This window comes from Dromiciops gliroides, chromosome 4, assembly GCF_019393635.1.
Source record: "Dromiciops gliroides isolate mDroGli1 chromosome 4, mDroGli1.pri, whole genome shotgun sequence".
NCBI classification, from domain to species: domain Eukaryota; kingdom Metazoa; phylum Chordata; class Mammalia; order Microbiotheria; family Microbiotheriidae; genus Dromiciops; species Dromiciops gliroides.
In genome coordinates this window covers 429,128,535-429,272,713 of record NC_057864.1, presented here as the reverse complement: position 1 = coordinate 429,272,713, position 144,179 = coordinate 429,128,535, and the positions used below count along the sequence as shown (strand labels likewise).

At 36.4% G+C, this 144,179-nt stretch overlaps 3 protein-coding genes across 6 annotated transcripts in view; 1 reads left to right on the top strand and 2 right to left on the bottom strand.

Moving 5' to 3' along the window:
• The window catches only part of LOC122755455 (alpha-amylase 1B), an 11,882-nt gene extending 4,697 nt beyond the window's left edge, over positions 1 to 7,185 (top strand). The window contains exons 4-10 of the mRNA XM_044003927.1: positions 788 to 1,018; positions 1,409 to 1,542; positions 2,275 to 2,397; positions 2,493 to 2,592; positions 4,313 to 4,431; positions 4,683 to 4,808; positions 6,804 to 7,185. Of these exons, the coding sequence (XP_043859862.1) occupies positions 788 to 1,018; positions 1,409 to 1,542; positions 2,275 to 2,397; positions 2,493 to 2,592; positions 4,313 to 4,431; positions 4,683 to 4,808; positions 6,804 to 6,993 (1,023 nt within the window). The 3' untranslated portion in view covers positions 6,994 to 7,185. The remainder of the gene's footprint in view (positions 1 to 787; positions 1,019 to 1,408; positions 1,543 to 2,274; positions 2,398 to 2,492; positions 2,593 to 4,312; positions 4,432 to 4,682; positions 4,809 to 6,803) is intronic.
• A 30,559-nt stretch (positions 7,186 to 37,744) lies between these two features.
• On the bottom strand, positions 37,745 to 66,932 carry LOC122753671 (pancreatic alpha-amylase-like). Of its 3 annotated transcripts, none has more exons than XM_044001244.1 (11): positions 66,804 to 66,932; positions 51,888 to 52,101; positions 50,488 to 50,634; positions 47,758 to 47,955; positions 45,735 to 45,965; positions 45,004 to 45,137; positions 44,133 to 44,255; positions 43,938 to 44,037; positions 42,653 to 42,771; positions 41,529 to 41,654; positions 37,745 to 38,173 (listed from the first exon to the last, which is right to left on the bottom strand). In XM_044001244.1, exons 2-11 carry the CDS (start codon positions 52,053 to 52,055, stop codon positions 37,972 to 37,974), a joined length of 1,548 nt encoding a protein of 515 aa, XP_043857179.1. In that variant the 5' UTR covers positions 52,056 to 52,101; positions 66,804 to 66,932; the 3' UTR covers positions 37,745 to 37,971. The 3 variants fall into 3 exon arrangements, with proteins under 3 accessions (XP_043857179.1, XP_043857177.1, XP_043857178.1); XM_044001242.1 differs by lacking the exon at positions 66,804 to 66,932 and adding an exon at positions 61,044 to 61,181; XM_044001243.1 differs by lacking the exon at positions 66,804 to 66,932 and adding an exon at positions 55,624 to 55,759.
• A 25,280-nt stretch (positions 66,933 to 92,212) lies between these two features.
• RNPC3 (RNA binding region (RNP1, RRM) containing 3) lies at positions 92,213 to 120,410 on the bottom strand. Of its 2 annotated transcripts, none has more exons than XM_044001246.1 (15): positions 120,101 to 120,410; positions 116,979 to 117,026; positions 116,071 to 116,189; positions 112,322 to 112,405; positions 110,740 to 110,851; positions 108,685 to 108,753; positions 105,393 to 105,535; positions 100,356 to 100,481; positions 99,397 to 99,533; positions 98,628 to 98,786; positions 97,361 to 97,455; positions 97,206 to 97,264; positions 96,037 to 96,169; positions 94,671 to 94,739; positions 92,213 to 92,295 (listed from the first exon to the last, which is right to left on the bottom strand). In XM_044001246.1, exons 1-14 carry the CDS (start codon positions 120,287 to 120,289, stop codon positions 94,680 to 94,682), a joined length of 1,533 nt encoding a protein of 510 aa, XP_043857181.1. In that variant the 5' UTR covers positions 120,290 to 120,410; the 3' UTR covers positions 92,213 to 92,295; positions 94,671 to 94,679. The 2 variants fall into 2 exon arrangements, with proteins under 2 accessions (XP_043857181.1, XP_043857180.1); XM_044001245.1 differs by lacking the exon at positions 92,213 to 92,295 and adding an exon at positions 93,574 to 93,710.
• Positions 120,411 to 144,179: the final 23,769 nt, after the last annotated feature.

Genomic DNA, 144,179 nt, shown 5'->3' with positions numbered 1-144,179 from the left:
ATGCTTATTGGCTGCAACTGGGTGGCATGCTGGAAAGAGCATGGACTCTGGAATCAGGAGAATCCAAGTTCAAATCCAGCCTCAGATGCTTATTTGCTGTTTAACCCTGGAAAAGTCACTGAACCCCAACTACTCTGAAAAGAAAAGCTGATTGAATTGAACTTCAACAGCATAGGGAGCCCCCTAGAAAAACTGCATCCCTCTATGCTTTAGAGGAGTTCCATAAAGGACATAGAAGTTATATGACTTGCTCAGGATCAGGATTTGAATGTATCTCTTCCTGACTCCAAACCCCAAATTCTATCCACAGTAGCAAGCTACCTCTAGACACACATGAAACTACAGGATCATAAAATCTAGAGCTGGAAGGAACCAATAGAATCATGTGATCCAACCTTCTCTCATTTTACAAATCAGGAAACAAACTTGACCCTAGAGTCAGGGCTCTTTTCCTTATATCACACTAAAGAGAATTTTTAAGATTACTCTAGACCCTGGTTCTTAAAATGTGGGTTGGGACCCCATATGGATCATTTGAATGTTGAGTTCACAAAAAATTAGCAGTAACTGTTTGATTTGCATACTAATTTAATATGCCTATATACCTGGAGTCCCATAAAAATTTTTAGGTAAAAAAAGGGTTGCTAGTAGAAAAACTTAAGAAGGCCTACCTTAGCCAAAATGTTAAAGTGCATTGTATCTTAGGTGTTTACAATGAGCACTTCAAAGTGAGGAGGCAAAAGGTGATGCTGCCTATGTATCACACATGTCAATATTGTTTTTACAGGTTAGAGACTGTCGTTTGGTTGGTCTTCTTGATCTTGCCCTGGAGAAAGATTATGTGCGAACCAAGATTGCTGAGTATTTGAACCACTTGATTGACATTGGGGTGGCTGGATTCAGAATTGATGCTTCCAAACATATGTGGCCTGGAGACATGAAGGCATTTCTGGATAAACTGAACAACTTAAATACAAACTGGTTCCCTGAAGGAGCCAGACCATTCATTTACCAGGAGGTACTAAGATAAAATGTGTGTAAAGGCTGGGGACAGGGGTTGAGTGACAGATTATGCATGCAATGGTTTTATTTATTATGGAAAAATGAAAATTTTGATTAAATATGTGTTTTCTCTAGGCATGCCCAATTTTGAAGTAATCCTGGTTATGCAAACTAGCATTGGGTCAGCATCTTCAAAGGATAAAGATAAAAATTGCCTAGATAAAATTTGATGTTTTTTAATAGTACCCCTCCAGACTGGAAAAAGTCATCTCTTAGAAAAAGAAAATTATTTTGAATATTTTAATAGCATATAGAATTAATATTGTTGGCACAAAATACTAATATGATGATTAAAGTATTTTTAGAATTTCCATGCAAAATCATCTTCTTTTCTGATTTCTACTAGGTAATCGATCTAGGTGGTGAGTCAATTCAAAGCAGTGACTACTTTGGAAATGGTCGGGTTACAGAATTCAAATATGGTGCAAAACTGGGCACAGTTATACGCAAGTGGAATGGAGAAAAGATGGCTTATTTGAAGTAAATAAAAAAGTGGTGTTCACCTTTGGACCAGTACTCAATGAAACTTTTCCCTGACTGTGAAACAATTTTTAGGCTTTGGTCCCAATGTTAACTAGGATAGTTCTTCATTGATGTCAAATAATCATTTATATTACACATAAATGTCTATTTGAAAACATTTTCAGAAAGCTAAGGCAGAATCACTAGGTTTAATTCAAACACAATAGAATGGAAATATATTTGGCAAATGCTTATTTCTATGATGTACTAAAACCACATAAATACGAGAATTTAAAAATCACTACAACATAAAAATAACATGTTGGAGCCTTACTATGACAGCCTTTGCTTTAATGCAGATTCTATAATACTCCTTTTTTATCTCTACAGATTCTCATATAGAGTATAAGTTTGATAAAAGTACCTACCATATATGGGGCCTTCTAGGGTTTTATCTTTATCCTGGAATGTTAGAGCTGAAAAAATCCTTAGGGAGCCAAAATCCTTTTAACTGATATGGATATTAAGATCTAAAATAATTAGGTGATTCATTCTAGATTAAATTATTAGTAAGTATTTAATTCAGAATTTGATCTTAGTTCTGACTCTCAATCCAGTTCTCTTTCCAGTATACTACTGCCATTCTGGAGAAAGGTTCCTATTTATTTATAATAAGGAATACCCAGAGCATGAGAAAACCAAGAAAAGTCTATAAGCCATAAGCAAAACACTCTCTATTTCTTGGTACAGGAACTGGGGAGAAGGTTGGGCCTTCATGCCTTCTAACAGAGCACTTGTCTTTGTGGATAATCATGACAACCAAAGGGGCCATGGAGCTGGAGGAGCTTCCATTCTTACCTTCTGGGATGCCAGGTATGTGGTAGAGTCCTCTACCTTTGTTTGTAATCCTCCTAATACTCTCCAAAATGTTCTTCTTTTCTGTGATGGCCATGCTTTCTACCTTCCAGACTCTATAAAATGGCAGTTGGATTTATGCTTGCTCATCCTTATGGAGTAACAAGAGTGATGTCAAGCTTCAGGTGGCCAAGATACTTTGAGAATGGAAAGGTATATTTAATTGCAACATTGAAAAAGTGTATAATATATAAAGAGTCCTGTGGGGAGGCACCAGGGAAAGATATGATTAATCAAAAACCAACTGATCTACAAGCATTTGTTTACTACATGCCTATTATGTTAGGATCCAGGGACATGAAGCAATATAAAAAAAATTAATAAGGCATACTCCTTTCTCCTTACTGAGCACTCAGTCATTTGGAAGAAATGGTATATCCATGGTAACTACGAAATTAAATTATACTCAACTAGTGGGGGTGGGGTGGAAAGGGGAGGAAGGGAGGGAGGTATAGCGAGCACTAAATTGAGTTCTTTGTGAGGTGTGAGGCAGATTAAAGATTGTAGACAACTGGAAGAACCTGGGAAGGTTCATGATGGAAGTGACAATTGAGCTGCGCTTCAAATTTGGATGGAGATAGGATTGGATTCTAGGTGTAGTAATTACCATTGAATTCTCTGCCTAAGACACAATATTGAAAGTATTCAGGGGATAGCGATTACTGCAGCTTATGGCTAAACATAAAATATGTGGTAGGGAATACTAGGAGATAAGACTGGAAAGTTATAATGGACTCAGATTGTAAAGTTTTTGAAAGTCAGACAGAAGTTTACATTTGGTTCTCTGAGAAAATTATTCATAATAGGGGTTTGGGGGTTTCCAGAGGCCCCTGCTGATTCTTTTATTTGTAATATCCACCTTGTAAAGAGGACTGACCCCTTTAGTTTTGTCAATTTATCGCTAAATTTTTTTCTCTCTTTTTATTCCCCTTATATTGTTAGTCACCATAGAATTCCTTTATAAATATTTTGTCATATTCATTGCTTCATTTAAGAAAACCCTGGTTTTTAATGAAGCAGAGGGGGGATTGTGAGAAAATTATTAATAATAGGTGTTCTGGGATTTCCAAAGGCACACACTAACAGATCCAGGCCTGGCCTTTCTTAAGTTTAGCCCAGAGTCAGGAAATTACCTCATTCAAAACCACACATACCTGAAAGCCTTGTTCCCACCAGAGGATCTGTTCTCTGAGCTCTGACCTCAGCATGACTGCACAGAACCACCCTCAAATCCAGTGAACCAATAGATTTGAGTGATGCTAGCCAATTAGCTTTGAACAATGTGTATAGGTGGGCTCTGCTCCTGCCCACAGGGAGCTTGCACAGACACTCACTTTTTTTGGCTAAGGAACAGTTTGAGAACAGACGTAGCCCACTAGGGTTCCCCATTTTCTCTCTTCTATCTCTTCTATTTCCTAGCTAAGCTTCATATCTTTCAGAGCCATGTGAGCTCTCTTTACTACTGCTTAACATGCTTTAATAAATGCTTAATGCCCCAAAACTGGTGCCTCTAATTTCTAAGTAACAAATATATGATAAACCCCAGCTAATTCTCCCTACACTTGGGACAGAAACAGGGTCACCACTTATAGTTTTACTCACTACAATTTAATAAGCAATGAGTAGTTACTGAGGAATTTTGAGCAGAAGAGAGACACAATTTGTAAATAAGATCACAGATTTAGACCCAGAAGAGACTTTACAGGTCATCTGATTTTCAGATGAGGAAATTGTGTCAAAGAGTGATTTCCCCAGGTTTACATGAGTAGGAAAGAACAGAAGCAGGACTCAGATTCAGTAATAGGATAAGGGAGAGGGAAGAACCAAATAAATGAAATCACTTATACTCATGTCTATGTTTTAAAAAATTAAGGATGTTAATGATTGGGTTGGACCACCCAATGACAATGGAGCAATTAAACGAGTAACTATCAATGAAGACACTACTTGTGGCAATGACTGGGTTTGTGAACACAGATGGCGTCAAATAAGGTAGGAAAACTTGGTTGTACCTGCCTGAGAGCTTTCTCTTAACAACTGATATTACAGGCATCCCATTGTTTTTTAGTGTAGTATTAAACTTTTATATCTTAAAACTGCTCTAAAACTTTTGGTCTGTATGCAACTATAAACAAACACACACACACACACACAAAACACAACACATAAAAAAGAGGGAAGAAAGAGGAGGAGGATATGTAAATCAAATATATTTACCAATACTTTGTATATTTTGTTTATAGGAATATGGTTATTTTCCGTAATGTTGTTGATGGACAGTCTTTTACAAATTGGTGGGATAATGGAAGTAACCAGGTGGCTTTTGGTAGAGGGAATAAAGGATTCATCATATTTAACAATGATGACTGGTGAGTAGCAGTGATTTTTTTTTTTTGTTTCTTTTCAATATATTCTTGACTGATCATTTCATTCAAATATATTCTTGATTGATCATGTTTTTCTTTTATTTCTTTTATTGATATTCAAAAGGATATATGTGTGTGTATGTATACATGTAGATATAGATAGAGAGATAGAGATACATAGATACATAGGCATTGGAATAGGTTATGCCAAGTAAAAACAAAGAGGAAAGAAGAAAAGATCTAGAGAAAAAAATGTCTACATTCAAGACTACATGATGTACAAGGTGGGTCAAAAGTCATGACTATTTAATAATGCCTATATTTTTTGTTTTAAATTTATAATACCATAGCATCATATACAGCATATGTAGAAAATTAATTTACATTTTACATTATATGGAAAAAACAAAGCTTGCAAATAGTAAAAAATAAAGAAAAAATAATTTCCAAAAAGTTATTTAAACATCAGACCTCTTCTTCAATTTTGGCACTCTCTATACCTTCTCAGATCACTTCTACCTTGAAGGAATTCCCTCATTTAGCCTTTCTCGATACTTCACATTATATTTGAAATAAAAAGAATAATAAAGAAGATATTGCTACTGATAATAAAGATGTTACTATCCATCTTCTATTCCCCCTATCAAAACAACTCCCGTACACTTTTTAGCAGGTTTTGAACTTCATATTTATTCTTAAAACTTTAAACTCACTATTTATTTTTATATAAAAGTTTTATTGATGGCTCTTATTTTTACATGTCTTTTCCTAATATGGCCATTCCATAGAACCATCCTTTGTATCAATAACAGCCACAACCACAACAGCCACAATACACAGTAAAGAATAACTAACAGCCTTAGTGACCAAGACAGGGAATGGACACTTACAAACTGTAAAAAATGAGGAGGAAGGGGTTAAAAAAGGGAAATTGTAATGGTTACCATGGGAGTTGTGATAAGACCAGTTAGGGTTGGAAAGTTCCATGTTTCTGATTTAAACTTTGGGAAATATTGCCTGAGTAAAAATGTCTTCCAACTTAACTTCTCACATCTCTTGTTAAGAGTGAGTAGCTTGGCATCAGTAATTTACAAAGGTCATGTCAAGATTTTATGACCTTGTGGCCATGTAGTTATACCTTAGCATTTTAGAACCTTTCACAAACCTGTATTCATGAATCTGCCATACCTGGAAATGAATCTGATACTTCCAACACTTAGTCTCCCATTCTACTTACTGAAATAACAATAGAAAAATGTGGACCAAGTGTACTGTCTTGTAAAAAATTATAGCTGTTTGTCTTTTTAATTCATATTTCCATGATCAGTGACATAAAAGTATATCGACGGGGGCAGCTAGATGGCGCAGTGGTTAAAGCACCGGCCCTGGATTCAGTAGTACCTGAGTTCAAATCCGGCCTCAGACACTTGACACTTACTAGCTGTGTGACCCTGGGCAAGTCACTTAACCCCCCTATTGCCTGCAAAAAAAAAAAAAGTATATCGACACTGGATGGCTTAACATCCTGATCACTGAAACGCCATCTGACTTTTTTAGCCTACAGTCCAAAACAATTTTTGCTTCCTCAAGGAACAGATTAAAAGTTAAATTTAAATTATTGAAAGTAAAGAACAGTCTTTCCTGAATGGAAGTAATTTGTGCTTAGATTTGAAATCTTTCCTTTTATTGAAAAGATCATAATGAAAGGCTTTTGTCAATACTAATTTTCTGAAGTATCCACCCTGGTCATTCAAATCTTCATCTTCTAACATTCTATGGAGTTCTGTCCTATCCATACGGTTTCTTTAGCTCACTTAAGAGATTTCCCTAGACTCATTAGAGACATTTCTCAATCTAGAGCCCCTATATTTATAGAGTTTTTACTTATGGCACAGGCATACTCATAATCTAAACATCTAGGACAACCAGGTTTGTATGTTTTTCAAAACACATTTCATATTCTTGCTTTATAGTGATGATTTGCCTTTTCTTTTACAGGGCATTGTCAGTAACTCTGCAAACTGGACTTCCTGCTGGAACCTATTGTGACGTCATTTCTGGAGATAAAATCGATAACCACTGTACAGGAAATCAAATTTATGTTTCTAGTGATGGTCGTGCTTCCTTCAGTATTAGCAACACTGCTGAAGATCCATTCATTGCCATCCATGTAGATGCTAAATTGTAAATTGCATTTCCATAAATAACAAGCAAAAAAAAAATATGATGGCCAATTCCCTCCTGATAAGAATATAGTTGTATTAAAAATCATGAAATTCTATGCTAAATTATATAAAAACTACTATCAAAATAATCCCAACAGCTTAACATTTGAAGCACATCTTTATGCAATAATTAGAATGTAATGATTACATCCTCTATTAGATCCAATTAAATATGACATGGAAAGAATAGAAAAAAGTGTATTTGTATGTTTATTATGAATCTTACATTATTCTTCCATTTTAATTCCTCATTAATGAAAATCATAGGACTTTTACTTGTTTCTTTTATTTCATGGACCAGTTTAATGGGGGCAAAATGCATCAAACTTGTTCCCATTCCTATTTTCAAAGAAACATTACTACATTTAACAGGCAGAATGGTTCTGCTTTTGATGAAACAGAACATGGGCTTGTGAATAGCATCTCAAATGGAAGAGTAAGGGTGTTCCGGTCCCAATGCCTCCCCAACACATTAATTTCTCTGAAGTGGTCATTTAGTTTCTGCTTATTTCTTTCAGTGACGTATTAGATCTCACTTTCAGATTTGAGTCATATGTAAGTTTAATAAATATGCCTTCCATGTCTACATCTAAATCATTAATAACAGTAGCTAGCATTTATTTAGTGCTTTAAGGTTTACAAAGCCTTTTGCTAATTTTATCCTCAAAACAGCCCTTGAGTTAGATGGTATTATTATCATCCACATTTTATAGATAAGGAAAATGATACAAATAGAAGTTAAGTGACTTGCCTAAAATCACACAGTTAGTCATTATCTGAAATCAAATTTGAACTCATTCCTTCTTGACTTTAAACAAAGAGCTCTATATAGTATGCCACCTAACTCCTAATCCACATTATTGGTTAAGACATGGTCTAAAAGAGTCAAAAATATAAAATATATCCCTCAAGTGTGACATCAACAATCAACCAACAGACACTTATTGATGATCTATTATGCATCAGATGTTAAGCAATATTTCCAGGGACTAGTTAGTATTTGACTATATGTATATACCTACCCATTCTGTCTGTCATTCAGCCTACAGCTAACCACCCTATCTGCAGGCTTATCATAAGTAAATTATTAATTCATACCAGATAGAAAATAATTTCCATATTATAAATAATCATCCTAGAAAACAAATAGACAGCCTGGAAAGAACAATTTGAGAACTACTGCTCAGAATTATATAATATCAATAGATTTTAGAAGTATAAATAATAACACCTTTTAGGTATATGGATGTAAGCATATTATTTCCTTTTAGCTCACAAGCTAGTGAGGTAATTGTAGTGAAGATATTAAATCCTCTATTTTACAAATGAGGCAAATGAGATTTTTAGAGGCAATCAATTTGCAAGGAAGGCCAGCTAAGTTGCACAGTGAATAGAGTGTCAGGCCTGGAGTCAGGAAGACTCATCTTCCTGAGTTCAAATCCAGACTCACACGTGCTAGCTGTGTGATCCTGGGCAAGTCATTTAACCCTGTTTACCTCAGTTTCCTCATCTGTAAAATGAGTTGGAGAAGGAAATGGCAATGCACTCCAGTATCTCTGCCAAAAACATGAGTCACAATGAGTCAGACATGTGACTGAAACCACTAAAAAAGAAGTTACAAGGAAAAAGATTTACTGAAATTCAAGAAAGCTGGTTAAATGACAGAGCATAAAATCCTATGATCATAGATTTAGAGTTGCAAGAGATATTAGAGGTCATACAAACTGAAACCACCTCATTTAATTTTAAGTGAAATTTTTTCCCATTATGCCATACTGCCTCTTTTAACCCTTTCATTTCTGTGGGTCAACATTAATAACCCTTGGAAACAAACCAATTGGTAAATCTAGATAGGGTCTCCTAAATCAGTAATTTCCAAATTTGTATCATGTTCCATTAGTAATTTTTCTTCTTCTGAGAACACAACCAAATAAGTATTTAATAAATTATATTTGCAAATATATATATATATATATATGTATGTATGCCTATATGAACTATTATGTATACTATAAAATGTATGCAGAAATAGACATTGAAAAAAGGTGAGAAAAAATGAAATCATATTTGATCTTAAGAGTTTATAGAAGGGCAGGTAGGTGGCACAGTGGATAAAGCACTGGCCCTAGATTCAGGAGGACCCGAGTTCCATTCTGGCCTCAGACACTTGACACTTACTAGCTGTGTGACCTTGGACAAGTCACTTAACCTTCATTGCCCCCCCCCCCGCCAAAAAAAGAGTTTATAGGGAGCAACTGGAACTTTTTTTTTTTTTAGTGAGGCAATTGGGGTTAAGTGACTTGCCCAGGGTCACACAGCAAGTAAGTATTAAGTGTCTGAAGCCAGATTTGAACTCAGGTACTCCTGACTCCAGGGCCGGTGCTCTATCCACTGCGCCACCTAGCTGCCCCACAACTGGAACTTTTTGAGTAGAAGCAGGGTTTGAAGCTTTCTTCCAGACTCTAAATTTAGCACTCTATGCACTACACTGTTACCAGATCATTGTTATTTTTAAAATATATTTTTCAATTTATTGATAAATTTTGTTCTGCCATTACATTTACAAATTGCTCTCACATTGTGAGAGATCTCTTGTAACAAAGTAAAACAGTTAAGTAAAATTAATAATGTAAACATTTCATCTGAAAATACATGAAATGCTTCACATCTGTAGTACCAACCCTCCACTTCTCTATTTTGTTAAATTTATAACAATCTATTTTCTCTCTCCCACCTGCCACCACATAAAACAAAAAATAAAATAAATTTTCATATGACAATTATTTGTAGTCAAAGCAAATTCCCTTAATGACTATATATAAATATATGACATTAATATGTAATACTAATATATAAGATGTAAGACATAAAATATGTGTCTCATTTTGCAACCTAAATCCAGCATCTCTCCTCTGGAATCTTAGAAGGTCATTATATTAACCATTATTATTTCAGTTTTTAAAGTTTGTTCTTACAATATTTTTGTTACTGCATAAAATTATCCTCCTAGTCCACACATTTAATTCTTCAGTCATTTATAAAAGTCCTAAGGATTGTTCACATTTATAATATTGATATTTTGGTATAAATTGTGATGGTTCTACCTTGTTCACTCTGCATCAATTCATATGTCTTTCTAAAGCTTTATAGAATCATCAATTTATTTTCTCTTGTACTTTATTTCTTATACTTGATCACATTCACATACCACAATTCATTCAGCCATCCCTCAGTTGATAGGCATCCCTTTTGTTTACAGTTTTTTGCCATTATCACAAAAAACTGCTTTAAATATTTTTGTATATCAAGCATCTTTTCCTTTTTCTTTAATCTCTTCTGGGTATAGGCCTAGAACTGTTACAGCTGGTTCAGAGGGCATGCACTATTTAGTAAATTTTTTTCTGCTTATTTCCAAATTACTTTAAAGAATCATTATACCCATTCACAGGACTACCAATAGTACAGTAATTTGTCTATTTTCTCAAAGCCCCTCCAACATCTATCATTTTCATTTTCTGTCATCTTTGCCACTCTGATGTATGTGAGGTAAAATCTTAGTATTGTTTGACTTTGAATTTCTCTAATTTGTAGCAATTTTAATTATTTTTTTCCATATGGCTATAAATAGCATGTGTTCCTGCTATTGAGAACTGATTATTCAAATCTGTCATCTGATTATCAATTGGGTAATGGTTGTTTCTCTTATAAATTTTGATCAATGTTTATATATCTTGGAAATGAGAGCTGTGTCAGAAAAATTTGCTGCAAGATTTTCCCCACTTGTTTCCCTTTTAATTTTTGCTGTATTAGATTTCTTTGTACAATTTTTTTAAAGCTACAAAAAAATAACCATTTAATCTCATATGAATCTCTCTTTTCCTTACTTGGCCATGAATGCATATGGAGGAAACAAAAGTCAAGAATCCCATGAGAAATAACTAAAAGAAATGGGAATGAAGGTGGCATAACGATGCCATAATATACTAAAAAGTAGTGATTATTAAAATATTTGATATTGGTAAAAAAAATAGAGATCAATCACTGTAACAAAATATTATGTCGGTACTTAACATCCTAATATATTTGCATTTGATCAACACAAAGATCCCCATTACTGAGAGGCCTCACTTTTTGTAAAAAACTTGCTGAGACAACTGGGCTGTAGTATGGAAGAAACTAGATTTAGACCAACACCTCATACTCTACACAAAGACAAGCTCCAAATGGATACATGACGTAGATATAAAAGGCCATATCATAAACAATTAGAATATATGGAATATTAACTGGTCAATGTAGAGGAGAAAAAATTCATGACCTGTGACTTTGAGTGAGTTGCTTCACTTTTCAGTGCTCAATGTAACTCTCTAACATGATAAATTGCAAAAAAAAAAAAAAAAAAAAAAAAAAAAAAAGGTGATGACCTCCATTGGTAGAGGACTTTTCCTCACATGAGATTTCCTCATACCAATGAAATCATAATTCCTGGCCCTAATTAAAGTGATTAGCCTTTTACTAACAAGTGAAAATAGTCATTTTTCATTGCACATAGAGATTAGAGATAGATGTCTGAGGACAGGAACTAGTCCCTTGGTACAACTATCAGGTAAGTTACAGGTAGGCTGTAAACCTATAGAAGACCTATATAATAACCTGTATAATAAATTTGTTAAGGAGCAGAACTACTTAATGATCCACACTGATAAAAAAAATTATTTCTTGAGTTATAAAGAAACAGAAATGCCATTGGGTATGCTCCAACAAAAAATAGGATCACCCTTAAATAACTAAAAGGTGCAGAGAATTTTTGGTGGTGGTGTACGTGACTTGACCAAACACACCTTTTTGATTTTTGGAAATTTCCAAGAAATAATCAAACCTGTAACAAAATCCCAGAATTGGGAAGGACTGTATAAGCCAACTATTTGAGTGCTCAATTTTCTCATTTCACAGATGAATAAACCAAGAACTAAAGAGATAAAGGGAACTTCCCAGATCACTTGGTGGCAGACTTGAAACTACAAATGAATGACCACTACCATGCTCTGTCTCTCTTGGCTTTCATTGAACCTCAGTTTTTCTTTTCCTTTTTTTCTATACTTCAAGTCAGTTTACAGGGACAACAGAAGTTTTAAGTATAACAGATGCCATTTCCACTTTGGCATTAAAAAAGGGGGGGAGGGCAAGGATAGAGTTTAAAGAAAAATAGCATAAGAGCTCCAATTAAAGAAATAAAACAATAACTTCTTTTTTTAGCTGAAGGGAAAAGTGGTTTAAAGGTCTTTTCATCAGAAACTGAACAGATGGACAAATACACTTTCTGTTTGCTCTATTTGCCCTTGCATATAAACTCAGGGTTTATATGGGTGGGGGGGGATGTCTCTAAATTTGTGCATCTCACATTTCCTTTGAGTTACTGCAATTCTGCTTCACTCATAGAGCACAGCACCTTCTTTGATGTAGGGACAGCATGTAGGGTGGTTCTTTGCCAGCATCTCCCATGGCATACAATTGATTCCAAATTTCTTCAGGGTGATCTTGAGAATGTCCTTATATTGCTTTTTCTGACCACCATGTGAGTACCTGCCTTGCATGGCTTTTCCATAAAATAAGAGTCTTTGAGGCAAACATGTGCTTGGCATTTTTTTTTTAGTGAGGCAATTGGGGTTAAGTGACTTTCCCAGAGTCACACAGCTAGTAAGTGTTAAGTGTCTGAGGCCGGATTTGAACTCAGGTACTCCTGACTCCAGGGCCGGTGCTCTATCCACTGCACCACCTAGCTGCCCCTTGTGCTTGGTATTCTAACAACCTGACCAGTCCATTGGAGTTGCACTCTCTGCAGTAGTTTGGATACTTGATAGTTTAGCTTGATAAAGGACCTCAGTGCCAGCAACTTGTCTTGTCAGACTTTCAGAATCTTCCTAAGACAATTCAAATGTAAGTGATTCAGTTTCCTGGCATGATTCTGCTAGACTGTCCGGGTTTTACAGGCATAAAATGAAGTCAGCACCACGGTTCTGTAGTCCTTCAAATTGGTGGACAATCTAATACCTCTTCTATTCCATACTTTCCTTCAGAGCATCCCAAACACTGAGCTAATTCTAACAATATGTGGAACAACCTCATAATCTTTCTGTACATCACTGGAAACTATCCTGTCATGTGAACTTATCTACAGGATTCAGTTTCTACATTTGTCATAACTAATGGTTCTATATATGGGCAGTATGGTGCTAGCAGGTGGAGAACCTGTGTTTTCTTTGTGTTAATTGTTGGGCCAAAATTAGCACAAGCAGCAGAGAATTGATATTTGTTGCATCTCAGCTTCAGAAGGTGCATTGAGTGCACAATCATCTTTGAACAAAAAATCATACACTCTCTCTCCCTCCACTTTTGTCTTGCTGATAGCCTTTTAAGTTAAATAATTTACTATCAGTGAAGAAGCTAATCATGATGCATTGTTGGTCCTCATTGAAAGCATCTGACAACATTGCTGAAAACATCATGCTACAAAAGATGGAAAAGATGGAGGCAAGTACATGGCCTTGTTTCACTCCATTGGTGACTGGGAAAATGCAAGAAATGGGAAAATCCATTATCCAGAACCTGAGCAAGAATGCCATCATGTACTTCTAACTCATGAGAACTTTCTCATTACTAGTGCAGCTGAATGGAGTATACTCAGACAGAGGGCACAGGTGTGATTTGAATATGAAAGGATGATATATTTAAAGCATTTATTTTTTATGATTTTTTTGTGCAGCAGTAGGGGTTGGGTGGTTTGCACAGGGTCATGTAGTTGGTGAGTGTTGGGTGTCTGAGGATGGATTTGAGTTTGGGCCCTCCTGGGTCCAGGGCTAGTGCTTTGTCTGTTGCACCACCTAAATCCCCCATTACGATATCTTTAAAAAAATAAAATTAAGGGGTGAGAGGAATGCACTGGGAGAAAGGGAAAGGGAAAGGTGGAATGGGGTAAAGTATCTCACATAAAAGACATGAGACAAAGCTTATGAAGTGGAGGGGAAAAATGGGGAAGTACGGGGGAGTGAGTGAACCTTACTCTCATAAGAATTGCCTCAAAGAGGGAATAAAATCCACACTCAATTGGGTATAGTAATATACCTTGCCCTGAGGGAAAGTGGGAGGGGAAGGGAATAAGGGGGAGGGGTGAAGGAAGGGAGAGAACATTGGGGGAGGGGGCAGTTGGAAGCAAAACACTTTTGAGGAGGGATAGGGTGAAAAAAGATAAAAAATAGAGTAAATATCAAGGGGAGGGAATTAGGATGGAGGGAAGTACAGTTAGCAATAGTTACTGTAAAAAGATTTGAAGCAGAGATTAGAATGGAACAATATTGTGCTGTGAGAAATGAGGAACAGGATGTTATCAGAAGGACTTATGAAAAATGCAATCCATCTAGAGAGAAAGAACTGATGATACCTGAATACATATTGAAGTATAATTATTTTGTTTGCTTGGTTTTGTTAAGTTCCTTTTTCTAAAGTTTTTTTGTTCTGTTATCTTTTGCATGATTGTACATGTATAACTTATATTGAATTGCTTAACTTCTTAAGGGGGTGGGGAGGGAGGGAGGAAGAGAATTTGGGATGCAAAGTTTTAAAAATAGATGTGAAAATTTGTTTTTACGTGTAACTTGGGGAAATAAAAAAAATCAAAAATGCTGTCATATAATTGATGTGCAATACTGATGAACTTCTCCAGTTTTGTTGATAAACTTCTCCAAATTTTGAGCTAATTGACTATAAGCCCTCATGACTAACAGTATCAAAGCATTAGTCAAATCAATGAGCATTATGTACAGATCTCTCTTCTGCTCCTTTCATTTCTTTTGAAGTTGTTGGGTAGCAAACAGTTATTGTTCAGTCATTTTTCAGTTGTGTCCAACTCTTTATGACCCCATTTGGAGTTTTCTTGGCAGATACAAGAATGGTTTGCTACTTCCTTCTCCAGCTCACTTTACAGATAGAAACTGAGGCAAGAAGGGTCAAGTGACTTTCCCTGGGCCACACAGCTAGTAATGTCTAAGACAAGATTTGAGCATAGAAAGGCACTCTATCCACTATGTACCTTAGCTGCTCCAGAAGTCAAGAAATTTAAGTTGCAATTTTGGTTCTGATACTTACCAGGTGTGTGACTATGGTCAAGCCAATTCATATTTTGACTTCATGGAGAGTTAAGAAGTTTTTCCTTAAATCAACTCTAAATATGTCCCTTTACAACTTTCACCCCTTGTTCCTCAATCTGACCTACGATTTTTTCACTATCTTGAGGTTAACTAGGATAGTAGTTAGAGAGTTTGTTTATTATCTCATTCTCCCTCCCAGCACCTAGTGTAGTGCCAATCACATGGTAACTACTTAAATGCTTGTTGACTGACCAACTGATGACTAATGACTACTGAACAACCTTTTATAGTCAGTATTCATGTCCTAAATGATAAATGCATAACTATGTTAGGTAGGTCATCACATATGATGAGAGCATCTTAAAGATCCAGGATTTTGAAGGCAATAGAATTTTATATAGTCTTTACTTATGAAGTACCCAGTGGCTCCCTCCCTTCCCAATATTCCTATTTGGGAAATTCTTGGTCAAACTTTTTCAAATTACTACAAGGCAAAGAAGGGAGGAGAGTAAGGAATAGGATGAAAGAAACAGATCTCTTTTGATAAGTACATCTCCTAAGTAATCTTAAATAATTATAATCCTGAAAGGCTCATTTTTTCCTTCTCTTCCTCCCTTCCTTCCTTCCTTTTCCTCTTTCTTCTTTTCTTTTTTCCTTTCTTCCTTTTTTTTTTGCTTTATTTATTCTCCAATTGCTTCCCTGACACTGAAGATTAGTTTCTCAAAGGTCTGATAATTTCTAATCTACATCATATAGATTAAGGATTTAAAAGTCAAAATACCAAAATAACCACCATGGGTAAGAATATAAGGAAAAAAATGCATTCTTCACAGGGAAAAGAAGTGCCCACACTAAAAATCCCCACAGCATTATTTAAGTATTAATGTCATGTCTCAAAAACAAGATTGTTGCTGCATGAGGTCAGGAACTATTTCTCATGCTTCTTTCAAATGCTTCACGGTGCTAACATGGTACACTGGCTATGCTAGATAATCTATAAATATTCATTACACCATCTGAATTTACTTAACCTTCACACTTGGCCCAACATCACAAGTAATAGGATCACCCACAGAATACATGAGAGATGTGTGGCGAGGTCTAATTCTCCCAGTAGAAATAACTCTACAAATTGTAGAGTTTAGAACATGTTTTGAGAAAAAATTCAGAAATAAGAGGGAAAGAATCTTATTCACTTACTACCCAATTTTTCTTGGAAGTGACTGAAAGAAGGAAGAGCAAGAAAATTAACCTAATTTTAATACACTGTTACTGATGGTTTGTGATTAATGATTTTTGATGTTTGGAGTCCTGGTATAGTCACTTTCAGAATGTAGCATAGGGAAAAATGTATTCAATATAGATATAGGGATGGGTGGAGGTCATCATGGTACAGTAGAAAAAGTACTTGACTTGGAGCTAGGAGTCCAGGATTACAGTCCCAGTTCTGCTGCTTGCTACCTTATATGACCATATGAAAGTCAGTAAACCTCTCTGTTTCCCCATTTGTAAAATGGGCATCAAAAGACCAATGAAATTAATTTCTCAGTACTTGTGAAGAAAACCTATTGTAAGTCTTAAAACAGAATATAAAAAATAATTTTATATATACATACATATACACAAACACACACACACACACACACACACACACATATATATATATATATATATATATATATATATATATATATATATATATATATTGCAAATAGAGAGTGATCATCAATATCTTTTCTTAATGGCATCATTCACATGGGATTAGAAATAAATATCCCCCATGCAACATCTTGAAGTGAAGGTCTTTGAGTACTGCTCTCCATAAGTCTCAGAAAAACAGCTCCTTAGTTTCTATTCTAATGCCTTTTAACCTGATCCTTTCTGTGAGTGAAATGGGAATAGGAAAGAGGAGAAAAAAAGAGTGAGTTTTCTCTAGAGTGACTATGTGAAAAATAGAATTAATACTAGATCTATTCAAATTCTCTTCTAGTTCTAACATGCTACATATCTTATAGACTTCAAAACATGGGTTTAGGTGGGGTAAGGTAAGGAACAACAGATGTCCTTCTTCTGTGTAGCATAATACCAAACTAAAAACCAAGGCCCATGACTTAAACTAGTTATTCAACTAAACTAGAAGGTTATAAGGATGTGAAATGTAAAAATGTCCCTAAAAAAGTCAAAAAACACAAAGTTAGTTGCAAATGTCGGGTTTCCAGTTCAGTGAGATGAGAGGGGGTGGGAGTGGGTGGAAATTCCAGTTTTCATTCCAATTTGAGTCTAGCGCACTTTGTACCTCTTCTATAAACCCATTTCAACTTAAAAACTAATTCTGCCAGTGGCCCTGTGCCATATTAAATCTCCTCCCCCCCACCCCAAGATTATATTCAAGGGCAAATAGAACAAACAGATTGTGTATTTGCCCATCTGTTCAATTTCTGATGAAAGACCTTTAAAAGTTTTTTTCTTTAAACCACTTTTCCCTTTAGCTAAAAAAAAGAAATTATTTTTAATTAGAGCTCTAGTTATTTTTCTTTAAACTCAATCCTCCTACCCCCCCTTTTTATATCAAAATGGATTGTATGTAGAAATTATGTCATCACTATAAAGTGACTTGAAGTATAGAAAAAAATAAGGAAAAACTGAGGTTCAACTTAAGCCAAGAGTCAGGGTGGTCCAGTGGACAGAGCAATGGTAATGGCCATTCAGTTGTAGTCTCAAGTCTGCCATCCTCAGAGTGAACTTGGAAGTTGCCTTTTTCTCTTTAGTTCTTTGTTTATTCAGGTGTGAAATGAGAAAACTGAGCACTCAAGAGTTGGCCACTACAGTCCCTCCCAATTCTAGGCTTTTATTAAAGGTTCAGTAATTTCTTAGAACTTCCTGAAAATCAAAGAGGTATGTTTAGTCAAGTCACATAGACCACCACCAAAAGTTCTCTTCAAATTTTTGTTATTTAGGGAGATCCTATTTTTCATTGAAGCATTCCCAGTGGTATTTTTGTCTCAACAAGAAATTATATTCTTATCAGTGTGGTTCATTAAGTACCTCTGCTCCTCAACAAACCTCTGTCTTATATAGGTCTACAAGCCAACTGCAACTTAACTGAGAGTTTCACCAAGGGATAGGGGTTTGTCCTAAGACATCTATCTCTAATCTCTATGTGCAGTGAAAAATAACTGTTTTGACCTGTTAATAAAAGGCTTATCATTTTAATAAGGAGCGGGAATTATGATTTCAGTGCTATGAAAAAAATCCAAGGTGAGGCAAAGCCCTGTAGCAATGAAGGTCATTACTCTTTTTTTTGTTTTTGTTTTTGTTTTTTTTGCAATTTATCATGTTAGAGAAATGCGTAGAGTACTGAAAAGTGAGGCAACTCACTCAAAATCACAAATCATGGATTTTTCTCCTATCCATTGATCATAGAGTTAATTTTTTCCATATTATCCAATTTGTTTATTATGCAGTATTACATATTTAGGTCTTATATCCATTTGGAGCTTGTCTTTGTGTAAAGTATGAGGTGTCAGTGGCAGAGCCAAGATGGAGGAGAGAAGCTAGGAAGTTGCATAAGCTCTCTCATTTCCCTCAAAAACAACATTCAAGTAAACCTCTAAATGGATTCTGGAACTACAGAACATACAAAAAGACACAATCTTCAAACTAGAGATAATTTAGATGACTTCAGAAAAGGTCTGTCTCACTTGGGCATAAGGGGAGTACAGCACAACTCAGTGAAGTGTGGAGGGTGTCTGGGCAAGTCAGCAGGAAGCTCCTGGCCACAGCACAGATCATCAGCTGAGGCCCCTTGGTCCTGGCTCAGTGGACTGGTGGTATAGCAGAGCAATTGTGAAACACTCCCCCCCCCCAAAAAAAAAAAAACAACCTCTGGCTGAGAGGGAAAACTGTCAGCTAGAGAACCACCTACAGGAAAGGTGCAACTAGACTAAGCCATTTCAGAACAGGGAGCAATCCCAGAATGGTAAGGAATCCACAAGACCCAGAGGCCTCAGAGCAGAAAGCCAGTGAACAGGCCCCTATCCCCCAGCAGAAGAAGCTTGCAATAGTGACCCCTGTACCCCAGGAGCAGACCTTAATTTTAAAAGTCACAAAATATGCTAAAATATGAATAAGAAACAGAAATGGACCCTTATCATAGAGAGCTTCTATGATGACAGGGAAGACCAAAATACACACTCAGATGAGGACAACACTATCATAATGCCTACATGTGAAGCCTCAAAACAGAAGATGAATTGTTCTCAAGACCAAAAAGCTGGGGGCAGCTAGGTGGCATAGTGGATAAAGCACCAGCCCTGGATTCAGGAGGACCTGAATTCAAATCTGGCCTCATAAATGTGACACTTACTAGCTGTGCTACCCTGGACAAGTCACTTAGCCTTTATTGTCCTGAAAAAAAACAAACAGCCTTCTTTGAAGAGCGCAAAATGGATATTAAAAATCAGAGAGGTAGAAGAAAAATGGGAAAAGAAATGAAAGTTATGCAAGAAAATTATGGAAAGAGAGCCAGCAGTTTGGGAAAGGAAGCACAAAAATTTACTGAAGAAAACAATTCCTTAAAAAATACAATTGGCCAAATGGGGGGAAAAAAATCAATTCCTTCAAAAGTAAAATTGGCCAAATAGAAAAGGAGGTACAAAAGCTTACTGAAGCAAATAATACCTTAAAAATTAGAATTGGGCAGATGGAAGCTAATGACTCCATGAGACAGGAGGAATCATTCAAACAGAATAAAAAGAATGAAAAAATAGACGAAAATGTGAAATATCTCATCAGAAAGACAACTGACCTGAAAAATAGAACCAGGAAAAATAATTTAAGAATTATTGGACTACCTGAAAGCCATGATCAAAAAAAAAAAAAGTCTGGACAAAATATTCTAGGAAATTATCATGGAGAACTGTACTGATATGATAGAATCACAGGTTAAATAATCATTGAAAGAATAGACAATGGCCTCCTGAAAGAGAACCCAAAAGGAAAACTCCAAGGAATATTGTAACCAAATTCCATAACTATCAGGTGAAAGAGAAAATACTGCAAACAGATTAAAAGAAACAATGTAAATATCATTGAGCCACAGCCAGGATTACACAGAAATTGGCAGGTTCAACATTAAAGGATTGGAAAGCTTGGAATGTAATGTTCCAGAAGGCAACGGAGCTTGGATTGCAACCAAGAATCAACTAACCAGCAAAATTGAGCATTATCTTTCAGGGGAAATGATGTACCTTTAATGAAATAGGGAACTTTCAAGCTTTCCTGATGAAAATATCAGAACTGTACAGAAAATTTGATCTTCAAATATAAAACTCAAGACAAGTATAAAAAGGTAAACAGGAAAAAAATTTTATTTAATAAGGTTAAGCTATTTACATCCGTATGAGAGAAGATAATACTTGTAACACTTCTGTTTTTTAAAGAAAAAAAATAATTTTATTTCTATTTTTGATTCCAATTTTTATCCATCCTTCCCTCTGTCCCCTTCCCCCTCCCTGAGGTGGTAAGCAATCAGATATAGGTTATACATTTACGATATTAGATATAGGTTATACATATTACCACATTAGTCATTTTGTACAAGAAAACTTGAATTAAAGAAAAAATGAAAGAAAGTAAAAAATAGCATGCTTCAGTCTGTGTTCCATCAAGATCAGTTCTTTCTTTGGAGGTTCACAGTATATTTCATCAATAATCCTTTGGTGTTGTTTTGGGTCATTGTATTGTTGAGAATAGTTAAGTCTTTCACAGTTCATCAAACATTACTGCTGTCTCAGTGTTCTCTTGGTTCTGCTCTCTTCATTATACATCAATTCACACAAGTCTTCCCAGGCCTTTCTGAAATCATCATGCATGTCATTTCTTATAGCACAATAATATTCCAATACCATCATATACCATAGCTTGTTTAGTCATTCCCCAATTAATAGGCATTCCTTTGATTTCCAATTCTTTTTATTTTTATTTTTTGCTGGGCAATGGGGGGTTAAGTGACTTGCCCAGGGTCACACAGCTAGTAAGTCAAGTGTCTGAGACTGGATTTGAACTCAGGTACTCCTGAATCCAAGGCCGGTGCTTTATCCACTGTGCCACCTAGCCGCCCCCCTGATTTCCAATTCTTAACCACCACAAAAAAGATCTGCTATAGATATTTTTGTACAAATAGGTCTTTTTCTCTTTTGGGGGATGTCTTTGGGATATATACCTAGCAATGGTATTGCTGGATCAAAGGGTATGCACACTTCTACAGCCCTTTGGGAATAGTTCCAAATTGCTCTCCAGAATAGTTGGTTCTTTTCACACTTCCACCAACAGTGGATTAGTGTCCCAGCTTTCCCACATCTGTTCCAACATCTATCATTTCTCTTATCTATCATATTAGCCAATCTGATAGGTGTGAAGTGATGGCACAGAGTTGTTTTAATTTGCATTTCTCTGATCAATAGTGATCTTAAGCATTTTTATATGACTATATATAGCTTTGATTTCTTTGTCTGAAAACTGCCTGTTCATATCCTCTGACCATTTATCAAAAATACAACTTCTGTTTTTTATAAATTTGACTTAGTTCTCTACATATTTAAAAATGATGCCTTTATCAGAGATATTTCTCTTAATATTTTCCCAGTTTTATGCTTCTCCTGTAATTTTATTTACATTAGTTTTGTTTGTGCAAAAACTTTTTAAATTTTGTATAATCAAAATGATCTATTTAACATTTTGTTTTACTCTTTATGTCTTCTTTGGTCCTAAATTCTTCCTCTGTCTTTAAGTCTGACAGATAATGCTCTCTTAATTTGCTGATGGTATCACCCTTCATGTATAAATCATGTACCCATTTTGACCTTATTTTAGTATATGGTGTGAGATGTTTTTTTATATTCCTGCCATACTGTTTTCCAGTTTTCCCAGCAGTTTTTGTCAAATAATGAGTTTTTGTTCCAAAAGCTTGGATCTTTGGGTTTATCATACACTGATTACTATAGTCATTTACTTATAGTGTAATTTGTACCTATTCTATTCCACTGATCCACCCCCTCTATTTCTTAGTCAGTACCAGATTGTTTTGATAATTACCACTATAATACAGTTTGAGATCTAATACTGCTATAACACCTTTTGTAATTTTTTCATTGATTCCCATGATATCCTTGAACTTTTGTTTTTCCAGATGAACTTTGCTATTATTTTTTCTAGATCTATAAAAATATTTTTAATAGTTTGATTGGTATAGCACTAAATAAATAAATTAACATAGGTAGTATTATCAATTTTATTATATTAGCTCAGCATACCCATAAGCAATTGATATTTTTCCAATTATTTAGGTCTGATTTTATTCCTTTATAGTTCCTGGGTTTATCCTGGCAGATAGACTCCTAAGTATTTTTATATTGGCCACAGTTATTTTAAATGGAATTTCTCTTTCTATCTGCTGTTGCTGGACTTTGTTGGTAATATCTAGAAATGCTGATGATTTACGTGGGTTTATTTCGTATCCCGCAACTTTACTAAAGTTGTTAATAATTTCAATGAGCTTTTTAGTTGATTCTCTAGGATTTTCTAAGTATAACATCATATCATCTGCAAAGAGTGATAGTTTTGTTTACTCATTACCTATTCTAATTCATTTAATTTCTTTTTCTTCTCATATTGCTATAGCTAACATTTCTAGTACAATATTAAATAATAGAGGTGATAATAGGCATCCTTGCTTCACCCCCGATTGTACTGGGAAGGCTTGTAGCTTGTCTCCATTATAGATAGTGCTTGCTAATAGTTTTAGATAAACAGTACTTACCATTTTAAGGTAAGTTTCTTTTACTCCTGTGCTCTTTAGTGTTTTAATATAAATAGGTGCTGTATTTTGTCAAATGTCTTTTCTGCGTTTATTAAGATAATCATATGATTTCTGTTGGTTTTGTTATTGATATCATCAATTATGATGATAGCTTTCCTAATATTCCTGGTATATATCCCACCTGGTCATCATGTATGATCCTAGTGATGTATTTATGTAATCTTTTTGCTAATATTTTATTTAAAATTTTTGCATCAATATTCATTAGTGAGATTTGTTTATAATTTTCTTTCTCTGTTTTGACTCTTCCTGGTTTAGGTATCAGCACCATATTTGTCTCATAAAAGGACTCTTTCTTCACTTTTTTTTAAAATAATTTATATACTATTAGGATTAATTGTTCTTTAAATGTCTGGTAGAATTCTCTTGTGAATCCATCTGGTCCTGGGGAATTTTTTTCTTACAAAGTTCATTGATAGCTTGTTCAATTTCTTTTTCTAAAATTGGGTTATTTAAATATTTTATTTCTTATTCTGCTAATCAGATAATTTATATTTTTGTAGATATCCATCCATGACATTTTTATTGTCAAATTTGTTGGTATATAATTGGGCAAAATAGTTCCTAATAATTGTCTTAATTTCATCTTTATTGGTGGTGAGTTCACCCCTTTCGTTTTTGATGCTAGTAATTTGGTTTTCTTCTTCCCTTTTTTTGATCAAATTAACCAATGATTTATCTATTTTGTTGGGGTTTTTTTCTTAAAACCAGCTTCTAGTTTTGTTTATTAATTCAACAGTTTTCTTACTTTCAATTTTAGTAATCTCTCCCTTGATTTTCAGGATTTCCAATTTGGTGTTTGGTTGGGGATTTTCAATTTGTTCATTTTCTGGGGTTTTTTTAGTTGCATGCCCAATTCATTGATCTGCTTTTTTTCTATTTTATTGATGTAAGCAGAGTTATAAATTTTACCCTATCACTTTGCTTGCATGCCATAAATTTTGATATGTTGTCTCATCACTGTTATTTTCTTTAATGAAATCATTGATTGTTTCTATGATTTGTTCTTTGACCCACTTGCTTGGAATGTAATGTTCCAGAAGGCAAATGAGTGTATATATTATTCCCTCTTTGAGTCAAATTCAATGAGAGTAAGATTGAAACAATGCTCACCCCTCCCTTTTTCCCCTCTATTGTAATATGTCTTTTGTGCATTTTCATTTGATATAATTTGTGCATTTTCATTTGATGTAATTTGTGCATTTTCATTTGATGTAATTTAATTTCCAATTGATTTTATTTTGGTGAGGCAATTGGGGTAAAGTGACTTGCCCAGGGTCACACAGCTAGTAAGTGTCAAGGGTCTGAGGCTGGATTTGAACTCAGGTCCTCCTGAATCCAGGGCCAGTGCTCTATCCACTGCGCTACCTATCTGTCCCTCCAATTGATTTTTAATCTCTCTTTTAATTGTGCATTACTAAATATAATTTTTATTGCATTCTGATCTGAAAAGGATGTGCTTACTATTTCTGCTTTTTTGCATCTGGTTGTAAGGTTTTTATGCCCTAACACATGGTCAATTTTCATGTGGGTTCCATGTACTTCTGAGGGTAAGTATAAATCCTTTCTATTCCCATTCAGTTTTCTCCAGATATCTATCATGTTTAACTTTTCAAGAATTTTATTCATTTCCTTAACTTCTTTCTTGATTATTTTTTGGTTAGATTTATGCAGTTCTGAGAGGGGAAGGTTAAGGTCCCTACTAGCAGAGTTTTATTATCTATTTCCTCCTGTAACTCATCCGACTTCTCCTTTCAAAAAATTAGATGGTATACCATTTGGTGCATATATATTAAGTATTGATAGGACCTCATTGTCTATGGTACCTTTCAGCAAGATATGGTTTCCTTCCTTATCTCTTTTAACTAGATCTATTTTTGCTTTTGTTTTGTCTGAAATCATGATTGCTAGCCCAGCTTTCTTTGCTTCAGCTGAAGCATAATAGATTCTGTTCCAGCCCCTTACATGTACCGTGTCTGTGTCTTTCTGCTTCAAGTGTGTTTCTTGTAAACAACATATTGTAGGATTTGGGCTTTTAATCCACTCTGCTATCTGCTTCTGTTTAATGGGTGAGTTTATCCCATTCACATTTATAGTTATGATGACTAACTTTATTTCTCTCCTTGCTGTTTTTCACCTGTTCCCCCCCCCCACACACACACACACTCTACAATTCACCCCATTCAGTTTCCCCCTCCTTCTTCCACGGAATTTATTTCTTACCCTTTATTTTGTTTTTTGGGGTTTCATTCAATCAATGTCACCTTGTAACCACATCCTCTGTCTACATATACTCTTTAATTATTCTGATAATAAAGTTAAGACTTATAAATATTATCTTGTCATATAGAATTATAAACAATTTAACCTTATTTAATTTCTCACAGTTTTGTTCTTATTTTTTACCTTTTTATGTTTCTCTTGAGTGAAATTCAGATGTCAAATTTTTTATTCAACTCTGGTCTTTTAATCAGAAATGCTGGAAAGTCTTCTATTTCATTAAATGTCCTTTTTTCCCTGAAAAAATATATTCAGTTTTGCCAGGTAGGCAGTTTTGGTTGTAAATCTAACTCCTTTGCCATCCAGTCTATTATTCTGTGATTCTTTAATGTGGAAGGTTCCAAACCCCATTTAATTTTGACTGTAGCGTCACAGTATTTGAATGGGCTTTTTTTTTTTTTTTTTTTGGCTGCTGGCAATACTTTTTCCTTTATCTGTGAACTTTGAAATTTTGTTATGACATTCTGGGGAGTTTTAATTTTGGGATTTGTAAGGGGCTAAAATTCTAGCTAGTCTGTCTAAAATATCTAATTAGTGGTCGCCAATAAATTATAAGCTTTAGAAAGAGTTAGACTTTTAAGCATTTATTAAGAATAAGAATTTGGTAAAGAGAGAGAAAAAGGCCTATATTCATCTATCTATTAAAGGGAGAGAGCATTCCTAGCTCCACTCTCAACCAGAGTCCTGACAAAAGAGAGCAAGAGCGCCAACCTCGCTCCCTCTTCCTCCCACAAGCAAACGTCACTTCCTTATGCCAAAGAGGTACATGTCTTGCCCTCAGAAACCTTCTCTTCATGTGGAGCCCTCCCACAGTAAGTCTCTAGCAGGTGGCATCATTCCAATCATTACAGATCTCTTTCAGGCAGTGATTTATGTATTCTTTCAATTTCTATTTTTCCCTCTGATTCTAATATATCAGGGAAATTTTCTTTGATAATTTCTTGAAAGATATTGTCCAGGCATTTTTTTGATCATGGCTTTCAGCTAGTTCAGTAATTCTTATATTATCTCTTCTGAATCTATTTTCTAGGTCAGTTGTTTTTCCAATGAGAAATTTGACATTTCCTTCATGCTTCTCTTACATTACTTTTATTTCTTTACCCAATTTTTCTTTTACTTCTATAATTTGCTTTTTAAAGTCCTTTGTAAGCTCTTCCAGGAATTCTTTTTTGGGCCTGTGACCAATTTACATTTTTCTTTGAAGCTTCACGTGTAGCTATTTTATTACTATATACCTCCTCTATGTTTATGCCTGATTTTACCTATCACTGAAGTAACTGTCAATAGTCAAACTTTGTTTTTTGGAGGGGGGAGGGGGGAGGGGTTTGCTAATTTTTATACCTTTTTTTGTGACTTGATGTTTTTATTTGAGTTGGGCTCTATTCCTAAACTGCCCCCTGTTGTGAGCCCAGAAGCTGCTGCTACTAATGTTGCTGTAGCTGCTAGGGCAGCTGCTTCTGGACCTCACTTCCCTCTCACCCAAATAAAACAGACCTTTCCTGCCAGGCTGGCAGGCTCCTGGAATTATTCAGAGGCCATTTTCTATTGGTTTGGAGAGAAAATTTGGGAGAGCTCCAGAGGTTTGCTTCCTCACTCTGCCATCTTGGCACAGGAATTCTACTTGTAACTCTTGAGAACTCTATCTCTATTTGGGCATATAGATGGAGTATATATATATATATATATATATATATATATATATATATATATATATATAGAGGGTATACATTTAAATTGACTTTGATGTGATGATATAAAATAAGTTAAGGTGTAAACAAAAATAAGTATATGGGGAGAAAAGGAAAGAGGAGGTAGAATGAAGTAAATTACATCAAATGAAAATGTACAAAAGACATATTACTATAGAGGGGGGAAAGGGAGGAGTGAGCATTGTTTCAATCTTAGTCTCATTGAATTTGACTCAAAGAGGAAATAATATATACACTCATTTGAATAAAGAACTTTGACTTAGCCTATAGGGAAGTAGAAGAGCAAAGGAAAAGGGAGGAGGGGCACTGATAGAAGACAGAAGCATGAGAGAAAAGGGGAAAGAAAAAGTAGGGAGGCTGACAAAAGGGAAGATAGTTTGATGGAGGCAAGGCAAATAATCTCATCCTAAGTAATGAGTGAGTCAAACAAGAAGTCATAGAAACAATCAATAACTTCATCAAAGAGAATGACAACAATGAGACAACATTCCACAACTTATGGGATGCAACCAAAGCAGTTCTATGGGGAAGTTTTATATCTCTAAATGCTTCCATAAATAAAATAGAGAAGAGACAGATGAATTGGGAATACAACTAAAAAAGCTAGAAAAAGCACAAGTTAAAAATCCCCAATTAAATACCAAATTAGAAATTCTGAAAATCAAAGGAGAGATTAATATAATTGAAGGTAAGAAAACTAGAATTAATCAATAAAACTAAGAGCTGGTTTTATGAAAAAATAAATAAAATAGATAAACCTTTATATAATTTGATTTTAAAAAAGAAAGCAGAAAACCAAATTACCAATATCAAAAATTAAAGGGGTAAATTCACCATCAATGAAGTGGAAATTAAAGCAATAATTAGGAGCTATTTTGTCCAACTGTATGTCAATAAGTTTGACAGAGGAGGAAATAAAAGACTTGAATAGCACCATTTTAGAAAAAGAAATCGAACAAACCATCAATGAACTCCCTAAGAAAAAATCTCCAGGGACATATGGGTTTACACGTGAATTCTACCAAACATTTAAAGAGCAATTAATTCCAATATTATATAAATTATTCGACAAAATAGGTGTTCTACAAAATTCCTTTTATGACAAAAATATGGTGTCAATAATGTAATGAAATTTATTAATTTGATCATTAACAATGCTATGCTAAGGTTTAGTAAAAATCCAGCAATTCAAACAGTTAAATTCTTTAATTTCCACTTTGGTGAAATTAATATGAGATTTAGGAAACTTATCATTTCAGAGACTAATTTACTGTGAACTTTAATGCAGGCCCTGGAGAGAATATATGTGCAACAAAAGGAGAGACAGGTATATGTAAGTCCATGGTTTGCTTATGATGGCGACTGAGTCCAGTTTCATCCTCTCTCCCTCCTAATATAACCTAATTTAACTGAACTTGTTTTCTTTTTGTCTCACTCAGTCTAATCACCTGTGGCCTAGCACAACCACTGGCTGTCTCGAACCATGAGATATGGTATGATAATCTTTCCATAACATTTTTCAGGTGTCATGAACACATACTAAATTTGGCTTTGATGCAGACACATCATGGTAAGAAGTGTTATAGATTGTAAAACTACCTCAACCCTCTATTATATAAAGGAGAGAATCTAATGAAATTTGTTAATTTGATCATTGACAATGCTATGCTAAGATTTAGTAAAAATCCAGCAATTCAAACAGTTAAAGAAGAGAATTCAGCTTTCTAGACCAGAGTCCAGAATCTAGTTTTCCAGATCAGAGTCCAGAGTCCAGAGCCCCGTTTTCCAGACCAGAATCCAACTTCCTCCTGATGAGATCTTACCACTTCAAGAAGAAAAGAGAACTCAGAGACTTTATATGAACAGTTTTGTTTTGTTAGTTTTTGTTATATCCTTCTGTTATTATATACCATCTGTAACATGTACTCTCTGCAGAGGCCCTCCCTCTTCAAGACCAATGTCAAAGCATCACGTTCATGAGGGCCTGCCCCTCTGGACAAAATTTTTCTCTCTCCCTTTTTCTATATTGATATTAACATATTATTAGTTAGCATAGGATATTATTTTTGGCTGTTTCATTAAGCAAACTCATTCATTTTTCAAATGAAACAAAGGGGGGAATTTGGTAAAAAACAGAAATTTTAGCTGAATCATTTGAGAGTTGAGCACATGCTACTGAAGCAGCTTTTGAAGGGCCTCCCTTTTGGGGAGGAGACCGCAATGAACTTCCGGCATGCCAGCTTAAAACTGAGGGAGGAACGGAAGTTCACTCTCTCTCTGGCTTTTCAACTTAGCCATGGTGGCTTTGGGTGTGGTGGTTCTTGGCCTGGCGGGCAGTTTGGGATTCAGTGAATTTTATAAAGGAAAATAGACTAAGCTTAGATCGAAGATTATTCATTTGTATTTCTACTTTCCTATTTCCCTAAGTGGTATCACCTTTTGTTGTCTAATTAATTCCCAAGCCATCAAAACTAATCCCTCACTGATTAAAGCTCAGAGGCTTCTTTTTCTTAGTGGTTTGGGAGATATATATATATATATGGGAAAAGTTAAAAGGGGGAGTTTAGTGCTTGTATATCCAATTTTGAATCTCACAATACCTAAACCAGGCAAAGCCAAAATAGAGAAATAAATTATAGACCAATTTCCCTAATGAACATCGATGTAAAAATTTAAATAAAAGAATAGCAAAACTACAGCAATTTATCACCAGGATAATATACTATGACTAGGTGGGATTTATACCAGCATGCAGGGCTGGTTCAACATTAGGAAAACTATCAACATAATCAACCACATCAATAACAAAACTAACCAAAACCATATGATTATCTCAATACATGCAGAAAAAGCTTTTGATAAAATACAGCACTCATTCATATTAAAAACACTAGAGAGAGGGGCGGCTAGGTGGTGCAGTGGATAAAGCACTGGCCCTGGATTCAGGAGTACCTGAGTTCAAATCCGGCCTCAGACACTTGACACTCACTAGCTGTGTGACCCTGGGCAAGTCACTTAACCCCCATTGCCCTGCAAAAAACAAACAAACAAACAAACAAACAAACAAAAACAAAACAAAACAAAACAAAAAGGGGGCAGCTAGATGGCGCAGTGGTTAAGCACCGGCCCTGGATTCAGGAGTACCTGAGTTCAAATCCGGCCTCAGACACTTGATACTTACTAGCTGTGTGACCGTGGGCAAGTCACTTTACCCCCATTGCCTGCAAAAAAAAAAAAAAATTAAAAAAAAAAACACTAGAGAGCATAGGAATAAATGGAACTTTCCTTAAAATGATAAGCAGTATCTATCTAAAACCATCAGGAAGCAATATATATCATGGGGATAAGTTAGAGGTATTCCCAATGTGATCAGGGGTAAAACAGGGATGTCTATTATCACCTCTATTATTCAATATAGAAATGGTACCTTTAGCAATAAGAAAAGAAAAATGAACTGAAGAAATTAGAATAGACAAGGAGGAAACAAAACTATCACTCTTTGAAAATGATATGATGATATATTTAGAGAATTCTAGAGAATCAACTAAAAAATACTTGAAACAATTAATTTTTGCAAAGTTGTAAGATATAAAATAAACCCACATAATTCATCAGCATTTCTATATATGACCAACAAAGCTTAGCAGCAAAAGTTAGAAAGAGAAATTCCATTTAAAATATATTTAGATAATATAAAATATTTGTGAGTCTGACTGCCAAGATAAACTTAGGAACTACATGAACACAATTACAAAACACTTTTCACGCAAATAAAATCATATCTAAATAATTGGAAAAATATCAATTGCTCATGGATAGGCCAAGCTAAAGTAATATAAATGACAATTCAACCTAAATTAATTTACTTATTCAGTTTTATACCAATCAGACTACCTAAAAATTATTATATAGATCTAGAAAAAATAATAACAAAATTCATCTGGAAGAACAAAAGGTCAAGAATATCGAGGGAACTAATGAAAAATGCACAGGAACGTGGGCTAGTTGTACCAAATCTAAAGTTATACTATAAAGAGACAGTAATCAAAACTATTGGGGGGGGGGGGGGAGACAGGCAGCTAGGTGTAGGTGGCGCAGTGGATAAAGCACCGGCCCTGGATTCAGGAGAACCTGAGTTCAAATTTGGCTTCAGATGCTCAACACTTACTAGCTGTGTGACTCTGGGCAAGTCACTTAACCCTCATTTCCCCGCAAAAACAAACAAACAAAAAACAAAAAACAAAACAAAACAAAAAAACCTATTTTATATTGGTTAAGGAATAGAGTAGTGGATCAGTGAAATAGGTTAGGCACAGGAGACATAGTAGTAAATGACTATAGTAATCTACTACTTGATAAACCCAAAGACTCCAGATTCTGGGATAAGAAGTCACTATTTGACAAAAACTGCTGAGCAAACTGGAAGGTAATATGGCAAAAAATAGGCATAGACCAACATCTTACACCATATACCAAAATAAGATCAAAATAGGTGCATGATTTAGACATAAAGGGTGAAACAATAGGCAAATTAGGGGAGAAAGGAAGAGTTTAACAATCATATCTATGGAGAGGAGAATAATGTATGACCAAACAAGAAATAGAGAATATTATGAAATGCAAAATGGATGATTTTGGTTACATTAAATTAAAAAGATTTTGTACAAACAGAAGCAATGCAGCCAAGATTAGAAGGAAAGCAGAAAGATGGAAAACAATTTTTACAGCCAGTATTTCTGATAAAAGCTTTATTTCTAAAATATATAGAGAACTAAACCAAATTTATAAAAATGCAAATCATTCCTCTATTGAGAAATGGTTAAAGGATATGAACAGGGGCAGCTAGATGGTACAGTGGATAAAGCAGCGGCCCTGGATTCAGGAGTACCTGAGTTCAAATCTGGCCTCAGACACTTGACACTTAATAGCTGTGTGACTCTGGGCAAGTCACTTAACTCTCATTGCCCTACCAAAAAAAAAAAAAAAGGATATGAACAGGCAGTTTTCAGATGAAGAAATTAAAGCTATTTATTGCCTTATGAAAAAATTCTCTAAATCACTATTGATTAAAGAAATGCAAATTAAAACAATGCTTAAGTACCACCTCACACCTATTAGAATGGCTAATATGGCAAAAAAGAAAAATAATAAATGTTGAAGATGTGGAAAATAATGCCTTGTTGATGGAGCTGTGAACTGATCCAACCATTCTGAAGAGCAGTTTAAAACTATGCCCAGAGGGCTACAAAACTGTGTATAACCACTGACCCAGTAATACCAGTACTAGATCTGGTAAAAAAAAAAGTAATTATTATCTAGCTAATCCAATCTGAAACAATTTTTATAATCGTGCGCTATATGAAAAATTATAAGCTTAGAAAAATTATAATTGGGCCGTAAGTCCCTTTGTGGTTGCCATTCAAATGTAGAAATATTTTGGCTAACTAGCCTAATTTAGGCGTTAACTTGGCTGGAGGACTAATCTGGGGACTTTTGACTAACTGGCTATCTGACTGCTATTAATTTATTATGGGCTGTTTATAAAGTTCTGCCACACTGCTCCCAAATTGATAAGCAAAATATTAAGAAGCCTCTTAGTAAATAAACAAAGCAGAGTTTATTTATGAGATACTATTTAAAATTAAGAATACAGGGCAATAAAATGTACAACCTGACTGTATTGTGGTGCCTCTCTTTCCACTCCATCTCTTTCCCACCTGCTATGCCTGGAACCTTTTTTTTAATACAATAAGGGCCGTATCCACCTCTTGCCTTAGGGTACGTTCTACTTTCCCTGCTCAGCTACTTTCTAACTCTGAGCCCCTTTCACTTTGTAAATCCCCCTGCTTCTAACTTTCCTCTCCTTAGTGAACCGCTGAACCCCTGTGTTTCTCTCTCCCCAACCTCTCCTTCCGTTCTCCTAGTGCTCCAGTGTCCTTCTGTTCTCTTAATCTTCGCTTTCTCCAACCTGTACCCTGTGCTGACCACTTCTGTGTTCTCCGCTGCCTCCTGTTCTGTCTGCTCTGTCAGTCTGCCCTCTGCCGACTTTGCCGCCCCGACCTTCTCCATTCTTCTAATTTTTTCAGCCTCCTTTAATCTTGTCCACCAGCCTCCCTGAGTCTAACTCCAAGGTCTATATATATATATCTTATATCTTTCTTTTCTCCACTCAAATCTCAAGGCTTTTTGCTCCCCCACTGACCTGGTGTCTTGTACAGCTGAAGCGGAGGGGGAGGGGCACCAGCACCTCCCACACAGAAGAGACCCTGAGGGCCTAAGGCTTTCTAATCTCAGCCCAAAGGTAGGGTCCCCAAATCAAAATAAATTTCCACAGTCTGTATCCCAAAGAGATCATAAACAAGGGGAAAGGACTCACATGTACAAAAATAATATAGCCACTTTCTTTGTGGCGGTGAAGAATTGGAAACCAAGGGGATGCCCCTTAGTTGGGGAATGGCTGAACAAGTTGTGGTATATGAATGTAATGGAACACTATTGTGCTATAAGAAACGACAAGGAGGCAGATTTCAGAAAAACCTGGAAAGACACATAAGTGGACTAATGCTGAGTGAAGTGAGCAGAAGCAGGAAAATATTGTATAGAGTAATAGCAACATTGTGTGATGATCAACTGTGATAGACAGCTCTTCTCAGCAATACAATGATCCAAGACATTTCCAAAGGATTCATGATAGAAAATGCTCTCCACATCCAGAAAAAAGAACTGTGGAATCTGAATGCAGATTGAACCATACTATTTCTACTTCTTTTTGTTTTTTTTTCTTTTTTGAGGTTTTTCCCTTTTGTTCTGATTCTTCTTTCACAATATGACTAATGCAGAAATATGTTTAATGTGATTGTACATATATAACATATCAGATTGCTTTCTGTTTGGGGGAGGGGGGAGGGAAGAGGAGGGAGAAAAATTTGAACACTAGATTTACATGTAACTGTGAAAAAATAAAATACTATTAAGTTGGGGGGGTGGAGTATGAGGTGTTGGTTTAAGTTTAATTTCTTCCATACTACAATCCAGTTTTCCCAGCAAATGTTATCAAAAAGTGAGTCCTCTTAGTAATGGGGATCTTTGTGTTCATCAAATACAAAGGTATTAGAATGTTCAGTAGCTACATAATATAATTTTGTTCAAGTAAATTGTATCTATTTTTGGCCAATATAAAATATTTTAATAATTACTACTCTTTAGTACATTTTGAATTATGGAATTTCTAGGCCACCTTCATTCCTCCATTTCCATTTCTTTTAGTTTTTTTCTCATGAGATTCTCCACTTTTGTTTCCCCCATATGAGTTCATGGCAAAACAAGGAATAGAGAGGATAATAGAAGATTAAATGGATAATTTTTATCACTATTTTTTAAATTGTACAAAAAAATTTAATTACGGCAAAAATTCAAAGGGAAACAACTGGAGAAAATCTTTGCAACAAGTTTCTCTGATATAGGTCTCATTTCCAAGATATATAAAAAAACTAGTTCAAATTTATAATAAAAGCAATCATTACCCATTTGATAAATAGTTTAAGAATATGAACACACAATTCTCAATAGAAGAAACATGCTATCTATACTCATGTGAAAAAAAATAATTCAAATTGCTACGAATTAGAGAAATGCAAAGTAAAACAATTCTAAGATTCCAATTCACACCCTTCAGAGTGGCAAGGATGACAAAAATGGAAATGATAAATATTGGAGGGACTATGGAAAAACAGATACATTACTGTACTATTGGCAGACCTGTGGATGGGCATAAACATTCAGTAAAGCAATTTAGAAATAAACAGAAAAAATTACTAAATAGTGCATGCCCAGCTATACCACTTCTAGACCTATACCCAAAAGAGATTAAAGAAAGAGAAAAATATTCCTTATAAACAAAAATGTTTATAGCAGCTTTTTTGGGGGGAAGATGGCAAAAAATATGGAAACTAAGGAGATGCCTATCAATTGAGAGATGGCTGAATAAGTTGGGGTATGTGAATGTGATGGAATATAAAAAATAAGATGTAAGAAATAATAAATTGTTGCAATAAATAATAAATTGTTATAATAATAAAAAATATGTGAAAAGACATAAGAATTGATTCAGAGTAAAAGAACTAGTACCATTAAAATATCAATATTATAAATGTGAACACTCGAGGATTTTTATAAAGGTCTGAAGAAAGAAATGAGTGGAAGTAGGAGGATAATTTTATACAATAACAACAACGTTGTAAAAACAACCTTTAAAAGTTGAAAGAATTATGATCAATACACTGACCATTCAAGATTCTAGAGGAGAGATGATGGATTTAGGATGCAAAATAAGGCATGTGTAAGTTATTATATATATATATATAACATATTATATATTAGTATTATATATTAATATCACACATTTGTATATAACCAAAGAGAGAATTTGCTTTAACTACCCATAATTGTCATGCAAGGTTTGATTTTATTTTTTCTTTTATGTAGTGGTAGATGGGAGAGAAAAAAGATTTATGTAAATTTAACAAAATAGAGAATTGGAGGTTAGGTGCTACAGATGTGAAATGTTTCATACATTTTCAGATGAAAGTATCACATTATTAATTTTACTTAACTGTTTTACTTTGTTACAAGAGACCTCTCATAAGGTGGAGCAATCTGTAAATGTTTGTAATGTAAAAATACAATTCACCAATAACTTTGAAAAATATACTTTAAAAATAACGATGGAGAAGCAACATAGTGTGGGGCAGAGAGTACTAAATTTAGAGTCAAAAAGAAATCTTCAAATCCTTCTTCTACTCAATTCCAGTGGATCCCTATAAAATCTTAAGATCAAATATTATTTCATCTTTTACCAATCCTTTTGCAATTTGTATTTCTGCATAAGTTTTATAGCATACGTAATTGTTTATATAGTAATACCTACATGTTTACATATGCATATGTAAATAGAATTTATTAAACAAGTAGTTATTTAATGGGTTGTGGGTGGGGTTTTTTGGGGGGGGAGAATTACAAATAGAACATGATCAAAAACTTGGAAATTACTGATTTAGGAGATTTGATCTGGATTTCCCAATGGGTTTGTTTCCAAGGGTTATTAATGGTGGTCCTCAGAAATGTAAGGGATAAGAAAGAGTACTTTGAGAGGCAGTATGACATAATGGAAAAATAATTGCACTTAGAAGCAAATGAGCTGGTTTCAGATTAAATCACCTCTGACATCTCTTTCAACTCTAAATCTAAGATAATAAGATTTTATGCTATCATTTTCTCAATTTTGATGAATTTGGGTGAATCTTTTTCCTTTCAACTGCTTGTTCTTGTTCATTGGTTTCAGTCACATGTCTGACCCATGGTGACCCCATATGGGCTACTTTTGGCAAAAGTACTGGAGTAGGTTGCCATTTCCTTCTACAACTCATTTTACAGAGGAGGAAAATGAGGCAAACAAGATTAAGTGACTTGCCCAGGATCACACAGCTAGTAAATGTGAGGCTGAATTTGAACTCAGGAAGATTTGACTCCAGGCATGATGCTCTCTTCACTGTGCAACTTAGCTGGTCTTCTTTGCAAATAGATTCCCTCCAAAAACCTCACTTCTCTCACTTGTAAAGTAGAGGAAATAATATCTGCACTACTATCCACCACACTGGTTTGTGAGGCTAAAGTGAAATAATGTGTTAACATACACACATATAAACTATTATTATTTATACCTCTAAAATTTATTGCTATATATAAAACTCTTCAGTGGTTCTCAAATTGTTCTTTCCAGACAGGCCATTTGTTCTCCAGGGAGATTATTTATAATATGGAAATAATTTTGTGTCTGGTGTGAATTGATAATATACATATGATAAACTTGGGCACAAGATATCTGTAGGCTGCATGACAGACAGTATGGGGAGGTATATGCATGTAGTCAAATGCTGGACTCTAAAATATTTTTAACATATGCTATATAATAGGCCATTAATAAATGGTTGTTGATTGATTATTGTTGTCACACTTAAGGGATATATTTTATATTTTTGACTCTTCTCCTATGTACTACTCAATGATGTGTATCGGGCAATTAAATGGCACAATAGATAAAGCTCTGGTCTTAAAATTAAGAAGGATGAGTTCAAATTTGACTTCAGATAATTACTACCTGTGTAACTGGGCAAGTTCCTTAACTTCTTTTGGTACAGCTTCCTCATCTAGAAAATGGGAATAATAATACCATCTAACTTAAGAACTGCTGTGAGGATAAAATTTGCAAAATGCTTCGTAAACCTTAAAGCATTAAATAAATGCTAGAGATTATTGTTAATGACTTAGATTTAGACACGGAAGGCATATTTATTACATTTAATATGACGAATCTAGAAGTGAGATCTAATATGTGACTGAAAGAATTAAGCAGAATCTAAAAGACCACTTGGGAAAAATCTATGTGTTGGCTAGGGATTAGGATTAGATAACCTTTAGACTTCTATTTCAGATGCCATTCATAAGTTTATATACTGTTTCATCAAAAGTAGAGCTTGTCTGTTAATTGCAATAATCTTCCTTTGTAGCTAAAAATGAGAACAAGTCTGATTTTTTTTTTGCCCCCATTAAAGTGGTCCATGAAATAAAAGAAAGTCCTATGTTTTCCATTAATGAGGAATAAAAACAGAAAAATAACCTAGGATTTGTAATAAACACACAAATATTTTTGCTATTCTTTCCATGTCACTTTTATTGGATCAAATAGAAGATATAATAATTACAGTCTAATTATTACTTGAAAATGTTTTAAAGGTCAAGCTATTAGGTTTATTTTGACAGTGTTCTTTTACATCACGTAGCAGAGAATGTTTTGATTTTTACTACAACTACATATCTATGAAAAGAGAATTGGTCATTATGGATATTTTTTGCTTATTGCTTCTGGAAATGCTATTCATCTGTCTTTAATTTCGCATCTACATGGATGGCAATGAATGGATCTTCAGCAGTGTTGCTTATACTGAAGGAAGCAAGACCCTTACTACAAACATTGATTTTAATTCCTGTACAATTGTTATTGATTTTATCTCCAGAAATTATATCACAGTAGATTCCAGCAGGAAGACCAGTTTGTAGGGTTACTGATAATGTCCTGTAAAACAAAAGGCAAACTATCAGTATAAAGCAAGAATGAGGTGTGATTTGAAAAACAAACATGGCTGCCCCAGATGCTTAGATTATGAGTGTGTCTGTGCATGTAAAGAATTAATTGTTATTTGAGGATTTTATGCCTCGGTGCACACTGGCCTGGGGCTCCGCAAACCGCACGGTGCTCCACCCACTGGTTGTAGTCATTTCAAGGGCTCTGGCACCTCACATCATCACCACTCCCCAATGCCTACATGGGCCTGGCAAAATTATAATGATTGGAAGCCTAGTGAGGGCAGTCATGTGACTGTCAGAGCGGCCATCCCATTGGCTGGGGCTGTGTGGGGTGTCTTTAGGTTTGGGGGAGGAGAATTGGGCATTCTATGTGGAAGCTGGAAAGTGACAGGCATTCTGCTGTGTATTTTCAGCTGATTCCTGGGCAGTGGTATTTTTTCAGATATTATAATTTCCCTTTCCCCATTTTATTTCCTTTCCCTTGATCCTACTGATCCTGTTTGTGTTTTTTTTTTTTTAAAGTTCTTTCTTGTTAAAATAAATCTTGTTCTGTTTTGAGGGAGGCTGCCGGTCTCCTTCCTTGCCCCAATATTGCGGCGAGCTGCTTAGCTAGCACAATTAAAAATTGGTCCCCACAGCCATAAATGAAAATCCTATAAATGGAGAGGCTCTAGACAAAGAAATGTCTCTAATGAATCTAGGCAGCATTCAAATGAGCTAAAGAAACCTTATGGATGGGACAGAACTCATTAAAATGTTAGAAGATTATTGTATTATGTTAATAGATTTGATTAACAAGGGTGGAGACTTCAGAAAATGTATATCTACAAAAGGCTTTCATTATCTTTTTGATAAAGGGAAACTTTTCAAATCTATGCATTAGTTACTTCAATTTCAGGAAAGACTAAATGATTTCAATGATTTAAATTTTATAATTTTTAATCTTTTCCTTGAGGAAGCAAAAAATATTTTGAACTGAATGTTAAAAACAAAAAATCCTCTGGTGCTCCAGTGATTGATGTGTAAAGTCATACAGTGTCAATGTACTTTGATGTCACTGAGCATGGAAGATATGAATTAGAAAAACAAATAGCTGCAATTTTTGACAAGACAGTACACTTAGTTAACTTTTTCTTCTGTTATTTCAGTAAGTATACTGTAAGACTAAGTGTTGGAGGTGAAAGATTCAGTCCCAGGTAGAGCAGGGTTCAACCAGACAGACAAACTACTTCAGGCAAGTTAAATGTGAACTGCTGGAGAAATTGGAACAAATCTTAATCAAAAATAAGTTTAGACAAGGAGCTAATACCATAGGTTTCAAAGGATGGGTAAAAAAGGCAAGTCAGAAAAGAAAAGAAAAAGAATCACAGAATTTGAGAATGGAGAATTCCAGTGGTCGTTTAGTCTAATTGATATACTTAAGGAATCCCCACTATCATTATAATTGAAGTTTTCTTTTTGTTTTAAATGGAAGAGAATTTCAGAAGCAAATACCTTTCAAAACTATGGTTAGGGAGAAAATTTCTAATCAAACAAGAGATAGGAGAGAACACAAAAGCCAAAACAATTTAAATTACATGAAATTGACAAGCTTTTGCACAAATAAAACCAATGCAACCAAATCTAAGAAAGAGAAACCATGAACTGGGGGAAAATCTTTGTCAGTTGTCCCTAAGAGAAATATGCTATCTTATGTGTTTAGGGAATTTTAAAATGAGTCATTCTACAGTGGATATGTAGGGAAAGGATATAAACAAATCATTTTCAAAAGAAGTGCTGTAAACTGAGCAAAGGTTGCTCCAAATTACTGATAAAAAGAAAAACTACAAAATAAAACAAGTTAGGTTTCACTTGACATCCAAAGAATTATCACAAAGGTAACAAAAACCAGAAAAATTCAATGTTGGAGACAAGTATGCTAATATTTTTGGTGGAACTAGAAATTTTTCTGACCTTCCTAGAAAACAATTTGGAATTATTTTTTTAAAAAGTGACTAAACTGAGGGAGCAGCTATATGGCACAGTGGATAAAGCACAGGCCCTGGATTCAGGAGGACCTGAGTTCAATTCCAGCCTCAGACATATGACACTTACTAGCTGTGTGACCCTGGGCAAGTCACTTAACCCTCATTGCCCCGCAAAAAAAAAAAAAATTTAAAAAAGTGACTAAACTGTTTATACCTTTTGATTCTGACACTCCACCCATGAGTATATGCCCCAAAGAGGTCAAAGAACAAAAAGAAAGATTTTATATATGTCAAAATATTCATGGAAGCACTTTGTGTGGTAGCAAAAACACTGAAAACAAAGTAAATTCACATGCACTGGAGAATAGCTGAACAAACTGTACTTTATAGGTAAAATTTAGTAAAAAAGGTCCATAAGTAATGACATGTTTGAGGAATTTCAAGAATCATGGGAAACTTACATGAAGTAATATAAAGTGAGGAAAAAAATAATCATTAACATAATGAGTATAATCATGTAAATGAAAAAATTCTAAAAGCAAGACACACTATGAATAATTTTAATGAGCAATCTGAGTCTGGGAAATGAAACACATTTCCCACCTCTATGTAGAGAGGTATGTGATTCTGCATCTACTGTCCAACACATTTACTGTATTGGTCCTGGAGGCAGTTTGTTTTTCTTAATTATGCATTGTGGTTGTTGTGAATATGGTTGTTATTGACACAAGGGATGGTTCTACAGGGTGGGAATATTAAGAAATGATTATGATGTAAAAACAAGAGGAATCAATAAAACATAATCAAAAGATAAATAGTTTAGAAATTTTAAGAATAAATATGAAGTTTAAAATCTGTAAAAAAAAGTATGGGAGTTTTTTGGTAGGTAGAATAGAAGATGAATAGTAATATTTTCCTTATTAATACACCTTTTGTTGTTTTCAAATAGAGAGACTAAAAGAGGGAATTCCTTCAAGTTAGAAGTAACCCAAGAATATACTTCATGAACTCTTGATTTTAGAGAAATTTTTTTTCTCTCACTTCACCTTCTTTTTACTTGTCAGAACATATTTGAATCCCTACAGGTATCCTTCAGAATATCAATAAAAGCATCAGGGATCAGGGAAAAAAAATGATCAGTCAAGAATATATTAAAAATATATATATTAAAAAAAAAAAAAGAAAAGAGGGGCAGCTAGGTGGCGCAGTGGATAGAGCACTGGCCCTGGAGTCAGGAGTACCTGAGTTCAAATCCAGCCTCAGACACTTAACACTTACTAGCTATGTGACCCTGGGCAAGTCACTTAACCCCATTTGCCTCACTAAAAAATAATAATACATTTAAATGAAACTTTAAAAAAATTCACTGTTACTTACCAGTCATCATTGTTAAATACAATGAATCCTCGATTCCCTCTACCAAAAGCTACCTGGTTCCTTTCATTATCCCACCAATTTTTAAAAGGCTGTCCATCAACTACATTACGGAAAATAACCATATTCCTGGAAACAAAATAGACAAAGGTATTGGTAAATATATTTAATTTGAGTATCCACCTCCCTCCCTTTTTCACCTCTTTTTGAGTTTTTATGCATGATGTGTTTATGCAATTGCATACAGACCAAAAGTCTTAGTATAGTTTTAAGATATTAAAGTTTAATACTTCACTAAAAAATGTTGGGATACCTGTAACATCAGTTGTTTTGTGGGAAAACTGGGATGCTAATCTCCTGTTGGTGGAATTGTAAAAAAATTCAACCATTCTGAAGAGCAATTGGGAACCATGCCCAAAGGGCTATAGAATTGTGCATACCCTTTGATCCAGCAATACCACTACATAGTTTATATCACAAAGACATCTCCAAAAAGAGAAAAAGACTTATTTGTACAAAAATATTTATAGCAGCTCTTTTTGTGGTGGCTAAAAATTGGAAATCAAGGGAATGCCCCTCAATTGGGGAATGGCTAAACAAACTGTGGTTTGTGATGGTAATGGAATATTACTGTGCAGTAAGAAATGACAAACAGGATGACTTTTAAAAAGCTTGGAAAGACATGTATGAAATGATGTATTGGGAAGTGAGCAGAACCAAGAGGACACTGTACACAGAGACAGCAATATTGTATGATGAAGAACTGGGAATGACTTGAATATTCTCAACAATATGATAATCCAAAACAATCCCAAAAGAATATTGATGACACATACTATCCACCTCCAAAGAAAGAACTGATGTTGATGGAACAGACTCAAGCATGCTATTTTTCACAATCTTTCATTAAATGACAAATATGGTAATGCTTTGCATGAATATATATGTATAACCCATATCAGATTGTTTTCCACCTTGGGAAGGGAGGAGGGGAGGGAGGGAAGAAGGGATAGAGATTGGAACAGAAAAATATAAATAAAAATGTTTAACCTGAAGAGAGAGAGAGAGAGAGAGAGAGAGAGAGAGAGAGAGAAGGCTGTCAGGCAGGAACAACCAAGGTTTCCTACCTTATTTGACGCCATCGGTGTTCACAAACCCAGTCATTGCCACAAGTACTGTCTGGATTGATGATTACTCGTTTAATCACTTCATTTTCACTGGGTGGTCCAACCCAATCATTAATATCCTTAATTTTTCAAAACATAAACATGAATATCAATTATTTAATTTATTTAGTTCTTCCCTATCCCTTAACCTATTGCTTGATTTGAGGCCTATTCCTGCTATTTCCTACTCATGCAAACCTGGATAAATTACTCTGGGACACAATCTCTTCATCTGAAAATCAGATGACCTGTAAAGTCTCTTCTGGGTCTAAATCTATGCTCCTCTTCACAGATTGTTATCACTCTTCTACTCAAAACTCCTCAGTAACTGTAACTATCTCAGTAACTCCCTATTGCCTATTGAACAAAATGTAAATTTCTCAGTCTGGCATTCAGAATCTTAACAATCTTTCTACCTTTCCAGTATTATCTCCTACTACTCTCTACCATACACTCTGCTCTAGCCAAGCTGCACTCTGCCATCCCCTTAATACTTTCAATACTCTCTGCCTTGGGCAGAGAATTCAAAGGTAATCACAGAATTCAATCATGCCTCCACCCAACTTTGAGGGACAACTCAAATGTCACCTCTATCATGAAACCTTCCCTGGTTCTTCAAGTTGGTTACAGTTTTTCTTCTGCCTCAAACCTCACAAAGAACCTGATTTGCTGCTCTCATTTTCTCTCTCTCTCTCTCTCTCTCTCTCTCTCCCTCTCTCTCTCTCCCTCTCTCTCTCTCTCTCTCTCTCTCTCTCTCTCTCTCTCTCTCTCTCTCTCTCTCTCTCTCTCTCTCTCTCTCTCTCCCTCTCCCACCCTTACCACTTGCTGAATATAATTTCATTTTGCAGTTATCTGGGTATGTGCTATATCTTCCAAACTCATTGTGAACTCAGTAAGAGGAAGGACTATGTCTTGTTTAGTTTTTGATAGTGTTTCATGTCCCTGGAACCTGGTAGAGTAGCCATATTGTAAACAAAATAAATGCTTATAGATCAACTGATTATTGATGGAGTATATCTTTCTCCAATGCATCCCTAAAGGATTCTTTACATAGTACATACTTTATAAATGTTGAAATTAAAAATACCTTTCCAGGGGAAGCTAGGTGGCACAGTGGATAGAGCACCGGCTCTGGAGTCAGGAGTACCTGAGTTCAAATCCAGCCTCAGACACTTAACACTTACTAGCTGTGTGACCATGGGCAAGTCACTTAACCCCAATTGCCTCACTAAAAAAAAAAAAATACCTTTCCATTATCAAAGTATCTTGGCCACCTGAAGCTTGACATCACTCTTGTTACTCCATAAGGATGAGCAAGCATAAATCCAACTGCCATTTTGTAGAGTCTGGAAGGTATAAAGCATGGCCATCACAGAACAGAAGAACATTTTGGAGACCATTAGGAAGATTTAAAAAATAAATAGAGGACTCTACCACATACCTGGCATCCCAGAAGGTGAGAATAGAAGCTCCTCCAGCTCCATGGCCCCTCTGGTTGTCATGATTATCCACAAAGACAAGTGCTTTGTCAGAAGGCATGAAGGCCCAACCTTCTCCCCAGTTCCTGTACAAAGAAACAGAGAATGTTTTACTTATGTTTCCTGGTCTTCTCTCCCAGGAGGGTATTCCTTAACAAAAATAAACAGGAACCTTTATCCATAATGGCCATAGTGTACTGGAAAGAGAACTGAATGGAGAGCCAGAAGAACTGGGATCAAATTCTGAATTAACCACTTACTAATAATTTAACCTCCAATGAGTCACCTCACCATTCTGGGTCTTTAATTTCCATATCAGTGAGATGAATTAGGCTCCCAAAGGTTTCTTTCAGCTCTAATATTCTAGGGTTAAGTTGAAACTCTAGGGCCCTAACATACTCTATATATAGTTAGGTATTTGTGTAGTATTTATATACTCTGTGTAAGACTCTATAAAGGAAAAAGTAAGTATTATAGAATCTGCATTAAAGCAAGGGATGTTATAGTGAGGCTCCAACATGCTATTTTTATATTGCAGTGATTTTTCAATGCTTGTTTTTATGTGGCCTTAGTATATTATAAAAATAATCATTAACCAAATATAATTTCATTCTATCTTGCTTGAATTAAAACCTAGTTATTCTATCTTGGGGTTTTGAAAATGCATGTTTTCAAATGGACATCTATGTGTAATAGAAATCATTAATTGATATCCATGCAAAACTATCCCCATTAACATTGGAAACATATGAATAAATGCCTAGAAATTGTGGTACACTCAGGCAAAGGTTTCATTGAGCAGTAGTACAAAGATGAACCCCCTTTTTCATTTACTTCAAATAAGCCATCTTTTCTCCATTCCACTTGCGCAGAACTGTGCCTAGTTTTATACCATATTTGAATTCTGTAACCCGACCATTTCCAAAGTAGTCACTGCTCTGAATTGCCTCACCACCTAGATCGATTACCTAGTAGAAAGCAAAAAAAAAAAAAGAATATGATTTTGCCTAGAAATTCTAAAAATACTTTATCATATTAGCATTTTGTGTCAGTTATTGACAGTTATTATAGTGTAATATGCCATTAAAATATTCAAATTAATTTTCTTATTTCAAAGAGATGACTTAAGTTTTTCCATTCTGGACAGATACTATTAAAAAGCATCAAATTTTATCTAGGCAATTTTTATTTATATCCTGTGAAAATGCTGACCCAGGGGACAGCTAGATGGCGCAGTGGATAGAGCACTGGCCCTGGATTCAGGAGGACCTGAGTTCAAATCTGACCTCAGACACTTGACACTTACTAGCTGTGTGACCCTGGGCAAGTCACTTAACCCCAATTGCCTCATGAAAAAGAAAAAAAAGAAAAAAAAGAAAGAAAGAAAGAAAATGCTGACCCAACCCAGGCCTGTATAATCAGGATTCATTCATAATTGGGTCAACCTATAGAAAAGACATATTTAATAAAAAAATATAAATTTTTCACAATAAGTAAAACCATTGCATGCATACTCTGTCACTCAACTTCTGTCCCTAGTCTTTACAAACATTTTATCTTAGTACCTCCTGATAAATGAATGGTCTAGCTCCTTCAGGGAACCAGCTTGTATTCAAATTGTTCAGTTTAACCAGAAATGCCTTCATGTCTCCAGGCCACATATGTTTGGAAGCATCAATTCTGAACCCAGCCACACCAATGTCAATCAGGTGGTTCATATACTCGGCAACCTTGGTTCGCACATAATCCTTCTCCAGGGCAAGATCAAGAAGACCAACCAAACGACAGTCTCTAACCTGTAAAAACAATAATGATATATGTGATATTTGGGCAACATCACCTTTTGACTCCAGATTTTGAAGTGCTCATTTTAAACACCTGAGGCACAATGCACTGAAGTATTTTGGCTAGAGTAATCTTAAAATCAGTTTCCTTTTAGTGTGACATAAGGAAAATAGGCCTGACTCTGGAGTCAGAGGAACTGGGTTCAAATCCTGCTTCTGGTGCTTATCACTTGTATAATCTTGGGCAAGTTCCTTATACTCACTGGGTCTTAGTTTCCTGATTTATAAAATGAGAAGGTTAGATTACAGAGCTGAACTGGTTTCTTCCAGCTCTAGATATTATGATCCTGTAATTTCATGTATTTCTAGAGGCAACCTGGTACTGTGGATAGAATTCTGGGTTTGGAGTCAGGTAGAACTTCATTCAAATCCTGATTCTGAGCAAGTCAAATATCTTCATTAGAGGGGACTCCTCTAAAGCATAAAGGGCTGCAATTCTTCTAGGAACTTCTCTATGCTGGAGAAGTTCAATTCAATATGAATTTTTCTTTTTTTTAATTTTTTTTTTGAGGCAACTGGGATCAAGTGTTTGAGGCTGGTTTTGAACTTGTGTCATCCTGATTCCAGGACCAGCCCTCTAGCCATTGTGCCACCAGCACCCCCAATAAGTGTTTCTTAAGAATCTATGTGAAAAGCTTTATGCTGCCAGCTGTAATGATTGGAATGACGCCACCTGCTGGATACTTACTGTAGAAGAGTTCTGCCCATGAAGAGAAGGTCTTTGAGGGCAAGACCAGGAGTCTTTTCTTTGGTATCAGGAAGTGACGCGGACTAGTGGGAGGAGGAAGGAGGAGACTGGGGCTCTTTCCTGAGGACGCTAGTGGAGAAGGGAGCTAGAAATGTGCTCTCCCTTTAATAGATAGGAATCTAGGCCTTTCTCTCTCTCTTTACCAAATTCTTATTCTCCTTAATAAATGCTTAAAAGTCTAACTCTTGCTAAAGCTTGTAATTGATTGGCGACCACTCATTAGATATTTTAGACAGTTTAGCTAGAATTTTAGCCCTAAACACAGCTAATGATACAATGACAAAACAGTCCTTAAGGAACTTACGTTTTATCGGAGTAATAAAAAATGTACATACATAACATCCACATATATAAATACATGCAAATTAATTGGGGGAGAAGAGTAGGTGTGAAAACACTACACACAGGAGGGAGTAGGGCCGGATTTATGTAAGAGATAGTACCTGAGCTAAATCTGAAAAAGGAACTAGGAACCCCAAAATGTGGAATTAAGAGGGAGAGCATTCCAGACATCAGCAATATTTAGAAAGAGAATGTCATGTACAAGGTATATAGCAAGCAGGTGAGTATGGATGAACCAAAGGGTGGGTGAGGGCAAGGAATATGTAATCAGTTTAAAATGATAGGCTGGAACCAAATGGGAAATGGCTTTAAATGCCAAAAGAAAGACTCATTTGATTCAAGAGGTAATAAGGAGTCAATGAGGATTCTAAAGCAAGTGAGTAACATGGTCAGACCTGTGATGGAGAAATAAAAATTTGGCAGCTGTATGGTATATGGGTTAAATAGTGAAGAGCCTGGAAATAGGGGAACCAATTGAGAGATTATCGCAGTAGTCCAGAAAAGGAGGACACCCATATTCATGTACACAAAACATCTGGGCAGCAGAGGGCAAGAACACGGGATCACAAAAATCAGCTAAGGAAACCAGGCTGGGGACAAAAATTGGGTTCAGATAAACCATATGTGGTTAGTTAATTACTACTAAAAATTTACCTGATAGATATCATTGTAGCTTTCAATTTCCCCACTGCTGGTTTTACATTTACCATCATTAAAATCCCAGGCAGAGTATGGCACAGCAGAAAATTCTCTTGATCCAGGATTAAAGTAACTCCCACATGTGCTACTTGTTCCAGCACTCACACCATTCCCACACATATGATTCACTACAGCATCCACATAAATGCGCACCTGAAAAAGCAAGGATTGTGTTTGAGCTTGGCAGATGGAGAATCAATGAAAGGACTTGAACTCTTATCTTCTGACTCCACATTCATGCAGAATTCGTCCTTCTACCTCAGGATGCTACTTCTCATTACCATTCAATGAATTATAGTGCATGTTAATGCAGTTAGACAACACCTCTTACAATTAGTTTCTAAATCTGTCTTCCTAGTGTTATATAATTAAGGCATGAAATGTTGTTTTTGTCTTTGGTTTCTTGACTTTAAATAAATTAGGCTGGGCCTGAAAATCAATGGTCATTAATTGCATATAAATAGAGTGTGAAGGATGTGAGAGCATGGTAAACAGAAATAAGAGTAGGATATACATAATGACACCAACAGAAAGAACACTGAAGCAAAGCTAAACACTGTAATGGCCAATCTCAACCTAGGTGGACTACTATGGGTACAGGATTTTGCATGTACTATCACACAGGACCTGTGAAAACCCTTGCGAAGCAGGCAGGGAAAACAGCATTATCCTACTTTTACAAACAAGGAAACTAAAACCTAGGAGGGCTATGTGATCTGCCCAAGGTCATCTGGTTAGAAGATAGCAGAGTCAAGGCTCAAAAACAAATCTGATTGCAGGTCCAGGTTCTTTCCATCATACCTTATTGTCTCTCATAAAAGACCCATCTTTGAACACCAGAAAAAATAGAGCAAACAAGAGGTATACAATGAAATAAAACTAATAGGCTAATATTAATCATAAAAATAGTAGCTAACAATTATATAGCACTTATGTTCCAGACACTGAGCTAAGTGCTTTACAATTATTATCTCATCTGATCCTCACAACAACCTTGGAAAGTGGGTAGTATTATTTTATAGATGAGGAAACTGAGGCAGACATATTAAGTAACTTGCCCAAGGTCACAAGCTAGTAGGTGTCTGAGGCCAGATTTTAATTCAGGAGTTCCTGACTCCAGGTCCAGCTCTCTGAGCTAGCAGCTACCAAGGAGATGGCAGGTACTAATAAATGCTTGAGAGGACCGCTAAGTTATTTTAGAAAGCTAGAACCTGGAACATTAAATCAGGCTATGAACCTAACAACATAGTCTTCCTTCCACTTAAAATACAACAATACCCCTGCAGGGCACACTTCAAGACAAAGAACTGGAAATGCAAAGACAAACCAAATCCTGCAATCCTAATTTCAAGGAGATAATATTCTCCTTTTCTCACTCACTACCTTTTCCCCAGAACTATTTCCCAAGAGAACATATTAAACATATTTTGTTTGTCTTTCATAAGAATATGTTTATACCCACACACAACTGATCCATCTGTTTTGACTGTCCTCACTGGTCAATTGAAATAAGCCACTTACTTCATTAAATCAGTTCCGCTAAACTGACTAAATTGATTGTGTGTTCTGTTGAAATAGCTTAAGTGTGTTTGCTGCACATTTGAGAGCCTCATTCCAAGGAAGATCTTTAAAATATTATAATAATCCCATAAGCTGCCTGTTAACAGATTGATTAAGAGAGTAAAAGATTTCAAAGTGGAAAGAATTAGGGTACAACCCTTTTGAAATCTCATCTGTACAAAGTTGATCACCAGAGGTTAGATTATGAATTCTGGTGAATAATACATCATTTGTACACAAAAGCATAATACCTTCATCAATATTGTCACATACATTATAAAAGTAGTGAATTAAACTTCAAGGATAGATAGGCAACATCCAACATCTAGTTTTAGCTGGATTCAAGGGTAGCCTTCGAAATTATGCTTTTTTTCCTACCTTAACTGTTTTTCCTCAGAAAAGCACAGGTCAGTTCTACTACCATCAGGTTTCTTTGGTTTACAGTTTCTTGTACATAAATCAATTCCAAAAGATGACTTTTATAATCATACATGTATAACCCATATCTGATTGTTTGCCACCTCAGGGAAGGGGGAGGGGAGGGAGGGAAAGAAGGATAAAATTTGGAACCCAAAATTATAAATAAAAATGGTTATTATTTTTAAAAAAGAAAAGAAAAGATGACTTTTGGATAGCTACTAACTTTGAACTAGAGGGCACTCACACATGTGTATTTTAAGTGGGTGCAAGAGTTACAGGACAGAAGAGGGGAGGCGTAGATGGGGTTCAAATCTGCTCTATTGGAGGAAATCACCAATATCATGAGATCACAGGCACATCAATCAAAGTACAATCAAAGTAACCACAATTTATATGGAGGCAGCATGCATGAGGCAGGAAAAGTTAACAATATAATCTCCTGAACCATCAAACAGGGGTTCTTAAACTTTGTTGTGTCATTGATCCTTTAGACAGTACGGTTAAACCAATCAACCCTTTCTCTGAATGACGTTTTTATATAACCAAAGGAAATTCTATATTTCAGTTAGAGTTTAGTGAAAATAAAGATATAATTTTATGGCATACATGTTCATGGAACCCCCTGAAATTTATCCATAAGTCTCTTGGAGATTTGTGGACCCCAGAATAAGAACCTTTGACTTAAGTATCTTGTTATTCACTTACTCCCACATTGTTGCATCTCTTCACCATGTCTCTGAATTCATCTTCATTTCCAGACCGTGTGCATATCTTGTAGCTAATAGGCTGGTATCTTTCCCACCAAGGTCTTGAAGGGTTACTGATCACTGCATTCTCATTTGGAGGTGAGATCTACATTTTGGGAAGAAGCATTTAGGAACACAAAGATCACATTTTGTGTTATATTTTAAAATTTTTCAAAATCCATTGACAGAATGAGTTCTGATATAATATTAAAGATTTACACAAGGGATAAATGAGTTCCTTTGGTAGAAACTCTTATTTGCACAGCACCACAACTGTTCTTTAAGGTCCTTTCACAAACATTAACTTGTAGAATTATAGATTTAGAGCTAGAAGGGAACAGAAAGATCATCCTGTCCAACCACTTATAGATGAAGAACCTGAGAAACAAATCTTTAAGGTGACTTGGCCAAGGTTTTAAAGATAGTAAGTGGCAAAACCAAAATTTCAACTCAGATCCAAGGCTTTTAGGGCAACTAGGTGGCATAGTAAATAGAGCTATGGGCCTGAAGTCAGGAAAAGTCATCTCCCTGAGTTGAATCTGGCCTCAAACACTTACTAGCTGTATGACCTTGGGCAAGTCACTTAACCTTGTTTGCCTCAGTTCCTTATCTGTAAAATGAGCTGGAGAAGGAAATGGCAAATGACTCTAATATCTTTGGCAAAAAAACAAAACAAAACAAAAAGAGTGTCACAAAGAGTCAGACATGACTGCACAACAAGTACCAGTGATTCTGCCTCTGCACTACACTGCTTATTAAAATAAGATTATAGGTAGTCTTTACATAGCACTTGAAAGTTTGCAAATCACTTCACAAATATTAACTCATTTTATTCTCACAACAACCCTTTGAGATAGATAAGAATAAAAAGATGCTATTAGCTTCCCCATTCTACAGATGAAGAAACTGAGGCAGACAGAGATTAAATAATTTGCTCATAGTCACATACCTAGTGTCTGAACCTGGATTTGAACTCAGGTCTTCCTGACATTGGTACCAGACTCTATACACTTCACTGACTAGTTCTTAAAACTAGAGTGTTTTCTTGAGATCATCTAGTCCCTACCTTCTTAAACACCCCATATGAGGTGATATAATTGAATGTGGGGGGTGCAAAAAGTTTGGCAATAGTAAAAGGTTATTTATACCTATTTTATATATCTATATACCTGGGGTCACATAAAAACTTCTTGGGTAAAAAGGGGTCACAAGTGGAAAAAGTTTAAGAAGCCCTGTTTAAGTCCTATTTAAGTACAACCCCTTCATGTTATCCTCTTTTCTTTGTGGTTACATGCATAAATTAAAATTATTCATTGTACCTAGAATATGAATATCAAATGAATTTTGAAGTGCAGTTACCTGAACACCCCCGAAGCCATTGGGACCTAGGTAACGCTCACATTCAAGAGCAATGTCATCCCAGCGCCATTCAAATAAGTGAACAATAGATGTTCGACCAGGTTGGGTATGGGGATCATACTGTGCCCAGCATCTCCCAAGGACTGAAAGCAACAGCAAGAACCTCATTTTGCTTTGAAGTGGTTGGCACTCTTTTCAGCTACTATTTATACTCCTATAAGAAACAAACATGGCAAATATTAGTTTGAATGGATGCCTGCTTGGAGTTCAGACATATTTGTATTCTCAAAAAGATTACAAGTAATGCAAAACTCAGCAGGTGAAAATTGTAAAATTTTCCAAGACCATAACCACAGATAACCCTTGGGACTTAGTGTTTTTTCTTATTCAGTGAATATTAGACATATCAAACATCTGGAACTTTATATTTATGCTGATAATATTGATCCAGTCGTTGTTTAATTAGAATCAGACTTTATTTCAGATTAGACAAGGTTTCACATAACAGTATACAGTATAATAGTGTAGTAGAACAAGTTCAGTTATTAACCATGTTTGAATAGACATAAAGAACTGTTCTCAGAATCCCTTTAAACAATGAGATCATCTTTAAGGCGACTTAACTAGTTTGCATGCATTTTTACATGTGTTCTTATTCCAGATTAAATAACAAACATAGGTAAAATCAGATTTCTCATGAAGGTGATACAGGACAGCTTATAAATTACTACTCTTCACTAACATAAGCTGTCTGCACTGAAATACTATTCCTTAAAACGAAAACAAGAGGTTCCTGACTTTAACCTCACAACTTAATAGATTTAAATCTTTGTTTTACAAACTTCTTGACCTTTGTCTAATTATACTCATATCATTTTGAAAGAATGAAATACCTTAGGAATTAAATCTCATATATATGACAAATTTTACATACTAATTTAACTAATGCTTAGGTCAAAAAAATTAAAATCAAAACAAGATCTTTTCCACACAGAGCTTATTACAGTAATTTAGATGCTTAAGTAATAATTCAATAACTAATAGATTCAGTATTGCAATAGCAAGCTTCACTTTGTCTACTCTGGACAGATTTTCTAGAATAGGAATGCACAACATCTCCTAATGTAACTTCCCTATTAGATCTTAGATATTGCTTTCATTGACTGCTAACTGCTGTTGGTTCTCTTAAAGAAGATAGTCCAAAGACTCAACAAACCTAAGAATGAAACGCAAACAGAATTTTTAGGGTCCCAGGAAAGCTTTCCCCTCAGATAACATAGTTTTACTAGTCACAATAGGTTTGGACATAATTATTATCAGCTTCAAATTATTGTAATACATTAGCCTACAAATAAAATTTAGCAGGCATTCTAAAAATCATACAAAAGATCTTTTACTTGAACATATACAAAAGTTTATTTATAGAATATTTTTTCTAATGTAAATACTTCTTCCTAAAAGTATTTCTCTTTCTTAAAAACAGCTTAAAACCTTTCCTGATTTTAAAATGGAAGAACCAGTAAAATATTTGAAAGCTAGAATGACAGATATCTCCTATTCAACCTTAAAGAAAAAATAAATCTTTAAAATTGGAATTTGCCAAGATTGAGTTGATGGAAAATATTTTTAACAGAAATAAATCCCAAAAGTATTATAGAGGGGCAGCTAGGTGGCACAGTGGATAGAGCACCGGCCCTGGAGTCAGGAGGACCTGAGTTCAAATCTGACCTCAGACACTTAACACTTACTAGTTGTGTGACCTTGGGCAAGTCACTTAACCCCAATTGCTTCACTAAAAAAAAAAAAAGTATTATAGAATAAGTTCCTAATTACCACTAAATTCCTAAGTACCATCCTCCTGTCATGAAAACATGTTTGCAATGGGGAGGAGTTTCAGTTTTTCTAAGCCAAAAAGAAAATACCTAATTAAACTAGTCTTGTCAAAAAAAAAAAAAAAGGTTTACCAGGCCTATACAAATTTGTTCAATGTCTTTTTCTTTACTTTGTCTTTAATTTTATCACTAGAAATCAAGAAAATTATACTCTAGAATCCCACATAGATAGTGAATTTTCACAGTTTAAACACTTAGAAAATTATTAATATATATCCATATATCACTCACTAAAGGCATTTCATATTCACCCCTTAAAGCAAAACTAATCTTTTAAGAGTGGAGTTTAAGAGTAAATTCAAGATATATCTATATATATAGATATAGATATGTCTATACATATCTATATCTAGATATATATATATATATATATATATAACTTCAAGATGTATGCAACCTCCATAAATACTAAACAAATAGCCTTAGATGAAATTAATTTTACCCTATAAGTAGGCTTGAAAATTTCACTCCCATTTCATGCAAGGATTCCCATTTTGTATCCCATTTCACAATAGAGAAAATCTTTTGTACAGGGTTGATAAGAATTTATGACTAGAGGGTCCTAAGAATACTTATAGATTTAGAAAGGAAATTTTAGAAGGTATTTTCTTAGTAAATTACCAGTTTTTCCTTGAAAAAATATGTAGGGGGCAACTAGGTAGCAAGGTGGATAAAGCACCAGCCCTGGATTCAGGAGGACCTGAGTTCAAATGCAGCCTCAGACACTTGACACTTACTAGCTGTGTGACCCTGGGCAAGTCACTTAGCCCTCATTGCCCTGAAAAAAAAATCTATGTAAATATTGATTAAAACTATAACTCCAAATAGTTTAATCAACAATACCATAATTTTCATAAATGATAACCAAATAATTTTAGGTGAACTTGCTCTTAAATATAGGCAAAACTTGGGAGCTTATAAGTTCTTCATTATAGTACTTTAGAAAACGTAGTCAGTAGGGTTGATATAATGACCTAATAGCTTCTTAACCCATTCATTCTCCACCACTCTCTCCTTTTTGTTGACAGTATAATCCTTAATCTAATGACATCTACTTTATAAAAGAAACTGCTTTTTTAACATAGCTGATATAATTGTTTACTAAATTACTCACCATAAGAAAATTTAGAAATATCACAATACCCCAAATTATATTAGGTATTTTAAAACTTCAAACAAAAATCAATTAATTACCAATCAGGTGACCTTAATTTAGTTGAATGTGCTTACAATTTACCTTACACAGCAATTTACAATCACTGGGATCCACACCACACCCCTGGGAGATAGGTTCCATTATTATCCCCTTACAGCATAGTAAACTGAGGTAAATAGAACTTTCTTGGGGTTATACAGCTAACACATTTCTTACTGCCCAATAGCAAATATATTGTTTATGTTAGGTCCTAATTTACCATCATAATCCTAAAAGAGAGAACGCATTCAGATCACTTTATTTCCTTTAGGGCAGACTTTGGCTTAAATCAAATCAAATCTGGATTTATAATTGCTAATGGTAACATTTTTATTTCTAAGGCCTAATACTCTTAGCACTTTAAAAGAAAATGATGATTATTATCCATAAATTAATAACTTCCCTTTTTTTTAAAGATATGTGGTAACAATTCCCAGCTCTGTATAAATTTGTTTTCTTCTTCCTTAATGAGTGAGGACCTCCTGCCTCTACCTTCCAGACTTATCAGATAAGGAGCTGCCTTAAGCTTTCAGCTTCCAATTCATATTCCCTGGGAATTCCAAGATGGCATATGCTAGGAAATATATTAAAAGTTTTACAAAACAGTTTGAAATCACTCCTGTTATCATCAACTTAGTTTAAAATGTACCTGGCCTGCTGCTTTTTTTTGTTTTCTTCTGGCCCAGGCAAAGGGACCTAATGAATTTGATTTAATGCTGACAGACAGGGTGGACTCATTTCCCCAGGTAGAAACCCTTGAGAACTTTCAGAGGAGTTAATTAAATAATTCTCAATTTGAATATGTTAACCTAGAAATTAAGGAAACAATTAATATAGGAGAAATAAGGTCTTTAATCGGGGCAGAGGAACTATATCACAAAGATGGGAACAGAGGACAGGGTTTTTATGGGGTAACAGAACAAAAAGGGAACCAAAAGGTTGCTCCAGAGTGACTTACAACTACTTAATGTAAATGAACCTTTAACAAAAGAAACAATAAGAATTGCTCCTAAATTAAGTATAGACACTTACTAACTCTAAAAAGAAACTACTTAATGTAGGTGGACCCTTTTTACATAATAACATAAAGTTCAGGGCGTAAGGTGGGGAAACTTAGGGAAGGGATAAGTTGTTTGGGGGAAGGTTCATAAGTCCATCAAGAGTCTGGAAATGACAAAGATTGGTTAGCCCCAGGCAATTCATTTGTCTGGGAAAGAGGGAACTGGGTGGGGAATCAGTTCTCAGTAAATCTTGTAGTTCTCAAATAGCAGAAGGAGACATTTAAGATTTTATATAATAATCACTAATGTAGGAGGTGAAAAAAGGGTTAACAGAAAAACCTAAGATCCAAGCTTTAATTCAGATATTAGCTCAAAAAGGGAGTCAGACCTCAGTTAATGGATAACTTATGCTAGGTTCTCATGCCCACATAAATGAGTACCTATAACAGGAACAGAGAGACCTAGGCCAAGGAGACCTGACTACAATAAAGGAATTGACAACCTATAGAAATTCAGACCAGAAATAAAAGAAAAATGATTCTGTTTTGAAACTAGTCATGGGGAACAGAAAGAGACATGTGCAGAAAAGGCCAAATTTGTCCCCAAATTCGCCTTATGACGTGTAAACCCCAAAAACACACCTCCACTGAAAAAGGTACCCACCTCGGGGGTTGGCTTAAGACCCCAGGAACTCCAAATTAGGATAAGCCCCCCCCCCCCACTTACCTCCCAAAAGTGGAGAATATTATAATGAGTAGGACAGACCCTCCCTTACACCTCCCCAAGGTGGATATTATTATAATGAGACTGATAAATCAATTTATCCATACTATAAATATAACTGTCTTTTCTTTCCTTTTTCGAGAGATACCTTTCCACTATTCTGGTTCTCTCCTTGTGGTTACCCACAGCATTGCAATAAAACTTGGTAAAATGAGTCACTGAGTCTTGTAATTCTTTTGGAACAACTCACGATCAATTTGACCCCAAATTTCCTGTCCACATCAATCACAACCACCAATATTTTTTTACTATATCCAATATTTATGCAGTGTTAGATTTAATAAGGCCTTCTATAGATGTATCCTAAAAGTTAGGTGGACACGATTAATGACATGATCTAACCTTGCTAGTTGGAAACTGAAGTCAAAGCTGAAAGTCCTTCTCAAGAAAGTACCAGTCAATGGTTAGAGACTGAATTTTTTCAAAGGAATAAAAACCTTTTTTTTTCTTTATAATTTCTAGCTCTTAGCTAAAATCAAATTGATGTGGGATGGAATTTGAGGTCAAATTGATTGTCCCAAAAGAATTACAAGACTCAGTGACTCAGTTTCCCAAGTTTTATTGCAATGCTGTGGGTGACCACAGAGAGAGAACCAGAATAGTCGAAAGGTATCTCTCGAAAAATGAAAGGAAAGACAGTTATATTTATAGTATGGATAAATTGATTATCAGTCTCGTTATAATAATCTCCACCTTGGGGAGGTACAAGGGAGGGCCTGTCCTCATTATAATATTCTCCACCTTGGGGTGTTTCAGGGGAGGGCTTATCCTAATTTGGAGTTCCTGGGGTCCTAAGCCAACCCCCAGGTGGGTACCTTTTTCAGTAGAGGTGTGTTTTGGGGGTTTACACGTCATAAGGTAAATCTGGGGACAAATTTGGCCTTTTCTGTGCATGTCTCTTTCTGATTCCCATGGCTACTTTCAAAACAATCATTTTTCTTTAGAATTTCTATAGCCTTGTCATTTCATCTAAGGTCATCATGGCCTCTCTCCCTCTGTTCCCATTATGGACACTGATTTCTGTGGGTACAAAAACCTAGTTAGTATAAGTTATCCATTAACTGGGGTCTGACTCCCTGTTAGAGCTAATATCTGAATTAGAGCTTGGGTCTTGGGTTTTTCTATTAACCCTTTTTTTTTCCCTCCTACATCAATATCACTGTACTTTACTGATCATGTAGTTAGATCTTAAAGTCTTAAAATATTGACACTCTTTTTAGTTACCAATTTTACACAGTAGAAAGCATTCAGGGATACTTTAAATTGTCAACAATTCTAGAAAGACTTTTGTACTCCACCTTTCATGTATGAGGATATTTTAAAGGTTCCTTGCTCTGTTAGCATCCAAGAAAACCATTATTGCTATCATTCCTATGTCTAAAAAGGTTTTTTTTCTTTATTTGAAACATATTTATATTGGTCTTTTAAGAATTAAACCCATAATCCAAAAGAATTAATGAATTCACATCTTAACAATATATCTAACACCACAAATTATTATTATTATTATTATCATTGTTGTTGTTGTTGTTGTTGTTGTTGTTGTTGTTGTTATGGGAGTATTATGGGCCCCGGTTAACCCAGAAGTTGTCTGGGAAGGTCAAGGAACTTTTTCCTTGAAACCCCAGGAGTTTTCCTTTGAGATCAAGGAAACTTGTCCTTGAAAATAAACCAAAGGACAGACGCACCCAGAGAGATAAGCAGCATTGGATGTGACTGAGCTAGCTCCAGGACCACCACCCTTCATTCCAGTCCTCCTCACCCCCTTGATGAGGTAATCCGAGGGGACAGAGCAATCACCTGTAAGCCTGTTGTAAACCAGGATACTGCTTACAACCCATAAGGACAGAGTAACTGCCCATCACCAGACTACCCCCAACCCACCACCAGACTACCTCCAATCCACCACCAGACTACCTCCAATCCACCACCCAATAAGGGACATTTCACTCAGGTGCTCCCCAGTCTAGTCGTGGAGGAAAGTGTTTTAAACCTTCCTCCCAGGCAGTTTCTCTTGTATCCAATAAACCTGTTCTTTTATTCCTAACTAGGACTTGCACAAGAGTGTAATTCTTTACAGAGGAATCCTAAGGCCCCACATGCTTTCCCCATAACACTATTATTATTATTATTATTATTGCGGGATAATGAGGGTTAAGTGACTTGCCCAGGGTCACACAGCTAGTAAGTCTCAAGTGTCTGAGGCCAGATTTGAACTCAGGTTCTCCTGAATCCAGGGCAGGTGCTCTATCCACTGCGCCACCTAGCTGCCCCACCATTAATTATTAAACTAATGTAAGGCACTTTTCTTTTACATGCTATAAATCACATAATTGAGGCAACTTAGCTTAATAATAATAAATTTCAATTAAATTAGATTAGAATTAATTCAATTATACCTAGATCTCTAGTATGAATGTTATTATATAGAAGCCTACTTTATAATTTCAACTATTTAGTATTATATTTTACACAAGGGCTATTTAACTCTAAGCATTTTGTATTATGGGATTTTTTGTTTTTCAGCTATTCCACTACAAAAGATTTTTAAAGAGGCAGTGTATAACAGATTTTAACTGTAAGTTCTATCATATTTAGGAACCAGTTCTTATTAGGTATCTCCTTTTCCCCTATGAGAGGAACTGCCACATGGAACAAAAGGGGCTTAGAACATGGGACATCCTCCATTTTGATCCTAGCCCCATGTAACCTTGTCTATTGGTTTTCAAATCAAGTTACAAAATTTTCACTTGCAGTTTTTCTACTTAAAAGAAAAAACAAACTTTCTTACACCCTTTCAACATGCTTAAACCATCTGAGACTGACATAAGGGCACCCAGAGCAACTATCTATGGACAGGAGGGGCTTGAAACACCTGGGCTTGCTGCTGCCTGCCTTCAGTGTACAGGGCATATCCCTCATTTGTCCCCAGAACTTATCTACCTTCCATGTTTTCCCTCTAAACTTTATTTCTCTTTCCAAATCTTTCAAACCTATTACTCAGATGACCTCTACTTTACATTTCAACAATATCCCAGATTTAGACCTTATTCCACTGATTTCTAATACTTCCCTTATCTGTCTTCCTCTTGTCTGCCTCTCCAACTTTGGCCATAGTCAGAAAGGGAAAGGAGAGAGATTCTTTTCTCTTTCTCTTTCTCTTTCTCTCTCTCTCTCTCTCTCTCTCTCTCTCTCTCTCTCTCTCTCTCTCTCTCTCTCTCTCTCTCTCTCTCTCTCTCTTTTTCTCTATTTCTCTCTCCACTTTTTAGAAAGCATTCTAAGTTCTACTTACAGAAGAGTCAAACTTCCACATGGCTGGGGAATGGGACTAGATGTTCTCCCCTGAGCTCCTGGACAGGCTTTGTTTTGTCTTGTTTTGTTTTTAATCTCCCTTCCCCTAAAACAATGAGGCAATATGCATTTGAAAGCCCTCTCACCAGCACAGGTTTTAGATTTACAAGGTCCCATTTCTTATTAGATAGATAGATAGATAGATGATAGATAGATAGATAGATAGATAGATAGATAGATAGATAGATAGATAGATAGATAGATAGATAGATAGACAGACATCTGTGTATGTGTGTATATTTTTCCCTATAGTTTTTCCAAGTTCTACCTACCCTCACCTCCCAGGATTTTATAAGACTCCCTCCAACTATCTCCTACTCAAATGTATTCCAAGACATTTCTCACCAGCCTCATCTTGTGCTGGCTTTTCCTTTTGTCTTCCTTTCTTCCATTACAGGGGGGAAAAAATCCATTTTGTAGCTAATTTAGTTTCATTTTAGATGAATTTGAATTTAATTCACTTGCCCATTAAAAAAATCAAAGGTTTTTTTTTTTTTTTTCTCATCAGCACTTGCAGGCTATAGCCCTGGGCCCCTTGGTAAAAACTGGGTCAAGAAAGTGTCAGCTACTTTATTTAAACTAATCTTAAAGAATTACACACAGATACAGACAAAAAGACAAACAGAACCTTACTGGGCCCAAAAGCAAAAAGTTGAGATTAAAACTACTTTCTTTCCTTGTTTTAATAAGTCATACATCACTTTACTTATTTTTAATAGCTCATTTCACTTACACACATCTGCCTTACAGACAGAGTTACTGTCTGTTCTCTGAAGGACTGACCATCTGCTCTGTTCAGGACTGCTATATACAACCCCCAAACTTGAAAGCAAGATTTTAGATTTAGAAAATTAAGAAATGATACTATGACACAAATGTTAACAATATTCAAGGACTAAAATGCCAAAACATACATATATAGATATACACTTACCTAGAGATGATTGAAGATGATCAGGAGGAGAGAGGCAAAATTTCAACTTCTAATTTCTCAGAAAAGGCTCTTTTCCTAGGTGAAAAAGTTTCACCTGTTGCGTGCTGGAAGAGTGTTTTCCGGGAGATTTCAAGTCAGATCTGTCTCTTTACCTCAAGTGTCCCTCTGTGATCGCCAAAACTGACGAAGAACATAATTATAAAAGACAATATTCTAGGTAAATTATAATCGTGTTTATCAATCACTACAGGTAAGAGATTGACAAAGATGGCTCGTTTACCTCTCAGTAGTTCCAAAAGAAAAAAAGAGACCGACTATATGGCTACTTCTTCAGGTTTTTATGCTTTTGGCCTCTTTCCCTTTTTTTTGTTTTTTGTTTTTTGTTTTTGGTGAGGCAATTGGGGTTAAGTGACTTGCCCAAGGTCACACAGCTAGTAAGTGTCAAGTGTCTGAGGCCGGATTTGAACTCGGGTACTCCTGACTCCAAGGCTGGTGTTCTATCCACTGCGCCACCTAGCTGCCCCTGTTTTTATGCTTTGGGGGCAAGAAGAGAGCCATTGGGCAGCAATCAAATCTGATTGATCAACTTAATTTGGAAGTGGGCTACAATAAAATGAAGGGCTACACCAAACTACCCCCAACCTTGGGCTAACTATTCAAACAATGAATATGCTCTTCAATATGTAGGCTGAATAGCCCCTTCCTATCTAGACAAAATATCTGTCTCCTTAGCAGGACAGAATGGGTCTCTCCATCCCAGACCACATTCCTAGAGGTTTATGGCCATGACCAGGAATAAGGAGAGTCAATTCTATCTTATCAAGAAGGACTTTAGAATCAGAGAAGTCAAGACTGTGAAAAAATGGGGGTGTGGGGAATCAGAACTGAACCTCCAAAATATTGGTTGCAAATAGTCATTTTTGACAATTTCTATCTAGTAAGTAGTACAATCAGGATTTAAATCCAAGTTTTGTGGCTCCAAATCCAAGGCTTCTACCTTTCCACATGGTCTCCCAAGTTATCTGGGTTTGATTTTGAGTGACTTGAGCTGCATATGTAAGACTTGAAAGCAACTTCATGGAATTGGATTTGCTGAAGGCTACATAGTAAGTGTCTGAGTAAGTCATCAAACTCAGCTTTTCTTGTCTTCAAGACCTATAATTTCCAGGGCCAGATAGATGCTAAGGTATTTCAAACCTAGTCATTTACTGCTAAATATGCACAATATAGTCAGGCTTGGTGGTATATGCCCTTAACCTCTACCACATGGGAACTTGAGGACTGGGGATTGTTGAGTTTCAGGGTTCTGAGCTGACATAAAGCTAAAACCAATCTAGTGTTGTTGGATCAACAAGTGAAGAATACAAAGACCATTGAGCAACCACATTTGAGTAACACAGGTTGTTTATTTTACCCTTTTATAATTCTAACCATACATTCTTTTCTTGTTCTCTTCCTTTTTTCTCATCTTCACTACTAAGTAATAAATTGCTAGAATTTACATAGTGCAAAACCCTTTACAGTTATTATCTCATTTGATCTTCATAATATTCCTGTGAGATAGGTACAAGTATCAACTCCATTTATAGCTGAGGAAACTGAGGCAGAGGTTAAGTGACTTGTTCAGAGTCACATAGCTAAGGTCAGAGACAGAATTTTAACTCGCATCTTAGAGAATCCAGGTCCAATGCTCTATCCATCTCTAGTATCTTCACTATGCCAACTCTCAGCCTCTACACATTTTTAAAGAAGCATATATTGAACCTGCATTTGTACTTCCCCCTCTCCCCATAACTTCACCAAAATTTGCACTTCTCAAAATCATTTTCAGATGTCCAGAGATTCTCATGTTTGTATGTCATTTGAGAGGAAGAGAGAAGGAGAAGGACAAGGAGGCAGGTAGGGAGACCTTGGACTAGACTCATCCTCTTTAATTTTTTTTATTCTTCACACTTTCTGATAAACCACAATAAACTTTTTGAAACAGTTAAGTCACTGTCTCTTTAGCTAGAATACAAAAGAAGGGACATTAAAGGTCATTTAAGTCCAAACCCCCTCAGTTTCCAGATGAAGAAATTAAGGCCTATAGAGGTTAAATGATTGTTCCAGGTCATGCCAGCAGTAAGGGGGCAAAGCCTGCACCAGAATGTAGAGCATCTTCTCACTCTGAATCAAGTGCCCCTCTTGATTTTAACTGTTATGGACCTTTTAATAAAGAAGTGTCACTCTCCAGTGTGTCCTTAGACAAGGAAGATAAAGAACACCAGCTGGAAGATCTGGAGCTAAAAGGGACCACAGAGGCCATCTCGTCCAACCTACTGATAGTTTCAGATAAGGAAACTGAGGTGCCAGAGGTCGAGTCACTTGCTCAAGGTCGCAGAGTCAAAAAGTGGCAGAGCCAGGATACATGCCAAGTTCTTCTGACTCCAGATCCAGCACAATCTCAACCATAGCAAGCTGTCTTGATGAAAAGGAAAAGGGAACTCTTAAGGAAATGAAGGGAAAATTGAGTAGAAGGATAAAGGATTCCATCCAGGGGGAGGGATCAACAAGAATCAGCATCCTTAAAGAATGTGAAATTTCATCCTAATAAAACAATGATGACGACGATGATAACTAGCATTTATATAGTCCCTTGACTTTCAAAATACCTTATATGTTATCTCATTTGATCCTCACAACAACTCTATGAGGCGAGTGTTTTTATTATCCTCATTTTACACATGAGAAAAATGAGTCTTCTAAAAGTTAAATGACTTACCCAGGGTCACACAGAAAGTATTTGAGTAAGTTATTAAGCACAGATGTTCTTGTCTATAAAACTTGCAAACTCTGGAGGCAGATAGATGGTAAAGCATTTTAAATGTAGTTATTTATTACTAAATATACACCTGTAACCCCTACCACTTGGGAGTCTGAGGATGGGGGACTGCTTGAGTGTGGGGGTTCTGAACTGCCATAAGGCTAAAACCAATCCAGTGTCTACTCCAGGTCCAGACATTAATATTGTGAGCCCCCTGGAGCACAGGGTCTCCAAAATGTCTAAAAAGGAGCAAAAAAATTCCCACATCAGAAAAAAACAGAGCAATTCAAATTATCCTTACAAGTTAACATTGGCATCTGGCTGGTGAGTGGCCACCGTTCTGGTCATTCTCATGGATACACGCATGAATGCATACATACACATATGAACCCACATATACACAGAGCATAAAGAACCCTGTGGGCTTTCACAAGGCCCTGCAAACAAAGGTTAAATAAAAAGGGGTCTGTGTTCAGAATGCCTACCCTCCTAAGCAATCTGGCTCCTATGAAATGCCCTACCAGGAAGCAATTTTCCTAAACTAAACAACAGTTACTCATAATCCTCAGATTCCTCTTTTGAAATCCTTTCCCTTGTTTTCTTGTTAAACTGTAATAGTTGGGGCAGTTTCTTGTCCGTAAAACATTTGCTAATATACTAAACAGCACTGTGTATTTTGTGGGGCTGAGCTTGGGAGGAGGCTTGGGGAGGGAGGAGATGGAAAAAAGAAAATATAATATTCTAACCTGAATAGTGTAATATTTGTTCATTAGAGGACAAAATTCTGGTCACCCGGGGCTTTATTAGAGCAATTGTTAAGGCATTGTTACTGAAATAGGTAGTCTCTTGAAGCCTATGCATTCTTTCTCAGAATAATGTTCAGACATGCATAAAAGACAATGGGTTACAAAGAAAACTAATGATATTGAAATATAGTTATCATTTAACCCTCATTGCCTTGCAAAAAATAATAAAAAAAAGAAATATAGTTATCAAGATGTTTTTAGGGGGCAGCTAGGTGGTGCCATGGATAAAGCACCAGCCCTGGATTCAGGAGGACTTGAGTTCAAATCCAGCCTCATACATTTGACACTTACTAGCTGTGTGACCCCAGGCAAGTCACTTAACCCTCATTGCCCCGCAAAAGAAAGGTGGGGAAGATTTTTTTCTTTTAATTCATGAACTCCAGATTAAGAAGCCTGTTTAACAAAATAAGTATAATTGATTCAGACTCTTTCCTCATCTTCCTTAGAAAATCAGTTCTGGTTTTCTTCTAAGCTAATAAAAGGAAAATGATCCTCTCAGAAGACCAAAAAAAGAAGTCCACAAGATGACACAAAGAGCTTCTGGGAAACTTTCCCCTCCCTCCAAGGAGTATACATCTAGAATAGATGGACTCTTGTCCACAGCTTCCTCCCTCAGCATAGAAATGCCAGTTTTTGACATGTTGTATTTGCCTTCCTCGCCTCTACAGCCTGGCTCTGTCTTAAATAAGAGCTGGTCACAAAAATCTTTTTGGTTTACCAATTAATTCCTCATCATTGGTCTGGAAGAAGATAGCCTGTCTAATTTTACCCTTTGCCTAGGTGAATGCCGGACAGAATTATTTTCTTATCAAACCAATGAATAGAGACACCAATAAACTTAATCACTGATCTCTTGAGGCTTCCTTAATTAGGTAATGCCACAAAGAACATATGAGGTTTTGACTTGTATGTCTTCCCATCCCTTCCACCTTAATTATTAGATTTTCCTGTATCCTTTAAAAAAGAAAAACAACCCAATTGCATTTCATTAGGATCATATAGTTTGAGTAGGAAGGCATTCTTTCTAGTCCAACCCCCTCATTTTACAGATGAGGACACTAAGGCCCAGAGAGATTTGTCTGTGGTCACACAACTAATGGTGCCAGAGGCAGGATATAAATGCTAGTCTTCAGGGTTCAAGTCTAGCACTCTCTCCACTTTGCCAAACTACTCCTCTTCAATTCAACAAGTATTGATTGAGCTCTTACCATGGGTTAGGCAGTCTTCTAAATCCTTAGGGCATGAAGACAAAAACTGAAACAGTGCCTAACCTCAAGAGGCTTACTTTCTACCTATGTCATCAATCCACTCATTAACATACATTTATTAAGTACCTACTTTGTACCAGGGGCTACATTAGGTATGGTGACAAAAAATAAAATGGAAAATGGCCCCTGTCAATCTAATCACAGGATACAACATGTATAGCCGACTCTATTGTATAACCACTGGTACTCCACTTTATAATACTTTATATACATAGTGCTATGAAAGTTTGCAAAATGCTTCACATATGTTATTTCATTTGAGTCCTGTAACAATCCTGTGAAGAGAGGTAGGTACTGCAGGTCTTATTAATACCCCATTTTACAGATGAGAAAAGAGAAGTTCAGAGAGTTGAAGTGACTTGTCTGTTCAAGTCCCGCATTCTACCCACTATGTGACCCTGGAGGTCCTTCTTAGCAATAAACAATTTAGACAGCTAACTGGATAGATAGATAGCTAGATAAAAAATAAGTAAATAAATAAAAATAACTGTTATGTAATTCATCGATACCACAGAAAACTTCCTAGACAAAGATAATAGAGATTCCGACAGAAAAGTTGAACCTATACCAGAGGGATCCATTGTGTGCAATGGTGTAGACTCTGGACTCCCTGCACAGAATTCTAACAGCAAGGTCAGAGACAACACAGGCAAGGCCAGGGACATTAGGAACTTGAGCTGGCAGTTCTGTTTGTGCTCTTGGACTTCAGCACAAATATTTAGCTGTCAACAAGCCTGAAACCAATTTCAAAACACTGAACTGTATCAAATTACATACACAGAAACAACTTATTTCAATAGAAAAGGGTTTGTACACACAACTTAAACATCTTGCCCTACTTCACCTTCTTCAAAGCAAGGATTCATGGGATCTGCAGCCTTACCCGATAATTCATGAGACAATAGCCTTCAATTGCTGTTCACCCAGGGTATCTTGCTTAGCTCTGTGGTAGGGACTGCCCTGTTGCCTATAAATGAACATTTCCCTCCTGCTCTCTCTGCTCACCCAAAAGAATCAATTCCCTTCCTCCATCCCTTAAAGGACTAGTAATCTAAAGTAATAAGCTGAGGTCAGCAGAGTCAGAAGGCTAGCAGGCAAAGCTTTCAGAGTGAATGAATGGATAAGCTAAATAAATATAAGGTCATTTGGAGAGGCAGAGAAAGAAACAGACAGAAAGAGACAGAGAGGAAAAAGAGATACCGACAGAGAAGAAAGAGACAGAAAGAGGAGAGAAACAGAGATAGAGACAAAGACAGAGACAGAGAGAGAAAAGAGAAATGAACAGAGAGTGAAGAGAGGGGAGGGGAGGGGAGAGAGGAGAGACACACATAAATAGAGAGACAAAGAGACCCCTGACTCACTAATCTGCAGCTTTTTTTTTAGTGTAAGGAGGGCAATTATATCCTCTGTTTATGTAAGAGATCTTTGAAAGATAGAGCCATTTAAAAAGTTCACAAAAGTATCAACATCTATTTATTTATCTCACAGATTTCTCCATAAATGGTGCCAAGAAAGAACCCTGGACCCAGTACAACATGGAAATCCTGAGGCAGCATGTGGTGGGGATAGAGTTGCTGGCTCAATAACAACTTTCATGTCTCTAGGATACAGGAGAGGCCAGTGGCAAGGTAGAGACCAAGTGGCACACTGGACAGATCACTGGCCCTGGTCAAGAGGACCTGAGTTCAAATTTCACCTCAGACACTAGCTGTGTGACTCTGGACAAGTCACTTAACCCCAATTGCCTTAAACATCCAGAGCCAACTCCAGTCATCCTGATGTATATCTTGCCACAGGACCCAGATGGCTCTGGGAAGAGAGTAAGGTTGGTGACTTTATACAGTCCTCCCTCACTTAAATCCAATTCAGTGCAAGTCATGACATCACCTCGATGTCATGCTCCTCTTTGAGAACAAAGGACAACAACAACAAGAGACATTCCGAGCTAGGGCTGCTATTTCTGGATCCTGGAGAAAAGAGGGAAAGCTTCATTGTGGAGGTAAGTAACAACCTGAACCTTGAAGTCAAAGAAAGATTCTGAGACGGGGAGATGAAGAGGTAATGTTTTGCAGGCATAGGGCTTATGGCAGGAGAGAGAATTCAAAGTACCAGAGCAAGTCATCTTCCCCTGTAATTAGATTTTCCTGTGTCCCTTCAAATCCCTTCATTGATGAAACTGATAGATGATTGAAGGGTTCAGAATGAGACATATGTATGTATGAGGGTACATGGATAATGATGGAACTTGACTTCTCTAAGGGTGATACAAAAAAAGAATAAAATAGAAATGGTCTGAACTTTACAGAAAACAATGATTAGAAAAAGAGCATAATTCCATTCCCTTCAGAAGTGTTTCCCCAGCATGTATATGCTAGAGGGCGTCCTCCATAAGCTTTGGCCTTAAAAGCATGCTGATTATAAGATTGACACAAAAAGGTAATTTCCATCTCCCGATACTTTATGAAGACTGAGTCCCAAAGCATTTAACTGATCAGTGGGACTATCAAATGGGAACTGCCTATTTCCTCTGGGCTCTCTTTGCTCTTATAGGATTGACATGTGGAGCAGCTCGAGCAGATTCGAGATGCTGTGTTTGTCACACCTGGTGCTTAGATATCTGGAATTCATACCTAAAAGATGGGTAACAAAGACGGTGTATTAAGGAGCTTAACTAAAGGGATTGAGATGAATAAAAAGTCTGAAAGACAGAGTTCCTGGGCAATCAATTATCAATTTATTAATGAGGCTGGCTGATGATCAATAAATTGGTTAGTAGGTAGCCAAAGACATCTAGTGGAGACAATGAATGTCTTAAATATTTTTTTTGAAATCGACTGCCTCTGGAAGGAGAAATCAACCCTAAATGGTGAATAATTAATGAGGAGGTAGGCATTTAAATGAAGAGGTGAGGTCTGTAACGATTGGAATGATGCCACCTGCTGGAGACTTACTGTGGCAAAGCTCCGCCATGAGGAGAAGGCATCTGAGGGCAAGACATCCAGCTCTTTGGCGTCAGGAAGTGACGTTTGCTTGTGGGAGGAAGAGGGGGAGAGGCTGGTGCTCTCGAGCTTTTTCCTCAGGACTCTGGTGGAGAAGGTAGTGAGGAGTGCTCTCTCTCCCTTTAATAGATAGATGAATCTAGGCCTTTCTCTCTCTCTTTTTACCAAATTCTTATTCTCCTTAATAAATGCTTAAAAGTCTGACTCTTGCTAAAGCTTATAATTTATTGGAGACCACTCATTATATATTTTAGACAGACTAGCTAGAATTTTAGCCCCTTACAGATCTTTAGCCTCTCCTGCTGAGAGTGTGGCTTGATCCTGAGACTCAGTCACCCTAAGCTGGACAAAGGAATGCATATTTACCCAGACTGATGGAGGAGGCAACAGAAAAACCTAATACACAAACATGAGCCCTAAGAGGGATTCAGACCCCAGTTAATGGATAACTTACAAGTCAGGATGCTAAGTTCTCTTAACCATAGTAATCAGTACCCATAATGGGAACATAAAGGGGGAGGTCATATAACAATGAAAAAAAATGACAGGGTTGCCCTTTTGGCAAGACCTAGCAGTCTGGGGGATGCCCTGGATTGGGTTCTTTGTGGATAATTAATTGACACTCACATGGATGCAGGTGAGGTGTAGGTAATCTCCGGGAGGTTACGAATGGGTCAGGAAGTTAGGGTAATTTGGGGCAAATTTTGACAAATTAGGACAAGTCCAATTGCACTGACCTGAAAAAGAAAACGGGTGGTGTTTTATTGCAATACTGTCTGGCCACAGCAACCCCCTCATTTAGCTCTTGGATTCCCCAGGACAGAGTATGCATTGTGTTTTTCTCCTCTGTTACCTCAGACACCTGTTGCATTGGGTGGGCCCCCAAGGTCTGAGGTAGGATTTTTTCTCAGGTGCAGTCTTAGCCCAACCCATCCTAAAGGAACAAGGAGAGAAATCATTCTGCACGACCCCTCGGGTGTATCCTTACACATTTGGGAAAAAGGGGAAAAAATGGACATGGGTGAAAAGAAACAAATGACTTTTTTGCAAGAGAAAGATTTAAGGTAACAGACCTCCTGATTAGCCCCTACCAGAGTGGGTTGGTCAGGAAGAAGTAATATCTTATGGCTGTTTGTATGCTTGTCATACACAGCTGCTTGTTGTCTTGTACATTTATATCTGTCAAATGTTGTAATTACGTTGTATAATCTGTGGGGAATTTTTGGTTGTACCCCCATCGTCTTTCAGAATGGTGGCCAGGCTCTGAAAGTAGGGGGAAGGGAAGTCTCTGACTTCTGGACATCTTTACAGGTGTGTGTCTACTTAAGAGTTTGAATTTGGAATTGGGATGTTAATTCTTTGCTTGGCATTCATAGCCTTAGATGAACATTGTAAAACCTGGTTTGAAAATGCTGCCACTTTGAAATCTTTTGTAGTGGAATGGTGAAAAATCAGGAACTATTTGTAATGTGTAATAGTTTTAAAGAAAAATGATCTCTAGTCAAGAATGACTTGTGGTTGCACCACTGCTTGCTTTTTCTCCCCCCCTCCCTCTCAGGTGCTGGAGGTGCAGCAAGGGAGAGGTGAGTGAGAGAATGTTTAGAAAATCTTAAGAAGGGCAGCTAGGTGGCACAGTGGATAGAGCACCGGCCCTGGATTCAGAAGGACCTGAGTTCAAATGCAGCCTCAGACACTTAACGCTTACTAGCTGTGTGATCCTGGGCAAGTCACTTAACCCCAATTGCCTCACACACACACAAAAAAAAAAAATCTTAAGAAACTCTCCATAGTATTTTAAATTATTGGTAAAAGCAAATAGAAAGAAAGCTGTGCCATTTTGTATTGACTATTCAAAGAATTTGGAATTTTGATAAAAAAAGAGGGGGAGTATATTTTAGGTGCAATGCCACTCTAAATTCTCACCTGCCATTTCAAGGTTTGTGAATTCTGGAAGAAACCAAAGAGTAATTGAGTTTGATTGGAAAACTAAAATGCTGTTGGAATACTGCTAAGTTTTAAGTTACTTTTAAATTGATGTATGTGTATTAAAATTATTGGAAACAAAGCAATTGATGGTTTTAACAAAAACAGGTACATTAGTTGTTTCCTCTAAGACAGAGGAAAGCATTGGAAGCTTGTAAATTATTACACAGAAAAAGGCCTTCTAGACTTTTTAAAATTTGTAAATTTGCCAGAAAAGAGCTTGTTACAAGGAATGGTTTTGCTGAGGATTTATAAGGCTGCTTATTGTATAGAAGTAATTTCTAATGATTGATCTTTACATTAGGATAAAGTTTAAACCTGAGAAGAAGGAAGGAAAAACCAAAAAATATGTGTGTCCTGGTAATTTTTTTTTCTCATTGCAATTTCATGAGAGTAGAGGTTTGCTACTTAAGATAAAATATTTTGGGACTGTAATTTATATCGTTTTGAGTTTTGAATTCAGGTATAATTGTTTGCATGGTTAAGTAATGCTACAAATAAATGCCACAAGAGGGAATGTGCTGCTTACAGGTGGAGGTATCTGGGAAAATACCGAGAGGACAATTTTGGATTCAAACCGAGGTAGGTTCCTTTTGGCTCATTGATTTCCTACTGAACAGGAAATGTTTTTCCACCTGGCTATCCCTGAATTTGGCTATTACTGTATGTATCACTTGTAACCTTTTACCTGAAATCAAACAGAGCTAAGGATATTTTATCCTGGCCTTATAATCATGTCCCTGCTTTTTCTTTTATAGCACATTTCTATAATCAGAGCAAGTAGTCAATAGAAGAAATGAGCACAATGCAATTATGTAAGATCTTATTGTTTTCAGTTTAAATGTGTGGTCACTTGATATGTCAGACAACTAGGTATATTAATATTCAGGTTTGCCATCTGCTTGCTAATGCTTATATGGTATTATGATAAGGTTAAATTAACTGAGTATCTTTTTGGTTTAGAAGAAAGTGAAATTCCTCCCCATTCAGATGAGAGGGAGGATGATAACTAGGAAACATAGTTATGCATTTTAGGTTTTATCATAAATCTGCCCAGTCAGATCTCTGTTATGTACCGCCAAGGACACCAAGCTACCAACTATATAGCACAAGGGAATCACAGGGTAGACCTTGCTGCTAGATAAGCTGTTAAGTCCATTCACTGGTCCACTCTAGCCCTGGTGCCCTTGCCACCCTACTGTGCCCCAAAGGTATCTCCCCTTTCTATACCAAGGAGAAGATTATAAGTCTTCAGTGTTAACTACCAACTGATTAAGCCCATATGTTATTTTGGGCTATTTGGATCTCAGAGTAAGAATGCTACTGCCTCTTCTTATATTAGAGTCAAAAGAGAAACCTGGGATAACTTTCTTTGGTGGGTCTGGAAAACTGCTGCCCTCACTATTCCTTTTGTTGGGTAACTTGAACATGAAGCTATGCTTACAAATTTAACTTTGGTAATAGAATAAGTTTCTAATTTTACTGCATTAGGGTTATAAGAATTGGAAGAGTGCTTTAACTTTCTGGCAAATGTGGTCCTGGACGGAGGCAGAGTCTGTATGGTTCGGAACACCTCCTGAAGGTTGAGCTCCAGTACAGAGGTTATCTGGATGGCTGAAACTGTTCACAACTATTTGCTTCGTTCAGTTTTTTTTCATGGGATTCTTAGATTTATTCTGTATTAGGGTCCCTGTTGACCCTTGGTCTGTTTGTAAATCATTTGTGTTTTGTATTGTGGTTCTTGCATTTGTAACTAGATCTCTCTCAATTCATAAACCCTGCCATGGGCCCTTACATCACCCCCACTCAGCAGGGAGCAGTAACAGAAGAGATGAACTTTGTCCTTTTTCTCCAGGGTATATGAAAAGGGAGGAATGATGTAGGAGACAAAAAAAGCGGTTAACAGAAAAACCTAAGACCCAAGCATGAGCCCTAAGAGGGATTCAGACCCCAGTTTATGGATAACTTATAAGTCAGGATGCTAAGTTCTCTTACCCACACTAATCAGTACCTATAACAGGAACATAAAGGGGCAGGTCATATAACAATGAAAAAATGACAGGCTACAGAAATTTAGACTAGAAATAAATGATAAATGAAGATGTTTTGAAACTAAGCATGGAAACCAGAAAGAGACATGCGCAGAAAAGGCCAAATTTGTCCCCAGATTCACCTTATGATGTGTAAACCCCCAAAACACACCTCCATGGAAAAAGGTACCCGCCTGGGGATTGGCTTAGGACCACAGGAACTCTAAATTAGGATAGGCCCTCCTCTGTACCTCCCTAAGGCAGAGATTATTATAATGAGACTGATAATTTATCCATATTATAAATATAACTGTCTTTTCTTTCCTTATTTGAGAGACACCTTTCCACTATTCTGGTTCTCTTCCTGTGTTCACTCACAGTATTGCAATAAAACTTGGGAAACTGAGTCACTGAGTCTTGTAATTCTTTTGGGATGACTCACGATCAATTTGACCTTAATTCCATCCCACATCAAGACTACTCAAATTGGTTTTCTCCCTCCAATGGAGGGGTGCAAGGGCATAAGCTTAATGCTTAGGTTAGATCCTACTTACACTCTAAACAGAAATAAGGCCTCCTAGGTGGGTGGGGGCCTGCCCAAGATATAGGAGCAGTTTCCCAGAGAATTTAGGTAATCTCATCTATCAGCCTTGTCCTTCAGAGACTGGCTGACTGACCCACAGGGCCTGGTCTTTGAATGAGGAAATAAAGAAAAAAAGTCTTAACCTTAATTTAATAATTGGTTATTAACATAATATAAAATAATTTCTAACAGAATTAAGGAGTTAAGCTTAATATGAAAGACCAGCTCAAGTGAGCCAGTGGTGCTGAGGAGACGGTGTTTTCCTATACAATTTCCCTGACCTCCCTTGCCCTTCCCCCAGATGGGTGGTACAGTGGGTAGAATGCTACACCTGGAGTCAGGGCCCCCTGAATCCAAATCCTACCTCAGAAACCTACGAACTGCATGACTCTGGGCAAGTCCTTTAACCCCTATCTGACTCAGTTTCTTTATTTGTAAAATAAGGTTAATAATAGCACCAACTTCCCTGGATTATTGTGAATAACCAATGGTATTTGTAAAGCACTTTGCAAACCTTGAAGCAATATAAATGCTTATTACTGAAGCTGGAAATTCACCTCATGTGGGACTCAGTTTCCTCATTTATAAAATGAAGGGATTGAGCTATATGATGTTCAAAATCTCTTCTAGCTCTAAAATTGTGATCATTTAAATTCAGAGGGCAAGAAAGAAAAGCCAAAATATAACACTTGGATGCTAGGCCTGATAGGAAATAGGTAGTGATGATGACATGTAAACTTAGTCTCTAAATGCTAGAAGCACATAGCATAAAAAGCATGTGCATGTCAAGTTACCCACATTCCCAGAGCAATTTGCTTCATATAGGGCTATGCTAGTAAGTGTTAACAACCAGAGTTTTAAAATGTACACAAGACACACTTTTAAGCTTAATCTGTATTATTAACATTTTCTTCATCAGTTTCTTGGTCTAGAATCTAGCTTCTTAAAGTGTGGGTCAATCCCTCGTGAGGTCCAGTAACTGAATGTGGGGTTCCTGAAAAACTTGGCAACACTAAAAGGTTATGTATACCCCGGGTCCTATAAAATTTCTCCTGGAAAAAGGGGTTGAAAATGGGAAAAGTTTAAGAAGCACTGGTCTGGACAATCAAGAAAACAATCAATCAAGCACTAAGTTGTAACACATGCTGACAACTTAGGTATAAATGCTCAAATTGAAAATTTTAACAATGGCTCCTCCAACACCTCTAGGACATCGCTGAAGCCTTTATTCCAGCAGTCAATAAATATTTATTAAGCACCAGTTTGTGTCAGAAAGCATGCTAAGCACTGGGAATCCAAATACAAAAATAGAAATACAGCCCCTGTCCTCAAGGAGCTTATCTAATGGAGTCAAAACAAAAAACAAAAACAAAACCAAAAAACAGAAACAGAAACAGAAAAAGAAGCCCAAAGGGAGAAGCAGGTAGGGAAAAGATAGATCTGTGAAGGTAACAGACCCAGGGGGATTATGAAAGAGTCAGAGAAGTTTCAAAATAATGCAGCCAGATGAGAAATGAGATGGTCTGAACAGAGATTTTTTCAGTTTATGGTTTCACCCTCCGAACAGAAGTTCAGAAGGAGGAGTGAGATGTGAGTCACAAGGCTGATTGGATCTTGCAGAACAATGAGGTTTTATCAGTAATGAGTTTCTTGGGACATAGTGGAGAAATTGGAAAGTATAGGTAGATGGGAAGTGAGGATATGTCTGTGCTGAACTAACTCTTTAAATGGAGATTTGGAAGTTCATGGCTCTACCCTCCAATCTAGGGGACACAGCTGATGGTGTGAGCCTTTAGGCTTGAACAAACATTTCTAGAGCTTATTCATGGACACAGCCTAGCTCTTTTTTAGGTGCTTGGGATTCCAATGGATTTGAAGAAATCCACAGAACTACAGAATCTTAAGAATTCTAAGATATTTTACTTACTACAGCCTATACCTAAAAGATGGATATGCTTATACAAAATCTCCTACAAATGATCATCCATTAAATAGTTCCAGTCATGAAGAATTTTTTTTTTTGAAGGGGCAATAAGGGTTAAGTGACTTGCCCAGTGTCACACAGCTAGTAAGTGTCAAGTATCTGAGGGCAGATTTGAACTCAGGTCCTCCTGAATCCAGGGCCAGTGCTTTATCCAGTGTGCCACCTAGCTGCCCCCAGAATTCACAACTTTTGAAGACAATCCATTCTATTTTTTGGACAGTTGTAAGTCTTAGGCAATTGTTCTTCCTAATCTACCACCTTTTAACATCTACTAATTGGTCCCAACTCTGTTTTTTAGTACCAAGCAAAATAATCTAATCTGGCATGAGTCATAAAAGTTTGTTGTTCAGTCATGTCCAGCTCTTCCGAAGGACCCCATGCGAGGCAGGTTTTCTTGGCAAACATACTAAAGTATTTTGTCATTTCCTTCTCCAGCTCATTTTAGAGATGAGGAAACTGAAGCAAATGGGCTTAAGTAGCTTGCCCAGGGTCGCATAGTTAGTAAATACCAATTAACTAATTAAATGATTAGTGAACATTAATTTTAAACTTTTATTCGTTATTTAATTTATTAATTATGCTCATATGGATATCAATAATTAATTGTTATTATGTTAATTCATCAATTCAATAAATAGTAAATAATAAATAATTAAGTGGATAGTAAAAATTAACAACAAAAAAAATCTGAGGCAATATTTGAACTGAGAAAGATGGGTCTTCCTGACTTTAGGCACTCTGTCTACTACACCACCACCTAACTGTCATAACAGAGAGGAATAATCTAATCTAAAGACTCTTTGGTGAATATAACTAACATAACCAGTTAGGACAACTAGTTTAAATCTCTCTCTCTCATACAGATGTCATAAAATTTAAAATTACATCAGAACATCACAAATTAAAACTGATGGGGAAAATGTTTTACTGTAGTTTACTACTCCATTCTAATTTGGGAACAGATGTTTACTCATTTATATCTCAGAAATAACCATTTCAAAAGTAATTACCAACATGCTTCATATTCTAAGGACATGAAGATATCTGACTAGAATTTCTGTACTAACTACAAAACAAGATAAATGTCATTCCTTGTGTTGATAATCAGGTGAAAGTAAACCTTATCAGCTGGTATACATTAAGGGTTGCTAGAATCACCTCTAACCAGTTCTCACTGATTGCTAAATTTTGAGTATGAGCATTTCTACTTTGAAAATACTGAAAAGTTAGAAATCAGAGCTTGATTTGTTTTGTTGAGTAGGTTTTTAAAAGTGGTAGAGAAAATGTTAACAAAGCAGAGTAAACTTAAATGTGTCATTTGTACTTTTAGCCCCCAACCAGTTGTTAAACCTGTATCAACACACCCCTGCATATGTATACACAAATACATATACATAATTCCAGTATTATCTCAGTATATCATGTATTCGATTGTACTATATTGCAGTACTTGATATAATTGAATGTTCCAAGGTATTGTGTCAATTATCAGATCACTGAGAGCAAAACAAAACAAAACTTATCACCACTTATTTCGGTACTTTTTTTTTCCCCCATTGCCTGGCAATACAAACCCCATATCAAAATTATGACTTGGAATGTTTTCCTCCCTTCTCTCAATACAACCTATCCCTTCAGTTTCAATTTAATACCTATTTCCCCATGAAAACTTTTATCATCTACTTGAGGGCACGATAATCTTTTTTGTTTTTAAATACTTATGGCAATAATTTAGTCATATTATATACCTATATGCATATGCACATATACATCTGATATATGTGTGTATATATGTATGTGTATAGAGATACACATCCATCTCCCCATATGTAATTTCACTGATGTAGGAAACAGCTGTTATGGAAATTCTCTCCACAGGGGCAATTTATAGTCTTAAGGAGAGTTGCCTAGGGACCTGAGTTGTCACTTACTGGTAGTCAGGCAGCTGAAATGTATCAGAAGTAGTACTTGGACCTAGGTCTTCTTTACTTCAAGGCTAACCTCTATTATGCCAGATCACCTCCCTTGCTTATGTATGTATACAACCAATGCTAGAAATTATTATTATCATTACACCATTACATACACAGAGGATTGAATATAATCAAGTGAAAATTTTTTAAAAATTATACACACACAGGAGTTACTCGTAAATGGTTAGCAACCAGATTTAAGAGAATCTACACAAGACATGTGATGCATCTCTAATATGCACAGATATATCTCACATATATGTATATGTATATACAAGCATATAGGAATCTATGTGTGTATAGGTATGTATAGGCAAGATCCCTTTCCTTTCTTTGAGTCCTTTGAAATTTGTTCTCCCAATTCAAGGGTGTATGTCAGACTCAGCCTAGTTTTCCTTTCCTCAATTATAAACTTTTAAAAAAATCCAGTTTTCATCATTTCAGCCTAAGCAACTAGGTCCACCCTGTTGGCAAAAAGCAGAGCCAGCATAAGATATCCCATTTTGTCACCTCTACCTTTTGAAAGATGAAAATGTTAAGTCAAATAAAGAAGTGATTAGCTGATCTGCCTTTATAACACCGAGAACTCCCAATAGATGTCTGGATAATTAACATTCCCCATCACCGCTGGCACTAACCACTGTTAGGCTCGTAATCAGTATCTGAACTTCTCATTTATTTCCATTCTGCAGGATACTCTGATGACAATATTGCCTCTTTCTGAATCCATCAAACCAATATGTCTTCACTCTCCTAGATTTTCTCTTGTATCTTCTTTTTCTTATATATATCTCCACTCTATAATACCCCACCTTTCTTGTTTCTTTTAAACAGGTACACACTTTCAGAGCCATATTCCATTCAAAGGTCTAACCCTACTGTTTCAGTGACATCTATGAAGTAAAATTTGCCATTTGGTGTTAAGATACTTAGTTTAAATTTTTTTGTTACTGAAAGGTTACTATCTAACTATACTGTCAAAAATATCTAATGAGTGGTCACAAATAAATTATAAGCTTTAGCAAGAGTTTAGACTTTTAAGCATTTATTAAGGAAAATAAGAATTTGGTGAAGAGAGAAAGAGGCCTAGATTCAGTTATCTATCTCGGGGAGCCAGGGTCTCCTGCTCCGCTCCCCCCTGAAGTCCTCCTGAAAGAGAGTGAGAGAGCGAGCCTCGCCCCTTCTTCATCCCACAAGCCTCCTGTGGAACCGGGAACATCCCATCCACACGCACACACAGCTCCAAGATAATTGGCTGGTAGCTTTGATCAACAGTACCCATGAGCAAATGTCACTTCCTGACACCAAGGAACTGACCTTGCAAACCACATGGCTTGCCCTCAGTCACCTTCTCCTCATGGCAGAGCTTTCCTACAGTAACTCTCCAGCAGGTGGGGTCACTCCAATTGTTATATTATCCATACAAAAAAAAAATAAACCAAATCTGTCACTTTTAGAGATTCTATAGGATCAGAAGTAGAAGAAAAGCTGTGAAAACTAACCACCACTTAGAACACCTAACTTTGGGGAGATAGGTGTGGCCTATTTATAGTGATCATGAACAAGAATAATTTCAAAGGATCCTCCTCTCCTATTCATGTGCTACTAAATGGAACTAGAGGAAATTATGAAAATAGGTTTACCGAGTCTATTAAAAATGAATGGGGCAGCTAGATGGCCCAGTGGATAAAGCACTAGCCCTGGATTCAGGAGGACCTGAGTTCAAATCTGACCTCAGATACTTGACACTTACTAGCTGTGTGACCCTGGGCAAGCCACTTAACCATCATTGCCCCTCAAAAAAAAAAAAAAAGCTAATCTTAACTGGACTATTGACATCAAGGAAATCCTGATTCTCTATCTACCAAAGCATGTTTCATATTATCTTTGCTTCTGCCTCCCATGTCACCCCAAGTACCCTCTCCTCCCCCACTATTAGCTAGTTTGCCTCATACTTCACTAAAATAACTGACAGTTCACCAGCATTCCCTCTTATCTTGTCTTCCTCCTCTTAATCTAACATTACTGAGATCAACCCCCCCCCCCCCACACACACACACTATTTTCTTCACTGTGGTCTCTGATGAGTTGGTCTTTCTGCTTGTAAAGGTCAAACTCTCTTCATGTTCCCTCTTCTATAAAGATGCAAAAAATACACCAGACCAAATATGGACAGAGAAATCAAAGAAAAAAAAAACGTTTTTTTCAGTCCAGGTCAGCATACGGAGATAGAAGGGTGGAAAATGCCTCAGAGGGCAAGACCATGTGGCTTTTCCTTGGCGTCAGGAAGTGACGTTTGCTCATGGGTGCTGTCTATCAAGGCTACCAGCTAATCAACTTGAAGAGCCTCCTATTTTATGGGAGGAGACAGGAAGGAGGAAAGAGGGCCTGTGTGGAGAGCTCTTGCTTTGGGCTTTCTATATTCCCAAAGCATTCTGATCCAGTCTAAAACCTGATCACTGCCCTCCTGGTCTGAGCTCCATAAATTCCTGACCTGGGTTCAGGTTTCTATCACACTACTTTTATCTTGCCACTTTTCTAGTATATCGCTACTGGATTCAGTCACAATCAAGCCACTAGAAAATGCTGATTCAAAGTGATAGAACTGCAAGTTTCCTTAATCTGGGTTCCTGGGCTTGGTTATTTTACTGCACATTTCAAATTGAACTAGAAGCTGGAGCTGAAATGCGGCTCCACTCCTGGCATCAGAGCAACACAATTATTGTTGGTATCTGAATTTATTTCTCAGTACATATACTGCCCAGTTTATTATTATGAATATATATGACAATATTATATATTTCAATAACAAAATGATCTTTACTTGATATTGACATTCAATAATAGAAAATATTAAAAGGGAACAGCAATATAATGTGCAAAAGTCATTTAAAAATTGAACAATAACACAAGTATTTAATATTTTAAAGTTATTATTTCTGAAATGAGATATCAAGCTTAATAGTATTTATAAAGAACTATAGCCTAATGTGAATATTCAAAAACTGGAAAACATCAGAAAATATTATTGGGAAGTATTTGAATAAGATAACTTGTAGATTTGTTAGTGAAGTTAACAGCACCACACAGAATCACATCAAAATTGCCCATGTAAGGATTTATTTTGCTTCTATAAGTAGAAATACTACTTATAGGATCTGTAAAAAGAAAATAAATTATGCATGTAAAATTATTAGTATTTGTTAAGTGTAGGAATAACTTAGTTTTTACCAGTAAAAGAGACTACAAATAGGGGCAGCTAGGTGGCACAGTTTTATGGGTAAAGGGGCTTCTTGGGCTTGGGAAAGAAAGGCTAAAGGGGCAGCTAGGTGGTGCAGTGGATAGAGCACCGGCCCTGGATTCAGGAGGACCTGAGTTCAAATCCGGCCTCAGACACTTAACACTTACTAGCTGTGTGACTCTGGGCAAGTCACTTAACCCCAATTGCCTCACAAAAAAAAAGAGAGACTACAAATACATACTTATAACATGGCAACAAACATGACCAAAGATGACTGATTAGACTATGACTACCTCTTTCCCATATGCTCCTGTCTTGGATCCTGGAAATGACATTAACCTTTGACTCTGTGTAGTTTCTACTGGTTTTCAACTTGATGTTAGGGGATTTCCCTGAAACAGTAATGTCTCTATATTGATTGTTACAACCTTTAATTCTCACAGATATACTTTTTCCTAATTTATTTTTTTTCAGTTTCCCAAGTTTTATTTCAATACTGTGAGTGATCACAGGGAGAGGATGAGAAAAGTGGAAAGGTATCTCTCCCCTAATTTCTTAACTAATTTTTCTTGAGATTTGATGTTTAGAAAAAAATATATATTTCCTGTGAAATACTGGGAAGAATTCCCATAAGAAAATGCTCACAGTTGAGGACAGAAATACATTTCATTCAATAGGGAAACCTTACCAAAATGGGGAAGGAGGGAAGAGGGAAGACAAGTTATCATAGGGATTTAGTCTTAAGAAAAACAAACTCATAAATGGGGTGGGGAAACAAAAAGTTAAGAAAAGTATAAGAATGGGAAGGAAGAAAACACATACAGCTGTATCTAAGAATGTGACTAGGATGAACTCATAAAATGAAAGATAGTAGAATGCATTAAAAAGCAGAATCCAACAATATATTGCTTACATGAAACATACTTGAAACAGAAATATACATAAAGAATTAAAATAGGGCAGAGCAAAATCTTTTATGCTTTCAAAGACTTATAAAAAAAAAGGCAGGAGGTTGTGATCATGATCTTAGTCCAAAACAAAAGACTAAATTGAAAAAAACTTGGAAACTACTTTTTGCTGAAAGTTATCAATGAATTAATATAAAATAAAGACTGATAAAAGAATTATCTGTAGCAGCAGCTTTATCACTTTTTATACTGCTTGAAATCCCACTAATTGCAGATTCATATGTATAAACATGGGTCCTTCCAAAAATTCAAAGGATTCTGAAAGGGTTAAAAGGATTATCACTCATTAATACTTTAGTGTGAATGAGTTCAATTTGCTTGCCTGTTTCTCCTAATGCCCACCTAAAGTTTTTTTTTTGTTTGTTTTATTTTGTTTTGTTTTATAATGTCTTATTTAGGTAGGATAGGATTTGTGTACATTGGGAGTTAGGACAGGCTTACGTGGGGTATAAAATTAGGAACCTTAAAGTTACCACAAGGGCAATGTCAACCTGGGAAGAATAAAACAGATAGTAAAAGAGGGGTATGGAAAGGGAGATTAGAGCATGTCAAAGAGATGGCTATTTGACATTTTCCTGAGAGACTGAATACTAATTCTCTTGGTCCATGAGATTGTTTTTAAAATCAGTTGAATGAAATCCACTTTCATTTCCTACATTTGGCAACAAATGATCTTCCACATCAGTGATATTGTGGTAAATGAATGTCCATAACAAAAGGTAAAGCCTATATACAACCAAATAGGATTTATTGAAAAATATTCTATATAGATGACAGGGGTCTCATGAGAGTTAGGTGGTTCATGGTAAGCCTACATTAGCTGCCTAGGTAACCCAGACATCAGATCAGCTCATTGAGGTAGGGGCAGAAGAGATAAATTTCTTTTCCTTTTTTTTTTTTTTTGCTGGGCTATAGGAGTTAAGTGACTTTCCCAGGGTCACACATCTAGTAAGTGTCAAGTGTCTGAGGCCAGATTTGAACGGTGCTTTATCCACTGCGCCACCTAGCTGCCACAGATAAAAAAAATTTTTTAATCTTTCCGGCTTTCTTTCTTACTTTTAATTAGAAAAGTCTCACTTCTGACCACTTTTAATTTTCCTTACTTCCAAGAGTTTTAGGGGAGTGCTTGGTGGAGCAGCAAGATGTTATCTTCTCTTACATCTGTGCTTTTGTGATCTCTAGGCATTGTAATTAGTTAAGGGGGTAAGGGAGAAAAGGAAGGTGGGTGATGGAGAGGAGAGTTTGATTTATATGACCAACTTTGGCCCTGTTCATGTAGCAGTTTTTTCTTCTGGTCTTGGCTATTTTCCAAATAATTTCCCCAAAGCCAATGAGCTCATCCCCCAGACATTTGGCCATGGGCTTATAAGGGGGATAAATGAAGACCAAAGCTGTCATTGTTTCTTCACCTGAAATTTTGACTTACCTTGATTTTCCTTACTCAGCCTCCAAATTCTAAAACATACCACACATGCAATAGAGGTTAACATTCACGCAAGAAATTGTGCTGTTCTTCATATACTGGAATACTCTGGATCTATGCAACAGGCTGGTAGGTAATTGCTAATATGTATACATACATGTTGTGGTTGAGCCTGAGTCAAATGACTCCTTTCTCAGACCCTGACAAAGACAGGATCCTGATGTCAAGAGCCTTGGTAATAGTAATGCTTCTAGCCCAGTGTCTGTAGTCATCATTCTCGAAAGCAACTCCTATGGAGATGCAGCCTAGAAACTATTTCTGCAGGTGCTGTAGCCACATCTTCTTAAAACCAATAAAAGAAAGTTGTTTTTTGTTTTTTTTGTTTTTTACCATTAAAGTCATTGTCAAATATTAAACATCAAAAACTGATTTGATTTTTATTAGTGGAAATGACATTAAGATGAGACATCGCCATCTGTTTTGCTACTGAACTCTAAGAATGATGAGGCTTTTTTTTACATTTGACTTGAAGCTGAAGCCTTCCATATGTTCTCTCCCTAATTAGACTGTGTTTAACAGTATGGACTTCTCACTTTTCTATTTGTATATTCAGTGCTTTGCACATAAGTTAAATGCTTAATAAATGCTTCATTCATTCAGTCACTACTGTGATTAAACATTCCAGTGGACCTCCATTCCCAAGAAACATATATATATTTTATAATAAGCAATATCAATTAATTTACATTCATAAAGGATGGCAGTCCCCAAGCTCTTAAAGTGCAAACATATCTTTATAAACACTTTATAACAAGTGATAACCACATATTAGATTTTATGAAATGAATCGTAGTAGGTATAAATTTATCCAGAACTTTCTAGGTTTCTCACATGGCTATTATTTTATCTTGATTTTTAATGTCCCCCATTCCTACTCCATTATCCTGCAGTTCATTTATATTTGGCTTGATTTCTTTTTCTGACACTGAATAAAGACCTCTTTGTCAATGGGCATTTTCCCATGCTTCTCTGAAATATTCATATTCATAATTTCTTACAAAATATGATTACATTTGTTATACCACAAGATGATCAGACTTCCCTACCTGGTGACCACCCATTTATTTTAGTTCTTCTTTCCAGAAATGTTTAGGTATATATGGAATCTTTTTTTTTTTAATTTCCTTGCCATCTTGGTCAAGTAGTAAGATTGCCATGTAAGAGAGTATGAACAATAAATCAATTTTTTTCCTGTAGAAGTCCAAATTGTTATACAAAATGGAAGGATGAGTTCATAGGTTCACCAATAGTTAAGTATGCCCATTTTCCCACTGTCTCCCCACTAACTCCCAGCACTGACCACTCCCATTTTTTTCACATGGCTGTGATGGCTTTGAATTCCTTTGAAAATCTTACTCATATCCTTCAGTGACTTCTCTACTAGGGAATGGCTTTTGGTCATATATAGGGACTGGTCCTTGGATTTCACTGGTATAGGAAACTTCCAGGTGAAGAAATAAATTGGCTATGGCACTAAGATGTTAAGTGATTTGCCTAGACTTTTATTGGTTATATTCAATGCAAACACTTTCCCACTTAAAGGTTTCCCTTACTATTCAATGTTTTTATTCCTATGAAACCTAGTTTTAATCAAAATTGTCTCATCTTTTAAAAGAACTTCTATCCTGTTTACTTTTGATCACATTAAAAACTTCTATGACTATACTTTTTTAGTTTTAAATGTAAACTAGTGCAGTATTTTCTCAAAGGTTTATCTCTGTATTCACTGATATAATCATATTTTTATTTCATTCTATTTCCTAGTGTTGAACCATCCTTACACTGCTAGAACGGCACCAATTTGATCATAATGAATTATTTTCTAGATATATTGCCATTGTCTCCTTGCTAGGCTTTTATTCAGTTTTTGCTCAATATTCATTATTTACATTGGTCAGTACTCAATCACTTCCTGGTTTAAGTACTAGAATCATACTTGTCTCATAAAAGGAGTTTAGTCAAGTGCCTTTTCTCTTAAGAGCAACTTTCCTAGGTGGCTGTTAATTTATCTGACTTCTTAATGCCCTCCATTCCCACCCCGTTATCCTGTAATTCTTTTCTATTTGGCTTGATTTCATTTTTTAGCATGGAATTAAGATCTCTATGTCAATGGGAGTTCTATATGATCATCAAACCTAATTAAGTTCTGAGTTTTACTGGCCTAGCAACATGCGTAAGCTTCTGGTGTCTTTTTCTCTCTTTGTTGTTAAAATAGTTAACATGCTAACTTGTAGAATATCAAGTCTCCATAAGGTAGAAACCGTCTGTAGTCTGGAACACAAGAAAGGCACGCATTGAGGCTATACAGAAAAAAGAGGGGATCAAACTAGATGATCTAGAATATGTTTTAAAGATCTAAACCTAAGACCCAAAGGATGATTACCTTTAGAAATTCATCAATGTCACTTTAGATTCTGCATTTGGCTGCCAACTTCAATGATGCTTCAATCGATACTAATAATAGGAAGTGTTGAACCACAAATTTTCTATTATGGAAGCATATTTTTTGAAGTTTTTAGTTTCACTAGAAATATTAAGAAATATTTCTCTAGCCTAAAACCCTTTTGAAACCTTTCCCTTTAGGGAAGTGGGAAGAACATAAGCTAGAACATTCCTTTAGAATAGACTAAGGGTGATAAACTTAACTTTCGTCTAGCTGGGATGACTGCCTTTCCTCTCACCTGGAGTGACTGGTGCCATGAACCAGCATAATAACAGTGCCTATATTATTTTGAAATTCAAGGTTAAAATATTAAGTTTTAAGAAACTTGGGGCAGCTAGGTGGCACAGTGGATAAAGCACCAGCCCTTGCTTCAGCCTGACACTTGACACTACCTGTGTGACCCTAGGCACTTAACCCTTATTGCCCCACCAAAAAAAAAAAAAAGAAAGAAAGAAACTTGTAAGAGGAATAGTACAAGAAGGAACTGAGTAATGACTGTTAACACTAAACTGTACTTTTTTCTTTTTAAAGATTTTTGTGTTACCTGAAATTTTCTTGAAGCAATCATATCAGGACATGTGGGTGGCTATCATAATTATAACATTCCCCTCTCCAAGTTGGAAATAACTTGGATTCATGTAAAATAAAATTGTTTTTGGCAGATGTTTTCCTCAATTTTATAGTATGTTATATTAATAACTTTTAATTTAATATGTGCATAGAAACACCTTGTAAAAGCAGAGCCTCTAAAGCTGTTTCACGTTTCAGACTCATAGTTTTTTTTTAAAAAAAAAGGAATCAATGTATGCTAAGTGAAAGCTACACCAAATAAAAATGAGGTTAGCTCGTACAAGGGATTCATAACTTTTCTGTGTCAAAGACAGCTTTGGGAATCTGATGAAATCTGCAGAGCCACTTCTCCAAATATTTTTAAATGAATAAAATCCATAATATTGTAAATGAAACCAACTATATTGAAATAAAATCTACTTCTCTACTCAAGATGATAATATAATGAATGTCGCATATGTTGTCAGAAATGGCTACCATGATGGTTGGTTTTATTAATTGTCCCCTCCCCTGAATTAAAGGAGAGAATTCAGACAATGCATATGATACTATATTTACATATTTTAAAAGGACCAACAAGACCTAAGCAGGGAAAAAATAAGATCAATCCACATAGGAAAAACAAAGGAGATGACAAAAACATTCCTTTAGAATATAACATGTAGTTGGATTTAAATGCATGGATTTCATCTATATATGTATATTTACTTGTATGGATGCATGTATGTATTTTGTACATACAGTGCAAATGGACAATGAGCTGGGCCTAGAATTTAAAGATGTTAGACTGTATCTCAGAAATTGCACAACACTTTCAAAGATCTGTGGGATTCAAAATTGGATGTACAAGCATTAAACTCCCCCTTTTAACTTTTCCCTTATATATGTTAGGCAAATGAGGGAAAGTCAGTGGGGGGGGTAGTATATTATAACAGAAAGAGAAAAAGAAAAACAACAAAACCAAACTGTTCATGATTTTCTATGGTTAAGCATATAAGAAGCAGATTCTTGTCTGTGTCTGCATTCCAATCGTTACAGATCCAAGGTGCTCCTTAATATGAAATTCCATTTTCGAATAATCGGTATACTTCAAGGTGATGCTATGTGTTTGTAAGATAGAGAACATACTGTATTTTTTGAAAAATCAAAATTTTAGTGGCCCTGTCGATGGATAGAAAGGGTCATGTGATTTATAAATAAACATATAAACTTATAGTGGCTTCCAAATTCACTAAGCTGAAAATATTCTTTTCAAAGTGAACAATGACATAATTGACAAATCTAATGGCTTTTGCCCAATTCTCATCTTTTTAAAATCTTTCTCTGGAGCATCCAAAACAAGTTTTCATGACACTATTAATTCTCCTGCCTCTCTGAACATTCATTGGTCTTTGAGGATACACATCCATGTTGTGCTCCAAACTGTGTTCCCCCTAAGACTCTGTCCTAGGTTTACTCTATCCTCCCTGATTTGGTGATCTCATTAGCTCCTATGGGTTCAATAATAGTCATGTCTACAAAGATGACTGCCAAATCTATATATCTAGGCTTATTAATCTCTTAAGCTCCATCCTGAATCACTCACTGACTACTGGGTGTCCTGTACATATATCAAACTAATGATCAAAATAGAATGCCTTACTTTTTTCCCCCCAAATCTGACATTATTTCAAACTTCCCTATTTCTGTAAAGGGCACCACTATCTTAGTCACTAGGGTTATAAAGGAATCATCCATTACTCTTCAACTGCATTTCAAAAATTGCACAACCTTGTTATTTCAACCTCCACATTTCTCACATTAATACTCTTCTCTCTACTCACGTTACAGCCACTCTAGTTTACATTTATCACTTCTTACCTCAGCTAAAGTAATAATTAACTAATTGGTTTTCTTGTCTCAAGTCTCTTCTTATAATTCATCCTCCATCCAGCTAGCAAGGGATACTCCTCCTCAAACACAAGTCTGTTCATTTCACTCAACTTCTATCTTGTGACTCCCTATTACTTCTAGAATCAAACTCCTAAGTTTGGCATTTAAAGACCTTCACAATGCGGCTCAAACTTATCTTTCCAGGGTTATTAAACATTATTTTACTTTCACAAACTCTACAGCCTAAAAACATTGGCTTCCTCGACGTTCCTCAATTAACATTCCAACTTCTAAATTAAGGCTGCTGAACACAGGCCGAATTCAGACTATTACCTGTTTTGATATAGCCTGCAAGCTATGGATGTTTTGGGTTTTTGCTTTACATTTCCAAATACAATAAAACTTTATTTAAAAATATAAAAATCATTCTTAGCTTGTGGGCCCCATAGAAACATATGCAGTTATTTAGTAGGAAAGAATAGGAAACCTGTGATGGATAGAAGAGGCAAGGGTATCTGCTGAAACTGAGGGCAAGTAGAAAAAATTGTTCAAGGAAGAATGAAAGTTTTGCTGCACTTGTACTTTAGTAGTCTAGCAATAAACATTGAGTTAGAATGAACCAAATCAATCTGGTGGCATGACTACCTCCATTAACACTCAACATCTTGGGAGTAGATGAAAAGTTAGATTGTGGGGTTGACAGAGGATTAAGGATTGGTAAAACATCAACACTTGTAATAGATGAAGCAAGGAAATAAAGGGTTGAGGACAGTGTATAGTTAAGTGAGTAAGCATGTAAGAGAAAAACGAAGGATATGGAGCCAGAGGGCATGGTTTCAAACCTCAGCTGTCACTCATTATCTGTATGGCCCTAAGATAGCTCTTTAGGCTTCAGTTTCCTCATTTGTTAAAGGAATGGACTTAACTAAATAATCTCCTAATCTAAGATCCTATGACCTATAAAGTGAGATGGGGAGGAAAGTGAATTGAGAAGTGACAGACTGGAAGAAAGACAGGAATAATGGAGGGTCTACTGGTTTCAAAAAAGTTCAAAAGGAGTAAAAGAGAAAGAAAGGATATTTTAATCAGGAAAGGGATTTTCAAAATTTCACACAGGATCAAAGAGCAGTTATAGGTGATGGTGATACTTAAAGTATATATGATGATCCCTGAGGGTACCGGAAAGAAGAGAGAAGTTGAAGTTTAGAAGGTAGGGGTTAAAGAGAAGCTGTAGTAGTTTAAGAAGTAGCTGAACTCAAATCCCAACGTAGTTCAAGAGGGATAAACATTATATAAGGGTCTCTCCGTGTACATGCAGAGATTGGGTTGGAGAAGAAGAATGCCATATCATGCTTATACTGAAGGGAAGGAAACTGGCAGCAACAAAGATATGGACTGGAGGATACAGACCACTGGAATATCCCCAGAGGAGTTTGCTGAGGCAATGGTAGGTAGCAGGTGGAGAGTCTAGAAGTAGCAAAGGAGAGAAAGGAATATACCAATTACTTCTCGTAGCCCAAAGTGACAGGGGATATGAGTGAACTGGCAACTAACACTGGAGTGGGTGTGATTTTTCACGAGGTGCCAATTTACCTTTAGCATAAGAAAATGAGAAATTATAAGAAATCCAACTCTGATAGGGAGTTAGGTAACAATGGACTGGGGATTTCATAAGCCACAATGGAAAAAAAAAATGGGGGGGAAAAATGGTAGAACAGAGGTAAAGAACTAAAACGAAATACAAGAAACAGGATAGGAAAGGGGCTTCTGCCCATTCTTCTGACTCCAGGTCCCATGTTTCAGGTCTAAACTCAGGATGACATTAAGCCTTTGCCCCAGGTCCCTGTCTTTTTTATGCTAGATATACCCCTGAAAAGGTACAAGGAGGGCTGAGGAGGGATGAACCAGGGGGCAAGTTGCCAGAGGAGACTGAATATGGAATCAAGAACACAAATGGAGAAGAGAACTGGAAATGATGTGTTTTGAGGTATGAAGGAGGAAAGATGCACTTGTAAATACCCCCCCTTTTTTTTTCCTTAATAGAAGGCAACGTCCTCTGAGAAAAAGGAGATAGAGACCTTGGAATGGAAAAGTTAATAGGAGGAATGAAACAGACACTGGGGAATAAATATTTGGCTACTGAACAGTGAACAACTAGTTGAATTACAAAAATAAAATTTTTCTCACTTGCACTATGGAATCAGGAAGACCTGGGTTCAAACTCTCCCTTAGACATTAGCTGGGTGACTCTGGACAAATCGACTAATTTGCCTGTGTCTCAGTTTCCTTCTCGGTAAAATGAAAAATGTTTTCTGAGTTCGTTGCAATTATCACTATCATCCTCTAAGTCCTCTACTCTAGTGTTTCTTTCTTATGTAATGCTCATTTCAGATTTATATCTTTGCTAAGTCACTGATTTAAACTTTTCTGCCTACTGGTCAAAGGATTTTTCTACAGCTTATCATTATTTCTATAACATTTCACTATCTTGAACAACTTGTTATCTGCAAACAAGTGAATTTTCTAACAATTCAAAATATGACTTGTTCTAAGAGATTCTCCTCACTCTCCCCTCTTAGTAAAAGCATTTATAAAAAGGATCTTTGCATGCTTTCTTTAAGTTTACATATAATCTAGTTTCCCAACATCCTACTGATCACCTTAACTAATATTTTTCCCAAAACAATTTTTGGTGCAGGACATTATAGATACTCCCTACTCCACTTGCTCACAAAGGCCACCTCATTACCCCTGCATTCCAGTACCAGAGAACAGGAGGCTATTACAAGGCAATTTTACCTGGGTGTGTTAAACTAGGACTTCAGACTCAACATGTTCCAAAGCAAACTCATGGTTATCCCCAACTCATTACTCATTATTTCTCTAATGGGAGATCAAATAATAACCCCCACCCCCACCCCAGGGACCTTCAGCATCTTTTAATTCTCACACTCTTTCCTATCCTCATGTCTATTTCAGAGCTCTATTTATTACTATTCTTTATTTACTATTATTCATTTTTATATACCTACACATACATTTTTCATCTCATTCCTCTAATAGTACCATTCTTGAATCTTTGGCTCATACAATTTCCTTTAATCTTTCATCTCTACCTTTCAAAAGATGATTGAAAAAAAAGATAATTGGAAAACTAGCACGTGAAAATTTTAGACAGTAGTGAAATGTGGTTGAAATTTAGTGGCACAGGGGGCAGCTAGGTGGCGAAGTGGATAAAGCACCAGCCCTGGATTCAGGAGGACCTGAGTTCAAATCCAGCCTCACACTTGACACTTAGTAGCTGTGTGACCCTGGGCAAGTCACTTAACCCCCACTGCCCCACAAAAAAAAAAGACAGAAATTAAGTGACACAATTAGGAAACTCACCATTCCATTAGGGTAAGTATTCAAATTCCCAAGCTGAAATAAAGTTTGTGAAAATCTCTAATGGGTTATTTCTTTTTCTTTAAATACGTACCTAAGTATTTTGATAACCATGTAAAAATAACAAATGGTAAAATTTATAATAAAAGAGATGACTTCAGATTCAGTAAGATCTGAGTTCAAGTCTTAATTCTGATACAAAAAGGCTATGTGACTGGGCAAGCCATTTACCATTCAGCCCCTCAGTGCCCCAGTTGGAAGAGCTGGTGTTGATTTGCACTGGTAGAGGGAGTTTTCATCATGTGATTTCCCTATGGTAATAATAAATTTTAACATTAATTTCTTTTTTAAAAATGAAAACTTACATTTAGAATTTCAAAGTGATTTTAACTGTATACCACTTAAGTTTTTTGTTTTTTTAAAGTGAGGCAATTGGGGTTAAGTGACTTGCCCAGGGTCACACAGCTAGTAAGTGTTAAGTGTCTGAGGCTGGATTTGAACTCAGGTCCTCCTGACTCCAGGGCTGGTGCTCTATCCACTGCGCCACCTAGCTGCCCCATACCATTTATGATTAATCCAGTTAGGACCATACATGAGTAGTTTGAGAACAGTATACTTAATCCCTTTTTCCATACACAAAAAATCAAGACATATTAATGTAAAGAAAAGAATAATTTATTGGAGGTATAGAAAGTTGAGTAAAACATATCTGTTGCATATCTTCCAGTAAGATTTAAACGCATTTCATTTAGTTTTTAAATATGGTTTAAAAGCTATTACGCACAATTCAAGCGTCCAGATGGTCAAGTTTCTTCTTCTCAAAGCTGGAGGATGCTTGAAATATATGGAATTCAAAAGGAACCTAAAACACCATAAAAGCCCATCAAAAATGAAAATTATTTCAGTAGAAATACATTTTATATTTTATAAATGTATTAGAAAGCTAAAAATGTAAGTATTTAGAAAATTAGTGAATCATGTCAATTTGACAGTATAATTTGATTTTTATAGGTAAATATAGTTTATGAAAATTGTGAATTAAAGGACTAAAATTGAAATTTTAAAGTTCCCATAAAGCAATGTCAAAAAAAAAATCATGAATTCAATTTACTCTATTGGTCTTTTTTTTCCCCTTTATATACAAGTGTCAGTGACAGCTAATTAACTGGTCTAGACTGTTTCTAGAAGTTATGAACTTATTCAGCTGAAAAAAATTTGGTTTGCTATGAGCATTAACAATGTTTTCAGGAGGTTGAGGAGGGGGGAAAGTGGGTTTTTATTCAATAAACATTTATTAAGCATTGTGTACAATAATACACTGTGCCAATTAAATCAATTTACAAACTCCGGGTACAAGGAAGGATTACACACCTTCTACTGGACCAACTTTTAAGAGATTGAGGTGGTGAGGTGAAGTGTTTTGGAAACCTATAGGTTGTTAATACACTATACTTTGCCAGAAATACTGTGGTTGTCACCATTTACTGATGTAAGCAGACTAACTATATTATTTCTTTCAACTAAAGTATCCACGATAGAAGAATTTGGTGTTTCCATTTGTCTCTTACCCTACCTAATAAGGGATGATTCCACTTACTCCCTACTTCAGTAGGGATTTAAAAAAATTTAATACCCTAGGTTTTGAGGTGCTGAACAGCAGGACTGTCATCTGATACTTAACTTGCTTAGAAAGCCAATAAGAAGACAATCTTTAGAAATCAACTTTTGTTTGGATTTTCTATAGCATCCTTTAAAGACTAAAGTTTTAGCTTTTCCAACCAAATAGTATTGATAGGGGCAGCTAGGTGGTGCAGTGGATAGAGCACCAGTCCTGGAGTCAGGAGCACCTGAGTTCAAATCCAGCCTCAGACACTTAACACTTATTAGCTGTGTGACCCTGGGCAAGTCACTTAACCCCAATTGCCTCACCCAAAAAAACCCAAAACCAAATTCTGAGGTAAAGCAACTGTGAGCATCTCTTTAGTAAATTTGATGACCTGATTCACTAACTTTCCCTAGAATGAATTTTCTTAAAATAAAGCACATTAGAGACAAATTTAAACAAATCTAGAAGGAACAATACATTTCTTCAACCTACAGCAAACAATTTTGAAAATATATTATTTCTAGAGTGCAAAGTTAATCTACAATCTACATTAGGGAAAAAAATAAAAAGAAATAAGATTTCTACAAAAAAGCACTGCCCCAAAAAGGATACAACAAGAAAGGATACACTTTGCATGACAGTATTACTGCAGTATTTACGCAGGAATGCTTCTAAAGAAGAACAGCAGAATGTAGTTTAATTTTCCTTATTTTCCAGCATGAGATTTATAAAGAATTGATATTCTATCATAAATGAATATGATTTGACTGCTAAAAGCTTAATCCCTTCACTCTAGGGTATTTGAAAAGCTTTTGATTACAAGAAAATTGGGATAATAATGAAATGCAAATGTTCAAGGCATTTTACTGAGTGACTATTAGGCAGTTACAACTTTTCATGTATTTCAGTTGAAAGCTTTGGTCATTGTGGCCCATCATTTAGTCTCTTCTTCAATCCACAAAGGCAGGGTTGGTTTTTTGCTTTTGTTTTTAAAAACAAATAAAAGGACTACATTTCAATTCAGTGTTAATACTTCTAACATTATTCTTTCCCACAGAAAGATTAAGAAGGAAATTACTGAAACAAATTTTCTAACTAAAAATGCTTAATGCTTTTACTAAGTAGGTAATTTTTATAAAGCTTTATGAACCATTTTTGCTCTTATTTTACTAAAAATAAAGAACAGTACCATGGAAGTAAAAGCTTGACATATGTGAGATACTTTATCAATACTTAAATTATACCTTTTTGTTTTCTGAAATGTTCACAATTATTTTCCATACATGCCTTATGCAATTGTATTTTTCACAATGTTTTACTACTAGACTTGGTGAACTTAGCTTCCTACTTGGCTACTACATGAAATCTTAACTTTTCACCTCGTAGAGAAACAATTTGCAAGAGAAGAGTCTTCTTCATTGTAGAATTTGTTTTTGAATCTTTCCCCTTGCAAACCTGAGTTTTCATACATGATTCTACAGTTATTATAAAATCAATAGCAAGTTCTCTCCTCTCCACACACGAAAAAGGTCTTTAAAAAATCTGAGAGATTTACTACTTTAACATGCAAATTCTCCTCATTTTCCCCTAAAGAATGATTTTCATTTTTTACATAAAAAATCTACACTTACCTTTAGTAATTATCTTTTCCTTTTTCCATCTTTAGGATCTTGTTTTGGTCTAGCAGATCGAGCAAATTGCTAATAGTATATATATTAAGGATTTCTTGGGGGAGAAAATGAAAGTTACAATTGCTAATGAGGGTCAATGATATAGCTTTAAGTTCTTTCTTTGGAATATCCATTAATGGCTTTCACCCAGTTCTTGCAAAATCCTAGCAACAACCCTATATTAGAATAAGGTTGTTTCTTCCTAATACCCCTTACAAATCTTATTTATTCCAAATTCTGGCCCTGACTCTCACTCCACACATTCCCCACCCTCCCCCCCCCACCCCAATCCACTTATATCACATTATAGGAGGATCAACTGAAGGTACTGGAGATATTTAGCTTAAGAGAAGAATAAGATGGCCTGGGTTCTTCATTGGTTACTTAGGCAACTGTAGTGATTTAGGCACGTTATTTACCTCATTGGTCTTGTTTTCTTCTATAAAAAAATTAAGGGATGGACTAGATTAGGTGTTTTTGACCTGAGGTCCATCAAATTGGTTTTGATAATTTTATTTTAATGTGTATTGAAAAACAGTATTCTGAGAAGAGATTCATGATATACAAAAAAGGTTAATCTCTGGACTAAATGAGATAGCTAAGGTCCCTTCTAGCTCTAAGTCCCATAATCTAGGAAGTGTTTTCTAAGGAGTAGTTTATATAATTTTGATAGTTCCTCATTTTCTGTTCATAGTCTTTCTTAGTCTAACACATATACATTTTAACAGCTGAATCAGCTACTGAAAGACAATAAACATAATGCTTTCTGTAGAATTCCCCTCAACAATTTAGGAAAAAATGTAATGAAAAGATCTTTGATGTTGTTACTTACATGCTGCGTTCTCCAGTTATCATGTAAACTAGGGCAGGCACTGCTTTATCTTTCTTTGTACCTCCACCACATAGCAGGATGCCTGGCATATGCTAAGCCCTTAATAAATCTTGTTTTGACTGAATCATTCCAGTGATTCCTGCTGTTTTGTGGAAGCCAATATTAGTTCTATAACCTAGCATAGGCAATAAATATTTACTGGTTATATTGAGCATGAAAATTACACCTAAATTAGGAGTGTGGTCACCCAAAAACTAAGGTTTTTCTTATAAATGACTGGTCTGATACAATCCTTACTATAAACACCAGATACCACTTTAAAAAAAAAAAAGTAAATCTTAAACAGCAATATTACTTTTTTCATTTTTATCCTATAATAGAGTACCAGAAATATAACTACACCATGTCTGACCATACATTTGTACTATAACCAGATTTAATGATACACAATGGTGCCTAAACAACAAAATGCATACATAACTTTAAAAAGGATACCACCACCATGGGTTTTCCAAAAAGTACATATCCATTAGCTTCTTTTAAAGCTTTAGCTGCAGCCTTTTCATCTGGAAATCCAATAAAAGCTTGGCCTTTCATTCGTCCTTCTTTCATCAAGCGTATGTCAAACCTAGAAAAATGTATGAAGAATGTAGTTTTGTTTCTAATTAACAACCAATATTTTTCAATTGACTGAAATACATGGGAAAGATTCTGTATAATGCAGTCATCCTATTAGTTCATTATCTAAAACCATATTTATACATTCTGTTCTAAAAAAGAGTTTTCAATCTTTTATTCTCCCTGAAACCTTAAACTCATGGCAAATGGAAGTAATATATGTTTATATCAATGTTCAATCAATGTATCAATCTTGTTTCAAGGACAAGTAATGAAATAAAGAGGCTCACACTGTATACTTTGGTACCAAAGGAACATTTAAAACTAACTATATTGGCAGGAAATTACTTGTGAAACTTATGAGAATTATAAAAATAAAATTTTAAGACCAAGTTAGCTGAACATGTAACATTTACTTGTGGATATTTCCACTCTTCAGTATTACAAAGGATTATGTTTTTCTCAAGTAATATAATCTTTTTTTTTCTTCTTTGAAAAAGAATTGCTACTACTAGAATAGATCTCTCAAAGCAGGAATCAATGTGTTCTCCAGGAAAGATGATATAAAAAGGTTAAGTGAGACAAACAGAGCAAATACTCCTTTACCACAAAAATTTCTCCCAAAATGTGTCATTACCTCCTCTTCCTTACATCTGGCTTTCTACTACTCCAAAGGTCAGATTGTTGGGGTGCTGTTCACCTGAAGGCTTCTTTCCCTGGACTAAGGAGCTTAAATCTTTTTTTTTTTTTTGGTGAGGCCATTGGGGTTAAGTGACTTGCCCAGGGTCACACAGCTAGTAAGTATCAAGTGTCTGAGGCTGGATTTGAACTCAGGTCCTCCTGACTCCAGGGCCGGTGCTCTATCTACTGCGCCACCTAGCTACTCCAAAGCTTAAGTCTTAAATTTGAAACTTTAATGAAAGTTGCTTATGGTAGCAAGGGATAATGGCTTGTTTGTTTTTTAATACTCATTCAGTTTTAGAGGGAAAATATTAGGGAAGAAATGAGGACAAATGAGACACAAAACTTTGCTTGAGATGACTTACATGATTCGTTCTGTTTGTGATGAAAAGTCAACATATCTTCCAAAAATAAACTTAAGATCCTAGAATTTCATCAAAAAGGAAAAAATAAAGAAAAATATCACAAGGAAGCCAACAAATAATTTTTTTAAAAGATCAATTTAGGAAATTCTACTTACATTTTCCTCAACTTGCTTTGCTAAGTTCTTTACATAAATCCTACAGTTTGGATCCCCTGGTTCATAACTTTTGAAAACTGAAAGTGTTTCCATTTCTTAGAGAAATGAAGAAAAAAGAAAGAGGAAATTATGTTTTAATCAATTTCCAAAGATGAATGTGTAACAAGACATAAATATAACCAATTCCACATAAAAAAAATTCAATATTTACTTGAAAAATGTAGAATAGATAGAAACTATCAAATATATATGGATAGAGTGATAGGCCTGGAGTCAGGAAAACCTAAGTTCAAATGCAAAGGCTTATTACTTGTGAGACCCATGGCAAGTAACTTAAATAGTCTGCCTCAGTTTCTTCATATATACAATGGTGGAAAATAATAGCATCTACTCTCCAGGATTGTGGTGAGAATCAAGTGAGATAATAAATGTAAAAGTACAGTGTCTGGCACCTTGTAATTATTATATAAATGTGAACTATTATTAAATAAACTACAGAAAATATTGTGCAGTTTTAATTACTGAATACTTGAGTTTTTATTTATCGTTAATTCTTGTAGAACTCATATTGAGCCAATGGTGATGAAAAGATGCTGTTAAGTGAAATGCTTTATGAAAAAAGGTTAAGATAATTAATTAATTGGGGGGCAGCTAGGTGGCACAGTGGATAGAGCACTGGCCCTGGATTTAGGAGGACCTGAGTTCAAATCCAGCCTCAGACACTTGACACTTACTAGCTGTGTGACTCTCACTGCCACAGCCCCAAAAAAGAAAACTGTTTAGTAAGTCAATTGTTTTTGTAAAAAAGTTTGAAAGTTTGTTCCCTTAAGTACTGGAGACTTTTCTACTAAGATCTCCTTTATTAGTTTAATAAGTGTTTACTAGGTGCTAAACAATGTGCTTAGAAATCCTGGTTTCATTCACAGAAACTTAATGATAAATAAATTAGCAAGTTTAAATAACTTAAAGAAAACAGTTTAGAGCTTAACTACAAGCACTTCCCTGCTTAGTTCAACAATTACTGAGTTAAGACTTTATAATATGACTTATTCATTTTGTTTTCCCAGTGTCATTATTTTCCAGTGTATTCTCAGTGTAATTATGTATACCATATTCAAATTTAAGCATATCACTATTCCCTAAATGAGAGATTCTACAATTACTGATTTGAACTGAAGAGTTCAATTGTTTCACTTTCACCAGTGTAAACAGTTTTATTGGCAACAAAACACAGGTAATAATATTTTATGATAGACCAAATGATTACCTTCTTTAGAAATTCTGCCTTTTTCCAACTCTTTTCTAGAGACAAATTCTGCTGGTATCTCATCTGAGTCTTCTTGAATCTCCTCTTTGTCATTCAGAATAGGAGCTGGAAAGATCTTTCCAAATCCTTCATTGGTTGTATCTCCAGGAGCAGATAAATCTAAAATAGTTTAGTATTAACAATACTCTCATAAATGCCTTATTTAGAAAAATTTCAAGTTTTAAGAGGAAAAGTATATGGTAAATTGTACCATTACCAAGTTAAATTCAGTTCTAAACCTGTCACTAATAAAAGTTACATAAAACCTGGTAAATCATTTAACATTTCTAGACCTCTATCCCTTCTGAAAAATAAGGGACGTAGAAAATATTTAATGCCTCTTCCAGCTCTACAATATTTTGAGTCTGTGACCCAGATGCCAAGGACCAAATGTTAGCTTTAGGGAGCTTGAGAATATCAGCATGCAGATCAATCTCTAAGTTTGGCAGAAAGTGACGATGTGTGTGTGTGTGTGTGTGTGTGTGTGTGTGTGTGTGTGTACATATATGTGTGTGTATACACACACACAAACACACACATATACACCATTTAGTGATTTTAATGAAAAATACCAAGTTAAACATATAAAACACATCTTAAGTATAGTTAAACATTAAGGTAGAGATAGATCTCTCTACATACACATGTTTTATCTTTTACTAAATAAAAATGTTGAAATGTAACCTGATTTTGTATAGCATTATATAAAAGAACTGAAAAATCTCCTTACCACGATTTTGTTCTCCCTCTAAATCTTTTACAAACACAGCAGGCATCCCAGAAGATATATTGAATTCTATTTTTTTATGCTCTACAGGTTGAAGTTGCTCAAACACATCTGAAGGCAACAGCGCAGGGTGTAAATTACTGTTTAAAAATAACACCAGATTAAACTCACCAAATGGGGAAAAGCAACCCTTCCAGTTAGTGAAGTAGGATTATATTATCTAAAAAGTTTGTCTAAATATTGATTTCTGACATTTTAATTAAGATGAAAACGTATTTATTTGGGGAATTTTAAAATGAGCACTATAAAAGTGAAATAATTTATCATGTATTATTATTACTTAAGGGGAATTAAAATGGTGGCAAAATTTCAAAGACGGCAATATAACAGGATAACTAAGTATGAAGCAAAAGTAAAATTATTATCTTGAAATTAGGATTATATTGAGACTCTTCCTGACCAGTGAGTATTTCTCAAACTGGGGAAACCTGACTAAAGGAAAATCAAAACGTTTAAATATGACTTTTGGGTGAGTTAACCTAGAGGTAAACAAAATGCAAAGTCTTAGCTAATAATGCAATATGAAGTGACAGGACAATGAAGGTGTAGGAAAAAAAGAAAAAAAAAAGAAAATACAACTTTTTAAATGTCTTCATTAAAACAAAACAAAACAAAACAAAAAAACCTCAATAAGTTTTCTTTAAATTTAAACATTACTTTGAAACACAAACATTTCTAAATCAAATTCTATTATCAACACAATGAAAATGTCTAGAGTGTCATATCAGTTTATTTTAATCACCTTTTATGAAATTTCCCTACATTAGAAGGCCATGGCTATTTTTTTCAAGTTTAATAGATAAAAGTCATGTTTTATAATGCTATTTTGTAACTTAGAAACTGATGAAATCACAAGCCTGAATTTAAAAACAACAAAAAAAGCTAGAAACTCTTGAAATTACCTATGTGAAGTAGATGCAGGCACATTCAACATGTCCTTTATCTTTTGCCTTTTCCTTACACGGCGTTGCTTTGCAGTCGTTGGTCTTTTGGGTTGAAAATTAGCTAATTCCATCAGTTTTGTCATCCTATATTAGGAAATAATATATCTTCCTTTATCTAAAGCTTATCAACATTTATAAAATGCTTAAAATTGCTTTTTGAAGATAAAGTTTAAGAAAATCTTAACTAAAAATTATGTATATGGGGCAGCTAGGTAACAAAGTGGATCAAGCACTGGCCCTGAATTCAGGAGAAACTAAGTTCAAATCTGACCTCAGACACTTGACATTAAGCTGTGTGACCTTGGGCAAGTCACTTAACCCTCACTGCCCTGTCCCCCCCCCCCAAAAAAAGAAAGAAGAAAAAAGAAATCACTGTAAAAATTATGTATACCATAAAAAAAGTATAATTAAGTTTCCTACAACTTCAGAAAAATTCCAATCTAGGCATTTTTTTATGCCATTTAATGGCTTCAATCAAATACTTCTGTCAATCACTCTACAACCATTTATTAAGTCCTTACTATGTGCCAGGCACAGTATTAAGTGCTGGGGGTTACAAAGAAAGGCAAAAAGCAGCCCCAGTGCTCAAGGAGCTCAGTCTATTCAGGGAGACAACATGAGAAATACTAGGTACAAACTCTCACTCGTTCACACATGCATATGAGCAACGCCCCCCTCTCTCCTCCACCCCCCCCTTTCTCTCTCTCTCTCTCTCTCTCTCTCTCTCTCTCTCTCTCTCTCTCTCTCTCACACACACACACACACACACACACACACACACACACACACACACACACACACACACACACACACACACTTGAAGGAAGCCTGGGAAGCTAAGAGATGGAGATGAAGAAGGAAAGCATCCCAGGCAGTAAAAATGTCCAAAGTCAAGAAGTGGAGTATTGTGTTCAACAAACAACAAGAAAGCCATTACTGGACTGTGGAATATATGCGAGCAAGGAAGCAGTAAGAAAACTGGAGAGGTAAGAGGGATCAAGTTATGAAAGGGTCTACATAGCAAACACAGGCTTTTATATTTGATCCTGGAGATGATAGGGAAGCACTGGGATTTTTTTTATTAGAACAGTGGTAGCATGCTCAAATCTGTACTTTATAAAGAACAGTTTGGCAACTGAGTGGGAGATGGTCTTGAGTAAGGAAATCAACCAACAGACTATTGCAATAATCCAGGAATAAGGTGATGAAGACCCACACCAGGGTGTTGACGATATCATAGAAGAGCATATACATAAGAAATCTAATGAAGTTAAAATCTAAAGAATCTGGCAAGAGATTGAAGAGGGATGAGAGTGAGGAAGCAAGAATAACCCCCAGGTTATAAGCCTAGGTGATTAGGAAGATAAGTGTACTCTCTATACCAATAAGATATCTTGGAAGGGGAGAGGTTTGTGGGAAAAGATTAATTCAATTTTGAACATTCTGACTTTAAGATGTGTATAGGACATCCAGTTTGAGATGTAGACTAGATGGCTGGAGATACGAATCTAAATGTCAGAAGAGAGGGCAGGATAAGCAGATCTAAGAATCAACGGTAAAAAGATGATAATGGAATCCATGGGAGCTAATAAAAGACAAATACAATGAACCAAGTGAAAAGAACAGTTAGAGAACAGGGCACATGAAAGAACCCTGGGGGAATTACCACTGTTGGCAAGTGTGACCTGGACAAAGATTTAGTAAAGGAAACAGGAAGAATGATCAAACACGAAAATCAGGATATACTCACAGAAAATTAGAGAGAAAAGAACGTCAAGAAGGGGGTGATTAACTGTGTCAAAGGCTGCAGAGGTCAAGAATGAAGGCTGATAAAAGACCACTTGATTTGGAAATTAATAACTTTGGAAAGAGCAGTTTGGATTAAGTAAAGCTGAAAGCTATATTTTAGAAAGCTAAGACAATAAGGCAGAAAAGATTGATCATGGATGGTCTTTTCAAATTTTGTCACAAAAGGGAGGAGAGATTTGAAATGAAAAATTAGATGATCACTAGCAGGGATAGATTAATCAAGTGAGGGTTTTTGAGGATGGGGTAGAAATGGGTATGTTTCTAGGAAAAGAGTAGATATAAGGTAAGAGACAAGATAAGTGAGGCAGGGGAGATGACAAGTGGGAACAATATGCTAGAGAAGATAGAATTGAGTAGGATTATGTGCAAGTAGAGGAGTTTGCTTTGGTAAGAAGGGCCCCTTCATTATGTGAGAGAGGGTGTGAAGGAGCTGACAGTAGAAGAAAGCATCTGAGTGGTGTGAAATAAGGAAGAGGGGAGGAGAGGGAACTCTAAGGGAATAGCCTCAATTTTTCCAGTGAAGTATGAAGCAAAGTTCTCAGCTAAGTGGGGGGGAGGGGAAGATCTGAGGGATGAAAATTTGGATATGCCTCTGTGAAAAGCGGGATAGTGAATCAGTTAGGGAGATACAAAAGAAGAGCTATGCTGTTGAAATTACGTAACATAAATTCATAGTGGATCCAGTCAGCTTGGTTTCATGATTTTATTTAACTTCATTCAGTAGCATCTGCGTAGGAAAGAAGGCAAAAGATGGTGAGAGTAATCAATCCAAGGGTAGGACTTGACAAGTCACATAGGATAAGAGGGTAAGGTAATGGAGAGAAGAGTATAGAGCTGAAATAATTCACTAAATGGTCAAAAAAACAAGGAAGGAAGTCAGTGCAGCAGGTAGGTAATGGCCAGAGGGGAGATGGGGAGGAAGTGGGGAAGAACAAAACAGGAATTAGAAGTTATGGTAAAGACCAAGAACATGGTGTAGGGAGATAACCACAGAATATGATCCAATAAGGGAATTCTAGAGTTCAAGGTGGAAGCGGTACATACAAGGACATGACCATCTCTGTGTGTAGCTGAGGTGGGCTAAAGAACTAGCTTACTAGAAATGAGTAAGCTAAAAAACTAGGAAGATTAGGATGTTTCAGGGAGTTTAATATATATGTCGAAATTCTCCTGTATGAGGTCAGGAGCTGGGGAGAGAGAGAGAGACTAAACCAGATAATGAACTCACTGAGGAAAGGAAAGGCGTATCCTGGAGGTCAGTAGACAATTTCCACACTATAGTCATTCTTGTTGGTTACTAATATCTAAAGCGCTTATGTTAGTCTCTCCATGAAAACTATTTTCTTTCCATTTAATCACTCCAAACCTGGTTCCCAGACTCTTCTGGAGTAGCATCCTGATCCCTCTCAGTTCTGACCCCATTTCAAGCCTGTTTAATGACAGCCCACACTATCCATCTGCTCAGGCAGACGCTCCTTTTCTTCTGTTCTCTAACCCTAAATTCATGGCCTTGCCTGGAATCCTAGTACTTGAACATCCTTCCTTATTTTTAATGACCTGTGTTATGACTGACCCCTTGTTATCCACATCCTGGATAATAACTGGTAAAACAACAGTGCTTGATGCTGCTTTTCTCACAGTTTGCCCCATCTTGTTTCCATCCGACTGTTCATTTTGATACTTTAAAATTTAAAATACCAAGATTTAAGTGTTAGCTAGATGGGCCTTCAGGTCTTTTATCCTTGAATCCCTTGTCCTTTTCTTTTGCAAACCCTAACCTTAGATGACTCCCACATATGCTTTCTCTATTCTACTTATAAACTGCCAAAAACAATGGAGTAAAGTCAAATACCTTGATGTGTGATGACTTTATCTGCTAGAAATTTATGCTCATCAATAAGACCCTTACTACTACATCAAATTCCTTTCATTCTTCCCATATTGGTTCCAAATTGTGCTCTCTAGTGTCAGTTACAAACTTTCTTAACAGAAGATTTCACCATTTATTTTAACAGGAAAACTGAGGCTGTTGGAAGTTTCTCCTTTCCAAAATTTTTTTTTTTTGAGACTGGGTCTCCATATCTAATTGCAGCTGAAAGTACACTGGACACTTAAAGGCACAAGCCAAATGATGGACAGAGGAGATTCGACTTGCTCAGTTTCTGACCTAAGCCAGTTTGTCCTTCCTTAGGCAGCCCAAAGGCTCTCCATTCCCAAAGAATCACCATGCTGGTGACAGACTTAGTATGGCCCCTCCATTGCTTTTAGTTGTACTACAGCTCAGAATTCCTTAACTCAAGCAATATTCCAGCCTCAGCTGTTCCTGATAGCACTAAACCTCCAATGCCCATTTTTCTCTATTCTCTGTGCCAATCTCAGAGAAAGTATCCTCCTTAACAAGGCCAACTACTCTTTCTGTACCCTACATCCCATTCCCCACCATCTCTATAAACTTTCCCCTTCAACCATGCTCTCTCCCTGACCTTCAAATATATATTTAAGATGTAAAGACTTTTAGTTATCCACACAGTGCACTACATCTCCAATCTCCAAGCCTTTGCAGCACTGGCTATCCTCCACACCTGAAATGTTCTACCTCCACCTCATAATTTCCTTGGCTTGCTTTAAAACTCGGGTCAGGTCAAGGGGCATCTAGGTGGCACAGTGTATAGAGCACGGGCCTTGGAGTCAGGAGGACCTGAGTTCAAATCCAGCCTTAGACACTTAACACTTACTAGTTGTGTGACCCTGGGCAAGTCACTTAACCCTCATTGCCCCACCAAAAATCAAAAACAAAAACAAAAACCCAAACCCAAAAAACCAAAACACCTCAGGTCAAATGCTACCTTCTGCAGAAGGCCTTTCACAGTCACCTCTGATGCTGGTGCCTTCCCCTCTCACATTATCTTTTATCTACTATTTATATATTTTGCATGTATTTAACTATTTTTATGTTGTTTCTTTATTAGAACGTAAGTGCCTTGAAGGCAAGTACTGCCTTCATGTGCCTTGTCAGCACTTGGCACAGTACAGTGCCTGGCACAAAGTACTTAATAAAAACTTACTGACTGAATGATCTTATTACTCCCAATTAGTGACATGTTCTTATATAAAGAGTAAAAATCTAAAAAGAAAAAGGATCATCTATTTCACATTTCTCACACCTAAAACTTATTGATTACAAACCTCTCTCGGGCTTCATCATCACCACTTTCATATTCTGATTCTTCTCCACTAGATCCTTCACCTTCTTCTGGCACAGGAGGCGCTTCAGATGGCAAAGGAGGTACAGGAGGAAGAGGCACATGCACTGGCATATACTCTTCATACTAACCAAAAGAACCAATAAGTACTGTAGTAACACGTGAGTTATGAATTCAACTAGAAAAGACATGGATTTCTCCATGAACTATGTCTAACAATCTTCTGCAAAAGTCCTACACCAATGACTCATCCTTGATGTGGAAACAGTCCTGTATTCTCACACATGATACAAGCCAGCAAGATATAAGCTCTGAAAGTTCTATCAAGACTGAATGACTTTGAGTACAGGCCCTACTGTCCAAAGATCAACATAAATAAGTACAGACATTAATCACCAGTAGACTGGCAACTAGTTTATGCTCTTTTTGACCAAAGCAAGCTACAAAACAAAGGAAAACAGAAAATGGTCTTAAGTATTATGGATGTTCGTCTTAAAATTATTTATTTATATACAGGCAAAGTAGTGGAAAGGGGAGTATAATGTACAATGAAGGGTTTTCAAGTGATATATAAAGATTAATTAGTTCCTGGAACTCTAAATATGAAAACTTTGTTCAGTAACAAGCAGTTGATATATCATTAGAGTAACAACAACTAGGTCCTGAATTAGTTTGAATAATGAATCCCCTAAAGTGGTTCCACCATTTGAATTCATATTACATATTTCCATTATGCTGGAACCAATTACCATAGTTTGCTAATTATAACTTCAAAGAGTGTGAATTCAAATACTTGGGACTACTTCAGGGGATTTATTATTCACACTAATAAGGATCTACATCAATATTGACGTTCTGACTATAAATGAAACCAGAAGACACAGGTAAGTTGCAAGCTCAATAAAAGTATAGTTGAAAAGTTCTGCTTGAAGAAACAAACAAATTGGGCAAAATTAGATTTCATCGTGTGCCAAAAGATAATAAAAAAATATCAATTTCTTTGCCTGTAGTGCTCATGATAAATGTTGACAAGGAACCATTATGCATAAAGTTGTAAGGCATAAAGAAGTAGAGAAATTAACTGTTGACTCTAGTAGGTAAATGGGTTAAGAAGATGGGGAAAATATAGCTTGGGATCAAAATGAATGAGGTCAAAGGTTTATAGATAACCCATCCATGATGTTGAAAGAATGATGAATTTAGAATTAGAGGACGTAGGTTGCAATTTGGATTACTACTTATACAATCTTGGGCAAATAACCCCTAAGGTTCTTTCTAGCTCTAAATATATGATACTTTAATCATTATTTCCATCAAAAAGTCTGAAAGTCCTGAAGATAGTAACCACTAAATAACATTGCAAAAAAGACAAAGTGCTTATGACAAAAATAAATTGGAAAAAAAAAATTGGTACTGGCTTAAGGGTCATTTCTGAATCAACTATGTGTCATCAAACAAAAAGAGCAAAAGTAAAATCAATACCAAATTAGAAGAAAAAGGATGAAAAGATAATATTAGGTACAACTATAAAAGGCTGAAATAATCAAACGAGTTAAACTCTGAAAAACTGAAAATGAATAAATATAAAAATACTGACTGATCATTTCTTAGAGAAGTAAATTGTTCCAGAACAGTCAATAGAACTATGAGAGTAAAGGAGCAGAGAAAAGACTCAGTCAGGAAACTTTTAATCTCCATTCTCAACAGATGTATGGCAGGCATGAGCATTACCAATTTAGAGGAATTTGCAAAACACTACATGAGATGGAAACTTTCAAATAGTTGTGACACTGAAAATATGGTCTGTAAAACTGCCTGCAAAAGCTTGTTCTTTTCTCATAGCTTCAGTAAGTATAGATCATTCTCATATTGTTTTAAAGAGAAAGTAATCATTTAGATTGGTAGTTATTGATATCTTTTCAATAGCCTTAAAAATAATACTACTTTAAAAATTGAATGGAGGAGAGAATCATAAATGGTATCTTTTATTTGCTATTTTATCAATTAAGAAACTAAAGGCTCACGCCCATGGAAATTATGACTTAACATGTGTGGTGTCAGAGCTTTAATTCAAATGCTGGTCCTCTCAACCCAAATCTAACACATTTTCCCATCATTGTCTTTCCAATTCCATGTCTAAATCCCCTTGGAACGACCTGGATTAGATCTCATAGCAAAATTTTTACAGGTTTTGAATTTCCAGATATTGTGATGTTCCCTACCCCATACTCAAACTAGTGTTGGTACTTATTCTTCCACCAGTGAAGACCACAGCATTTCTAAAATGTACTAGGTCTTTAAAAGTTGCCAGGGTCAAAAAATGCACCACCAATACCAGTCAAGTTTTTCTAAATAAAGTCAGACTGATTCTTAGTCCACCACTGGACTCAACCTTTCTGACTTGTTACAAAGTGCCAGAGGTTGTGTTCTGTAAGCATAGCCTTTGAAAACCCACACAATTCAAAACGATGAATGCAACAGAACTTAGAAGTATATTCTATATTGGAACAAAAAAAGTAGCTATTTTCTAATTTTTTTTTCTATTTATACCTTAATAATCAAACTTTGTCTCAAGCCTTGCCTATAGAAGAAACGTTAAGAAATGAAATTCCCCAAATTCTTAAACTAAAAGATGGATCTGAAATCAGAGGATGTGGTTTCAAGTCCTAGGTCTATGACTTTTTATTTATATGATCAAGTTTTTTAACCACTGGTCCTCAATTTTCTTATCTATAAAATTAGGAGATTAAACAATCCTTATTTAAGGTCTCTTCTAGCTCTAAATCTCTAGTTCTATAACTTGCTACATGATCATAACTTACTACATAATCATTATCTACTTACATTTGAATATGGCATTTAAAAAAACTTCCTTCAACATCTTCCAGAAATAAAATTGTCTACAACAAAGCAATCTAAAAATGAGAATAATGAATTCTTTACATATTCACATGTAGAAAAACAGTACTTATTAAATACCAGAATGCTTGAGGCCATATTGGGCAATTATCACTGGGTCAATTATCACTGATTAAATCTACTAATATGTTTATTTCTCTTGGTCTTGTTTATAAACTTATTTGGATGTTATCTTTCATTTCCTTTGTTCTTTTCATTCTTTTTCTGTCTTTGTCAGTCTGTCTTTTTAGTGGTATTTATCAGTATTACTTAACTTCAACAGATACACTCAAGAGAAAAGTTATTGATTCTTGCTTTAATTACAATAATAAATACAAAATTACTTAAGATTATAAATAGCAGAAATATATTCTTACCATGGGAGGTCGGGCAGTAATTGGTCCAAAAGGTGTGGGTAAGTTCATTTTATTCATAAGATGAAGCACCTTAAAACAAAAAACCCCACAACACTTTTCCAAATTATTTGGAATTAAAATGATTATTTAACATGTATGGAAAACTACATTAGAACCTTACAATAACATTTAGTATAAAGCTAACCCCAAACCCATCCAGAGTTTAGTTACTGAGGTACCAAGAAATTTTACTATAATACGATACACAGAAAATAATCTAAAGGTAATATTTTAAATATTAAAATATTAAATTAAATATTATTTAATAAAATGTTAAATGTATTTCTAAGATGACATTCATAATTTTTAAAAAATTAATTTGGCTTGACTTTACTAATCTGGCTTGAGAATATATAACCTACTCAACTGTAAATGTGCATTTGTCTTTTTAATATTTGCTGAATGAAAAATACTTTAAGTGTTGTTTAAAGTCCTACTAAAATTAGTAGATGACATTGTTTTATGAATTTATGCTAGAAAGTGATTTTTTTTTTTAGTGAGGCAATTGGGGTTAAGTGACTTGCCCAGGGTCACACAGGTAGTAAGTGTTAAGTGTCTGAGGCTGGATTTGAACTCAGGTACTCCTGACTCCAGGGCTGGTGCTCTATCCACTGCGCCACCTAGCTGCCCCTGAAAGTGATTTTTTTTAAGAAAAAAATTATAATTAAGATAATGAAACCCAATAGTTCACAGCCCCACATTAAATATCACTGCTACTCTAAATGTGGTGAGTAAAAACTTCCAAGAGACAGAGTTTCTGGGTAAATTATAGTCAATTTTATCAATTAAAGCTAGCACATGCTCAATAAAATGAGGCCAGTTCTTCATCTCAATGACCAAAAAAGAACCATCATGGAGGACCTTGAATGCTTATAAAGCCTGTAGAAAAGGGAGTGCAACTGATAGTGAAAATCAACTCTGATTGGTTAACAAGAGATAATGAATATTATGAAAAGTGGGCTTATTCTAATGATGGTTGGGGGAATGTAACTTTGACCCCTCAGTCTTGGACAAAAAGACATCTCTATCCAGACTACACCCCACTCCAGGGCAATCTAGACCTGTCTGACTAGAATACAATGGGCTAGAATTTACCTAGAATAGAATCTCTTTACCTTCTGATAGATCTAAGCTTTCTACTTAGGGGAGTCTTGCCCCAAGATTTCATTTCATCTTAAGCACTGACTTTCAAAGAACTAAGCTCTGACCTAATCTACAAATGAGGAAATAGGGAGAGAAAAATCCTGGATGACCTCAATATTAACAACTGGTTATTTAATAATGATTTCTCTCATAAAGGAAAAACTGATACATTATTTTCAAATTTAAGGCAATTCAAATATAATAATGAAATTCTGAATAAGTAAAAAAAAATGGAAAAATTCTCTGAGAGGTAACTCAGTAGCTTCAAAGCAGCATATTATATATTTAGATAGTGTTTACAGTAAGGGAATTGTTTTTCCCCTATTTCAAACCTAAATTGACATTTTTGCAACTTCTACCCATTATTTTCAGTTCTGCTTCTCAGGCCAGCCATCCTAAGCAGTTGATTCTTTACTAAGTGATAGCCCTTCATATAACTTGAAATAGCCATTGTGACTACCATTTCTTTTCTAGGATGTAAGTCTTCAGCTCCTTCAACTGATTATCCCATGGTATGTTCTTGAAGCTCTCCACCTACCCTTTGATCTCCAGGGTATCAATGGACTTCTCATAATGTGGTGGCCAGAACCAAATCTCTAGATATGGTCTGATGAGGGCAGATTATAGTAGGACTATCACTTCCCTAGTCTAGAACACCCATATTTCAATGCTTCCTACACTGAAGTAAGCTTTCTGGGCTGCCATATCGTTCTGCTGACTCATTCTTGTAGCTCGTTGATTCTTGTATTTTTAAGGATTTATGTTATGCAATGTCATAACAGGCTAGATTAAATAACAGCCTGCAAAATTAGTAATTTCAAAATGAAAAATTAGCAAAATTCAATTTCAAAAGTATAAATTTATTCCACTTACCTGTACATAGAACTTAGGCACACTTGCCAAGGCACTTGCTATGTTGGCTAGTATTGTGCTTGAAGGTGGTGGATACAGGTATTTGAGGCACGAATTTAGAGGAAAAGTTAGTCTACAAAGAAACATTTTAAAAATTCTTACTAATTTTTAATGTAAACGACTGAACAGTACTACATTTCAAAAAAAAACTAAGTTATTCAAGGCTTTTCCTCAATAAATGGCAAAATGAACAATTTTTGAAAAATAAACATCTATTTAAAAATGTTCAAAATCACTAATAATTAGAGAAAAATCCATTAAAATTCTTATGGTATTGCCTATATCAAACTGATAAAGACAAAAAGAAAAACATTCAATGTCAGTAGGGTTGAGAAAACAAGTATGCTAATTCAGTGGTGAGCTGAAATTTCTGATCAGTTTAGAATATAATATGGAATTATGTGGCTAAGAATACTCATACTACTCACCTAGCAGGGATGTTATGTGCTTTGCAAAATTAGACAGTTATCATCACATAAAATTTGGCAAACTTGTTTATGTTTTCAAAGTAAATTTATTTATTTTACACATTCAGCCTATTTTTGAGCCAATAAAGTGGGCCATTTCAAAAATAAATTTCTCTTCCTAATGCCTTGATTTAATTTTAAAACAACAGCAGCAACAAAAACTCAACACCATGTCTATAGTAACATAGCAATTATTTTGGGGGATATTTACTTGAAAAAAGAACAAATGTTTCGAACTGTACTCTGAGTCCATTAGCTCTCCAGAGGTAAATAGTACATTTCATCATGAGTCTTGGAATGGTGGTTAGTCACTATGTAGATAAGAGTTTATAAGTTTTTCAAAGTTTTCTAGCTTTACAATACTGTTGATATATAAATTATTTTCTTGGTTCTGGCTCACTTCACTTTAAATCAGTTCATATGAGTTTTCCCAGGTTTTGCTGAAACTGACCCCTTGAATTTTTTTTTTCCTGCGCAATAATATTTTATTATATGCATACACCATAACTTACTCAGCTAATTCCCAACTGATGGCTACCCCCTCAGATTCCAATTCTCTGATAACGCAAAAAGAGCTAATAAAATATTCTTGTTACAGAAGTCCTTTTCTTTTTTTTTTTTATCTCTCTGGAGTACAGACCTAGTAGTGGTATCACTGGCACAAAGTTTATGCATTAGTTTAATAGCTTTTGGGGCATGATTCCAAATTGTTTTACAGAACAGCTGGATCATTTCAGAGCTCTACCAGAAATATATTAAAGTACCTGTTTTTCCACAACCTCTCCACCATTTGTCATTTTCATTTTAGAACAAATTTGCCAATCTGATGGATGTGAGGTGGTATCAAAGTTGTTTTAATTTACATTTTTCCAAATATTAGGGCAGTCAACATATTTTTAATATATACTCACTACAGATATAGCCATTAGATGTTACAAAGCATTGAAGTATAATTCCTAATTTCAAAACTATTTTACTTTCATTAAATCTCATAAAAAGAACAAAATTGTAAACACACACGGAAGGAAAGCAAGAAAAGGAAAAAAGGAAAGTAAAAGCAAAAGATGAATGCTAACCCATGATTTGGTGCAATTCCATTTTCTATGGTCAAACAACTTGGCTCTTTTTTTTCTTTATCTTCTTCCACAGGTTCATCAGACCTAGAAAATAAAATATCAAACTTCGTCTTACTTTTAAAATTTTATTAAGAAAACACATGGAGTATTAAATTGTTATATATAAAGTTAATTCATCTAACAAGTGTACTGTGGAAGATGCTGCAGAAGATACAAAAGATAAAATCACAACTGTCCTTAAGATTTTTATAAAACTTATTTTACAGTGTAGGAGTTATAAGACAAGGACTCAAACTATGTAGCATAGTTGACACAATATTGGGCTTGGTTAGTATGTAAACCTCATATTTGTCACAAGTGAAATGACAAAAATAGCACCTACCTTATAGAGATTGTTGTAAGGAATAAATAAAGAAAATGTGAGACATGCTTTCCAAACTTTAAAAGGCTATACAAATTCTAACTAATACTATCAGCTATTAAGTTGGGACAACTAGGTGGCACAGTGGATAATACCAAGCCTGTAGTCAGGAAGATGAGTCTTCCTGAGTTCAAATCTAGTCTCTGACACTTACTAGCTGTGTGACCCTGGGCAAGTCATTTAACCCAGTTTGCCTCACTTCCTCATCTGTAAAATAAGCTGGAAAAGGAAATGGCAAATCACTCCAGTATCTTTGCCAAGAAAACCCCAAATGAGGCCACAAAGAATCAGACACAACTGCAATGAATGAGCAACAATTAATTAAGTAGAATTTAATAAGTGCTTAAGGCACTGGGCTGCTAGGTATTAGAAGTTGGGAATATAAATAAAAAATCCCTCCTCTCAAAGAGTTTTTGTTTTAAATGGGGGAGGCAATATATAAGTATAGAGAGAGATAGGAGAGATTTTATAATTATAAGGTAATTCAGGAGAGAAAGCACTAGCTATTGGAAGGTTTAGGAGAGACCAAATAAAAGCTGGTACTTGAGTTGACTCTTGAAGGAAAAGAGGGATTCTATGAAATGAAGGCAAGGATAGAGTACATAATAGATCTGGAGGACAGTCAGTTTTAAGTCTCAGACTGGAGAGGGAATGCCATGAAGAACAGAGATAAGGCCAGTAAGATTAGATCTTAGAATGTGGAAAGGACAGTAGCATATATCAGTTAGAGAGATAGGCTGCAGTCTGTGAAGGGTTTTAAAACTGAAATAAGGGAGTTTTAAATTTTATTCCTGAAATAACAGGCAGTTTACTAAATGGGTGTGACGTGATCAGATTAGCACTTATAGGATAGAAAAAAAAAACACTTTGGCAGCTATGTGAGAAACATATGGCAGAGAAACTAATTAGGAAGGCATTATATAAATTTAAGTGAGAGGTAATAAGGGCCTGAACTAAGGGTGGTAGTTATATGAGTAGAGAAGGGGAAAGATGCAAGAAATGTTATGAAGGCAGCAAGAGCAAAATATGGCATGACTGAGGAGTCTGGGATCACTTGTGGTTCCAAACCAGAGACTGGAAGAACACATCTTTGCCAGAAATAGGAGAGTTTGAAAAATGGGTGGGTTTTGAAGATAGAATGTTCTGTTTTAAACATAACGAGTTTGAGATATCAGGATATTCATTCTGAAATGTCTGATTTGCAGTGGATACAAGACTGAAGCTCAGGGAAGAAAATGGGGCTGGACATATAAATCTGCCAATCATATTCAGGAAGAAGTTAAATCCATGGGTGCTAATAAAGTCATCAAAAGAGAGAGTGAAGATAAGGGTCTAGGACAAAGACTTAGGATACACCCAGTTAGGAGGCCTGATATGGATAACGAAACAGTAAGGAAGAAAGGAGTGATCTGACAGGTAGGAGAAAAGAAAGAATGGTTATCATGAGAACCCATAGAAGAATTTCCAGGAGGAAAGATTAGCAGTGTTAAAATCATCAGAAAAGTCAAGGAGGATGAAGACTGAGAAAAAACAGTCACATTTGGAAATTAAGAGATCACTGGATGTTTTGGAGAGCAGTTTCAATTGAATGAAGGGATCAGAAGCCAAACTGCAATGGGCTGAGTAGGAAGAGAAGAAGTCGATGACCATTTTTTGTTTTTGTTTTTAAGAGTCTGGTTTAAAAAAAAAAAAAGATATAGGATGACAGCTTGAACATGGTATTAGGGTCCAGATTTTTAAGGATGGTAATGACAGTCACATTTAAAGCAGTAGGGAAGGAACTAGTGGGTAGAGAGAAGCTGAAGAGTAGACAATAGGATTATTGAGGGTGCCATTTTCTGTAGATGAGAAGGAATAGGATCAAGAGCAAATGAAGAGGGACTTGCCTTTGCTAGAGAAACTATTTCATAATCAGACTAGGAAAAATGAGGTGAAGAATGAGGCCAAAAGGTTCTGAGAAGAAGAGAAGGGGAGAAGAGGGAGTTTATGTTGAATGGTCTCAATTTTCTCAGTAAGGTAAGAGGCAAAGTCTTTAGCTGAGAAATAAAGGGCTGGTTGTGAAGGTGAAAGTGTGGGAGCTTGGGAAGCTTTATGAAGATTTGGCATAAAGGAGAAAAAGCAGGAAAGAATAATGGATTGGCCTGTGGCAGTGAGGACCCAATTAAATTTGGAAACCACAAATTTATAGGTTACAGGGCCCAATTAAAGTTGGAAACCAGGAATTTATCAAGTACTCAGTAAGGCCCTGGAGCTCTATTCAACAGCATGTGACCAAAAGAGGATGAAGTAGATGATGGAGAAAAAAATCCAGGATTGGTGCTTGGCAAGAAATGAGCTGCAAAGACCAAAGAAGCTGAAGTTTGAGAGATGATTACAAGTTGGAAAGGGATGAAAATAAAATCACCACAATTCTGGTTATACCACTTACTAGCCATGTAAATTTGATCAAGTAACAATCTCTTTTGTCTTCAATTTCCTCATTTCTAGAAAAATAAAAATCAGACTTGATCATATTTATGGTCCCCTCTAATGCCAAGATTCTAGGTCAAATATTTTTCAGTGAATGACATTATTGGAAGCTCCTAACTTAGATACAATAGGCAAGTTTTGGTGTAAAGTTAGTTTGTAACTTCACTTTGATTTCTGTTGCACTTCCTATAGAGTTATCAGCATTTTTAAGTTTCCAGAAAACAATGGTAAAATAGGAACCTAGTCATAATGTAGAATAATGTTTCTATAGGAAAAATTCATTCAGAGTTTCATCTTGGATTATATTATCTCTCTCCTTTTCCCATCTCCACACTCCACAGGCACACACCTCTGTGCAGTAGGAATGGAGACTTCTTTCTCTCTCCAATCTAATACTAAAGGAAATCACATAGATGGGACTACTCAGTCTACTACAAATGTATGCTATTTACTCTGAACAAGACCTTCACTATTACACAGAAATCTTTTTATTCGTCCCTGATACGTCTTTCCTCAAATTACCTACACACACCTCTCCCCCCAACCTCCTTCAATAAGAGGACCTCAACTCAATTTCCCCACAATGGGGTTATTGAGAGTAAATTTCCTTTTTCTTCAATGCTGGACCTCAATTCTGTCAAAGTAAATGTTCAAGCTGGAATAATAAATTTCTAAATGTGTTCATTAACATAATATTTCATAAAAATTAGTCAGTTCTCTTAATTTACAGGCCTCAATACCTACAAGTTTTACTCAGCATTCCACACACCCCCCCCCCGCCCCGAAAACACAATTTTGTATTCTAAAATAACTCTAAAAATGTGAGGGAAAAAACCAAACAAACCTAATAACCACATACCTTTTCTTTTTCTCTGAATATGAAGTCTGACAGAGGGAAGAAGCTTGGTCTTGTTCTTTTGCAAATTCAACAACTAAAGTGTGACCTAAAACTTTTAGCTGATGAAGTCTTGATAATGCCTTCAAATGACACAAACAAAAAAAGCGAAATTTGATAAAATGTTTCAAACATTTAAAATTTACTTAATAGCAGCATATTTTTAATTAATGTTCTCCATCCTAAATGCTCTATCATTGAAGTTCACAAGTCATAATTCTTGAAACAGACCAAAATTTTAAGTATGTGGTCATTCTAAAAAAAAGTCTTTGAGATAGTAACAAGAAAGAGAAAAAACACTTTCTCTGATTCACATATTTAACATACTACAACTAAAAATTCAGAAAAATATATTTCTTTCAACATTAGTGAAAACATCAGTTGTTTAAATCCACTTTTACAACTGTGGTTTGTTTTATCCATGTGGCTGCTTTGTCAAAAATTACTTACATGTTTAGCTTTTATTTTCTGTGGTAGAACTAGAAAATACCATCAATGATACTCAATTCAAGAAATATTTACTAGGTAATTACATGGGTACTTAAAGGCACTTAAAACTATCCCAACTTGTTCTTTTTTCTTTCTTGTTCAGGAGCCTCAGTGTAGAAAGGCAAGGTCTAGGAACGTTTTATTGTTCAATAAATATTTGTTGAAACAGTTCAATTATTGTACTTCAAATGGAGTAACTACTTGAAAATGTTTACTATTAAGTAAGCCCTGTGGGCACTTCTATGCTCTTAGAGAGGCAGAAAGAAGGAATGAAAGGGTAGCATAAAGAAAGTTAAGGGTATATGTCAACAGGCCTCAGGTCAGTAGTTCAAATTTTATAAGAAAACATAGATAAAATGTTTAGCGTCAAGAATATCACATACCTTTATCGCTGCTTTTTCATTAGGGAAAGTAGCAAAAGCAGTGTGTTTCTGAAAGATAATCATAATATACATAATTTTGAATAGCAACCAAAAGTATACTCAAAAGCACGAGTTATACCCGTGGTTAAAAGATACAAAATCATCAAATGCAGGGAAATTTGAGATCATCTACACTAAACTATACCAAAGAAATAAAAATCCATAGTATTTTGATGTCCTGCGTAACTTTTATAATCTCCTATGAAAAGCACAGTAGTTTTCATTAGCAAGAAAATCATTCTTATGTTGTTGCTTAAATATCTGCCCTATCTTCATGAGGAAATTCTATTCTAAAAAGATATAAAATAAAAAAGCAGCAGATATCAAAAGTTACTGTATGATTATCCCAGATGAACAAAGATCTTTTCTTTGGTAACCTCTGAACAGTTTTGTGTTTTTATTTGTTTTGTTTGTTTTGGTGGGGCAATGGGGGTTAAGTGACTTGCCCAGGGTCACGCAGCTAGTAAGTGTCAAGTGTCTGAGGTCAAATTTGAACTCAGGTCCTCCTGAATCCAGGGCCTGTGCTTTATCCATTGCACAACCTAGTTGCCCCCCCAGTTTTGTGTTTTTAGATAACACAGACCAGCCTAATACTAATTTAAATGTTCTTAAATTAAATGAGTTTCAACTGAAACATCTGAGATGAATTTTAAAATCTATTTACATAACTTTTCTTACATGGAAAATATAACACTAGCATGTAAATCATAGAATCACATAAGGAATAGAGTATAGTAGAGGAAGTATTGTCTTTTTTTTTTTAAATCATAAAAATATTTTATTGTTTTCCAGTTACATGTAAAGATAGTTTTCCCCATTTATTTTCATAAGATTTTTAGTTCCAAATTTTTCTCCTTCCCTCCCCCCCCCCCTCAAAACTGAAAGCAATCTGATATAGGTTACATATGTACAATTACATTAAACATAGTTCTGTATTAGTAATGATGTGAAAGAATAATCAGAAATGGGAAACCTCAAAAAAGAAAACAAAACAACACAGGGAAAAAAAAAGTAGAAACAGTATGGTTCAATCTGCATTCAGAATCCACAGGGTTTTTTTCTATATGTGGAGAACATTTTCCATCATGAGTCCTTTGGAATTGTCTTGGATCATTGTATTGCTGAGAAGAGCTAAATCTATCACAGCTGATCATCACAAAATGTTACTGTTACTGTGTACAATGTTCTGGTTCTGCTCACTTCATTCAGCATCAGTCTACTTAAGTCTTTCCAGGTTTTTCTGAAATATTCCTACTCATTATTTCTTATAGCACAATAGTATTCCACTACATTCATACACCACAACTTGTTCAGTCATTCCCCAATTGATGGGCATTCCCTCCATTTATCTATTCTTTGCTATCACAAAGAGAGCTGCCATAAATATTTTTGTATATGTGGGTCCCTTTCTCTTTTTTATTAATTCTTTGGGATACATACCTAGTACTGGTATTACTGGGTCAGCAATTATAACAGTTTTATAGCCCTCTGGGCATAGTTCCAAACTGCTCTTCAGAATGGTTGGATCAGTTCACAACTTCACCAACAATGCATTAGTGTTCCAATTTTTCCACAGCTTCTCCAACATTTATTATTTTTCTTTTTCCTTTTTTGTCATATTAGTCAATCTGACAGGTGTGAGGTGGTACCTTAGAGTTGTTTTAATTTGCATTTCTCTAATCAATAGTTATTTAGAGCATTTTATCATATGGCAATAAATAGCTTGATTTCTTCATCTGAAAACTGCCTGTCCATATCCTTTGACCATTTCTCAACTGTGGAAAGACTTCTGGTCTTATAAATTTGATTTAGATCTATATATTTTAGAAATGAGGCCTTTATCATAAATAAATACTGGCTTTAAAAATTGTTTCCCAGATTTCTGCTTCCAATTTTGAGGGAACACTGGTTTTAAAGTTGGAGAAGACTATGGGGTAAAATCCAGCTCTGCTACTTACTACCTATTTGACTGTGAGCAAGGTATTTAACTTTGTTGACCCTTATTTTTTTCCTCAATGGAAAAAGTCACTGAACTAAAAGTTTATCTAATCAAAATCTTACTCAGAGAAGGGATTTAACCTAACAAAGGGTCATCCAGACACCTCCAGGTAATCTCTAGTAACCTGATAACTAATTACCTCCTGATTCAAGACAAATCATTGTTAGACACATCTGTTGGGAAGTCTTTTCTCTAATACACATCTTCCTGAAAATTTTTATCTGCTTTCTCATATAGGTAGCAAAGAATATAGTGTTAAGGCATGACTGATCTTGCAACTGAGACCGGGATTACAGCTTCTAGCTAACAGTATTGTGAAATTGAAATATGATGTATGTGACATCACCCAAGGCTTAGGTCCCCTGACCCACACGCAAACCGGTGCACTTTTCACTTCACCATCGCCGTTTTTGGCCTCAGTATTTCCAATTCTGCAAAGTCGAGTAGTTACAAGGAGGTGATGAAGTGATGAAACAGTAAAATAAACTGCTTAAAGAGGCATTTCGGTAGGACGCAGAAAGTTGAGTTTGGAGTGGGAACACCTGGGTTCTAATTCAGGCCCTACTACTTAACTTGCTGATTAAAACGCATTTCTTCATTAGAGCCTCCCAAAGGGCTAAGAACTTCAGAAGGTATAATTATCCCTTTTAAAAAAAGAGGACAAATCTGGCCTCAGACATTTGACACTTACTAGCTAATGTGACCCTGGGCAAGTCACTTAACCCCCCATTGCCCCGCCAAAAAAAAAAAAAAAAGAGGAAACTGAGGCTAGGTGAAATTAAGAGACTTGCTAAAGGTCATTTCGCTTGTTGCCCTACCCGCACCCCAAGCTTCTCTGGGTCTAGTGCAGATGATCTCAAAGCTTTTCTCTAGCCCCAGATTTCAGGGTGTATTCACTGGTTCCGAAGGAGGCGAATTCTCCGCTGTCTCATCTAGGTTAGGACAAGGGCAAGGACGGTCGGCCTCCAACTCGTGCATCCCCGCTTCCCTCACCCCGCCCTAACAAAGCCCCCGCCTCGCTCCCATAAGACTCGGAATCGGGGTCTGTGGGACCACTGAGAGGCCCGCGCCGGCACTTCCTTACCAAGCGGCCCTTGTCAGACAGGACCCGGACGGCCTGGGCACCAAAGTGCTTCAGGAGATGTTCCTTCTCCTCCGCCGTCAGCTCGGCCGGCAAGTGCCGCACCAGGAGGGTTTTGTTGGCCCGCGGCAGGGGCGGCGTTGAAGAACCTTGGCAGCCCCGCGACAGCGGGACCTGCTCCAGTGAAGCCATCTCCCCCGACGCCGCCACCTCAGTCAGAGGTTGTGGTGACAGGAACGGGAGAAAACACAAGCTTAGAGGACGGATTCAAGACTACGGCCGGAAGCACAGCCTCATCTAAAACCACGCGAGAACTGGGGCATCTTCTCGTGAGAACTGAGGCATTTTGTCGCGAGATCCTCAAGGACTAGCGCGCTGCGCATGTGCTATGAATGACGTCTGGGTTTCGTTCTTCAACTGCGAGTGACCCTAAAGTTGTCAGAAAGAAAAAGGTGAAGAGCTGAGGCTTCAGCCTGACCTAAGCTTGACTCATATTTTCAAAAACATACTAGGTTTCTGAGAATCGGGGTGGGGTGGGGAGGGGGGAAAAACGAGAGTTCTGCTTTCATTAAAAGTGGAGGGGGCTTGGTAAACCCCCGCCCTTTCCCATGGGCGGGACTGGGTATCTGTACACATGCGCAACGTTGTTAGGTCGCTCCTGTCTGGAAGTATTAACTACTCTGCAGTGGGCCTTCAATGAGCCTGCAAGGTTATTTAGAGATCTTGTAATCTGGACTCTTCTTTTTGCATTTTAGGAAAGCAAAGCCCAAAATAGCGTTCGAGGGAACTAGATGTCTTGTTGGATAGTGTGCAGGATATGAAGTGAGGTCAGGAAGACTAGTTCAAATCCTGACTCAGCCCTTAACTATGTGAGCTTGGACAAGTCGTTTTAACCTCAGTGCCTTAGTTTTTTTAATCTGTAAAATGACAAACAGAATGACTGCTAAAGACCTTTCCAAGCTCTTAATCTCTGAAGCTGTGAGGCTTTTATAGTTCTCAGGAAAAAACCATGTGAGGCATGGGAGTGGTGCTGTGGATAGAGCACCATCTTGAAATAAAAAAGACTCAGTTCAAATGCTGTCTGACTTTGTGACTGTGGAAAAGTCACTTAAGTTATCTCACCCTCACTTTCTTTATCAGAAAAATGGGAATAATGAGTGAATACAAGTAAAGTGCTTTGAAAAACCTAAAAGCAATTCACTTTCTTTTCATATTTCCACATTAATCATGTTGTAAAACAAACAAACAACAAAAGGGAAAAGCTCCCCCCCCCCAAAAAAAAAGAAAAAAAAAAGTAAAAATAGCGTGCTTCCATCTGCATTCAGACTCCATAGTTCTTTCTCTGGATATGCATAGCATTATCGATCATGAGTCTTTTGGAATTGTCTTGGAACATTGTATTGCTGAGAAGAACTAAATCAATGGTAGCTGATCATTACACAATGTTGCAGTTACTGTGTACAATGTTCTGGTTCTACTCATTTCAATTTGCACCAGTTTGTTTAAGTCCAGGTTTTTTCTGAAATCCACCTGCTCATCACTTCATATAGCACAATAATATTCATTATATTCACAGACCACAATTTGTTCAACTATTGCCCAATTGATGGCCGTTCCTGCAGTTTCCAAATTCTTTGCCACCACAAAAAGAGCTGCTATAAATATTTTTGTACATGTATGTCCTTTTCCCTTTTTTTGTTTATGATCTCTTTGGAATATAGACCTAGTAGTGGTATTGCTAGATCAAAGGGTATGCACAGTCCCATAGCCCTTTGGGCATAGTTCCAAATTTCTCTCCAGAATGATTGGGTCAATTCACAACTCTACCAACAATACATTAGTGTTCCAATTTTCCTACATCATCTCCAATATTTATCATTTTCCTTTTCTGTCATATTAGCCAATCTGATAGGTGTTAGGTGGTATTTCAGAGTTTCTTTAATTTGCATTTCTCTATAGTGGCAATCAACATTAAAAGCCTGCAAAATGAATATCTAAAATGAACTTGTCATTCATGTCTACTAATCTGTTTTCTACTGCAAGTTCCTCCCTCGAAACTCAGCCTTGAAAGCTTCCTTGTTCCCTACCTGTTAAAATGAAAATTCTCATAGCATTTTGCCTGGACCTCTTCTTTGTATATATTACACATTCCATATGTTATAGTTAGAGTCACTGAGAATCACAGAAATTTTAGTTTAAAGGGGGACCTTGGTTACTATCTAGTCCTCTTCATACCCGAAATATTCAATTCTGCTGGAAGACTTTCAGAAAGTGGAAACTTACCACCTCTCCAGGTATCCCATTCCACATGTGTTGAGTTCTATATAAGTGTTTGAATTTTTTTTCTTGATGTCAAGACTAACTAAATTGATCTCTTTGCCACTTGCATCCATTGCTCCTAGTTCTGCCATCTGGGGCCAGAGCAAATATGATCAGTCTTCAATATGAAATTCTTTTCACTACTAGAAAACAGCTATCTTGCCCCCACTCACCAGAATCTTCTCTGCTGGTCCCTTCTATCAGTATCTCCATGCCAACATCACCCCTATCTTTTTAGTCCTCTCTTTTTACTATTAGGAGGCACCCCGTTTTCTAGAGCTAAGCCCAACAAGCAAGCTGTGCCCAAGCTTGGCATAACAATCCTTTGCCGTCACTCTCTGGATGAACTCTGATGCAGCAAAATCCCAGAATTGTTTCTGCACCAGCCCCAGGTGGTCCCTGAGCTCATCAAACACCTGGAGGAAGCATGTTCTGGTCATGAAACTCTGCTATGAATCAAACTTGTCTCATTGTTGCTGTTACCCCTTGTTGTCACTGGCTACAGGTCACTGTGTAGCCACTACTGTATGTACTGATTTGTCCTCACTAACCCGTGAAAACCTGTTTCCCCCTAGAGGAGTCCCCAGTACATGCACCTAGTTTCCCTCCTCCAACAGAAAAAAGAAAGCTTTTTGTTTATGACCACTGTTACCTTGTTGGTTTTATTTTATTTTATTATATTTCTTAGAGTTAACTGTGGTTATGATAACCTGTGTGAGCAGTTTGGTATTGTTAGGATTAACAGCAGCTGCATAATCTCTGCATGCAAGACAGGCGCATTCCTAAAGACCTACTCTATGTCGAGTTAGCCCCAGGCCAAAGACCTGCTAGAAGCCCCCAGCTCCGCTACAGAGATGTATGCAAAGAGACTTGAGGGCTCTGGGAAAAGACCAGCTGCTGGGGAGGAGATGGACAAGGACCACGCCCAATCGAGTTCAGTATTCAGGAGCAGCTTGCAGCAGCTGAGATGGGCCTCCAAGCTCTGGAGGAAGAAAAACGAATGAGACACAGGAACCGATGGGCAGCAGAGAGCGCAGTTTTCTGATGTCTTCATTGCGGCAGGAGCTGTGACTCCCCTAATCAGACTGCACAGCCACACTGTGGCCTGTGGCTTTTCAAGGCGCTGATCCATGGTCGTCCGCTACTGGCGGAAGCCTACTATACTACTAATGCATAATCTCTGTGACTCTTTGGTCATTTATTTTCAGAGTTGACACTTCAAGAGATTCTCATATAACGTGGACTTCAGACTGTTCATGAACTCTCCAGCTTGTCAATGAACTTCCGAAAATCGAATACTACTTACTCCTAAGGTTAGGTAGTGCAGTGGATAGAACATTGAATCTGGAGTCAGGAAGAAGTGAGTTCAAATCCAGCCTCAGACACCTACTGGGTATGTTAACCCTGAACAAATCACTTAAGCTAAATTTAGAGGAAATTGCTTCAGTTCCCTCATCTGTAAAATGGAGATAATAGTACCTACCTTCCATAGTTGTGAGAAAAAAATGAGGTAATATTTGTAAATCATTCTAAGGTAGCTATATGAATGCTAGTAGTTAGTATTGTTATTGTCACTCTGAACTGACTACAATACCATAGGTATGTTCTAACCAGGATACAGTACAGAGGAACTATTACTTTTCCTCTCTCAATGCAGTCTAAGATTGCTTTTGAAATGGTGAGAACATTTGCCCTTCTCTCATCTGGATGTAGCTGTGGCATAAAGGATTGAGAGCTGGCCTGAAAGGCAGCAAAATGAAGGAAGTTGAAGTCTGTTCTCAGGCACAAAACAATTCTGTGATTCTGGACAAGTCATTTAATCTTCCAATGCTCCAGGCAACTTTCTAAAACTAAGATACAGAGAATATGCCAACCTGTCCTGGTAAAGAGTTTCCTCATCTGGGAATTCCCTTTATCATGAAATCACAAGTCTAGTCCCTGTCCTTAATCCTGTGCTGCTTTTATCATTTTCCACAGTTTTACAAATATTACAGTTGCTCAGCAATCATATCTGCCAGTTCTTTTTCTATATATCCAAGGATGTAGTGCATCTGAAACAAGTGATTGGCAAATATGTGTTCTGATTCTTAGCTTTGGCATGCATACCTTCACCATTTGTGTTCTTTCGTTGTCCTAAAACATCTGTGGCCATCTTCAGTAGTCCTGTCAGATCTTACCACTGCACTCAGATAGCTCTGGAGGAGAGTGAGGCTGATAACCTTGAACAGCCCTACCTTACTTAAATCCAATTCACTGCAAGTCATGACAGCTCCCTGATGTCATGGTCCTCTTTGAGAAGGAGAAAGAAGAACATTGTCAAGGAGAGCAAAGGTCATTTCCCCAAGGAAAATGTAATCAAAATAAGAATTGGGGAGTTTGTTTTACCCATTCTTCAAATATCAAACAAAGGTTCTATCCCTTCTTTATCTTTGGTGGTGGTTGATTGGTTGGTTTTTCCCCACTCTAGTAAATCTGCCTGTTGTCTCTATCCAGGGGCCTGGTCAGGCACATTTACCCCTCAAAGTTCATGGGCAAGCTGAGGGCTTAGTTGAGTGTATCCACTCCCTATTGTTAGTTGCCTATTACTAGTTCCCAGTTCCCCTTAACCGTTTTATATAAGATAGTTTTGACAAAGGGATATTTACTTTAAAAGATTTAGCAAGAGGGGTAGCTAGGTGGCACAGTGGATAAAGCACTGGACCTGGATTCCAGAAGGCCTGAGTTCAAATCTGGCCTTAGACACTTACTAGCTGTGTGACCCTGGTTGCCCCACCAAAAAAAAATGTTAAAAAAAGAATACTATTCGTTTCTGACCATGTATATTTAGCAAGAATAAAGTACAAACCTTTCTTCCCATATCTTGGTGGTCGGGGTGGAGGGGTTGGGGGGTGGGGTGGGGGGGGAGGGAGTAGACTCAATTAATTTCAATTCAGCTCCACCAACTGCCTGTAAAAAGGAGGCTTTGATGTTGGATGAGTACCAGCTGCAGCTGGACTGGGGTCCCAGAGGTCACTTGGGAATGTCACTCTTTACTCCTCAGGAGACCTGATGCTGTTTTCTCTGCAAGCTCAGGACTCAGTGAAGATGTGGATTTAGCTCCAGGCCTTTCACACTCACAAGGTTAGAGACCCCACTCCTTTCACCAGTCATTTTGAGTGATGGGTCAAGGAGCTCCCTGTGGAGCACTGAAGCCAGGAATGGTGGCTGAAATTGATACACCTTTGGAATCCCTCTATCACTAGTGAAAATAAGCCATCTCTTGCCCATGTGGATAGCTGACCAAAACCACCTCTACGTGTTCTACAATCTCCTCTCAGCATTTCTATTGCAGGTCAAGTGAAAGCATGAGACATCTTTCCCAGAATCTCCACTTAGAGAGCTGATATTAGAGGCATACTATGTGCCAGACTCCCATTACACTAAGATAACTAAAAACAAATGCTTTTTCTCATCCTTTACAAGCCATAGATAATCTTGAATTTTAACATTACTGATGCTTTTTACTAGACTGTGTCATGCTCTTACATTCATTCTGTATAATATGTGCCTTTGTTTCTGTTTTTTAAAAATCAAAATTGTTTCTAAGTTCCTTTTAAATCCACATAGGTGTTTCTAGATAATTCCCATTTTTCTTCCTCATTGGAATTTTATGTCTTCAGAATTTCATTGTTGAGCATCTCCCATCCTTCCTTGGGCTGACTTCCTCTGTTCCTACCTACTCTTCCTCTAAGCCCTTTGAAATCTACTTTTTCAAAACCTAGGTTGTGTCACACTGTGTCTGAATGTCTTGTCCTTTTCAATTACCAACTCTAGGAGGAAAAAATAACTCCCTCCCTCCCTTTTTATTTCTATTCCTGCAATTCCTCCTTGATAGTAAGAATCAGATCTAAAAGGGAATGTCTTCTTTTTGTTCCTTCATTTATTGGAGGAAAATAATGATCATTAAAGCAAGTTAGAAAATTATTATGTGCTTTGGTATTGGCAAAACTCCAGCAGAGCCCTGTCTGGAGAACTGAAGTCCCCATCACTACTATGTCATGACTCTAGACCAGGCTTGTAATAGGTTTCCCAAGCTCCTCATATTTCTTTTTCTTTTTTTTCTTGTTCAGTGTTTTATTTTTTTTCCAGCTACATATAAGGATAGTTTTCAACATTTGTTTTTATAGAATTTTCAGTTCCAAATTGTTTTCCCACCCTACCTTCCCTTCCTCCTCCCCAAGACAGAAAGCAATCTAATATAGGTTATATATGTGCAATCACACCAAACATATTTCTGCATTAGTCATATTGTGACAGAAGATTGAGAGCACAAGGGAAATACCTCAAAAAAGAAGAAAAGAAAACAGCCCAAAAGTAGAAACAGTATGGTTCAATCTGCATTCATAAACCACAGTTCTTTTTTTTCTGGATGTTGAGAACATTTTCTATTATGAAGTTCTTTGAAATTGTTTTGGACCATTGCTTTGCTAAAAAGAGCCAAGTCTATCACCATTGTTCATCACACAATGTTGCTGTTACTGTATACAATGTTCTCTTGGTTCTGCTCCTCTAAGTCAGCATCAGTTCATGTCAGTCATTCCAGGTTTCTCTGAATTCCGCATGCTCATCATTACTTTTCATATTGATTTTTTAAAACTTTGTGTTCTAAATTTTCTTCTTCCCTCCCTCCTCATCCCTCCTTATGAAATCCAGCAATTCAATATAAGTCATACATGTGCAGTTATGCAAAACATCTCATTAGTCAGGTTGTGAAAGAAAATAGACAAAATACCTTTAGAAAGAGGAACTAACAAATAAAATTGTACTTCAATCTGTATTTAGATACCATCAGTTCTATCTCTGTTGATGGTTTGCATTTTTCATACGTCCTTCTGATAGCATCCTGCTCATCATTTCTTTCACAGTTACTATTGTTAACTGTATTACCCTCCATCTTAACCCCTCCCCTTCATATTTATTCTATTATCTATCTTCATTCACCCTATCCCTCCTCGAAAATGTTTTGCTTTTTACTGCCCCCCTCCTGAACTCTGCTCTTCCTTCCATTGCCTCTCCCCACCCTTATCCCCTTTCCCTCCCACCTTCCAATCAGGAGTAGCTCCTAGATTTCATACCCCTTATCACCCTCAAAGCTCAGGTCAAGTTAAACGTCTGAACAAAGAGCTCAAGAGCATGATTGGCAAATTATGCACTGAAACCCATTTAAAATGGCCTGATGTTCTACCCTTGGCATTATTCTATCTATGCAGTAGGCAAAGAGGAGAACTCCATATATCTCCTTATGAGATGCTTTTTGGTCACCCTCCTATCCAAGCTAAAACTTTTTCCCCAGTTTATACATCACTCATGGGAGGTGATACTTTTGTTGCTTACTATATACAGGAACTACAAACTAGGCTACGTGAACTCCATGAAGCAGGTGTGGTAAAATAATGGAATTTGCCAGACTGATTGGGATATCAAAAAAAGGTAGTTTGGAGGGGAGGGAGCTTTGGACCTAGAGGTCCCTCATTATTTCCGGGACCCCAATATTATGGTGAGCCACTCAATTAACTCTCCCTATATCAAATTTGGCCCCCACACCATAGGGCAAGATATATTACTATCCCCTCTTGAGTGTGTATATTATTTCCTCTGAGCCAATTTTGATGAGAGTTAGGCTCACTCACTCCTGTGCTCCTTCACCATCTTCCCCTCTACTCCATAAGCTTTTTCTTATTTCTTTTATATGAACTACTTTTCCCCAATCTGCCTCTCCCTTTCCCTTTCTTCCAGTGCATTCCTCTTACCCCTTAACTTTATTTTGAAGAAGTCATCACAGGTCAGCTAGGTGGCACAGTGGACAAAACACCATCCCTGGATCCAGGAGGCCCCAAGCCCACAACCAGCCCCAGACATAAGCCACCCCACCATGCCTGCTCCACAAAAAACAAGGTTAAAAAAAATAAATGCTTTACAGATATCATCCCTTCATATTCAATTCACACCTGTGCCCTCTAAGTATATTCCTTTCAGCTGCCCTAATACTGAGAAAGATATTATGAGATAGGAGTATTATCTTTCCATTTAGGAATGTAAACAGTTTAATCTTTTAATATCCCTCATGATTTCTTTTTCCTGTTTACCTTTTTATGCTTATCTAGGGTCTTGTATTTGAAAGTCAAATTTTCTATTCAGTTCAGGTCTTTTCATCACAATTGCCTGAAAGTCCTCTTTTTCATTGAAGTCCCATTCTTTCACCTGAAAGATTATAATCAGTTTTGCTGGGTATGTGATTCTTGACTGTAGTCCCAGTTCCTTTGCCCTCTGGAATATCATATTCCATGTCTTCTGGTCCTTTAATGTAGATGCTGCTAGATCTTGTTTTATCCTTACTGTAGCTCCACAGTATTTGAATTCCTTTTTTCTAGCTGCTTGCAATATTTTTTTCATTGACCTGGGATCTCTGGAATTTAGCTATAGTATTCCTGGAGGTTTTCCTTTTGGAATCTCTTTCAGGAGGTGATCTGGATTCTTTCAATTTCTATTTTACCTTCTGCTTCTAGAATATCAGGGCAATTTTCCCTGATAATTTCTTGGCAGATGATGTCTAGGCTCTTTTTTTGATCATGGCTTTCAGGTAGTCCAGTGACTTTCAAATTATCTCTCCTGGACCTATTTTCCAGGTCAGCTGTTTTTCCAGTGAGATATTTCATATCACCCTCTATTTTTTATTCAGTTGGATTTACTGTGTCCTGGTTTCTCATAAAGTCACTAGCTTCCATTTGTTCAATCCTAATTCTTAAGCAATTATTTGCTTGAGAGAGCTTTTCTATTTCCTTTACAATTTGGCTTTTTAAACTGTTGACTTTTTTCTCATGACTTTCCTGCATTGCTCTTATTTCTCTTTCCATTCTTTCCTCCATCTCTCTAAATCTTCCTTCTATCTCTCCTACTTTCTCTTCAAAGTCCCTTTTGAGTGCTTCCCCAGGCTGAGACCAATTCATATTTTTCTTGGAAGCTTTGGATGTTGGAGATTTGACTGTATTATCATCTTCTTCTGAGGGTGTATTCTGGTCTACCTTTCCACCAAAGAAATTTTTGATGGTCTACTGCTTTCTCTGCCTGATCATCTTGGCTGCCTATTTCTTGGCTTTTAACTCCTTCTTAAAGTGTAGTGCTGCTTCCAAGACACACTATTCTGAGCTACAGCTTGGCCCAGGGGGTGATTGGGCTGTCCATATTTCTTCTTTATATTCAGATAGTGTGTAATGCACTTCAATGAATAAAACACTTTTCTTTCTTCCTGTATTGACCTTCATACAAATGTTTTCTACAATCCTTGCCTCTAGTTCATGTATTTTCTCACAATGAAAAGTAGCTTCTTAAATATAAAATGCTTCCCCTATCTCCTACGTCATTTTACCTACCCAGGATAGTTTCATTTAATAAAATTATACCCATCTAGAAGCACATTTCCGTCATGAGCTTTATACCACCCAGTCTTTGATATACATATGGGATCAAATTTTTCTCCTTATATTAGGGCCTCTCATTCCTTTTGCTTATTGTCTAAACTCTGGATATTTGTGAATTGATATTTGAGGCCCTGGTTTTTACTACTATTACCTACTATTCTTTTTTCATTGTAGTTACTTTTCATTTTACCTACCTGTGAACCCTCATTTTCTCCAATATTTTTTTCTTTTTTAGTTTAAACCTATTTTGATGAGATAATCAATAATAGCTAGCTGTGTGACCCTGGGCAAGTCATTTAATCCTGTTTGCCTCAGTTTCTCACCTGTAAAATGAACTGGGGAAGGAAGTGGCAAAACACTCCAGTGTCTTAAGTGTCATTGCCAAGAAAACCCCAAATGCGGTCATGAAGAGTTAGACTCAGAAAAACCACTCAACAATACAATGGCTATTTTTTACCTAGCACTTAAGGTTTGTAACATTCTTAATATAAGTTATTTCAATTTATCCTCATAACAATATTGTTATTATTATCCCATTTTACAGATAGGTGAATTGAAGGTTAGAGAGGTAAGGTGCCTTGCTCAGGATCACGTAGCAAGTAAGTGTTATAAATAGGATTTGAACTGAGATGTCTCTCACTCCAAGTCCAGCCCTTTGTCTTTTACACTGCTTGACTGCTTAGATATGCAAGATATCTGATATATACATTCTTACCAGAGCACCATAATTTATGGGTACTTACAGGTTCTGGATGGTCCATTCTCTGCATCACAGTGGTCCAGTGCCCAGGGTCCCTATTCACCTGCTGGTCCTGTGGAATGTGGACACTCAGCCCAAAACAAAATTCAGCATTAGGACCCAGGCATGGGCCCTCAATTCCTCATTGCCACTGATCTCCACTACTTTTAAGAGCAAAGTGTTCTCTTTATAAGAATACAACTCATTACCCAATTGAGAAATGGTCAAAGGATATGAATAGTGTGTTGTTTGAAATTTTATGGGGGTGCCTATCTCTGTCCCAAGTTTTAGGGAATTTAGCTGGGGTTTCTAATATATTGTTACTTAGAAATTATAGGCTATAGCACCAGTTTTTGGCATTATGCATTTATTAAAGCATATTAAGTATTAGTAAAGAGAGAGCACATGGCTCTGAAAGTTCAGAAGGGGTAGAGGGGAGAGAGGGGAGAGAGAATGCCCAGAGTCCCTGCCTCCTTCCATGTCTGTGGCGATTAAAACTTAATGGGGTGCCCTATAATTGTCCCAAGTTTTAGGGAAACAACTGGGGTTTCTGATATATTGCTACTTAGAAATTAGAGGCTAAAGCACCAGTTTGGGGCATTAAACATTTATTAAAGCATACTAAATACTAGTAAAGAGATAGCACAGGGCTCAGAAAGGAGTGAGAACTCAGCATGGTCACCTCCTCCAAGTTCCAGGGGGAAGAGAGAGAGTCAGAGAGTGGAAGCCTCCTTCAGTCTGGAGGAGAGGCGGCCCTTCCACACTGCTCAAAGCTAATTGTCTAGCATCATTCAAATCTCTTGGTTTATTGAATTTGATGGTGGTCTGGTGCAGTACGTGCTAAGGTCAAAGTACAGAGGACCGACCATCTGGAGGAGAAGGATTTCAGGTAGGCATGGTTTTAATCTCTAATTGTCTCTATTCACAGTCCAGGGTCCAACTACATTTCCTTTGGAATTCTCCTGACTCTCAGCTGGCCCCAAGAAAAGTCAGGCAAGGCTCTCTAGGTTGGGCCCTCAAGTGAGGGCCTCTGGGAGACCCAAAACACCATTATTTTCTCACACATCCCAGGTCAATAGATGTGTGATGATCAACTGTGGTAGACTTGGCTCCTCTCAGCAATATAATGATCCAAGACAATTCCAAAAGACTCATGATGGAAAATGCTCTCCACATCCAGAAAAAGAACTATGGAGTCTGAATGCAGATTAAAGCATAGGATTTTCACTTTTGTTGTTTGTTTCTTCTTTCTTGTGGTGTTCCCCTTTTGTTCTGACTCTTCTCTCACAACATAATTAATGTGGAAACAAGTTTAACATGATTGTAATTGCTTGATGACTTTAGAACAAGTGAGGGAAGGGAGGAAAACTTGGATTCCAAATTTTACAAAAATATTTATTGAAAACTATCTTTACATGTAATTGGGAAAAAATAAAATGAAATACTAAAAAAATACAAAAAAAGATCAAAGAATTCTCTTCCATTATACAAAGCTGGTACCACTCTAGAAGTCCCCTCTAAATGAAAAAAATCCACATTCTTTCTGATTTTGGCTGACTGTGGCAGGGGTACCATATTTTTTTCATTCATCTGTGAACATATTATTCTAGTAGAATGTAAACTCTTTGAGAGCAGGGAAAGTCTAACTGCAGAACACACTGCCAGGAACATAGCAAATATTTTTAATTGATTTACTGAGGGAGAGGGAAGAAAGGTACAGGTACAGTCATCAGATTTCAGGATCAGTGTGTATGAAGTTAGTAAATTTTCTCATGTAACTACATTTTTTCCCCCAGAACAGTTGGCTCAATTCACAACTCTACCAACATTATAGTAGTGTGACTTTCTTCCTACAGTTACGACAACATTGACTATTTCCATTTTCTGCTCTTCACTGGTTTAGTGGCTGTGAAGTGGTACCTCAATGATATTAAATTTGCATTGTTCTTAATGTTTTGAAGCACTTTTCATAGTTTGCACTTCTTCTTTTGAAAACTATTCATAGGGGCATCTAGGTGGCACAGTGGATAGAGCTTTGGCCCTGGAGTCAGGAGGACCTGAGTTCAAATCCAGCCTCAGACACTTAACACTTACTAGCTGTGTGACCCTGGGCAAGCTACTTAACCCTCATTGCCCCCCCCCAAAAAAATGTTAAAAAAGAATACCTTTCATATCTGACCACATATATTAAAGGAAAAGTTTTGTTTTTAAAAAGTTATCTAAATATTCTTGTTTGTCCTTTATTGTTGAAGAATACCAATGACATCAGGAGGGTGACATCTTGACTTGCAAGTGAATTGGATTTAAGTGAGACAGAGCTGCACAAAATCATCATCCTCACTCTCTTTTCCAGTCATTGAAGTACAGTGGCAAGACACAGGTCAAGATGACTGGTGATGGCTCCTGATACAATGGGAGACCCTGGCCTTTTAAAAACTAAGGTCTTTCCTAGGTCTATTTGTCTGATGCAACACACATTCAGTGTTTAAAGGCTAGGTAAAAAAAGGAGGCAAAAAATGGTCTAGTTTGCCTTCACAAAAGAATCAATGTGGCTCAGGTACTTCCTTCCCCTGAAAGTCCCATGTTCAATGGGAGTATTGATGGCTAGAGACTCCGAAGGTCAGTATAACCTGGAGCCTGGCAACATGGAAGCCATTATGACTATAACCATTTCTCCCCTTTCTCAACCCTTAAAAATCTTCATGTAGTCGTTTCCATAGAGTTCATATAATCTGATATCACTATACTTTTTCTATAATCTGTGTCAGTTTGAGAGGTCTAAAAGACTAATAAAGCTACAGACATTAGTGTTTGAGTAAACTACAAACAGTGCTAGCAAGTTCTTGATAAATGATTTTTGATCATATTAAGAAAGGACCCTTCTAAAAACTATCCTTTCTTTAAACATTTTAATATTACTAAATATTTTATTTTTCCAGATGCCTTTTCTGCATCTATTGATATAATTGTGTGACTTTTACTGTAGTTTAGTTGTTTCTTATATGATTATGCTGATTATTTTCCTGGCTGTTGAGATTAGGGTTCTTTAAGGCTAAGCTAGCAAAATGCAACTTCTATTGTTTTCTCTCATGCTAGAAAGGCTTCAAGCATGAACTTGATAACAGACTGCATTCTGTTAACAACAGTGTCAAATGGTGGGATGTCCCATGGCCTTTAGGCTATTTGTTCTAAGAGAAGTTTAAGCCTCTCATTCAAGAAAAAGTTAAAGGCCCTGGCTTGTCATGCTTCATTCCCCTCTAGGCAGTGCTTCTGACTCTCTTAGACTGCTACTTTGAAGATGAGCAGGAAGGGAATAATCATTTGTTAAGTACCTGCTATGTGCCAAGCACTGTGCTAGAGTGTTTTACAAATTTTATTTCCTTCCATCCTCATAACAACCCTGATAGGTAGATATTAGGCCTGGCACTTAGTAAGTTCTTAATAAGGGTTTACTGAGTGATTGATTGATCCCCATTTTACAAATGAGAAAACTGAGGTAGGTTAGTAACTTTTCTAGGCTAACAGAACTAGTAAGTGTCTGAGGCCAGATCTGAACTCAAGTCTTCATGACTTCAGGCCCATACTTTTTCTACTGTGCCACCTATAGCTACTTCATGACTCAGGTTCCTTCTCACCCTAGAACTTCTCTCAGCTCCTGGGGTCTTCTCATCCCAGAACATTCTTCTTCCTTGATGGCACTTTTCTCCCATTGATGAGTTTCTTCCCATGTAGAGACTCCATTTTGGGCATGGGCCCAGACTGGCCATGCTTCATTCCCCTCCTATCTGTGCTTCTGACTTTTACTACCATACCCCTATACAAGAACTTTTCCCTGTCTCTCATCCCTACTTTTTAAGTTCCTTTTTATGTATCATCTTCCTACATTAGAATGTAAACTCTTTGAGGAAAGGGACTGTCCTTTTGCTCTTATTTGTATTCCATAAATAATTAATTATTCATAACTATAACTCTACTGAAAAAATCATATATAATTGGACTTATGAAAAATTATGATTATATGAAAAATGATAAATTTAGAAAAATTATAATTGGGCCATAAGTCCCTTCATGGTCGCCATTCAAATGTGAAATACTTTTGAATTGACTAGCCTAATTTGGGGCCTGAAGCTGACTGGAGGACTAAACTGGGACTTATGACTATTTGGCTATCTGACTTCGTTAATTTAATGTGGGCCATTTATAAAGTTCCACCATACTGCTCCATTCCCAAGTTAATAAGCAAAATATTAAGAAGCCTCTTAACTAAATAATCAAAGCAGAGTTTATTTATGAGATACTATTTAAAATTAAGAATACAGGGAAATAAAATGTACAACCTGACTGCTTTCCTTCGGTCTCTTTCCACTGAGTCTCTTTCCCACCTGCTGCACTTCGAACTTCTTGAATACAATAAGGACCTTAGCAGCCTCTGGCCTCAGGGCATGTTACACTTTCCCTGGTTTGTATTAAGGCCTGTAACCTTCTGTCTGTCTGCTCTGTCAGTTTGCCCTTCAGCCTCTCTTTTGCCTGCTCCTAGTCCTTCTCATCTTCTCCTGCGTCCTCGTAGCCCCATCTCTAGTCTCCAATCTTTGCCGTCTCCTCAGCCGCCTCTTGACCTCTTCTTGTCCGTCTGAACCCCTGAGTCTTGTCTATCTAGTCCATCCTCAGCCCGTCCTGTAGTCCATCTCCCTATCTAGTCCGTCCTCTCCTCTAGTCAGCCCCTCTCCTTAATCTTGTCTGTCTATCTAGTCCATCCTCTCTCCTTCTTTAGTCTGTCTCTCCTCCTTAATCTTGTCTCTCTATCTAGCCCGTCCTCCAGTCCATCTCCTGTCTCACTCCCAGGTCTATATATACCTTTTCTTCTCTCCACTCAAATCTCAGGGCTTCCTTTGCCCCCACAGACCAAGCTAATCCACCAGCCAGGGCTGCGCTCCAAGTTTCAGCACAGGCCATCCGGGATCCCCTCAGGCCGGAGGGAGCTGGGGCTTTTTTTTTTTTTTTCCCCAGCTGTCTGACCTGGCATCTTGTATAGCCCCCGCTCAGCTGAAGCTGAGGAGGAGGGGGAGAGACCCTGAGGGCCTAAGGCTTTCTAATCTCAGCCTAAAGGTAGGGTCCCCAAATCAAAATAAATTTCCACAATTCCTAACATTTAACTCAGTGTCTAGCATGCAACAAACAATAAATGCTTGTTGCCTGCCTGCCTGCTTATTAGAGAGCAAACCCATAAAGTAACTGGACAGCAGAGAAGTCAAGAGCTATTTGGAGGGCATATTTACTAGGGTAGAAGAGAATGCTTAGTTTTGCAAATTAGTAGCATTACTAGCCAAGATGCTCTATGTTCCCCCACAGAGGACTGTAGCCCTGCTAATTTGTTTTGTTTTGTTTTGTTTTTTGGTGAGGCAATTGGGGTTAAGTGACTTGCTGAGGGTCACACAGCTAATAAGTGTTAAGTGTCTGAGGTTGGATTTGAACTCAGGTCCTCCTGACTCCAGGGCTGGTGTTCTATTCACTGTGCCACCTAGCTGCCCCTAGCCCTGCTAATTTTTGATACTTATTCCTTGCTGTTGTTGTTGTTGTTGTTGTTTTTCCTCCATTCTGGAAGAACATGACATTGGGGAGGTGATGTTGTGACTTGCAGTGAATTGGATTTAAGTGAGGCAGCATGCAAAGTCACTAGCCTCACTCTCCTCCAGAGCTATCTGGGTCCAGGGGCAAGATATAGATCAGGATAACTGGAGATGTCCCCAAAGCAGTGAAAAATTCATTTTCCTTTGCAGAAACCAAAGTTATAAAGAAATTATGTCTATTTATATACTGTTGCCCTCTGTCTTATATAGAGAGATGCATGCGTGTGTGTGTGTGGTGGGGGGGGGGGAGAGTGCTGTTTTGCTCACATTGGTTATGTATGTACAAATGGGTCTGCCTAAATATAGCTCACAGGAGGAAGAGAATAAGCATTTCTAGTGTCACCTCTGCCCACACCTCCCCACTCTTTTCCAAGGGAGACTTTGATTCCTATCAGGAAGGGAAGATGATCATAGACTGGTCCCTCTGTTTTCTTTGGAGGGAAGATATACTGGGCTAGAATTATATCTGTCTGCCCCTTTAAATAAGTTTGACCAAGGTTACATGACTGTCAGGGAAGGGACTCCCAGGCTTCTCAACTTTCCACTATACCAGTGCATCTGAAAGAAAGCGTAGATGAGGACAAAAGCAGAAGTTGGAAAGATAAAGTAGAGAAAAAATTTTAAATTGGAGATTAAATGAAGAAAAAGAACTTTTAATATGTTCTTTGAGGACAAAACAGGCTCTTTAACATTTTTTTGTTAATGAAATATTAATGATGTGAGAAAATGTATCCTGACATAATTTAAAACATTTGGTGAATCCACAACAAGTTCTAGGCTATTAAAGGATTAGTAGTATTTTTTTCATTTACTGTATTGATACATTTACATTTATAATTGAATTTGAATTTGCATTTGAATTCTCTCTTTAAACATTATGGAATACAGTAATATTGAATAATTCTGTTTTCCTAGTGAAAATAAACCTATTGTGTTTGCCTGAAATACTTGTGACTATAATGATATTTATAAAACAAAACATTCATAATCGATATGTAATTATAACTTATTTCTGCCTTAATGACAGTATAATATACTGATACTGGCATTGCTATATATTAAACATCCACAACACTGAATTTCCAGAGAGAGATAGAAAGACTTTATTAGTAGCTTTTTTTTCAAAATATATTTTTTTGATATCTTTTGTTTTAACATTGCTTAGATTTTTCCCTATTCCCCTTCACTATAAAGAGCCACTGCTACAACAAAGAATTCAAGGGAGGGTGAAAGAAAGAAAAATAAAGTGAAAGAGAAAAGAAATCAGCAAAACATCAATATATTATAAAGTTTGATATCATATGCAATATTTTATACTTGTTGGCACACACCTGCAAAGGATCAAGGGAAAATGTATTTTCATTTCTCTTGTTCTTCATAGTTTAGCTATATTTTTCAATGCTTTTGTAATGATTGTTCTTTCCATTTACATTGTATATTATTTTTTGGCTCTTCTTACTTTATTTTGCATTTATTCATGCAAGTTTTTCCATGCTTCTCTGTGTTCATCATGTTTGTTATCATTACAATAATATTCCATTACATTCATGTACTATGTTTTGTTTAGCCATGCCCCAGTCGATGCACCATTACCTTTTTTTTTTTTTTTTTCAGTGAGGCAATTGGGGCCAAGTGACTTGCCCAGGGTCACATAGCCAGTAAGTGTTAAGTGTCTGAGGCCGGATCTGAACCCAGGTACTACTGACTCCAGGGCCGGTGCTCCACTCACTGCACCACCCAGCTGCTCTGGACCATTACTTTTTAAAATTGTATTCCCAGTTCTTTGCTACCACTAAAAGGTACACTATAAATATTTTAGTATATATGGGAAGTCTTTTTTTTTTAATCAGTGATGTCTTTGGGGTATCTGCCTACTAGTGGAACCTCTGGAAAAAAGGGCATAAATAGTTTGGACACTTTATTTGCATAATTCCAAATTTCTTTCCAGAATGATTAGACTAATTTTCAGTTTAATCAGTGAAGCATTATTGTACCTTTCTTTCCATACCCCCTCCAACATTAAATATTCACACTTTTGTCATATGTGCCAGTTTTCTGGGTGGAAGATTGTTTTGATTTGCATTTTTCTTGTTATTAATAATTTGGACCATTTTTTAACATAGTTGTTAATAGTTTGCCATTTTTATTTTGAGAATTATTTGTATCCTGTGATTTCTTAAGTGAATAAATTAATGTGAATAAATATGACCATCAAATTCTTAAAATCAATATTAAATTAATTTTGAAGGATAAAAAATAATTTATACTGTATGTATAAAAACATAATTTAATCAGACCTTAACGGCAGGCATCTCAACTTTTCAAGTAATGGCAAAACAATTGCCAGCAGAGGGCAGCATAAGCTTTCTAATTGCAAAGTTACCCCTCGCCCCCCCCCCCCCTTTTAAATAATGGAAGCCACAGTTACACACACACACACACACACACACACCACTTTATCACATAAGAGAGAGAAGCCACAGTGTGCAAACTCCAGCTTGTATTTCTGGAATCCATAATACAGTCTGAATGTTCCATGGAGGTCAGATTGTAGGTTATAGATTCAGAGCTATAAGGGTACCTTAGGAACCATTTAGTTCAACCCCTTCATTTTACAGATGAGAAAAATGAAGTTACAAGAGGTTGGGATTTCTCACAGTTGTTCACTGTTAAGAGTCCCAGTGAATGTTACACAGTTGGTGAGTGAGTGGCTGAGGTGGATACTAGGAATTGAAGAGGATTTTGGCTCTAACAAAAAAAAAAAACTTTTTTCTTTTCTTTTCTTTTCTTAACCTTTTCCTTCCTTCCTTCCTTCCTTCCTTCCTTCCTTCCTTCCTTCCTTCCTTCCTTCCTTCCTTCCTTCCTTCCTTCCTTCCTTCCTTCCTTCCTTCCTTCCTTCCTTCCTTCCTTCCTTCCTTCCTTCCTTCCTTTTTTTTTCTTTTCTTTTTCTTTTTCTTTTTTTTTTTTGGCAGCGCAATGAGGGTTAAAGGACTTCCTGAATCCAGGGCCGGTGCTTTATTCACTGTGCTACCTAGCTGTCCCTCCTCAAAAAAACAAAAATTTCTTTAGTTAAGAATGGTTAGAAATTTTTATAATTATTTGGATTTTTAAAAAATATCCTTTACAGAATTTATATAATATGACATGATGGTTGGTGGTGTACTCTAGGAAGACATAACAAACAGGAAGAGAAAGAGAGAAAGTCTGATTTTTCTCTTTGGGTTGTAGATCACAGAGAATGAATTCTGGTTCCTCTTCAGCTCTGAATCTATGACCACCAGCCTAAAATATGCAGAAATAAGGTAAGGATGTTACATTCCACCGAGATTGATATCTCACACACTTTTCAGTATTAGCAGTGCATAGTAAGTGACTCTTTCTTTGGGGAAGGTAACGGCTTATAGCTATGACATTTTGCAAACTCTTGTGTTATTTAAAATCTAAATGTATGGTTGCCTTAAATTAGAAGCTTTAGCACCAATCTTTGGGCATTAAGTATTTATTAAAGCATACTAGGTATTAGTAAAAAGGAAAACATGTGGAATTCAGAAAGTTAATAAAAGGCCTATCTTCATTGAAGAGAAATATGTTCCTGCTTCATATTAGAACCCTATCAGTTCTATTTTATTAGCTACTGAAGTGGCTGTGCCTCTGTCTGACCCAGCCTACTTCCTTCCTATGCAATATTGCCAAGATTATGAGAATCACAAATGACTTCCCTGTATTGGCTTCCTGTTAGCTTCATAAGCATAGAGGTCTCTATTATTCTATGTATCCAGATAGAACTATGGCACAGATTCAAGAATTGATGGTTGAATCTTTGTAGGATAGAAATCACTGGATTTCCCCTGCTATATATATTTTTTTTTTACTTTTTTATTGAACTTTATGGCATTTTGCATTTTTAATTTATTTTACAATATTTCTTGTTAATTGTATTTTTGAGAGATAATCAGGAATGAAATAACCATTTTATTAAGTAATACTGTGAACATTATCCATACATGAACCAAATAGTTCATTCATTTGTTTGCATATTCATTCACTCAAAAAAGTATTTATTGAGCTTCCATTGGCACCTTGCTAGGGGTTGTTTGAAATAAAAAGTTATAATTATTTGTATAATTGTAGTAACCCTTCTTCCTCCTTTGGAATAAGTACCTCCTGGGCTGGCACTGTGTCATTGCTGAATTATCCCCTCTTTCTTTGAATCTCCAGTACCTAATGTATTGTTATTACTTGTTAAATACCATATGTACAGTATATTCCACTATCCCTGCTTATATAGAGCTTAAAATTCTAGTGCATTGCCATCAAAGTGGTGCTCCTAGGCTGGAAATAGAAAATATTGCCTTTCTTTTATAGGATCAGGGAAACTGATAAAACAGGTCTGAGATTTATAAATGAGGGATCATAGTAGTATAGTTCCTTGGGGGAAAAACCCCACCTTTCATTGTTGCCTCCTAGGGGACAACTGCCCCAAGTTCACAATACACTATGGATCTGTACTCCTAAAAAGTATACTTCACAAGACCCAACTAATATATTTATCTATATCAATAATTTGGAGATTACACCCTTGGCCTGACAGTCACTGCTTATCCTCAAGAGTCTCCTCAAATCTGATCTACCAAATTTTATTTCCCAAGTCAAAAAAGGTTGGAGAAATAATCTTAAGTGGTTACAGTATAACAAAGCCTGTTCTAAACCTTCTTTCAATTATATTGATGGTCTTGAATAACTAATTGGTTCTTCAGGGTATGTCCTAGTTATCGTTGTATTGCCCATAATGCTTAACTATTAGATGGTAAAAAAGAAATATGTATTGAATGAATGAATGGGTGGACAATGTGGGTTTGTGTAGTTATGTAGTTACTTAGCTGAAATTTAGATATTAAGCTACTTCATCTTTCCAGAAATTAGCAACAAAACAAAACAAAAACAAATACAAAAAGACCTTTGGGCAACCAGACTACAGGCCATGACATCTGTCCATGTGCTATATTCACCAGGGAGCACCTCAGGCTTAGTGACACTTTTATTGATGAGAAGAGTGTACTGTGTTGTCAATATACTCCCCTTCATAGGAGGTAGAAATATCTATATGGAACATTTTGATGATAAAATATGAAGCTAAGGGAATTAAAAGGGACAGGTAAGAGAATCTGTTATGCTACTAGACAGAATTATAGCTACTTGATATTTGAAAAACTTGAAGAATTTTATTTTTTTTTGTACCTTAGTCACCTCTGGCAGTAAGTTAAATGTGAAAAAGGACAGCTTTTTCATGCCAGCAAGATCTCCTTAAAGTGCATGACTATTACTAAAGTTATCATGTCACATTCAATGCCTGACTTATCTCCAGAGGAGAAATTAATTTAATATTTACATGTAAACTGGAAAGGAGTCAGCACAGTATCCTAAGTAAAGTTTTAAGTATTTTAAAAATTTGCCTTTTAACCCCTATCACCTGTGAGAAAAAGTAATAAATTTATTTAGCAATGATCAGGATTTTGAAAAAGCTATATGTGTGCATGGAAGACAAAGCAATGGACAAAATCACCTTTTTATAACATTCAAATAGTTTTTATATTTTATTATTCATAGATTTTTCAAAGCATCATCTCATTGATCTGTATAATCCAATAAAATGTAAGCTACTCAAAGGCAAGGACATTCTTTTTTTCTCCCCCATATCCTGAATACCTAACACAGTGCCTTCTGCATTGTAGCCACTTAATAAATGCTAGTTGAAATTAATAGAATCTGTACAAGCCATAGTATACCAAGTATTATTAATTGGTCCTAGAGAAGCCCTATGCCAGGTAAAACAGTGAATGGGGTCAATTAGTGATTCAGAAACAGTGATATAAATGGGAAATGCCCACTTCATTGAGGAAATTTTCTACAAGCATATTTCCAAGTACCAGCATTTCGTATTTCTTTTAAAACTCTGACATGAATGAACATTTCATGTCCCAAGCTCATCTGAGCAATTCTTCTCCCATGTTATTAACACAATACTCCAGTCTGCCTCCTATTACTCCATAATCCCAGTCATCCAGTCATACTGCCCATTCTATTTCCTCCTGAATTCCCTATTTCTCTCAAAGGTCCTAATATTCTTCCAGTCTCTCAAGTTCTTAATTTTTATGCCATCGTTGATTCCTCATTCTCACTCATCCCACATATCTATTAAATCTTATTTCTACTTCTATAACATCTCACATCATACCCCTTCTCTATAAGCCTAAGCAATTTCTCTGCCTTAAATTTCTTCCCACTCCAGTCCATCTTCCACACAGCTACCAATCATATTCCTTGAGCGCAGATCTGATCATGTCACTCTCCATCTCAATAAATGGCAATATCTCCCTCAAGCCTCTAAGATCAAATATATACTCCCCCTTATAGCATTTAAAACTTTTCCCTGCCGGGCCACAATACATATTTCCAAATTTTTTGTATATTACTCCCCCTCATAGTCTTTGTGATCCAGTCAAACTATCCTTTCTCTTTTCTTTCTTTCCCCCCTTTCTAGCTCCAAACCTAACTCTCCTGACTTAACTACCACACCTCAGCTCTCTTCTCATCCTGGAAGATCCTTCCACCTCTGTCTCTACCTCCTCCAATTGATGAATTCTTCCTGGAACTGCCATTTTTGAGGAAGCTCCTAGACCAGCCTTCCTTGACTCCTCTATGTGTTCTTTTTTTTTTCCAACAAACATTTATTTTATTTTCCATTTACATGTTAGGGTAGTTTTCAACATTCATTTTCACAAGATTTAGAGTTCTAAATTTTTCTCCCTCCCTTTCCTCCCCCCTCCACAAGATCACAATCGGGTTCAGTTCTTTCTATAGGGGTTCATAGTAAGCTTCCTCATTAGTTCCTTGGGATTGTCTTAGATCATTGCACTGCTGAGAGTAGTTAAGTCACTCACAATTACTCATTGAACAATACTGCTGTCAGTATGCACAATGACCACTCAGCTCTGCTCATTTATACATTGATGTTCATTAGTCTTTCAAGGTTTTTCGGGGATCATCCTGTTTGTCATTTCCTGTAGCACAAGTCCATTCCACTACAATCATATAACACAGCTTTTTCCATCTTTCCTCAATTGATAGACATTCCCTTGATTCTCAATTCTTAGCCTCCACCAAGAGTTGCTATAAATATTTTTTTGTACAATTTTTCCCCTTTTCTCTTTTTCATGATTAATATTGTTAACTATTTCCTTTCCATCCTATTCCCTTCCCCATGATATTTATTCTATTATCCATATTCTTTCATCCTATCACTCTTCAAAAGGGATTTGTTTCTGTCTGTCCGCTCCCCCACTCTGCCCTTCCTTCTTTTGCCCCTTTCTCTTTGCCCCTTTCTCTTTATCCCTTTCTCCTCCTATTTTCCTGCAGGGTTAGAGAGATTACTCCACCCAATTGAGTGTATACATTATTCCTTGATGCTTACTTAATAGTAAATAATTCTTACCTACATTGGCAGGCACAAAGAAACTTCAGTCTTAGCTCTCAGAAGGACACAGAAATATTTGACACCAGGTGGAGGTGGGAGTGGCACTTCTTGTGAATCATTAGCTAGGGAGGGAGTAATTCTTTTCCTGAAGAGGAAGAGAAGCTTAGCTCCAAAATGTAAGAGGAAGAAGAGACTCCTTTCTGGGCTCATTCCCAGGATAGAGGAGCTTGAAGAAGAATATGCAGTAGCAGTTCCCATTAGTCAAGGCATTTACCAGCCATGTTTCAGCAGAGTAGTTTCTTTTGCTCAAATGATTTCCAGATGTTTGCATAAGCCTCTGACCCATTTTCTGTTTGGCAGTCCATTTGGACAATTTTGTTTAAGAGATTCCTGTTTACACATCCACAACTGGAGGCCATTAATTCAGGGGTGGGCTAACTAGAAAGACAGTGAGCTGATGCATGAT

What these genes read in the sequence shown, in the direction of transcription:
- LOC122753671 (XM_044001244.1), bottom strand. Translation starts at nt 52,055, where the DNA reads ATGAGGTTCTTGCTGTTGCTTTCAGTCCTTGGGAGATGCTGGGCACAG. An exon ending in ATGGCTTCGGGGGTGTTCAG is followed by an intron (nt 50,635 to 51,887) that starts GTAACTGCACTT and finishes CCCAAAATGTAG; the next exon opens with ATCTCACCTCCAAATGAGAA. An exon ending in CACCGATGGCGTCAAATAAG is followed by an intron (nt 41,655 to 42,652) that starts GTAGGAAACCTT and finishes TTTTGTTTCCAG; the next exon opens with GAATATGGTTATTTTCCGTA.
- RNPC3 (XM_044001246.1), bottom strand. Translation starts at nt 120,289, where the DNA reads ATGGCTTCACTGGAGCAGGTCCCGCTGTCGCGGGGCTGCCAAGGTTCT. An exon ending in ATGAAAAAGCAGCGATAAAG is followed by an intron (nt 116,190 to 116,978) that starts GTATGTGATATT and finishes TGTCATTTGAAG; the next exon opens with GCATTATCAAGACTTCATCA. An exon ending in TCACAAACAGAACGAATCAT is followed by an intron (nt 96,170 to 97,205) that starts GTAAGTCATCTC and finishes ACATTTTTCTAG; the next exon opens with GTTTGACATACGCTTGATGA.